General features: G+C 39.6%; 1 long non-coding RNA gene across 1 annotated transcript; it reads left to right on the top strand.

The window, feature by feature from the left end:
- Positions 1-26,729: 26,729 nt before the first annotated feature.
- Positions 26,730-95,781, top strand: LOC147001906 (uncharacterized). The gene is made up of 3 exons (XR_015044743.1): positions 26,730-26,902; positions 94,044-94,116; positions 95,696-95,781. It is a non-coding gene; the product is annotated as an uncharacterized LOC147001906 (long non-coding RNA).
- The last annotated feature ends 47,506 nt before the right edge of the window (positions 95,782-143,287 follow it).

Here is a 143,287-nt window from a genome sequence, read left to right as displayed (position 1 = left end):
TAGTTGGTTACTTTGTTAGGATCATTTTAAAAGCACTTACTTTTAGGTCAGGTATAGAGTACCAGCCCTGTGATTCCTGGAGGCTGAAGCAGTAGGATCACACAGGTTCAGGGTCTCTGTGGACTGCAGAGAGAGACCATGTCAAGACTGGACAACTTGGTGAGAACTCTTTAGCAAAAGCATAAAAATTTAATAATGTTCCAGGGACATTAGGAAATTGCTGGTAGTGGAGCAGAAAGGGAGACACCCTGGGTGCAACCGTGAGAATTAAAAAACAAAAACAAAAACAACAACAACAACAACAAAAAAAAAACAGAAAGATCGAAACAGATGACAGTGTGCCTACTTAGATTTGCAAACTACATCACTAAAGTCTGCTTTCAATGAAATTGTCTCCTATGGAAGTGACAGCATGGGTACTACCCAGGGTGTAGAAGCTCCTACAAGCTCTGGGTTCCTAGGTCTGCCTTTCTAGAGGTATAAGTAGCCAAGAAGGTGACAGGGATTTTATAAAGTTCACTCCACCTCCTTGTGCACATGAGAGATCTCTGAGCCCTCGGGAAACACAGATCAGGGTGTGCTTGGTGTTCACTGGCTTTACTGCAGATCACTGCAGGCTTGTGGATGTGTTGCCTTATGTGAGGATCTTTCCTTATACAAATGTCTGTGGGTGGGAACACTTTCTCCCACAGTCTCTGTTTTCTTAATGGGAGCTGTTAAGCCTTTTGAATCTATAGATGATTTTTCCTCCATCCTGAAATAAAGATCTCAAACGCTAAATGAGAATTTTCTGATTCAATAAAATAGAAGCTAGAGAGAAAGAGTTTGCTGGCCTTGGTGATGCATCTGTGGCTGCACTGCTGCAGTTTATTCTCCTGAAGGAGCCAATGAGAACCCTGGTGACATAGCACATCACACGCACCACCTTTCCAGAGCATCCTGCTAGTGGTGCCTCTTAGCTAGTGCTAAGCTGCCTCTTTAAGAAAGGATACTGGCTTGGGGATGTAGCTTATTCGGGGGGTGCAATAGAAGGGATGATCTAGGAGAAAGAGAGGACAGATGATCAGATAGGGAGAGAAGAGGGGGAGGTAAAGGAGGAGGAGGAGGAGGAGGACAGGGGATGGAGGGAGGAGGAGGAGGGGGAAGAGGAGGAGGAAAACGACAACAACAAGACCCTAGACCCTGGGAGACAGAGACAAGGAACTAGAAAGGTTGAAGCCACGCAGCCACGCTATTCTGTGTAGTGAGCTCAAGGCTGTCTCAGCTACATAGGGAGAGATTGTCTTAAAAAATGGTTGGCTATTCAATGTAGCTCAGTGGTAGAATTCTGAGAATGTTATATGAAAAGTATAAACATATTTGTCTCTTTCCACAATTTCAGAATTCATGGAATAACAGCAAATCCATGTGCTAGCTACTTCAGTTTCATTGGCTGTGATTTTTGCTTGAGAGCTGGCCTGGCCATTGACAGTCATGGGCTCGTTAATTATACCTTAATTACTAATATCAACTTAGAAATCATACACAGTAATGTACTGTTATGCCTTTTCCAGAATGACTAAGAAAGGGTTAGTGAGGCTGCAAAGAACAGAGACAGAGCACTGACCCAGGTGTCTAGGAACAATCTCCAGGGGCCAGAGGAGAAGTTGAGCTAAACACAGGTGTGGGGCTGTTCAGGTCAGATGTCAAATGCAGCTACTGACAGAAGGCCACAAAGGTCATCTTGAAGTGGACTAAATGTCATAGGCAGAAGAAGCTGAACTCAAACTTGGGAGTTGGAGCAAGAGTTCTTTTCTTGAATGAGGCTCATATCAAGTAACTGGGTATCTAGACAGCTTGCCTGCCATCCTTTAGTCTGGGCTATTCTGTTTATGTCCAAGATAAGGGAGTTTTCTCTGGTGTGACTGGTAAATGCAGGAACAAGTATTCAACATAATATCAAATATTTTCAGGTGTCCTTAGTACTTGGCACAAATGATCAGCCTGTGCCTCCTGGTGTGCTGGCGTGGCTGGTCAATTCATCTGTAAACAGAATGTAGAGTCACTCTTTCTCATTCTCAAAATGGAGTGACTTAGGGTAAAGCCCGTGAATTTATAAAATGGAGTCACTCAGAACAGGTGCAACCTGAGCTGATATCTCCTATAGTGCAGAGTAGCTCAGAATAGACCCAGCCTGTTCTCCTCAGTCCCACTACACCAGAAAATAGTCTTATATACAACATTAATGGAAAGGAACACTTTTGGATTCTCCTGAAAATGACCCATGCGATGGACAATACCCACATTTTAGTATCATGTGGATTCCTTATAAAAGGGTCACCCTCCTTGTTTTGTTTTTGTTTTCTATTTTTCTTTGGTGTCTATACCGTAACTCTTTTAAACACCTTACCTGTTAGTCCATCTTGGTCTTCACTTTTAATATGCTACATCTGGCTATTTGTTCCCCAAATTTCTCCTTTCTCTAATTATGTCTATCCTTTCTCCAAGCTCCAGCCATATGATCTCCCCATTACACAAAATCTCTGGACTTCGAACCTGCTTATTCTTTTTAAAGATAATCTTGGGACCTTCTCAAAGGCAAACCCTTTTAGGTTTTACCTAGGTTTTAGGCTTGTCCAAGTGAATCATCTCACATCTCAGTGACTTCATCTAGTCTTCCCAATGCTGCTGCTGTCAGTACCCTGTGGGATGTTCTGTTTGGGATATTACACTGTCCTCTGTTGATGAGTCATATCCTGTTTGTCCTGAAAAGAGATATATTTATAAGGACGTGAAGAAAGCTGAAGCTTCTGGGTCTCTCATGAACATTGTCTCTTGCAAGGTCTCAGTATCTTTCAATTCATTTCTTCTCTATATTTACTGCTATTTCTTCCTCTGGACTGGGTATCTAATTCATGTCCTAGTGTATGCAAGTCACACATTCTACTGTCAAGCTTCACTCCCAGACCTTTGATTTTTAACTGGCCTTCAATGTTCTGTAGGAAAAAAACAAGCCCTTTACATGCACTAGTGCCAAGCCCTGTTGCAGAAAAATGGAACAAAGATGTGCCTTGGTGAAATGGAGCTTGTAGGTTGCAGTGAGGCCAGGAGTGGACCAGCCTGAGGTCACTGGAGAGAGAGCAGCTGTGAGAATGAATCCAAGTATTGATGTTTCTATCATCCATACATACATTCTTCAGTGTATGGTCAGGAGCCATAGTATTAAGAGTGAGGACTGAAAACCAGCTGAGCAGGGGCCATGGTATATGAGTTACTGATTCCTCTGGTTTAGGTAAAACACTGTCCAAATCACTGACCTCTAAATTGTGCAGACACGGAGCAACTCATGTAAAATTGGGGTGAAATACAGTGAGTTGAAACATGATCAAATACATCAGGGGCTGCTCACTGAGGAAACGTGGTCACAGAAGGGATCGTGACCTCTCGACCATTCAGGAATATAAGGCAGAATATACATTTATGATATTTTCCAAAGGTTGTGGTGCTAAGCAATCTCAAATATGTTTTTATGTCAGTTTTGTGAGCAATGAAGCTGTGGTGCTACAAAAACGATTTATAGAAATGATCGGTGTAGATACCTGAATGACTCAAAATACAACGAAAACTCACGTTTGCATGTCCCCCACCAAGATCCCAAACATATAATACGCATGCCTGTTACTGTGGGCCTCTCTTCAATTCTATCCCGGCAATGACTACAGAACTCAGTGTTAAATGTGCTGACATTGGAAAGCTACCTTCTTGACATTCTGAACAGAGAACTATCTCTAGCAATGAAGTTCACAGAAGGAACACAAGATGGCGACATAGCTAGCTAAATTTGAGGTGAATGGGATTTTTACCAGACTTTCAAAGTGATGAAACAAACCTACTAAAGGAATTGCTAACTTTGCTCTCAATTCTTAGAAATGTAAATTAGTGTGACTTTTTCCAGCTTCCATTTCTTTCTCTTGGCTACACACCTAAATCAAACAAAGGGAGAAATTGCAGAGACTTCCAACCAGAAAAGCAAGTCATTTTGCTCTCAACTCTGAAGCTCTTGACATTGGAACACAACAGAACCCAATAATCCAGACTTCTAAATGCTAAAGGGAGATGTAGTTTCTTTCTTTCTTTCTTTCTTTCTTTCTTTCTTTCTTTCTTTCTTTCTTTCTTTCTTTCTTTCTTTCTTTCTTTCTTTCTTTCTTTCTCTCTCTCTCTCTCTTTCTCTCTCTCTCTCTCTCTCTCTCTCTTTCTTTCTTTCTTTCTTTTTTTTACTCTATACTATCTGCTCATTTATTTTTATGAAGGTCAGCAAGTTAGCATAGCCCTCTGCTGCCATGGAAACCTGAAAAGCCCTTCTACCCTCACCGCAAGGATGTGCAATGAATGGTCAGTGGGGGAAAAAGCTGGATACTGAGGGACTTATCTGACTTGTGGTATACTGTTGGTGACAACTGATGTCCTTCTGCTCATCATGGCCAAAGAATGAGAAATATTGATCAGATTCTCAGGCTTATTGGAAGGTTCCCGATCACTTTCTAACTGAAGGTCAAGCTTTTAAAAGGCTCAAGAACCTTTCTATAAGGAAATGGCTGTGCTGTGGGCTTGACAGACTCCATTAATGTCTTTCACAGGACATCTGTAATCCTGAGCTATGTGTAATGGATATTGATTGCTAAGAAAAGAAGATATAGATAACTTTAAGGCTTCAGGGATCTTCAGGGACAAATGGTATGGAAGGGATTCTTGGGACCACAGGGATGCTAGCTGGGAAAGGATTGTATAAGAACTGTTTTAGAAAATCTCACCTAAATTCAGAAGCCAGAACTGCTTACTTAAGGGTATCAGGGATTTGCCTTGAGAAAAACATATTTACCTAGCATGTGCTGTATGTAGGACATTACTCTACATAAGTAATTAGTTCATTTACATTATTTTATGTAACATGAAACAACTCTATGACTGTTATTTTCAACTTATAGCTTAAAGTTGAGCTATTATTTTCAACTGATAGCTCAAGAAAATTGATAGCAAAACAAGTCAAAGAGTATATCAAGAGATTACTTATCGGTAGTGCAATCAGCTTCTCAAACTCAAAGGTCTAGCCCTTAGGAACATGTTTTGTATTAGTCCTCTGATACTGAAATACAATTTTGATGAGCCAATATGCACATGCATGTGTGTGTGTGCACACACACACACGCACACATGTGCTTGCACACATGCATACACACACACACACACAAACAAATTCAGACTTGTGCAAGCAAAATTATTATGCATCATTCTCAGTCATATTTTTCACCCACCAAACTTCCCAACCCTCTGTGATCACAGGTATGAAATACATCTCACAGCTGACAACTGGAAAACAGAAATCTGAACAGAACTCAAAGCAAAGTCATGATTGCAGCCATTAGCTACCCAAGTCCTGAGCTGACTGATATGACCACAGATTTCCCAGGAAACAAAATGCACTACGAGTGGTACCCTGGGGACAGAAAATTTGACCCTGGAAGGGGATATCTGGGAGACAGTAGATCACAGCCTTCCCTTACTCCACTTGCAACCTCCACAAGGTAACAATTTCACCTTCAAATGGTCTCTAGCTTGATAACAGTCGAGCCTAGAGGTAAGAGAAATGTCAATATCCAACAGTCATTTGAGCAGGAATTCAGAAAAAAGAAATCACTGCTTATTTCACGGGAAAAGGTAAATAAATGATTTGAGATGACTCATACAGTCATCTAGGAACTTGATGTCAAAACTAAGGATTGGAAGCAACAAGCAAGCAACATCTAGAGTCTGACTCAGGACTGCAGAACACCAGATTCATCAGCAAAGGTGACTGGACGTTAATTCAATCTTCTCTGAAAGGTCTCTAATATTCACTCTGAAGAAGATATTACCAAGTTCTGAAATGACCAACACTTAATCCAACATTAACCCCACCTTGATTTCAACCTTACCTATACTAACTGTAACTATAACCTATAAGCCTATGCTAACCCTAAAACTAATCCTAACTCTAACCTTAGCCATAAATCCTAATTTAACCCCAAATCTAAACCTAATCCTAACACCAATCTCAACCCTAAATTTAACCTTAAACCTGGGTTGTAGAAATAACCTAAGCCCAGAAATAAGCTAACTGAATCTTAACTCTAACCATCATCCACAGTTCCAGAAGTCACCTAATACTAACCCTAACCTTAATGCCAACTCAACCCTAACAACGAAACTAACACTAAACCTAACTATAATGCTAACTTGTAGGTGTCACTTGACCATAACACTAAACCTATCTGAGTTACAAAACTCACCTAAACCTACCTCTAAACATCAAATTCCATTCCAGAATTCACCAAACACTAACTATAACCCCAATCCAAACCTAACCAGAACTCTAACACTAACATGAAACCTAACCATAACACTGACTTACAGATCTCACTTAACCATGATTTCTAAGACTCATCTAACCCTACAACAACCCTAAACCTAAACCTAATAAAGTCCAACCCTAACCATAACCCTAGCACTAACCATAACTCTTAATCCCCAAGGTCACTTACCCTATCCTTAAGGTCAACCCAAATACTAATCCTAGCCCCAACTCTAACCTTAATATTAACCTTGAATTCCAGAACTCAACTAATCTTAACCTTAACCCTCAGTGCTAGTCCTAACTCGAACCCAAATCTTGAGTTCCAGAAGTCATTTGACCTTAACCCCATCTTATCGCTAACTTAACCCAAACACTAACCTTAAGATATAGTCCAACTTTAACCTCAGTCCAACCCTGAGTTCCAACCTAACCTTAACCCTAACTAATATAACTCTAACCATAACTCTAATCCAAATCTAACCCAAAACATAACCCAACATTAACCCTAATCTTAAACATAACCCTAACTAATGTAACCCTAATCCTAGCCCCAGCCTACTATGTGATGGACTAGGTAGAAATAAAGAAAGGACAACTTTAATATACAATACAATATAGTGAACACATTTGATTCCTCCATACTGAGGTACTTTCATGCAATACAGAAGAAAAATGAGTCCATATGTCCATCAGTAGTATCTCACTGATGCTAAAACTGTCATCACTTGGGTAGAAGAACTCAATAAAAGTAGTGTGTGTATGTGTGTGTGTGTGTGTGATATGATAGAACACATGTATGTTATATATGTAACATAATATATGATATATTCAGTCTTTCTTATATATCATACCAATAATTATCTAAACCCTTATATCAGAAATATAAAATAGATGTACTAATATTGGTTTAGATGTAAATGAAATGTATTGCTTTGAGTAAGTAATGATCAATTTGATACGTTGGATGTCTTTATTTTCAGACTAAAACTACAAACAAGGCAGTATTTCTAGCCCTCATTAAAAATTATACTTAAAGTTGAATTTCTCTAATGTAGAATTTAGGAGAGCAGGCTGAGGGGCTGTGTCCCTAAGGTCACTGCAAGCTCTCAGACTTTATCAACACTACGAGGTGCCAGAGATCAACCTAAAATTGTGACTGAAACCAAGCAGAGGCTGAGGGAGAGAAGCTAGTGCATCATGAGCCCTAAAACTGCCACAGAAGAGACATCAAGACCCACATGCCCATATCAGTCAGAATGGGCAGCTAAGCAATTTGATAAGAATTGGCTGAGGTTGATGAGATGAATAGGACCTGGTCAGGAGTGGCCTCAGATGTGTGGGCAAATGTCCGCCATGCCAGCTTGCTCATGTGGATTTTTTATGTGTATTTATTTGTATGTGTAAGTCCATCCAGCTTTAATTCTCAAGGGGGTATGGGGAATGGGGTATAAGAAAGCTTCAATATGTCACAGGGTGAGAGGGCTCAGCAGTAGAACAAATATATACATACAGCTCGCAGACATACAAATGGCAAATGTTCAGCGATGTCTTTTGTGATATATGCCAATAAACACAATAAAAAGTGAGCCATCTGCCAGGAGTGGGGACAAAGTATGTGTGTGTGTGTGTGTGTGTGTGTGTGTGTGTGTGTGTGTGTGTGTGTGTATCTGTCTGTCGGTCTGTCTCTGTCTTTCTCTGTCTCTCTCTTTTTCTTTCTTTCTGTGTGTTCTTCTCTGCAACAACAAGGCAACATAACTTTATGACAGACTTGTTTGATCATTGATGAGATATCTGCAGCTTTTGACTGGTGTCTAGCAGGGAAGGTCTCTTCTTGGTGATAGAGGATAGATGTCCCTTGTTGCTTTATTTGTTTGTATGTTGCTTCTGTTTGCTAATAAAAGGCCAGGAGAATCAAGCCTTCTATAATAATCCAAGGATGCTCTAAAATGATTTACTCTTTTAATTAGACACACTTCTTAGGGTTTTATCTTGGACTATGCTACAGTACTTAAATAACGACTTTCAGTTTTGCTTCATTCGCTGACATCTTAATATTTTCAGTGGATTCCAAAGATGGCTCATGTGTAAGAGAAGGCAGACCTTTTAGAGAATGCTTATGTTAAAATGAAAACTAAAAAATATTCTAAGCTAATGATACCTAACACTTCCATTTGGTTAAGAGTCTTTCTTTATTCATAGTTAATTTCTTTTTTTTTTTTTTTCTCTGTGTAGCCCTGGCTGTCCTGGAACTCACTTTGTAGACCAGGCTGGCCTCGAACTCAGAAATCCGCCTGCCTCTGCCTCCCGAGTGCTGGGATTAAAGGCGTGCGCCACCACGCCCGGCTCATAGTTAATTTCTTGAGGATACATATGTTATATGGTTTTTTTTTATCCTTGGTTACAGGAGGTACAAAATTATTCCTTGAAGCAGTTGCATTTAGCAAGCTACTAGAGCTAAAAGTGATGCAAGTTTTGGGTTCTCTCTCTCTCTCTCTCTCTCTCTCTCTCTCTCTCTCTCTCTCTCTCTCTCTCTCTCTCTCTCTCTCCCTCCCTCCCTCCCTCCCTCCCTCCCTCTCTCTCTTCTCTCTGTCTGTGTGTGTGTGTTGTTGTTGTTTTGAGACCAACTCCCACCGTGTAACTCAAGCTGACCTCTAACTCACTGTCCTCCAGCCTCAGCCTTTTGAGTGATGGGATTACAGGCATGTACCATCATGCTAGGTATTGTTTCTATTTTTCCATATATGACTCTAATGATGGCCAAGGATATTTCAGTATTTCCAGTGGAGTCACTGAAGTGTGGGTAGAAATGGCACAAGTTCACCTTGGTTCTGCCTGAGTTCTGCTTGGCTTGTGAAGGGAAATAGAGAAGTTCAAATCCATCCTTGTCCTTAGAGCACTCCTTCCAACTTGGGAATATAGACTTAAACAGAGGGGAAAACTCCAAAGAGCACAAGTGGCACATGTGCAGACTGTCCTTATGTAGGCTAGCAACAGAGAGCTGTGGTTCTCCCGGGCTTGAACGTGAACATGAGGAGCCTTGAGTCCATTTTATACTGACTCCTACAAGAAAGAGAAAATAAACAAAACATGAAGGTTATTGAAATTTCATCTTGGGATAATGATGGTTCAGTGAGTAAAGGCACTCTCCACTAAGCTTGATTCCCAAGAACCAGACTTGGTAGAAACAGACTTGACTCTTGGCAGTTGGCCTCTGACTTCCATTCCCACACCCAAACACAAATAATCAAATGTAAATTTTAAAAATGCTTCCAATTTTCATTTTATAAGCTTACAGTTATTTAGTTGAACTCCTTTTTATAACTTAAAATAAGTGTTGCATTTTCTTTTTTTATTAGATATTTTCTTTATTTACATTTCAAATGTTATCCCCTTTCCTAGTTTTCCCTCCAAAAAATCCCCTATCCTCTTCCCCTTCCTCCTGCTCCCAAACCCACCCACTCCTGTTTCCTGGCTCTGGCATTCCCCTATACTGGGGCATAGAACCTTCATAAGACCAAGGGCCTCTCCTCCCATTGATGACTGACTAAGGCCATCCTCTGCTACATATGCAGCTAGAGCCATGAGTCCCTACGTGTGTTTTCTTTGATTGGTAATTTAGGCCCAGGGAGCTCTGGGGTTACTGGTTAGTTCATATTATTATTCCTCCTGAGGGGACTGCAAACCCCTTCAGCTCCTTGGGTACTTTCTCTAGCTCCTTCATTGGGGACCCTGTGCTCCATCCAATGATTGACTGTGAGCATTTACTTCTGTATTAGTCAGGCACTGGCAGAGCCTCTCAGAAGACAGCTATATCAGGCTCCTGTCAGCAAGCTCTTGTTGGCATCTTAGTTTCTGGGTTTGGTGGTTGTTTATGGGATGGATCCCCAGGTGAAGCAGTTTCTGGATGGTCATGCCTTCAGTCTCAGCTCCAAACTTGGTCTCTGTAACTCCTTCCATGGGTATTTTGGTCCTCCTTCTAAGAAGGATGAAAGTATCCACACTTTGGTCTTCCTTCTTCTTGAATTCATGTGTTTTGCAAATTGTATCTTGGGTATTCTGAGCTTCTGGACAAATAGCCACTTATCAGTGAATGCATACCATGTGTGTTCTTTTGTGATTGGGTTACCTCACTGAGGATGATATCCTCCAGATCCATCCATTTGTCTAAGAATTCATTGTTTTTAATAGCTGAATAGTACTTGTGTAAATGTACCACATTTTCTGTATCCATTCCTCTGTTGAGGGACATCTGGGTTCTTTCCAGCTTCTGGCTATTATAAATAAGGCTGCTATGAACATAGTAGAGCATGTGTCCTTATTACAAGTTGAAACATCTTCTGGGTATATGCCCATACCTAAACATAATAAAAGCAATATACAGCAAACCAGTAGCCAACACCAAACTAAATGGAGAGAAACTTGAAACAATCCCACTAAAATTAGGGACTAGACAAGGCTACCCACTCTCCCTACCTAATTACCTATTCAATATAGTACTTGAAGTCCTAGTCTAACTCAAAATAAATGTTACGTTTTCTAAGATCAAAAATCAAGTGATATTTGACAATTTTAAGAACACTGTCTGATGGCCTTGGGCAGTTGGAAGTACAATAAATGAGCTTGCATGGCATGGGCATTAGAATACATACATGGGAAAACAGCCAGAGACAGACAAGTAGTTTATAAAATTCTAGTTTTTTTTTTTTGAATTTTTTATTGTATGTGTGAGTGTATAGCACACGTATGTGAGTACCCTGAGAGGTCAGAAGTAGATTTCAGATCCTCTAGAACTGAGTTGTGAACTGCCCCACACTGGTGCTGGGAACCAAACTCGGATCCTCTGGAGGAGCAGTATAAATTTAACTGCTGAGTCATCTCTCTGGCTCTCAAATTCTACTTTTGGAAGCTATCAACCCATCAATAAATATTTAATTGATATCTACTATTTATGCAGACTTTAAAATCTTAAATTCAGTTCATGTCAGTAAAAAGAAAATTGAGCTCTTATCTTCTATTTAGAGTATGAAAAGATTTACCAACACATAAGAACATGTCATTCAAGGCTGGACCTTAGGGCACAGAATATAAAGTGCTGTTGTGTGACTTTTTCCAGGAAAGACATGAATAGACATCTGTCTATTCATTTCAGATAGTGCTCCAATGACATCTCAAAAAATAAATGCACTCATATCTAGATGGGTAAGTCAGTGGAGTCACTGGGGTTATGGTGCTGGAGTATGGTGAAGGATTATAACAGTAGCATGTGTGACTCAACGCCACCTGCATCCCCTGCATCCCTGCATGACTGGCAGGCAGCCAAACTGACCAGAGAGTCTCCTTCCCCAGTATCTGTTCACTTCTTTTATAACCTTGGGAAGATGCCCTGTGAGTCTTGTAATTTTCAGGTCTTCCTCAGCCATGTGAGTTTTATGTACTTCCTGCATCTTACAAAGCTCCTTTCTCCCTACAGAGGAAATGTTTCAATTCAAAGGAAAAGGTACACAAGAAGGACCATATACCCAAGATGTTCCAAGTATTCACTTTCTGTGACTTCGGATTAGAAGTAGGAGAATGAAGTTTCTAATTTTGCTGAGTCCTCCAGAGAGTAAGACTTCTGGCTCTGACGTGTACTGCTGAAATACTTTTGGCTATTACTTGTTCTTTTGGGGTTTCCCCATATTTGGCACTAAGGGATATTAATTCTGTCTGAACTTAATCCTTTTGTTTCTGGGTCCATCTTTGTGGATTCTTATATATACCCACAAATCTTATGGTTGGTAGTTGCTGTGACAAGAGAGTATTTTATGCTACTTGGAGGCATTTGCACAACCAAACAGCATATCCTAGTTCCAGTAACAGATGCAAAAAGAGAACCAGAAAATTATAAATTGCAGATTGGAAAATCAGAAAAGAGTTCATGGGTAAGAAGAGACTGAAGTCACCTTGACAGATTAGAAAGATGAAAATGGTCAGGGATGATATCTTAGGGAAGAGTCACACTTGTGCAACGACAGTCAGAGAGGTCATTAGCATTGAGAAGAACAGATCTGGGGGACATGGAGGAGAGATAAGGCTGAATAAGGAGAGGGAGTGACCCCCCTCAAGATCTTACATGACACCCAGAAATATCTAGATTCTGTGTAATCACCACTAGAAAACACCAAGTTCGTTTGTTTGTTTGTTTGTTTGTTTGTTTGTTTGTTTTGAGACAGGGTTTCTCTATAGTCCTGGCTGTCCTGGAACTTACTTTGTAGACCAGGCTGGCCTCAAACTCAGAAATCCACCTGCCTCTGCCTCCTGAGTGCTGGGATTAAAGGCGTATGCCACCATGCCCAGCAAAACACCAAGTTCTAACACTGGCCAGAGAAGACTAGTGATGGACCTCTACCAGAAAATCTACTCTAGCAATTTGGGTTAATTTAGCAAGACCTTGGAACGTTGTTAGTTCCAGAAGGCCTATACTGAACTTTTAGGATGATGTATGGACAACATGCCAATTCTTTCATAACAACACTTGTGGAGATCTTTAAATCTTCATGTAAAGGATCTCTACAAGAATTATGGCCCTTTGCTGACATTCTGCTGGGTAAGGAGAGATGATTGATGAACAGGCCTTGGTCACATTCTGCCCTTGGAAACCACAGATCTGTCAATGTGTCCAGAGACACAACCTAAAGAGGCTGCCTTACAAAAGAGTTTCCTAATTTTATGTCTCAAAAGTTGAGAGGATAAAAATTCTTAGTAATGACGCATTCTTTAATTTTTCAGTCTAAAAGAAGCACAGAAAGAGGCATAAAGACATGAAAACAGTCAGAAGTGGCTGTAAGGAAATTCTACCTGACATGGAATCCTATGAGATTAGAGGATGCAGAGCTACCACAGCCTTCTAAGCATTAAACTGCATGCAGACAACACTTTTATCACCATAGAAGAGGCACAAATTACAAAATCTTAAAGGAAAAAGGAAAACTAATAGGTTGTGGATTCTTTAAAATGGCCAAACTTGGTGCTATTTTCTGTGCATTTTCTCATTTAATAAGTTTGTCAAGACCATGAGTATTGTCCAGTTTGCATAGGGCCACACCAATAAGTTTGAAATCAGGAAACTCACTCTTTCATAATTGATGCTTTCTACATGCTGTACAAATTTATCACTATTAGTCTGTTTTCTACAACTATCACACAATATCCCAGTCTGGACACAGGAAACAAGGACTGTTCAACCCATAGCTCTATATATTCAAGAACATGGAATCAGGATCTTGGCTCTGACAAGGGCCATCCAGCGGTATGTGTATGGCAGATGGTATTGAGGGAAACATAAGTGGGAGAGATGAAAATCATATGTTAAGAAAGGAAGCCAGAGAGAGCCAAGGGTTAGGGTCGTTCTTCTTATGTAAACTTTCTTTTAAGAAACTGATATAGGTCCAAGCAGATGATAAAAATTCTGTTTGTGTGCATAGACTCCAATGACCTAAGCCTTCTCTACTAGTCTTGGCCTTTTATGAGTCATACAGTCTCAACACTGCCATACTGAGAACCCTGGCTTAGCACATGAGATTCTGAGGACACAGTCAAAGGACATTTGACCTACAGCATGACTTAACCCGAAACATCTGAGCTTTCATCTAAGACTTTTCAAAGCTTAACTCCTGCTCACTTGCAGTCAATGTTCTAGCTCTCTGATTGAGATGTAGTCTTTAGTGAACAGAACTCCACATTATGTCCCTTTCTGGTGTTTTTCATTGGTTTTAAAAACTCTTTTGATGTGTGAAAATAAAATAAGATTTTCTATTTTTTTAATTTGAATTTTCATGTATTTTGTCATCTATTATATTTAATACATTGATGCAAACTACAAGGAAAGCTATGGTGCTTGATTTATGGTGACTAAAATAAAATAGAACACTTTGGCTGTAAAATGTAAAGAAATCATTCTTAAACAAACAGGGAAGCTTACTCTACACCAGCTAACTTTCCCAGTGTTCCTCCACACTGGCTAGCCCTCACAGAGCTCCTCCAGGTTGGCTGGCCCTCACAAGTGCTCCTCCATGCTGGCTGGCCCTCATAGTGCTCCTCCATGCTGGCTGGCCCTCATAGTTCTCCTCCATGCTGGCTGGCCCTCACAGTGCTCTTCCATGCTGGATGGCTCTCATAGTGCTGTATGGATTTTGCAGGATGAAAATGTACTAGTGGTTTTCCCATTGCTGGGCCCTACATATTACAATACCAACCTGCCAGGAGAGGTGTGCCTCCCTACTTGTGTAGTAGTGGCATGAAGGTTATAGGGGGTAAATAACTCCTCGTGGGTTGAATTTAAGGACTACTTCATAGGAGGAGGATTCTTTGCCTGATTCTGTAATCCTGATCAAGAGCCCATGGCCAAAGAAGCCATAAGCCATACGGTAGAGACTGCCATTGCTGTGTTGCTCAATGGTCATGCTATTCAAAGCTTTTTAAGTAGTTATGCTTATACTATAGACCTTGAATGCTCTCATCCCCGTTCAGAGAAGCTTCCCCCTCCTACTGGAATTAGCAGTAAAGTTATTTGCTGCTAATTACATAATTATAAAACTAGCAAATTAATGAAAAGATACTGAAAAAGTCAAAATGTTGGACAGATGGACTAAGTGAGTGATCTCTTTCACCAAAACTAGCATCTAAAAGAAAGGGAGATATACTGGGGTGCATATGAAGAGAATTGAAAGCAGGAATGGTAGGTAGATATTTTATTGTAAACCAGTCTAAAATTTTTTTAAATTGAAAAATTAAAGCAATAAAAAATAATAACTTATTACACAAACATTTAAACTGAAGCAAGAAAAGTGGGACAGTTATGTTCATTTAAAGGACAGGGTCTTACTATGTACCCTGGTGTATTAGTGTATTAGTCAAAGTTCCTCAATAGAGAAATCTCTCTCTCTCTCTCTCTCTCTCTCTCTCTCTCTCACTCGCTCTGTGTGTGTGTGTGTGTGTGTGCGTGCGTGCGTCTGTCTGTCTGTCTGTCTGTCTGTATATATATATATATATATATATATATATGTGTCTCTCTCTCTCTCTCTCTCTCTCTCTCTCTCTCTCTCTCTCTCTCTCTGTGTGTGTGTGTGTGTGTGTGTGTATGAGTTTTGAAGCACAACTTAGAGGTAATATATAATCCTAATAGACAAATTGACTACAAACACAAAATTTAGAACTGAAAACAAATGTCCTTTAAATTACCTATTTTTGTGCTGTCACTGGCCTCACCTGAAGAGGAAATGGTTTGGCTGTGGAGCAGCTGGGACAAGTTCCTCCCTGCCTCTATCTGCACCCAGGAGCTGGGGCTGTAACGCAGCCCTCTGTGCATGGGTCCTGCTCTGACTCCTGGACTCAGAGATGAGATTGCCATTTTCTCTCCAGTGACTTTCTAAGGTGGGACCAGCCAGGAGCACACAGGCCACAGGAGCAGTGGAGCAGCTGGGACAGGTTTCTCCCTGCCTCCATCTGCACCCAGGAGCTGGGACTGTTCCACAGCCCTCTCTGCACTGGTCATGCCAGGGGAGAGCTTGTTTCCCAAGAGTGCTGACACAGGCTTACAGGCCCACAGGAGGGAGAAGCTGAAGCCAGAGACAGCAAGAACAACTAACAGAGACAGAGATGACCAGATGGTGAAAGGCAAGCAAAAGAATGTTACCAACAGAAACCAAGGCTATATGGCTTCATCAGAACCCAGTTGTCCCCCAACAGCCAAGTCCTGTATACCCCAACACACCAGAAAAGCAAGATTTGGATTTAAAATCACATCTCATGATATGATAGAGGACTTTAGGAAGGACATAAATAACTCCCTTAAAGAAATACAGGAGAACACAGGAAACAGGTAGAAGACCTTAAAAAAGAAACACAAAAAACCCTTAAAGAATTACTGGAAAACACAACCAAACAAGTGAAGGAATTGAGCAAATCCATCCAGGACCTAAAAATAGAAGTAGAAACAATAAAAAAAATCATAAAGGAAGACAGCTCTGGAAACAGGAAACCTAGGGAAAAGGTCAGGAATCATAGATGCGAGCATCATCAACAGAACATATGAGATACAGTAGAGAATCTCAGGTGCAGAAGACACTATAGAAAACATTGACACAACAGTCAAAGAAAATGCAAAAGGCAAAAAGCTCCTAACCCAAAACATCCAGGAAATCCAGGACACAATGAGAAGAACAAACCTAAGGATAATAGGTATAGAAGAGAGTGATGATTCCCAACACAAAGGGCCAGTAAATATCTTCAACAAAATTATAGAAGAAAATTTCTCTAACCTAAAGAAAGAGATGCCCATGAACAAGCAAGACACCTACAGAACTCCAAATAGATTGGACCAGAAAAGAAATTCCTCCCGTCACATAATAATTAAAACACCAAATGTACAAAGCAAAGTAAGAATATTAAAAGCAGTAAGGGGAAAAAGGTCAAGTAACAAATAAAGGCAGACCTATCAGAAGTATACTAGACTTCTCATCAGAAACTATTAAAGTCAGGAGATCCTGGGCAGATGCCATACAGACACTAAGAGAATACAAATGCCAGCCCAGATTACTATACCCAGAAAAACTCTCAATTACCATAGATGGAGAAACCAAGGTATTCCATGACAAAAACAAATTTATACAATATTTTTCCACAAGTTCGGCCCTTCAAAGGGTAATAAATGGAAAACTCCAAACAAGGATGGAAACTACTTCCTAGAAATAGCAAGAAAATAATCTTTTTTTAATAACCCAAAAAGAAGAGAGCCACATAAACATAACTCCACCTCTAACAACAAAAATAACAGGAAGGAACAATCATATTTCCATAATATCTCTTAATATCAATGGACTCAATTCCCTTCAAAAAAGACATAGACTAACAGATTGGATACATAAACAAGATCCAACATTTTGCTCCATATAGGAAACCCACCTTAGTGACAAAGACAGACCCTACTTCAGAGTAAAAGGCTGGAAAACAATTTTGCAAGCAAATGGTACCAAAAAACAAGCTCTACTCACCATTCTAATATCAAATAAAAATCAACTTTCAACCTAAAATTATCCAAAAAAGATAAGGAGGAACACTTCAAACTCATCAAATGTGAAATCTACCAAGATGAACTCTCAATTATGAACATCTATGTTCCAAATGCAAGGGCAACCACATCATCACACATTGCACCTCACACAATAATAGTGGGAGACTTCAACACCCCAGTTTCATCAATGGACAGATCATGGAAACAGAGACATAAGGAAGCTAACAGAAGTTATGAACCAAATGGATTTAATGGATATCTATAGAACATTTTATCCTAAAACAAAAGATTATAGCTTCTTCTCAGGACCTCTTGGTAACTTCTCCAAAACTGACCATATAATTGGTCACAAAACAGGACTCAACAGAAACAAAAAGATTGAAATAATCCCATGCGTCCTATCAGATCATCACACACTAAGGTTGTTCTTCAATAACAACAAAAATAATAGAAAACCCACATACACATGAAAGCTGAACAACACTCTACTCAATGGTAACTTGGTCAAGGAAGAAACAAAGAAAAAAAATTAAATACTTTTTAGAACTTAATGAAAATGAAACCACAACATACCCAAACTTATGGGACACAATGAAAGCAGTCCTAAGAGGAAAACTCATAGTTCTGAGTGCCTCCAAAAAGAAACTAGAGAGAGCACACATTAGCAGCTTGACAGCACAGCTGAAAGCTCTAGAACAAAAAGAATCAAATACATCCAAGAGGAGTAGAAGGCAGGAAATAATCAAACTCAGGGATGAAATCAACCAAGTAGAAAAAAAAGAACTATACAAATGAATCAACCAAACCGAGAACTGGTTCTTTGAGAAAATCAACAAGATAGATAAACCCTTAGCCAAACTAACCAGAGGGCACAGAGACAGTATCCAAATTTAAAAAATTAGAAATGGAAAGGGAGACATAACAAAAGAAACTGAAGAAATTAAAAAAAATCACCATATCCAATGACAAAAGCCTCTACTCAACATAACTGGAAAATCTGAATGAAATGGACAATTTTCTAGACACATACCAGATACCAAAGTTAAATCAGGATTGGATAAATGATCTAAACAGTTCCATATCCCATAAAGAAAAAGCAGTCATTAATAGTCTCCTAACCAAAAAAAGCCCAGGACCAGATGGGTTTAGTACAGAGCTTTATCAGACCTTCAAAGAAAACCTAATACAAATACTCTTCAAAGAAAACCTAATGCAAATATTCTACAAAATAGAAACTGAAGGAACACTACCCAATTCGTTCTATGAAGCCACAATTACACTGATACCTAAATCACACAAAGACTCAACAAAGAAAGAGAACTTCAGACCAATTTCCCTTATGATTATCAATGCAAAAATACTCAATAGAAATAGAATCCAAGAACACATCAAAACGATCAATCATCAGGACCAACTAGGCTTCATCCCAGGGATGCAGGGATAGTTCAATATACAGAAATCCATCAATATAATCCACTATATAAACAAACTCAAAGAAAAAAACCACATGACCATTCCATTAGATGCTGAGCACTTGACAAAATCCAACACCCTTTCATGATAAAAGTCTTGGAAAGATCAGGAATTCAAGGCCCACACCTATACATTGTAAAAGCAATATACAGCAAACCAGTAGCCAACATCAAACTAAATGGAGAGAAACTTGAAGCAATCCCACTAAAATCAGGGACTAGACAAGGATGTCCACTCTTTCCCTACTTGTTCAATATAGTACTCCAAGTCCTAGCCAGAGCAATTAGACAACAAAAGGAAGTCAAAGGGAAACAAATTGGAAAGTAAGACGTCAAAATATCACTATTTGCAGATGATATGGTAGTATACATAAGTGACCCAAAAAATTCTACCACATAACTCCTAAACCTGATAAACAACTTCAGCAAAGTATCTGGATATGAAATTAACTCTAATAAATCAGTGGCCTTCCTCTACACGAAGGATAAACAGCTGAGAAAGAAATTAGGGGGAAAACACCTTTCTCAATAGTCACAAATAATACAAAATAACTTGGTGTGACCCTAACTAAGCAAGTGAAAAATCTGTATGATAAGAACTTCACATCTCTGAAGAAAAAAATCAAAGAAGATCTCAGAAGATGGAAAGATCTCCCATGTTCATAGATTGGTAGGATTAATATAGTAAAAATGGCTCTCTTGCCAAAAGCAATCTACAGATTCAATGCAATCCCCATCAAATTCCAAATCTATTCTTCATAGAGGTAGAAAGAGCAATTTGCAAATTCATCTGGTATAACAAAAAACCAAGGATAGCAAAAACTATTCTCAACAATAAAAGAACTTCTGGGAGAATCACCATCCCTGACCTCAAGCTGTACTACAGAGCAATCATGATAAAAAAAACTGCATGGTATTGGTAAAGTGACAGGCAGGTAGATCAATGGAATAGAATTGAAGACCCAGAAATGAACCCACACACCTATGGTCACTTGATCTTTGACAAAGGAGCTAAAACCATCCAGTGGGGGGTGGGGGAGGGCAGCATTTCCAACAAATGGTGCTGGTTCAGCTGGTGGTTAGCATGTAGAAGAATGCAAATTGATCCATTCTTATCTCCTTGTACAAAGCTAGGTTTAATTGCATCAAGGACCTCCAGATAAAACCAGATACACTGAAACTAATAGAAAAGAAAGTGGGGAGGAGCCTCAAGTATATGGGCACAGAGGAAGATTTCCTGAACAGAGCACCAATAACTTATGTTCTAAGATCAAGAATTGACAAATGGGACCCCATAAAATTGCAACGATTCTGTAAGGCAAAGGAAACTGTCAATAAGACCAAAAGGCAACCAACAGATTGTCAAAAGATCTTTACCAACCCTACATCCAATAGAGGGCTAATATCCAACATATACAAAGAACTCAAGAAGTTAGACTCCAGAGAAACAAATAACCTATTAAAAATGGGGTAGAGAGCTAAGCAAAGAATTCTCAACTGAGGAATACCGAATGACTGAGAAATGTTCTAAAGAAATGTTCAACATCCTTAGTCACCAGGGAAATGCAAATCAAAATAACCCTGAGATTCCACTTCACACCAGTCAGAATGGCTAAGATCAAAAACTCAGGTGACAGCAGATGCTAGGGAGGATGTAGAGAAAGAGGGACACTCCTCCATTGCTGGTGGGATTGCAAGTTGATACAACCACTCTGGAAATCAGTTTGGTGATTCCTCAGAAAATTGGACTACCTGAGGACCCAGCTATAGCACTCGTGGCATGTACCCAGGAGATGCTCCAACCTGTGATAAGGACCCGTGCTCCACTATGTTCATAGCAGCCCTATTTATAATAGCCAGAAGCTGGAAAGAACCCAGGTGTCCTTCAACAGAGGAATGGATACAGAAAATGTGGTACATTTATACAATTTACTCAGCAATTAAAAATGATTAATTCATGAAGCTCTTAGGCAAATGGATGGAACTAGAAAGTATCATCCTGAGTGAGGTAACCCAATCACAAAAGAAGACACATGGTATGCACTCACTGATAAGTGGATATTAGCCCAGAAGTTCGGAATACCCAAGATACAATTCACAGACCACATGAAGCTTGAGAAGAAGGAAGACCACAGTGTGGATACTTTGGTCCTTCTTAGAAGGGGGATCAAAATACCCATGGGAGGAGATTCAGAGACAAAGTTTAGAGCAGAAACTGAAGGAAAGGGCATCCAGTGACTGTCCCACCTGGGGATCCATCCCATATACAGTTGCCATACCCAGACACTATTGTGGGTGCCAACAAGTGCTTGCTGACAGGAGTCCGATATAGCTGTCTCCTGAGAGGCTCTACCAGTGCCTGACAAATACAGAAGTGAAGGCTCACAACCATCCAATGGACTAAGCACAGGGTCCCCAATGGAGGAGCTAGAGAAAGAACCCAAGGAGCTGAAGGGGTTTGCAGCCCCATAGGAGGAACAACAATATGAACCAACCAGTACCCCCAGAACTCCTAGGGACTAAACCACCAACCAAAGGGTACACATGCAGGGATCCATGGCTCTAGCTACATATGTAGCAGAGGATGGCCTTGTGGGACATCAATGAGAGGAGAGGCACTTGGCCTTGTGAAGCCTTGATGCTTCAGTATAGGGGAACGCCAAGACAGGGAAGTGAGTGTGGGTGAGTTAGTGAGTGTGGGGTGGGGTGAGATGGGGGGGTCAGAAAGGAAATGAGGAAAGGAGATAACATTTGAAATGTAAATAAAGATACTATCTACTAAAAATGGAAATATAAAAAATAGAAAAAGGAAGAGGAGATGGTTCCAGTACAGAGAGGAAACTTCCTTTCCTGATGTCACTAGGCCATATAGAGCTACTGTGTACCATTAGATTCCCTCCTGCATGTCAGTGGACCAACTGTCTGATAACTCACAGAGTAGTGCTTTCAGGGATCTTTGTTATCCCTGATCATTATATTGACTGATAGCCAGAGGCTCTAACGACCCATTCACCCTGGGTCCTACAAGAACTTCATTCATGTGCCACATGATGGAATGAAAACCCACTCATTTGTTAACACACTTAGAGTCACACGTTGTAAAGAGAGATTTTAAAATGTGTTATGAAATAGATTCGTCAGTGTGCATAGATACTGAGTAAACCATTTCAAATAAAGAACTATTATAAAAGCTCAAGATCTTGACCATTAAGGATACTGTAAGAAAAATAGGACTGGCTATGTAGGACACTCCCCTGTTTGGAAATAACTCACTGGCAATCATCCACCATGCTACCATCTGCAGGGGATCCCAGTAACTGTCTAAGCTAAATACCCAGTTAGAAAATGGTAGAATGACTGGCTGGCCACCTCTTGTAAAAGCTTATGATTCTTCCAGGGCAGCAGACTCATCTGTTGTACTACAGAAATCCTTTTTTCATACAGGCAATTGACTTCATAGCTAACCAATGGATCCAGCTGGAAAAGTCACTGAGCCATAGTTCTCATTTGTGGATGAGGAGACAAACACTGGGAGATGCTTCATGACTTGCTGTAAGGCAAACAGGCAGCACTCAGCCCTAAGGAGCTGATATTTGCCCTGTGCTACTTCCATTACAACACTCCTTCATGCTTGTGGCAGTTAGATTTCCCTATTACCGTGAGCACACAATGGCTTGTTATGAAGCAAGTTCCAAAAAGAGTCCGACTGATGCACTCAACACAATTCCAGTCACATTTTGCTCTAAACACAGGAGCCAGATGAGAAGGACTGGCAGTAGAGGGGCTTCCCCTTTATAGCACTTTTAGCATAATGGACCAGCTGTCTGTCTCTGACATTGAACAAGCCTCTCTGAGCAATTTACCCTACAGACTTAGGAGAACAGTAGGATAGACTTATGCTGGATACTTCACCTAGGTTATCTCATTCAGCCCTTTCAAGTCCACCTACAAGAGGAGAAAAGGGGAAGAGACGTTGGGGGGTTTATGTTCATTTTATAACATTGGAAACTGTGGCTGTCAGAGGTCATCACTCCATCACTTAATAAGTGGCAAAGCTGAAATAAAACCTGGTCCCAGAACCCAAGCCCGAATCTACAACAGGTTGCTCATCACCTTCACCAACTCTGTCCCAAAATCAAACAATCAAAATTTGTTTCCATACAGGCAAATCAAATGTGCATATTTTGTGTTTTCCAATTAGTAGACCCCTGTCTGAACTGTGATTATGTTCTGCATTTGCCAAGTAGTTTGCACCTCTTGTTATTGCTTATTCAATGAGGAGATCATTAAAATGATTTTGCAAGTCATGATCATTTTTAAAATGCATATCTACAGAGGCAGGGACTGACATCAAGAATTAGAGTTTTCTAAACACTATTAATATCGTAGATTGATAAACACATCCCTCTCACTCCAGCATTGCTATGCTCCTGGAGAACTAGTCTCCATGCTAAGAAGCAAGATGAAAACTATTACAAAGATAGGTCAGGGAGTCCTAGGCACTAATATCTGTGGTGAGTGAAGTATCATTAGCATCACTAAAATGTCAATGGCCTTAAGCTTCTTTGTATTACGCATTGTATGAGAAATCCACTGAGCAGGAGATAGTCCTAAATTCCAACACAATGCATGTTTCTTATTCATTCCATTTGGTTCATTGATTGTGTGCCTGCTTTGGCATAAATGCAACGTGGCTGTAGTTCTGATTTTCACCATATTGACTTTGAGTTAGCACAATCTATTTTCCAGAGACTCAGACCTTGGAGCTCCCCGAATCAAAATTTGGGGATGGTATATAAGCAAAATGAGATTCTGCAGGTTGGTCTAAAATGGGGTCTTCTCACCTACCTCTCTTCAGACCATGAGCAGGATAGAAATGAGACATGGAGTAGCAACAAAGGAACTGAATATAAGCTGGGGAAAGTTGCAGCAACAATGCATGTTCAGGATAACACAGCTGGGGGGCAGCATTAAGCTCTCAGCTGCATGGTAGGCATACTTGAACGTACTCCTCCTTCCACACCAACTTGTTCGTCTTGGATGTTTAATCTTGGATACTTATTTTTGCACCTGCACTTTAGGCCATTTATTTATCACAAGAATGCAGAGGAGCATATAATCTATAGAAGTTGCCGAAATTGATGTCTACTGAAGAAATTGGGGTGTGGTCTTTCATCTCCTGCATTATTTATAGGTCTTTAGGTCTAAAGATATAGACCTATTTTCAAACTATTTCAAGCCACTGAGAAGCACATGAAATATAACATAGTGTATATGTTATACTGCCATTCTTTCTCAAGATACTTTCTGATCTGAACTCTGTGTACATTGATGAATGTATATTATATTCTCCTTAAAATAATATTCCTTTTAATTCAGAATCTTGCTACTTCATTTGAGTGCTACAGATTCATAAATAAAAACCATTATTTATCTTGAAAATTAATCTACTTCTACTGAAGAAATGTTCTCCTGTGGATAGATGGTGCCAAAATCCAAGGCTGCATCCCTGGCATCATCACCTTATCTCTCAGCCTGGTCTCATGCACATGATGTTCATTGGGACTATCCCATCCCACAATTCCATGTTTTCTGCCTCTAATGTCTTGAGTCCATACCCTCCTTTCACCAACAAACTCCATTGTCCTTGACACCTCATGCCTTTTCTTGGACAATGACAGTAGCTATATAATGTCATTACAGCTACTACATGTTATGCATGGTATAAATATCACTCCATTAAGTAACCACATCCAGCACTGCCACTCCACCGTTAAAACTGTTGACAACTCTCGGTGGCTTGCTCAGCTGAGCTGTCCCTTTTGCCACCTCCCTGTCTTTACTTCCCTAGAATCGGTTTCATACTCGATTTTGTCAATTCTGTCTGTGTCATCTCACTATCGATACTTTTTATTTTGTATAATTATAATCATAAATTGCATAGGCATTTTTAACTCCAGAGCCTTAATTATGCTTATTCTACAAAGTCTAATTCAAACACTACCTCTTGCCTGAATTATTTTCCTCATTCTTTTCAGTTATAATGTCTTTCTACTTTATTGCTTTATTTATCACTTTGAAGGCAGGATAGAAATATAGGGGAAAGTGAAGGAACAGGGGAAGAGAAATGGCTCCTTACTACAGAGTCTGACTGGGGCTTCTTGCCAGATAAAAGTAAAAAATTCTAGCACAATTAATATTTGTGGTGAAGGTTGCTGATGTAGAGACAATATTCCTTAATGTAGAATTATTTTCTGAGGAACATTAATGTTTATGGGATGAGTAATAAGACCTTGAGCATGACAGTCCTCCTTCCTAGGATATTTTTTAGAAATCTACACACACACACACACACACACACACACACACACACACACGAAGCCTATTAATTTGTGTTTAGACTAAAAATCTTTACTTCCTGTGCAATTCTTAGGATTTGGAGGCTTAGCTCATCATCTGCAATCATCCCGTCTGGTGAAACCAGACACTTCAAAAACCAGCCTGTGAAGTCATTCAGGTTTCTTGGCAATTATTTAAAGATGTATCCTCACAAATTATGTAAGTAGCCATGTCAAGACAGTCAAGGGTAACACTTCTTTGAGAAATGACACCAACACTTTGATGTGTCTCATCCTTTCTTTGAGCACCCCTCTTTTTATTGGTCTCTTTTTACACTTAAAGACTCCTTTTCATAAACTCTGACTCTGCTACATCCTGAATCTTTCTGAAATTCCTTTCGGCAGCAAAGTTTAGACTCCTGACTTCCACTGGGTGGAGGTTTCTGCAATGAACTCTTCAGGCTGCAGGCAGCAGTGTAGAGCTGTGTCTCTGGCCTGTGCCATACTATTGCTGATAATATCTCTTCATGGCTCCTACATTGTGTGTAACTATCTCTTTTCTGCTTAAGCTAAGCCCTCGCACAGAAATGCTTAATATACAATCAGAAATCATGAGTTTGAATCCCACATCTGCTGCTGGACTTGCGTAATTTCAGGCGGGTCAACCTGAGTTTCAGTTTACTCTTTTCTCAGGATATGGAACACTAATGACAATTTCCAGGATTGATGATAATTTAAACCGTATCGTAAAATAAAGTTCTCTAAGATCACTAGAGAGCAATGGGATTCAATTAAAAGGCTCTTAGCTGAGACCTTTAAAGTGGCTCAGATTTTGAAAACGTTTCCCCCATTTTAAGGGTACTTATATGCATTTTTCTTTTATCCTTTCAGACTCCAAGGACTGAGAAAATGTTAGATACGAGTTATTCATCCGATTTCATGAACACAATCATGAATCAGCGAGCCTGGTAATCAGTGAGCTCACTGTAGAAATCCTCGAACCGCAGGTAATTATGTAGAGGAACCACATGGTGGCAAGGGCCTATATCACATAGAATCAGACAGGGAATTTGGACAGAAATGGCTGAAAATTCTGGTCCATAGTTTAAACAAAGCAAACAAAAGCAGGATCTATACACAGGGACTGAGACCTGAATAACTCAATAGATGTCATTTTTGACACATACCACAATAAAAGGAACTCGATGCTCAGCGATGATGATCATCCAGACCCCAGGGACCATTTTCCAGTGCCTTGTGCCAAGTGCCTAAATGGCTTTTCCATTTACTGCAGCAGGCAAGCGACAGGGAAACTCCAGGTTTCCCCTATTCTCTAGAGGCTTTCTTCAGCCTGTCAGGTTGCTTACCTCTGAAAGCCCTGTTGCTAGGCAACCACAAGCTCTTTCAATCACTTAAGTTTAAAGTGCATTTTATGAAATTTCCCTTCTGGAAATACTTGAGTGATAGTAGGGGATACTAAGCAGAAAGAACAAGCCTGGAACTGACCAGTTTGTGATCTTAGGGCAGTTAACTTAATCAGTTTCTTCAGCTAGAAAATGGAGTGACCCTAGCTGATGGAATAATGATCAAGACACTGGCATCACAGTGACAAGTATCAAGAGTCTACTCAGGCCCCAGGGATCCTCGTGGAAACTGTCATTTATCATTCAAGGTTGGTGACTATTGCTCCTTTTTGAGTCACGAGGTCCTTTCAAAATAGAAAGGTTTTTTTGTTTGTTTGGTTGGTTGTTTTTTTTGTTTGTTTGTTTTTTAACATTTGCTTTAACCAAATTCTCCCTTGGAATCCTCTGTATTATATCTGGATCTTATGGTGATACGAAGCAGAACAGAAGGGTTCTCCTCTCTTCTAATTGATCTTTTTCCCCCTAGAAAGTTGCCTTAGGATCCTTCTGGACAATTGTGCACTGGGTACCTGGGGCTGCTCCCCATCAAGAGCAAACGGGCCTCAGAACTGATTTCTGTAATAAGATTTGTCATTGTTGCTCAGCTTTCCCTGCAATGCACCGCAGAGGTCTACTGCAGTCAGAGCCGCTCTTCATACTGCAGCAGCTTAATAATTTATAAGATATCTCAGTGTTGCAACTTAGAACACATATTTAGGATGGCTCAGCTTGCTGTTTATCAAGTACTTGGATATAAGGGACATTTTGTAACTAATCGCTTTCAGGACCACCATTAGGCTCCAGAGACAAACTCTGAACACAGTATACTTCACATGAACTGACAGCTCTGGTTTTATTTTTAGCTTTCAACCTAACCTTTGGGTAATAATTAACTACTTACACTACAGGTAAATGCAAGAGCATGGTTCGAAACTCACAAATATTTGCAAGTTGCCAATGGCAACAGCGTAATGACCCTGTGTGTTGGACGTTACTGGAGGAGGAGGTGGGTGTTAAATCCAATTTGTACAAGGGAGATGCTGAAAGGCATTGGTGTCATGTGATCTGCCAGGAACCACTGCATGGAGGATCTGGATCTTCAGCCAAGTCTGCTAACTCCAAACCTACTGTTTTGGAACTAATGCTACTCTTTGTTAAGTGTCAGGGTATTAGGCTTCTCAACTCCCCAGCCGAGTTCCTGAATGTTAGGGGAAAAAATATAATTTACTCAGCTAATGCAAGAGTAGAGAATATATTTTGCAATAATACCTTCGTGCATAAGGGTTAGTGATTTCACCATTGTTTCAATGAGGAAACTCAAGTAAAGACAAGCTGTGTAACTGGAAAACTATGACATGGTTAGGAAATGAAGATTCAACTATAGTCAACCAGTAACTACTCTCCATCATTATGATCTGGGTAATCTACATAGTTGAGTAGAGCCTGGCTTTAATGGTGACTAAGCAAGTTCACATACCCATTCTGTGGTCCCAAGTTTATTGACACAATCCAGCTAGAAATCACTGCACTCTTCCTTTAGCCTTCTTTCCAGAGTTGAAGTAAAAATCTGATGGTTACAGCCATCACAATTCCTGTTTGCCCAGGTCATTTCTGCTTTGCATCTGTTGTCCATAGACAGTGCTACCAATACACCCTTTGCACTCGCAATACCATCCCAGCATGATGGACAGCTCATTTGCTAAGAAATGCTATAGCTTCTCAACAACTCGTGTTGCTTGAAGAGTGAAATCCTACATCGAATTATGTAAGTAACTCTATTGTGCATCCTAGACATTCAGACATTGCTGTGATTAAATTATGACACTTTTCAAGGTTTTCTTTCACATGCAGAATGGTAACGAACGCCTGTATGTATCTTACACATTTATTATGAGGGTAATTGATGCACTTGCGTTAGCTCTCAGAAGTTTGTTCTAGTCTTCATTTTATTGTCGTTTATTTAATAGTTAATGCATGCTGACTCTGACAGTTTTCCACATATGTTGCTTCTCTTCCAACTTAGATCAATTCCTCAGCCCCCAGGACCAGGTGTTAAATCATGGCATCTCTGCAAATACTCAATATGTTTCCTTGTTTCTGCTTTTTGTGTGATAATATTCAGTTGTGAGTGGACCTGGGTATTAACAGATCACACAAAGAGAGATAATTAGTAATAAGAAATGATGGTCACAGAGTCAACAGGACTGCTAGAAAGCCACCCAGCCCAACCTCTTCATTTACTAGAAAGAGTAAATCTGACTTGGGTTGGGCATAAGTAAGTCCTGCTTGTTGGGAATAACACTTCTTCATACTCCTGAAATACTCCTTGGAAAGCTTGTATAGAGCTATTTTATATGCATATGCTGCATTGCAGTAAGAATTCTTCATGCCCGTTATGTCCCTTTCAATCCTTGCATTTTATATTTATTTTTAATATGAGAATAACTGTTTACATCCTTTAAGAATGTAAACAGAACAATGGTCTTAACGGAGATTGGTTTCTCTGTAAGAGCTTACCAGCTCCTTAAATAAACACTGTTGCCTAAGAAGGAGTAACTTGCTGTAGAGAAAGCCAGTTCTTGGATAAGGTCTGTGGGAAGATAGACGGTGAGACTGTATCTAGCCTTATACAACAGTCTGCTCAGGATCTTGGGACTGGGTTCATATGAAGCTGAGAGGGACTCTGAAACAAGGTCACTTCTTTGAGTCCTACTGGCAGTTGTTGTCTTGCAACAGAGGCTGGCTGCAGGACTGAGCAGGCAGCTGCCAGGAGAGTGAATCAGGATTTATGATAACAGTGTTCAAGAATAGACTCTAATAGGGAGAGTATGCTGTGGGGGAAACCCACTGAAGTGGGTGATGAACTTGGTGATTAGTAATCTATTGTTTGAGCAGAACTGAAGCCCTAACTACTTGAACACACATGAATTATACTTTTCTAATTATAATTCACTGTATTTTATGCAATTTCTTATTACATATCTATCATCCTGGATATTACTGTAATCCAAGTTTTAATTATTCAACAAATACTTGTTACTCAAATATGTGAATAAACTGCACAGAACAGCACCTTAAACTTGAAGACAGATAGAGATGAATCAGGCAGAAATCAAGTGGGGCCTTATTGTGAAGCTGAGTTTCTGAAAGGGATGTGGGCTCACTTCTGTAGACCAGATCCAAGGTCAACATGGAAAATAAAGTGTATATGATGTAATATCAAGTCTAGCCAAAAAAAAAAAAAAAAAAGCTAGGTCATTGGTGTACCCTGTTCTTGCTAGACTTCGCTCAGCACATAAGTCTGAATGCCAGTAGATTAATCGCTGGGGAGTCACAAAGCATATTAGAGCAATTTAACCTGCATGAGATCATTTGAAATAGGCATTTTGGCAGATTCTGGAGAGTCTATATATTGGCTTCGTTTCTCATTGTAATTTGATGGAAACAGGGTATTGATTTTTAAAGTAAAATCAAGAAATATTTGGAAAGGTTTTGATGACTTCCATTAACATTATTAAGCCCATAACAAATCATCTATGTATTAAAAGTAAAGTGTTCCTGTAGAGGAGTTGGATCCCAGTAAGCTTGTCCAACTCTCTAACTCTGCTTTTTAAAAAGCCCAGTGAATGTTTTAACTACACTTCTGGAGATCGTCACTACATGGCCTACTCTACTTGTCTCCTAACTTTTACAATAACTATTATTTCTTAGTTTGCTTAGTGGCAAATTAAAGATGTCTGGAAACTTAAAAATATGTATTGGGAACTATTAACATTTTCATTTCCCATTTGAATACGGTTTTCTATGAATAGTGTAGGGTAGCATTTAAGGATAATTCAGATTTATGTATGAGTCATGCTGGGGGAAAAATGCAATCTGAGGTGAAGCTGAACCATGGCCAGATCAAAATCAGTGGAAACAATGCTAATCTATCCAGCTCTGCATCACGGAGCTTAGGCAAGAATTCAATGTGGGCTGTGCGCACACACAAAAGTAGATGCTGAAATATTGGAAAGGGCAGAAAGAAATGGGGTAGATGTCTTAATTGCAATAATACAAAGTACTGTCCAAAGAGGTTGGGGGATGTGGTGGATAATTGCTCATGGTAATATGTGTAAGCAAGTAAAAAAATGTGTTTTATAAAACACATGTTCTTGTGTTAAAAGATAGTACAGCTCTCTCTTGAAGACATGCAGATGGTAGGAATAGTGCTTGCATATTAACTGTGTGAACCACAGTTGAGTTTAGGACACTCCCCTCATCATGGAAGCCAAAAGTTCAACGGGGCAATGAGACTTGGCTATTTGGAAGTGAGAACTCTGAGTTAGAACTTTGTGAATTCAGAGGCTCAGTGTTCATCAGAGATAGAGCTCACTGACAACAAATGAAACTGAAGGTCCCCTCAAGTCAGAAGCTGGATGCCATCAAAGGTCTTCTGTCTCTTTGGAGAAGGAGAAGTTAGACTGGGAAGGAGGTAGAGCTGGCAACAGAATCTCCAGCAAAAATGAGTCAATTGGGTCAATGCCAGAAAAATTCCTTCTAAGCACAAATGAACCAAACAGGTAAAGAGCAAAGAAGGGATGGCAAGAAGACAGGGAGGGGGTGTATCTCTATAGCTGACTAGAGTGCTTGCAGATCAGTCTGTGAATTAGATCCCTTTTTTTTTCTAGTTTTATACACAAAGAAACTCAATCCCATGAGAATTAAGTGACTTATGAAACAAAATGACACAGGTAGACAACTCCAACCCTTCTGAAGCATCACCTACTACCCTAAGACTCAGAAATGAGGCATCACAACTCCAGAAGAAACAGGATACTCTTCTTTTCTAGACTGATTGGCACCATCTGCTTAGCTATTAAGAAAGATGATCATTTTCAGGCTGTATTACTGATTCTGAGTAGAATCATCTTCACATCATCCAGTTGTCGGGTGTCTGTTAGGGTAGGTTCTGAACAATGCAAAAACCTGTGCTTCTTAAATCTTAACCTGACAGAGTTTTAAATCTCAATGGTGACCAAGAATGAAGTTTACTAGCTAACAATATAGTTGTGTCACAACTTAGGTACAGAACTGTCCAGTGACCATACCAAAAAAACCACACAGGAAGAGTTCACAGTAGAGTGGGAAATGCAATAAATGTACACCGTAAAAATATGAGGTTGACTCTGGAATTCAGTCTGGCGGTTCCTCAGAAAATTGGACATAGTACTACCGGAGGATCCAGCAATACCTCTCCTGGGCATATATCCAGAAGATGCCCCAACCGGTAAGAAGGACACATGCTCCACTATGTTCATAGCAGCCTTATTTATAATAGCCAGAAGCTGGAAAGAACCCAGATGCCCCTCAACAGAGGAATGGATACAGAAATTATGGTACATTTACACAATGGAATACTACTCAGCTATTAAAAAGAATGAATTTATGAATTTCCTAGCCAAATGGATGGACCTGGAGGGCATCATCTTGAGTGAGGTAACACAATCACAAAGGAACTCACACAATATGTATTCACTGATAAGTGGATATTAGCCCAAAACTTAGGATATCCAAGATATAAGATACAATTTGCTAAACGCATGAAACTCAAGAAGAATGAAGACCAAAGTGTGGACACTATGCCCCTTCTTAGAATTGGGAACAAAACACCCAGGGAAGGAGTTACAGATACAAAGTTCGTAGCTGTGATGAAAGGATGGACCATCTAGAGACTGCCATATCCAGGGATCCATCCCATAATCAGCTTCCAAACGCTGACACCATTGCATACACTAGCAAGATTTTGCTGAAAGGACCCAGATATAGCTGTCTCTTGTGAGACTATGCCGGGGCCTGGCGAACGCAGAAGTGGATGCTCACAGTCAGCTGTTGGATGGATCACAGGGCTCCCGGTGGAGAGGCTAGAGAGGGTACCCAAGGAGTTGAGGGGATCTGCGGCCCTGTGGGGGGGAACAACATGATGAACTAACCAGTGCCCTGGAGCTCTTGTCTCTAGCTGCATATGTATCGAAAGATGGCCTAGTCGGCCATCACTGGAGGGAGAGGCCCATTGGACTTGCAGACTTTGTATGCCCCAATACAGGGGAATTCCAGGGCCAAGAGAGTGGGAGTGGGTGGGTAGGGAAGTGGGGGGGACTTTTGGGATAGCATTGGAAATGTAATTGAGGAAAATACGTAATAAAAAATGTTAAAAATAAAAAAAAGAAAGATAAACTGTAATATATTGTTATTGCCCCTTAGCCACACACACACACTGTTGGGAGCACTGTAATATGAGTAAGAAAAACATGGCAGTATTTTCACATAAATCCGAGAATTTTGTTTTTTGTTTTATTACATAAATTATAGCCAGTGAGATGAGTCAGCTGGTAAAGGCTTTTGCTGCCAAGACTAGCAATCTAACTTCAGTATCTGGAATCTGCATGAATCTGACTTCCACATATACCATAGCATGTGTGCAGGCACACACACATGCATACACACACACACATATAACACACACATACACACAAAAAAATACACATACAAATGTGCATGTGCACACAGGAATGCATGCACGCATGCATGTACACAATTCTTATTTTTTTATTAGATATTTTCTTTATTTGCATTTCAGATGCTGTCCCAAGAGTTCCCTATGCCCTCCCCCTGCCCTGCTCCCCTACCCACCCACTCCCACTTTTTGGCTATGGCATTCCCCTGTACTGGGACATGTAGAGTTTGCAAGACCAAGGGGCCTCTCTTCCCAAAGATGGCCGACTGGGCCATCTTCTGCTACCTATGCAGCTGGAGACATGAGCTCTGGGGGGTACTGGTTAGTTCGTATTGTTGTTCCACCTATAGAGTTGCGGACCCCTTCGGCTCCTTGGATACTTTCTCTACCCCCTCTATTGGGGGCCCTGTGTTCCATTCTATAGATGACTGTGAGCATCCACTTCTGTGTTTGCCGGGCACTGGCATAGCCTCACGTGTACACAATTCTTATTATATGGAAAGCCATTTATCATATACAAAGCCATTTAGATACCAGCAGGAGGGAAACTTGGTATAGGCAGAGTGCTGGCTTCCTGTAAAATACATGCAACATTTTTCTTCCCTTTTTCTCCCTGAATAAATGCTAGATAATAGCTTGTTTCTGATATTCTTATTTAGATGTGATAAAGTAGAAAACTAATTCAAATTAAACTAAAGTTATACTTACTTGAACTTCATCTTAACCCAGGCATATTTAAAACTGAGTCTAAATCTCTCCTGTTAAACCTTTGAACAAGAATTAAAGATATCAAGGAGATTTTATTGAAATGTAAATAAAAAATATCTAATAAAAAAGAATTAAAGATATAAAAAAAAAAAAGAAAAAAATATGAGGTTGTACTTTGGCCTAAAGGATCAGTGGGGTTGGGAAGAAAGACAATAGAACAGATGTAGAAACCTGCTCATGACTTACTCTAGGAGTCCTCTCATTCCTGGCTTCTGGTACCACTAAGTTTGTGATATACAGATCATTTCCCCCACATCTACAGACTTCTAACCCCCTATTAGCAACTAAACCCAACATCATCTTCCAGCTGTCTGAAAAGAGGTGGGAAAGAAGATATAATGCATGGAAATAATGGTTCTTTCAGAAGCCATGGGCTTTGGGGTATACAGCATGGCCACAGTGTAGAATTACCTTTGCTCTTTCTGTTTCATGACCTAGTATTTCTAGCAGGTAAATGAATACACAATAAGTCAACAAAAGAAGGAAAGTAAGTTATATTTTAAGTTCTCAGTGCTGCTGACACATTTTGAATAGAAATGAACACCATTTTTTTCCTTTGATCTAACCATATGGTATCTGAATACCTCAGAAGGTCTTTAGCATTAACAGTTAGCTCCTACACTGTACTACATAGGTTTATACCTACAAGGGTTAAAGTACTAGAAACTGTATTAAAGCTCCTTGGAAAATAAGCAGCCAATGAAAAACTCTTCTGATGAGGTAATGCCTAATGACTGAGCTACAATTCGTTGAGTCTGAGATTCCTATCTCCAGGAGTTAGAGGACAAGTTTCTCTGCAACCAGGAAAAAAACTGGATAGGCTCCAATTGCTTATATAAGATATTTTATGATCACTCAATAAAAGCAAGTCCCTATGCAACTTGCCAATAGCCTCCTTAAATTATTTCCCAACAACACTCAAATATAAACTTGACTGCAATGAGTACTGGTTGTTCCAGAAGAAAAACTACAGAAGAAAAGATGAAAAATAAAGTTAAATTCTCAATAATTACACTTGAATACTCTGATGGGGAAATATTGAACTATAGTAACACTTTAGTCAACTCAGTTAGCTGTCTAACTTTCACCCCTATTTGGTGTTGAGGCCCTGTGTGGGGGGGTGGGGGGTGGGGGGGTTGGCTTCTTTAGTTCCTTTCCTCTTTAAGACGTTACATTCCTTTGATGACAAAGACAAAGCAATCAGATCCATCATCTTCATAGGGTGTGCATGCAAGACATCTATTTAAATATTGTGTGTATATAAACTCTGAAAGTTTTAAATTTCTGCCTCGACTTTCAACTTACCTGTTTTTGAGGGGAGGTGACACTAATAATGACTTATTTCTGAAGCAATGTTAGCAGCCTTTAGAAGCGACCATGGAAAGCCTCTTTTGCTAGAAACAATGCTTCTACATTGAAACATCCCCAGAGCTGAGAAGGCATTCTGTCTTACTGCTAGGGAGAAATGTGCGAGGTTTCTTTAGGTAGAGCACTATGGGAGCCAAACTGCCTCAAGGCTTAATTATCTAGTTCAAATATTGCTGTTATGTTCATGAAATATAAACAGGCAGTCTTTCCCTGAGAATTTTAGCTTCCATCTTCCAGCCTGGTAGCCTTAGAAATATGCAGCGTTCAACTATCTAATCACACAAATCAAATCAGTCCTAGCCTCCTCCTATCTTGACAAGAAGACAATGAGTTTGATTCTTCATTTGAGAGGCCATGCTTATTATAAATCTTCCAATACTTAAAAGCAAATGTCTAGGAGTCTTACTAACTCCTAGCTTATAAACCCAATACGACTGTTCATGTTTCTTGTTGAATCAAAACTCCTTCAACTTCCTCTCTTCCTACTCAACTCCAAATCTATCAAAAAGCCCCATACAACAGTCTTAACAAAGATCTAAAATCTGGACTCTTTCTCACCATTTCATCTGCTATTGTTTTGGTCAAGTTTGCTTGCTATTGCCCAACAGAAGCAATAGCATCCTTTCTATTCTCTTTGCTTCTTCTTCTGCTGCTCCTGTAGAGTCTACTGTTCACACAGAAAATAGAGTGATTCTTTTGCAGTTATGAGCTGTCACCCTTTTACTCCAAACTCTCTCCTGGCTGCAATCAAGAAAAAAAGCCAGAGAACGTAACTTGAGATACTATGTAATATGATGCTGACATGGCCTGCGCAGTCCTCACCACTTCCTCTCCTACTATTTCCTATATCTGCAACTCAAGACACATAGGCTATCCCACCTCTCCCCATCCCTTCATATGCTCCTATTTTTAAAGCCTTCACATTGTGCACCTTCAATTCTCAGACTGAATAGAGCAGGCCCATGGCATATACTGGGACTTCTTGCCTTCACATTCAGTTGATCAAATATCCATACTAAATTTCTCACCTCTACCTCTAACTCTACTATTATGTTTCCCTGGAAGCTTGTGAGTAATAACTTAGAAGCAAATATTGTTACATTCAATATAAAGCCAATCTCTCCTGTTTTTATGTGTGAACATGAGTGTACTACTAGGATAATTTTGAAAATATCTGTTACACTGACTATAGACAGTCAAGTTCCTACATATGAGTAATCTAGTCTCCAGGAACAAATGAACTCATTACTCATATAGCTGGCATATATATGTATATATGTGTGTGTATATATATATATATATATATTTGATTATAGATATTTAGAATTTTTTAAATTCTCAAAAAACAATCAGTCCACCTTTCAAACTCCACATTTATGCAACATGGGAGAATTCTCTGTGGGAATATTTGTTAAAGAGAAATTATTCAGATTCCTATTAAGGATGTTCTAGAAGAGGAGAGAGGGATGCCTTCCCCAAAACAAAGGAAAGACAAGTAAGTACTGAGTAGCAGCAGGAAAGAGTCAAAAGACCAGAGGGATCCTGGCTAACCTGAATTAACAAGATTCTTGCTAAAACTGGACCTAGTTAAGCTTAGACAGTGCACAGGACCTAGGCTATGTCTGAAAGATGACTCAGAGAAGGTTGACTAAAGCTTAGTGAAAGACTTTATCTTATGAAAAAAGTGTCAGAAGACTTCACTTGAAGTATATTTGTCTCCAAGTATCAAGAATCAAATATGAATCATCCACTATTTAATGAAAAAACAGTCACCTACTGGCCTTGCTCCAGACACTACCCTAAATGCAGAAGAAATAAACTCAAGTGGATTGATCCTGGCTGGGGAGCGTGGGGAGACCAAGCAGCAGGTTAATAATTGCCGAGTCATTAACATTAACAGAGTCCTAAGACACACTGTAGAGAGAATTAATGCTCGCCAGAGAACAGAGCTATCGTGAGAACAGAAAGCTTAGAGGTGGACAGTTTTCTTCAGCACCTCTATGTTAAGTACATGCAGCTAGTGCAGTTTAAAAAAGGCTCTTATGTCTGATAAGACAACAGCGATATTAACAACTATAAGGAGAATAAAGAAAATTACTGTAGATTTCAGATAAGAGGGGTACAGAGTAGTTGGCTTTGAATATGGTGAGGGATTTAGCGAGGCTGGTGTTCAGATCTTTGTGTGGGTTTGTGGGAACAGTAGGAAGTAGATATTGAGACAGGAATTTGCAATAATTGTAAGAGACAAGAGTTTAAATCACTGGGGAAGAAAAGACAACACAGCAAGTACACTCAGCAAGAACACAAACTCTGTTGAGGTGCATGCAAGCCCAAGTCCATGGGGGAGATTAGGTTTTGTTATGCAAACTCAGCTGTTTCTAAGGAGAATGGATTAAGTTAATGAGATATGCAAATTTGCTAAATTACTCTGCAAATTAGAGAGAAAAGAATTCAAGTCAGTTTTTGTTTTTAAAATAAGAGGGGAAGCCTCAAGGTGGCTCAGCTGGTAAAGGTGGCTGCAGCTAAGCCTGAGGACCCACAGGGTGGAAGGAAGGGGTCCTGCAAGCTGCCTTCTGACTTCCACAGGCATGTTATGGCATGCAGGTACCAACACACAAATAAATAATGTATAATAATAAATGAGTTAGAAATGAATAGGTGTGAGATTATAAAAGAATTGAAATCAGAGACAGCCTTGGAGGGGAATTAGAAAAATATTCCAAAAAAAGGAAATTTGAAGTTGTAGAAATTCAAGATTCATTTATGTTTTCTTTGTGGCTCTATCAGCCTGGCATAGGGTAGAGGCGTGGTCAGTTCTCAAGATGCAATTCATTTCTACTTTGAGTTATTCACTGCAATTAAAAGACAATCTTTATCAGATACACTAGACCAGGACATGGGAAATTAGATTTCAATAATGGACACAAAAATTGTCTGGAGGAATCCCTGCATCCCTAGGGGCAGGAAGGCTCCAGTTGGCCTCTGTTACACAGTACAGACAGGCCCAAAGGAGGCACGTGGACAAAACACATTTGAATCTAGCTAGCTAGGATCCTAGGCAAGTCAGCAATGTTTACCCACATGTTGACATGCACACATATGCCTCTGCAGTTACACATCCTATTCAAATTCAGAGTGATGGTCCCATTGAGATGCACATTGTGAACCATCTTTCCTGTCTCCATGTCACTACTCTTCTACATTTATTGTCATATTTAGACACAAGATCTTCCTTTGCTGTATGTGCCCAAATGCTACAGAAAATGATAGCTTTGATTTTATAAGTCTTTTGTGATGGCTGAGTCATTGCAAGAAGATAAGGGAAGCTTAAAAATATTTTCATGGTATACATAAAAATAAATCAGTAGGGCTTTTTCTATTTAAAAAAATCAATATTGCAGAGCAGACCTTTTGTGCATTCTGCAGGCTGCTGCTATCAAGTTTTCATGTAGCCTTGTGAGTCCCAGGGGAAGCTCTGATTCATGCTGCGGATACTGCAGAGATGTGGGTGTGGTTTCCAATACAGAGGCTAGCTGCCTATGAATATTCATAGACACATTCTAGGTAAAATCCTCTAATGGTTTTCTGGGAACAGTGAAAATAGCAACAGTAAATTGCAAGCTAACCAGATACAAGCAGTTAAGGCTGGCAGGATGCTGCCGACTCCTCTAAAAATGGATCTAAGCAACTGCCAGACCCCAAACCTTCACCACAGAGAAAGTCACTCCTGAATTCATCTCCTTCCAAATAAGGAAAATATTATCAAAAAGAAGGAGTAAGAAATAAGAACGGAGGGAGACAGAACCTAAAGAGCCCACCTCCAGTGGATACACAGGGTCCCCAGTGGAGGCATGGGGACACTAACCCACCTTCAAAAATTTTGACCCAGAATTATTCCTGACTAAAATACAACCATCTCTAATGAGATCTGAAGCCCCCTTCTGGTGTGTCTGAAGACAGTGACAGTGTACTCACATAAATAAAGTAAATAAATAAATCTTAAAAATAAAACGTGATTTAAAAAAAATGCAGAGACAGCGGACCAGCACTGGGGTAGCTAGAGCGCAGGTTTGGCTGACACCCGCCAGCTACCCACGACCCCCGCCACAGGATTTTGAGACTGCTGGTGAGTGGAACACAGCTTCTGCTCCAATCCAATTGCGCGCAGGACCTGAGACTGCATTAGTTAGGGAAGCAGAAAACCGGCCTGAGTAGGACCACAGGCCTCTTCAGGCCAGACCAGCACCAGGGTACCGCCAGCTACCCACGACCCCCGCCACAGGATTTTGAGACTGCTGGTGAGTGGAACACAGCTTCTGCTCCAATCTTTAAACAGTGACAGCAACAACAACTAACCCCAGAGATTACCAGATGGCGAAAGGTAAACGTAATAATCTTACTAACAGAAACCAAGACCTCTCACCATCATCAGAACCCAGCACTCCCACTTCGCCCAGTCCAGGGCACCCCAACACACAGGAAAAGCTAGACACGGATCTAAAAGCATATCTCCTGATGATGGTAGAGGACTTCAAGAAGGACTTTAATAACACACTTAAAGAAATACAAAGGAACACTGGTAAACAGGTAGAAGACAGTAAAGAGGAAGCACAAAAATCCCTTAAAGAATTGCAGGAGAGCTCATCCGGCTGGATCAGCGCCAGGGTAGCGGGAGCGCAGGGTTGCCTGACACCCGCCAGCTACCCACGACCCCCGCCGCAGGATTTTGGGACTGCTGGTGAGTGGAACACAGCTTCTGCTCCAATCCAATTGCGCGGGACCTGAGACTGCATTAGTTAGGGAAGCAGAAACCGGCCTGAGTAGGGCCACAGGCCTCACCCGGCGGATCAGCGCCAGGGTAGCGGGAGCGCAGGGTTGCCTGACACCCGCCAGCTACCCAAGACCCCCGCCGCAGGATTTTGGGACTGCTGGTGAGTGGAACACAGCTTCTGCTCCAGTCCAATCACGCAGGACCTGAGACTGCTCTGGTTGGGGAGAGAGAAATCCGGCCTACATAGGGCCACAACCCTCTTCCGGTCAGAAAAGCACCTGGGCAGCTGGGGCGCAGGGTCAGCTGACACTCACCAGCTACCCACAACACCCACCACAGGATCTTAAGACTTCTGGAGAGTGGAACACAGCTTCTGCTCCAATCCAATTGCACGCGGGACCAGAGACTACATTAGTTAGGGAAGCAGAAAAACGGCCTGAGTAGGACCACAGGCCTCTTCTGGCTGGACCAGCACCGGGGTACCATCAGCTACCCACGACCCCCGCCGCAGGATTTAGAGACGGCTGGTGAGTGGAACACAGCTTCTGCTCCAATCTTTAAATAGTGACAACGATAACAACTAACCCCAGAGATTACCAGATGGCGAAAGGTAAACATAATAATCTTACTAACAGGAACCAAAACCACTCACCATCATCAGAACCCAGCACCCCCACTTCGCCCAGTCCAGGGCACCCCAACACACCGGAAAAGCTAGACACGGATTTAAAAGCATATCTCCTGATGATGATAGAGGACTTCAAGAAGGACTTTAATAACACACTTAAAGAAATGCAGGAGAACACTGATAAAAAGGCAGAAGACAATAAAGAGGAAGGACAAAAATCCCTTAAAGAATTGCAGGAGAACACTGCTAAAGAGTTACAAATCCTTAAAGAAAAACATGATAACATAATCAAACAGGTAGAAGTCCTTACAGAAAAACAGGAAAACACATCCAAACAGATGATGGAAATGAACAAAACCATACTAGACCTAAAAAGGGAAGTAGACACAATAAAGAAAACCCAAAATGAGGCAACACTGGAGATAGAAACCCTAGGAAAGAAATCTGGAACCATAGATACGAGCATCAGCAACAGAATACAAGAGATGGAAGAGAGAATCTCAGGTGCAGAAGATTCCATAGAGAACATCGGCACAACAATCAAGGAAAATGTAAAATGCAAAAAGATCCTAACTCAAAACATCCAAGAAATACAGGACATAATGAGAAGACCAAACCTACGGATAATAGGAGTGGATGAGAATGAAGATTTTCAACTCAAAGGACCAGCAAACATCTTCAACAAAATTATAGAAGAAAACTTCCCAAATCTAAAGAAAGAGATGCCCATGAACATACAAGAAGCCTACAGAACTCCAAATAGACTGGACCAGAAAAGAAATACCTCCCGACACATAATAATCAGAGCAACATATGCTCTAAATAAAGATAGAATACTAAAAGCAGTAAGAGAAAAAGGCCAAGTAACATATAAAGGCAAGCCTATCAGAATTACACCAGACTTTTCACCAGAGACTATGAAAGCCAGAAGATCCTGGATGGATGTTATACAGACACTAAAAGAACACAAATTCCAGCCCAGACTACTATACCCAGCCAAACTCTCAATTAACATAGATGGAGAAACCAAAGTATTCCACGACAAAACCAAATTCACACATTATCTCTCCACGAATCCAGCCCTTCAAAGGATAATAACAGAAAAAAACCAATACAAGGACAGGAACCACGCCCTAGAAACAACAAGAAGGTAATCCCTCAACAAACCTAAAAGAAGACAGCCACAAGAACAAAATGCCAACTTTAACATCAAAAATAACAGGAAACAACAATTACTTTTCCTTAATATCTCTTAATATCAATGGACTCAACTCCCCGATAAAAAGACATAGACTAACAAACTGGCTACACAAACAAGACCCAACATTTTGCTGCTTACAGGAAACTCATCTCAGAGAAAAGGATAGACACTACCTCAGAATGAAAGGCTGGAAAACAATTTTCCAAGCAAATGGCATGAAGAAACAAGCTGGAGTAGCCATTCTAATATCTGATAAGATTGACTTCCAACCCAAAGTCATTAAAAAAGACAGGGAGGGACACTTCATACTCATCAAAGGTAAAATCCTCCAAGAGGAACTATCAATCCTGAATATCTATGCTCCAAATACAAAGGCAGCCACATTCATTAAAGAAACTTTAGTAAAGCTCAAAGCACACATTGCACCTCATACAATAATAGTGGGAGACTTCAACACACCACTTTCACCAATGGACAGATCATGGAAACAGAAACTAAACAGGGACACAGTGAAACTAACAGAAATTATGAATCAAATGGATCTGGCAGATATCTACAGAACATTCTATCCTAAAACAAAAGGATATACCTTCTTCTCAGCACCTCATGGTACCTTCTCCAAAATTGACCACATAATTGGTCACAAAACAGGCCTCAACAGATATAAAAATATTGAAATTGTCCCATGCATCCTATCAGATCACCATGGACTAAGGCTGATCTTCAATAACAAAATAAATAATAGAAAGCCAACCTTCACGTGGAAACTGAACAACACTCTTCTCAATGATACCTTGGTCAAGGAAGGAATAAAGAAAGAAATTAAGGACTTTTTAGAGTTCAATGAAAATGAAGCCACAACATACCCAAACTTATGGGACGCAATGAAAGCATTTCTAAGAGGAAAACTCATAGCTCTGAGTGCCTCCAAAAGGAAACTAGAGAGAGCACACATTAGCAGCTTGACAACACACCTAAAAGCACTAGAACAAAAGGAAGCAAATTCACCCAAGAGGAGTAGACGGCAGGAAATAATCAAACTCAGGGGCGAAATCAACCAAGTGGAAACAAGAAAAACTATTCAAAGAATCAACCAATCAAGGAGCTGGTTCTTTGAGAAAATCAACAAGATAGATAAACCCTTAGCCAGACTCACTAGAGGGCACAGGGAAAGCATCCTAATTAACAAAATCAGAAATGAAAAAGGAGACATAACAACAGATCCTGAAGACATCCAAAACACCATCAGATCCTTCTACCAAAGGCTATACTCAACAAAACTGGAGAACCTGGATGAAATGGACAAGTTCCTAGACAGATACCAGGTACCAAAGCTGAATCAAGATCAGGTTAATGATCTAAACAGCCCTATATCCCCCAAAGAAATAGAAGCAGTCATTAATAGTCTCCCAACTAAAAAAAGCCCAGGACCAGATGGGTTTAGTGCAGAGTTCTATCAGACCTTCAAAGAAGATCTAATCCCAGTTCTTCACAAACTATTCCACAAAATAGAAACAGAAGGTACTCTACCCAACTCATTCTATGAAGCCACAATTACTCTGATACCTAAACCACAAAAAGACCCAACAAAGATAGAAAACTTCAGACCAATATCCCTTATGAATATTGATGCAAAAATCCTCAATAAAGTTCTTGCTAACCGAATCCAAGAACACATCAAAACAATCATCCATCCTGACCAAGTAGGTTTCATCCCAGGGATGCAGGGATGGTTCAATATACGGAAATCCATCAACGTAATCCAGTATATAAACAAACTCAAAGACAAAAACCACATGGTCATCTCGTTAGATGCGGAAAAAGCATTTGACAAGATCCAACACCCATTCATGATAAAAGTCTTGGAAAGATCAGGAATTCAAGGCCCATACCTAAACATGATAAAAGCAATCTACAGCAAACCAGTAGCCAACATCAAAGTAAATGGTGAGAAGCTTGAAGCAATCCCTCTAAAATCAGGGACTAGACAAGGCTGTCCACTTTCTCCATACCTATTCAACATTGTACTTGAAGTCCTAGCCAGAGCAATTCGACAACAAAAGGAGATCAAAGGGATACAAATTGGAAAAGATGAAGTCAAAATATCACTTTTTGCAGATGATATGATAGTATATATAAGTGACCCTAAAAATTCCACCAGAGAACTCCTAAGCCTGATAAACAGCTTCGGTGAATTAGCTGGATATAAAATTAACTCAAACAAATCAATGGCCTTTCTCTACACAAAGAATAAACAGGCTGAGAAAGAAATTAGGGAAACAACACCCTTCTCAATAGTCACAAATAATATAAAATATCTTGGCGTGACTCTAACTAAGAAAGTGAAAGATCTGTATAATAAAAACTTCAAGTCTCTGAAGAAAGAAATTATAGAAGATCTCAGAAGATGGAAAGATCTCCCATGCTCATGGATTGGCAGGATCAACATTGTAAAAATGGCTATCTTGCCAAAAGCAATCTACAGATTCAATGCAATCCCCATCAAAATTCCAAATCAATTCTTCAACGAATTAGAAAGTGCAATCTGCAAATTCATCTGGAATAACAAAAAACCTAGGATAGCAAAAACTCTCCTCAAGGATAAAAGAACCTCTGGTGGAATCACCATGCTGGACCTAAAGCTCTACTACAGAGCAATTGTGATAAAAACTGCATGGTACTGGTATAGTGACAGACAAATAGACCAATGGAATAGAATTGAAGACCCAGAAATGAATCTACACACCTATGGTCACTTGATCTTCGACAAGGGAGCTAAAAACATCCAGTGGAAGAAAGACAGCATTTTCAACAAATGGTGCTGGCACAACTGGTTGTTAACATGTAGAAGAATGCGAATCGATCCATTCCTATCTCCTTGTACTAAGGTCAAGTCTAAGTGGATCAAGGAACTTCACATAAAACCAGAGACACTGAAACTTATAGAGGAGAAAGTGGGGAAAAGCCTTGAAGATATGGGCACAGGGGAAAAATTCCTGAATAGAACAGTGATGGCTTGTGCTGTAAGATCGAGAATTGACAAGTGGGACCTCATGAAACTACAAAGCTTCTGCAAGGCTAAAGACACCATCAATAAGACAAAAAAACCACCAACAGATTGGGAAAGGATCTTCACCTATCCTAAATCAGATAAGGGACTAATATCCAATATATATAAAGAACTTAAGAAGGTGGACTCCAGAAAGTCAAATAACCCCATTAAAAAATGGGGCTCAGAACTGAACAAAGAATTCTCACCTGAGGAATACCGAATGGCAGAGAAGCACCTGAAAAAATGTTCAACATCCTTAATCATCAGGGAAATGCAAATCAAAACAACCCTGAGATTCCACCTCACACCAGTCAGAATGGCTAAGATCAAAAATTCAGGTGACAGCAGATGCTGGCGAGGATGTGGAGAAAGTGGAACACTCCTCCATTGTTGGTGGGATTGCAAGCTTGTACAACCACTCTGGAAATCAGTCTGGCGGTTCCTCAGAAAATTGGACATAGTACTACCGGAGGATCCAGCAATACCTCTCCTGGGCATATATCCAGAAGATGTCCCAACCGGTAAAAAGGACACATGCTCCACTATGTTCATAGCAGCCCTATTTATAATAGCCAGAAGCTGGAAAGAACCCAGATGTCCCTCAACAGAGGAATGGATACAGAAATTATGGTACATTTACACAATGGAGTACTACTCAGCTATTAAAAAGAATGAATTTATGAAATTCCTAGCCAAATGGATGGACCTGGAGGGCATCATCTTGAGTGAAGTAACACAATCACAAAAGATCTCACACAATATGTATTCATTGATAAGTGGATATTAGCCCAAAACTTAGGATACCCAAGATAGAAGATACAATTTGATAAACGCATGAAACTCAAGAAGAATGAAGACCAAAGTGTGGACACTGTGCACCTTCTTAGAATTGGGAACAAAACACCCAGGGAAGGAGTTACAGAGACAAAGTTCGTAGCTGTGATGAAAGGATGGACCATTTAGAGACTGCTGTGTCCAGGGATCCGTCCCATAATCAGCTTCTAAACGCTGGCACCATTGCATACACTAGTAAGATCTTGCTGAAAGGACCCAAATATAGCTGTCTCTTGTGAGACGATGCCGGGGCCTAGCAAACACAGGAGTGGATGTTCACAGTCAGCTATTGGATGTATCACAGGGCTCCCAATGGAGAAGCTAGAGAAAGTACCCAAGGTGCTAAAGGGATCTGCAACCCTATTGTTGGAACAACATGATGTACTAACCAGAACCCTGGAGCTCTTGTCTCTAGCTGCATATGTATCGAAAGATGGCCTAGTCGGCCATCACTGGAAAGAGAGGCCCATTGGACTTGCAAACTTTATATGCCCCAATATAGGGGAATGCCAGGGCCAAAAGAATGGGAATGGGTGGGTAGGGAAGTTGGGGGCGCTATGGGGGACTTTTGGGATAGTATTGGAAATGTAATTGAGGAAAATATGCAATAAAAATATTTAAAAAAAAAAAAAAAAAAAGAATTGCAGGAGAACACTGCTAAAGAGTTACAAATCCTTAAAGAAAAACAGGATAACATAAACAGGTAGAAGTCCTTAATGAAAAACAGGAAAACACATCTAAACAGATGATGGAAATGAACAAAACCATACTAGACCTAAAAAGGGAAGTAGACACAATAAAGAAAACCCAAAATGAGGCAACACTGGAGATAGAAACCTTAGGAAAGAAATCTGGAACCATAGATACCAGCATCAGCAACAGAATACAAGAGATGGAAGAGAGAGTCTCAGGTGCAGAAGATTCCATAGAGAACATCGGCACTACAATCAAGGAAAATGTAAAATGCAAAAAGATCCTAACTCAAAACATCCAAGAAATACAGGACACAATGAGAAGACCAAACCTACGGATAATAGGAGTGGATGAGAATGAAGATTTTCAACTCAAAGGACCAGCAAACATCTTCAACAAAATTATAGAAGAAAATTTCCCAAATCTAAAGAAAGAGATGCCCATGAACATACAAGAAGCCTACAGAACTCCAAATAGACTGGACAAGAAAAGAAATCCCTCCCGACACATAATAATCAGAACAAGAAATGCTCTAAATAAAGATAGAATACTAAAAGCAGTAAGAGAAAAAGGCCAAGTAACATATAAAGGCAAGCCTATCAGAATTACACCAGATTTTTCACCAGAGACTATGAAAGCCAGAAGATCCTGGACGGAGGTTATACAGACACTAAAAGAACACAAATTCCAGCCCAGGCTACTATACCCAGCCAAACTCTCAATTAACATAGATGGAGAAACCAAAGTATTCCACGACAAAACCAAATTAACACATTATCTCTCCACGAATCCAGCCCTTCAAAGAATAATAACAGGAAAAAACCAATACAAGGACAGGAACCATGCCCTACAAACAACAAGAAGGTAATCCCTCAACAAACCTAAAAGAAGACAGCCACAAGAACAGAATGCCAACTTTAACAACAAAAATAACAGGAAACAACAATTACTTTTCCTTAATATCTTTTAATATCAATGGACTCAACTCCCAGATAAAAAGACATAGACTAACAAACTGGCTACACAAACAAGACCCAACATTTTGCTGCTTACAGGAAACTCATCTCAGAGAAAAAGATAGACACTACCTCAGAATGAAAGGCTGGAAAACAATTTTCCAAGCAAATGGTATGAAGAAACAAGCTGGAGTAGCCATTCTAATATCTGATAAGATTGACTTCCAACCCAAAGTCATTAAAAAAGACAGGGAGGGAAACTCCATACTCATCAAAGGTAAAATCCTATCAAGAGGAACTATCAATCCTGAATATCTATGCTCCAAATACAAAGGCAGCCACATTCATTAAAGAAACTTTAGTAAATCTCAAAACACACATTGCACCTCATACAATAATAGTGGGAGACTTCAACACACCACTTTCACCAATGGACAGATCATGGAAACAGAAACTAAACAGGGACACAGTGAAACTAACAGAAGTTATGAATCAAATGGATCTGGCAGATATCTACAGAACATTCTATCCTAAAACAAAAGGATATACCTTCTTCTCAGCACCTCATGGTACCTTCTCCAAAATTGACCACATAATTGGTCACAAAACAGGCCTCAACAGATACAAAAATATTGAAATTGTCCCATGCATCCTATCAGATCACCATGGACTAAGGCTGATCTTCAATAACAAAATAAATAATAGAAAGCCAACCTTCACGTGGAAACTGAACAACACTCTTCTCAATGATACCTTGGTCAAGGAAGGAATAAAGAAAGAAATTAAGGACTTTTTAGAGTTCAATGAAAATGAAGCCACAACATACCCAAACTTATGGGACGCAATGAAAGCATTTCTAAGAGGAAAACTCATAGCTCTGAGTGCCTCCAAAAGGAAACTAGAGAGAGCACACATTAGCAGCTTGACAACACACCTAAAAGCACTAGAACAAAAGGAAGCAAATTCACCCAAGAGGAGTAGACGGCAGGAAATAATCAAACTCAGGGGCGAAATCAACCAAGTGGAAACAAGAAAAACTATTCAAAGAATCAACCAATCAAGGAGCTGGTTCTTTGAGAAAATCAACAAGATAGATAAACCCTTAGCCAGACTCACTAGAGGGCACAGGGAAAGCATCCTAATTAACAAAATCAGAAATGAAAAAGGAGACATAACAACAGATCCTGAAGACATCCAAAACACCATCAGATCCTTCTACCAAAGGCTATACTCAATAAAACTGGAGAACCTGGATGAAATGGAGAAGTTCCTAGACAGATACCAGGTACCAAAGTTGAATCAAGATCAGGTTAATGATCTAAACAGCCCTATATCCCCCAAAGAAATAGAAGCAGTCATTAATAGTCTCCCAACTAAAAAAAGCCCAGGACCAGATGGGTTTAGTGCAGAGTTCTATCAGACCTTCAAAGAAGATCTAATCCCAGTTCTTCACAAACTATTCCACAAAATAGAAACAGAAGGTACTCTACCAAACTCATTCTATGAAGCCACAATTACTCTGATACCTAAACCACAAAAAGACCCAACAAAGATAGAAAACGTCAGACCAATATCCCTTATGAAAATTGATGCAAAAATCCTCAATAAAGTTCTTGCTAACCGAATCCAAGAACACATCAAAACAATCATCCATCCTGACCAAGTAGGTTTCATCCCAGGGATGCAGGGATGTTCAATATATGGAAATCCATCAACCTTAATCCAGTATATAAACAAACTCAAAGACAAAAACCACATGGTCATCTCGTTAGATGCGGAAAAAGCATTTGACAAGATCCAACACCCAATCATGATAAAAGTCTTGGAAAGATCAGGAATTCAAGGCCCATACCTAAACATGATAAAAGCAATCTACAGCAAACCAGTAGCCAACATCAAAGTAAATGGTGAGAAGCTTGAAGCAATCCCTCTAAAATCAGAGACTAGACAAGGCTGTCCACTTTCTCCATACCTATTCAACATTGTACTTGAAGTCCTAGCCAAAGCAATTCGACAACAAAAGGAGATTAAAGGGATACAAATTGGAAAAGATGAAGTCAAAATATCACTTTTTGCAGATGATATGATAGTATATATAAGTGACCATAAAAATTCCACCAGAGAACTCCTAAACCTGATAAACAGCTTCGGTGAAGTAGCTGGATATAAAATTAATTCAAACAAATCAATGGCCTTTCTCTACACAAAGAATAAACAGGCTGAGAAAGAAATTAGGGAAACAACACCCTTCTCAATAGTCACAAATAATATAAAATATCTTGGCGTGACTCTAACTAAGGAAGTGAAAGACCTGTTTAATAAAAACGTCAAGTCTCTGAAGAAAGAAATTATAGAAGATCTCAGAAGATGGAAAGACCTCCCATGCTCATGGATTGGCAGGATCAACATTGTAAAAATGGCTATCTTGCCAAAAGCAATCTACAGATTCAATGCAATCCCCATCAAAATTCCAACTCAATTCTTCGACGAATTAGAAAGTGCAATCTGCAAATTCATCTGGAATAACAAAAAAACCTAGGATAGCAAAAACTCTTCTCAAGGATAAAAGAACCTCTGGTGGAATCACCATGCCGGACCTAAAGCTTTACTACAGAGCAATTGTGATAAAAACTGCATGGTACTGGTATAGTGACAGACAAATAGACCAATGGAATAGAATTGAAGACCCAGAAATGAACCCACACACCTACGGTCACTTGATCTTCGACAAGGGAGCTAAAAACATCCAGTGGAAGAAAGACAGCATTTTCAACAAATGGTGCTGGGACAACTGGTTGTTAACATGTAGAAGAATGCGAATCGATCCATTCCTATCTCCTTGTACTAAGGTCAAGTCTAAGTGGATCAAGGAACTTCACATAAAACCAGAGACACTGAAACTTATAGAGGAGAAAGTGGTGAAAAGCCTTGAAGATATGGGCACAGGGGAAAATTTCTTGAATAGAACAGCAATGGCTTGTGCTGTAAGATCGAGAATTGACAAGTGGGACCTCATGAAACTGCAAAGCTTCTGCAAGGCTAAAGATACCATCAATAAGACAAAAAACCACCAACAGATTGGGAAAGGATCTTCACCTATCCTAAACCAGATAAGGAACTAATATCCAATATATATAAAGAACTCAAGAAGGTGGACTCCAGAAAGTCAAATAACCCCATTAAAAAATGGGGCTCAGAACTGAACAAAGAATTCTCACCTGAGGAATACCGAATGGCAGAGAAGCACCTGAAAAAATGTTCAACATCCTTAATCATCAGGGAAATGCAAATCAAAACAACCCTGAGATTCCACCTCACACCAGTCAGAATGGCTAAGATCAAAAATTCAGGTGACAGCAGATGCTTGCGAGGATGTGGAGAAAGAGGAACACTCCTCCATTGTTGGTGGGATTGCAAGCTTGTACAACCACTCTGGAAATCAGTCTGGCGGTTCCTCAGAAAATTGGACATAGTACTACCGGAGGATCCAGCAATACCTCTCCTGGGCATATATCCAGAAGATGTCCCAACTGGTAAAAAGGACACATGCTCCACTATGTTCATAGCAGCCCTATTTATTATAGCCAGAAGCTGGAAAGAACCCAGATGTCCCTCAACAGAGGAATGGATACAGAAATTATGGTACATTTACACAATGGATTACTACTCAGCTATTAAAAAGAATGAATTTATGAAATTCCTAGCCAAATGGATGGACCTGGAGGGCATCATCTTGAGTGAAGTAACACAATCACAAAAGAACTCACACAATATGTATTCACTGATAAGTGGATATTAGCCCAAAACTTAGGATACCCAAGATAGAAGATACAATTTGCTAAACGCATGAAACTCAAGAAGAATGAAGACTGAAGTGTGGACACTGTGCCCCTTCTTAGAATTGGGAACAAAACACCCAGGGAAGGAGTTACAGAGACAAAGTTCGTAGCTGTGATGAAAGATGGACCATTTAGAGACTGCCGTATCCAGGGATCCATCCCATAATCAGCCTCTAAACGCTGACACCATTGCATACACTAGCAAGATTTTGCTGAAAGGACCCAAATATAGCTGTCTCTTGTGAGACGATGCTGGGGCCTAGCAAACACAGGAGTGGATGTTCACAGTCAGCTATTGGATGTATCACAGGGCTCCCAATGGAGAAGCTAGAGAAAGTACCCAAGGAGCTATAAGGATCTGCAACCCTATTGTTGGAACAACATGATGTACTAACCAGAACCCCGGAGCTCTTGTCTCTAGCTGCATATGTATCGAAAGATGGCCTAGTAGGCCATCACTGGAAAGAGAGGCCCATTGGACTTGCAAACTTTATATGCCCCAATATAGGGGAATGCCAGGGCCAAAAGAATGGGAATGGGTGGGTAGGGAAGTGGGGGGCGCTATGGGGGACTTTTGGGATAGCATTGGAAATGTAATTGAGGAAAATATGTAATAAAAATATTAAAAATTAAAACAATATATCAAAAAAATGCAGAGACAAAAGTGAAGCAGAGACTGAAGTAATGAATGAACAATACAGGACCAACTTGGAATCCATCCCACGGGCAGGTATTAAACCCTGACGTTATTACTGATGCTATGTTGTACTTGCAGACAGGAGCCTTGCATGGCTGTCCTCTAAGAGGCTCTACCAGAATCTGATTGATACAGATGCAGATACTTACAGTCAAGCATTGGACTGAGGTTGGAGACCCCTGTGGAATAGTTAGGTGAAGGATTGAAGGAGCTAAAAGGGATGGCAACCCCATAGGGAGAGCAACAGTGTCAATTAACCTGGACCCCTGGGAGCTCCCAGAGGCTAAGCCACCAACCAAAGAACATACACTGGCTGGTCCAAGGCCTCAGGCACATGTATAGCAGGGGACTGACCTGTCTGGCCTCCGTGGGAGAAGATGCTCCTAATCCTGTAGAAACTTGATTCCCTAGAGAAGGGGAGTGGGGGAGCACCCTCTAAGAGGCAAAGGGGTGGTGAAGAACTCTGGGAGGGGGGAAACAGGAGGCAGGGCAAAAAAAAAAAAAAATCATGTAATGAACAAACAATGATCAAGCATGGTGTCTGAAACTGGTTATTTCTAGATTCCCAGGAAGAATTTTGAAACTCTGATAGTCTCAAACTTCTTTTGCATATTATTTAGTTTCACAAAATTGTACACTTACAAGTGCCTTAAATTTTATCTCAATTATGAGCTGATCTTTGTACAAATTGGGCAAAGACATTATTATATAAAGAAAGCCAAAAGACACTCAAATTCCAAATCTAAAATTAACAACCACTGATAGCATGAGCTAATGATTTATCTACGGCCTAAATAAATTTATTCACACAAATTTATATTTGTTGAGGTTTCATATGTTGCTCGGTGATAGAGTAATTACAAGTACAATACCCTGTTTGTCACTTCATGGAGCTGGTTCTTTCTTTCCACCTTTTCCTGGGTTCCTGGGATTGAACTCAGGCTGCCAGGCTTTTACAGCAATCACCTTTACCCTCTGTGCCATATCACAGGCCCTGGAGGACAGGTTTTGAACAGGAATGAGAAGTAATACTAAATCAGATACGAATTAATAGATGGCAGGGTAATCTAGGCACGAGAAGCAAGGAATGTCACCTTTCACAGTGGCAGGGAACTACTTACTTCAAAATAGTAAAGGTGGGTTCTTCCATCATTACTGATGGGCTAGAAGTAAACCTCAAAAACTACTACCATTGTTAGCATTTTAATAATATTACTTCCTGGATAAAAAGTCTAACTGATGATGTTATTTCACTCATTTAAGACAGAAAAGTTTCTCAGTGACTAATTAAGATAGCCAAGAATTATATTCCACATGAGACACATCAAAATAGTATGTTTAGGCAAGTATACAACAATTAAGAGAAATGTTTTAAAAGCAGCCATCAACAGCTTGGGGCAGATGCTATAAACCCTTGTCCCTCAAGCCTTCTGTAGCCCACATCCTTCTGAGCATTTGCAGGTAGGATTTACTCAAGCCTTCTGTGCTCATATGGGGGCATCTTTTTTTGTGTAGAATTGGTCCCATAGGCTGTCTCACTAGGGGTAAGATTATACTGTGTTGTAAAAGACCATAGTATTTCTACAATTGTATCATTTAGAATCATGTTGTTTTAGAACAAATTTCTATGCCCTAGTTCAGGGCTAGCTGAGCAGTATGAATGGCTGAGTTTAGGACACTCAGGTGTACCAACCTCCTCTGTCTCTACAAGCTCTGTTATGTAACACTGGTCACTTAACTTCCTGACTGTTAGTCACTTCCTTCATACAATTCTTGGGCGCCGGGTCTTATTATATAGCTAAGGCTGGCCTGGAACTCCCCTGGCTCTCTCTCTAGAACTTCAGTGATAAAATTACATAGATTGTTTGCATGCTGAGAGAGTTAAATAAGAAAATAAATAAATGTGGCTAGAGACTCCAAACATCTTAAGTCATTTTCCTGAATGTTGGTTCTGAATATGCCCCATGTCTTTGTCTCCTAAGACAAAGACAAATGTGATAACACAGGATTCAACCCTTATGTGATGACTGAAGAAGGCTATAGGGAAATGAAAATAAATGTGTCAAATACCCAGTGGCTTAGTGAGGAGACACACATGTCAGTACAGCCAAGATAGAAAAAGTCAGTCCCACCAGGGTAGTCCAGACAAGTGATCTGTGACTTGGATGACAAGATTTCAGGCAGGTCACAGAGGCATAACATCTGTGAAATTGTCCTATGGGAATCAGGGAGACAGTGAAAATTAAAAATTTCAGTAGCAATAAATTAAGGTACGGGAAGGTATGAGGAAGGCCAGGTGGATACCTAAGCAATGGAAGCAAATATCTCATGGCATTTCCCTAGCCATATTCAATTTTTATTAACAATTTTTCTTTTTCTTTTTGGTCCTGAGAATCAAATTTGGAGGCTCTCATGTGTTTGGATATGTCCTACATTTCAACTGTCTCCCCAAGCATGTTTTTAAAGTATTTATTTTCAGATGGGCTCTGTGCTACTCAGGCTGGCCTTGAACTTGTGATCATTGTTCCCCAGCCCTCCCACTCCCAACTCTAGAAAGCCAGAATGAGTAGTCTGTGATAGCAAACTTGTCTGTTAATCGCCTTCTCTAAAGCAGAGGGTGTGCTAGGAGAATATGGCCCAGAGAATCAACTAAACGGGACTCACAGGGTCTCAGAGGGTCTCACAGGGTCTCACAGGGGCTCAGAGGGTCTCACAGGGGCTCACAGGGGCTCACAGGGGCTCGCAGGGGCTCACAGAGACTGAAGTAGCAACCCTGAAGCCTGTGTGTCTTTGCACTAGGTTCTCTGCCTATATGCTATGGTTATTAGCTTGGGGGGGGGGGCGTTGTAGTGGGAATGAGTGTGCCTCCAGCTCTTTTGTCTGCTCTGGGACCCCTTTTTCTCCAACTGGGGTTCCAATTCCAATCTTGATATGAGAGTTTGTGCCTAGTCTTACTGTATTTTGTTATGCCTTATTCTGTTGTTATGGCTGCTGTTTTATGAAGGCTAACAGGAGCAGTGGATCTGGGGGAGAGGAGAACCATAGATCAGAGTGGCAGGGATGAGTGGAAGGAAGGAAAAGTGACTGCAGTTGGGATGCATTGTATGAGAGAAGAATAAATAAAAAGGAAAAAAAAAAGCAGAGAGCAGGCAAGGATGTGGAGCCACCGTGTCCCCTTGACCAGCAGATGCTGAGATGAATTGCCCTTGTTGGCAGAAGACTGCAGCCAAGGCTGTCTGTGATGTTTGCATTTCCAATGAGCTCACCCTGATTTATGTCATCTGCACTGATTAAATGTGACTTCCTTTGCAGCAATGAGTTAGAAGAGCTCTGAGCCTCCCTTGAGGCGTTGGATATTGTCTCTGTTGTTGCTCAGGACGACTAGAGATCATGTCCTCACCCTCACCCTGCTGTGGCCATTTCAAGTTGAAACTGCTCATCCAAGAAGAGCCCTACTGAGGCTCAACTCACAGCCCAGCTGTTTCAACCAAACACTCCTAGCAAGATTTCTTTGCGTCTGTTTAGACAGAGTATGCCTCCAGACAACCTGGGCTTGCTGGTCACTGCCTGTTCCAGCTTTCCACCCAGTGGACCTTGAATCTTTATTTGCACATAACCTTCCTATGTGGATACTTTCCCTATTACTCCATGAACACCTCTTCCCAGCTCCTGCCCTAGAGAACAGGCACTGCACTGCAAACCTGGGTTAGTTGGAAGCATGTTATTAAGTCGTTAACAGAGGTCAGACCATAGTTTGCAGTTCAGCAAAGAGGTAGGAGATTTGAACATATCTATAGCAATCGTGTCTCTTACTTCATGTCATGTCCCATTTACCATAGCTCTTTGAAGCAGAAACACCACAACCCCATGTTATAGTGAGAGAAAACTGTGACAAACACTTCTGTGAATTGGTCTAAGTCACTGATGTTAGTAATTCACCATTAGACATATGATAAAGAGCCAGAAAATTATAAAGGTACCAGTCAGATGGTGAATTCTCCCCCTAAAATTACTGAGGATGGGAGGCAAGAATTTTAAGGACGAAAGTGCCACTCTCAGATCTGCATTCCATAACACGCTAGGAGAGAGGCGAGCATACAGGAGAATGAGAGAGGAAAGAGCAATCTAAGAGGAAAAGTAATGGAAAGAGGGACGATAAGAAACCTTGATCTAGAGTCAGAAAGATAGCTCAACAGTGAAGAGCATTTGGTCTTCTAAAGGACCCAAGTTCAGTTCCCTGCACTCATCTAACTCTAATTCCAAGGGCTCTACTATCCCTTCTGGGCCCTGTAAGCACCCAAATGCATACACACACACACACACACACACACACACTAATAAAGTAAATGTTTAAAAGCTAAGATAAAGAGTTAGAGTAACAATTTCAGCAAGTATTAAAAGCGTCCCACCATGTTATGTCCCTTCAAAGGATTATGGGAACCTTCACAATTATGCTGCAGTCATACAATGTAAATATTTACTTGGTAATCTGGAAAATGTGATTAGTGATTAGTAGACCAATTTATTCTAAACTGCTGGGCTAGTGTCATCAAGAAAGAAGAAAATCTCTCTTCATGCATTACACTTAATTCCAAACATGAAGGTTTACGTAGTAGCCTTTGCTCCAAAGCTTATTAAGAGAGCTTTGGAAAATGGGGCAACATAAACACAACATTCCTCAGAGACAGCATGAGGCAGTCTCTATGTAGAAACAGCGCAGGCCAGTGGTCAGGTATCCTGGAGATATAGAGTTCTGAGTTCATTCCTTTATGAGAAAAAGAAAGATGTAAGTTCTATCTGTGAAAATTTCAGTTTCCTTCTAAGGAGTCCCTTGTTTAGTATTCCCAAGAAGACTTGCATTCAATTTTTCTTTGATTTGCATGCAAACACACACACACACACACACACTGGGGAGGGTCAGGGGGGACAGGGAGAGACAGAGAGCCATACAGAGAGAGATCTCCCATACTTTCATAAAGGCTGCCTAGAGGTTAAGTTCTTGCTATCTTGTTCTTTTTTGTAAGCAGTAAGTACATTTATTATTTGTGTTAAATTTTCATAAATCATATTTATAATAAAGCATTACATTTAGCAGGCTGGGGAACTGTTAGGAAATGACAACTAAGCCTGTTTTAAGGTAGAAAAATGGACCAAAGTTTCTATGTATTATGCTGGCAGGTTGCCTAGTTCTAAAGAGAAACAAGAAGCAATGAGATTATAATGTGTATTTGTATCTTAGTTAGGATATATTGCTGTGAAGAGATACCATGACCACAGCAGCTCCTATAAAGGAAAACATTTAGCTGGGTCTGGCTTACAGTTAGAGGTTTAGCCCATTATTGTCATGGAGGGAAGCATAGCAGCATGCAGGCAGGCACGGTGCTCAGAGTTCTACATCCTGAGCCACAGGCAACAAGGAGAGACTGTGTGCCACACTTGGCCTAGCTTGGGCATAGGAGACCTCAAAGTCTGCTCCCACAGTGACACATCTTCTCTAATGCCAAGGGACTCCGGTGGAGCCAGCTTGAGGCAGTAATGCCAAAAAGCTGCTCATGAGAAATGAATTCCTAGGACTCTTCTCCTGGAAATCTGATGAAAGTCAGCCCTCCAGTTTGGATCAGTTTGACAGGCGTAAAGCCTGGAAGCTGTTCTTGAGGATCAGAGTTCCATGGTAATTCCCCTCCCGGAGTTTTGGCGTTTTCTCCTGAACCAATAATAATCAAATTTCCACCGCATTAGTCTAATGTATAGATTCACGTGCACTCTATTAAGCATTACCTTAAGATTGTATTCTAACATAGCTAGAGCCTTTTCCCAGTGTTCTAAGATCCCAGATAACAGCAAGGAGTTTAACCTATTCAACAACCAATTAAGTACTAGTCATTATTTCACCTATCTACAAAAAGAGACTGGAATTCTCACTGAGATAGAAATTCTTATTACAGACTATATTCCGTGCCAACAGCAAATTAAGTAACTATACTGATAAATGGGAATTGTCCAGACATAGATAAGAATTAACAAGGCCTAAAAGTCCTTGACACTACTTTATTCCTGAGGTCAGGCAAGAGTTAATACCCCTCTAGCCCAATTAACTCTAAAGTGCGAAACCCAGCAGGTGCTAATCTCTAAGATAAACATAGTCCTTTTGAAGTCACTCCTCTTGCATCTGGAGGGATGCTGATTCCTAGTGTAAACTTTGCAGTCACTCCCTTTGCACCTGGGAAACTTCAATGTACAGTATCTGTTATGTTTTACTATTGATGATATTCGCTGTAATATAAATAGTCTAAGCTCGACCAGAAAATTACATTCAGATTCAACACCTCTCTTGTGTGTTTGTCTGTCTGTCACCCCGTCCTAAAACTTTGTCCACCTACTCTAGAGAACCGTTTTACGCAGGCACAGGACCCAGAGGGTCTGTGGCACTCTAACAAGACCGCACCCACTCCAACAATGTCATACCTCCTAATTGTGCTACTCCCTTTAGACCAAGCATTCAAACACTTGAGTATATGGGAGCCATGCCTACTCAAACCACCACAGTATGGAAAATAATATTATACAGAATTCTTTAACTGGCTTTTTTTTTAAATTAACAATATATGTTAGCGTTTTATTGTAATGATAAATGACACAAGGAAAAAATGCAATTTAAAATGAGCAAAGATTTACTTTTGCTTCCCATGGTGTCCAAGGGCTCAGTCATAGTCTTTGGGTTCCATTGTCTCTGGAACTATCCTGAGCTGACATATCATGGTAGGGAGTGTGTGAGAGAGTGAAAGACCTTACCTCATAGATTTCAGGGAGGAGGTGGAAATGAAGACAGCGAGGAAGTGAGGCAGGGACAAGATATTCTTCATAGTTATAGTCACTCATGATCCTTCACAAGCCCTTCCCTCAAGCTGACTCCTTCTGCCAGCCCCTTCCAATAATGCCATCAAGTTAAGAATTTTTAATTGGATTAATTCACTGCTCAGATCAGAGCTATCATGTTCTCGTCTCTTCTTAGTAGTGGAGTCTACTATTTGAGGTCGAAGCTTTCAGTACATGAGCCTTTGAGGGGTACTGCACGTTGACACCATCACACACAGTGAAATACACTTAGATATATAAGTAGGGAGACTTTACAAGGAGTTAAGCTCCATGCAGGCAGTGATCAGTTCATGAAGAACATACCAGCATTCTAGGAGTTCACTTTTAAACCACAGATTATCACTCCTGGGGCAATGAACATTCTGTCTTACCTTCAAATTCGCACCTTGAGATTTTGTCTTCAAATGTGATGCCATTTAAATAGGAGGCCTCTGGGACATAATTAGACTTAGATGAGGTTGTAAAGATGGAGCCCTTATAATGAAGTGACTTTATAAGACACAAAAGAGCTTTGTCTCCTATTCTACAAATGTATCAAGAAGAGGGCATATGTACTCAGAACAAAATGGTGTCAGCTTACAATCCAAGAGAAGATGAAAAGATGAGAAGATGAGAAGATGAGAAGATGTCATTGAAGCCTACCTTGCTGACCTCTTGAACATGGATCCTTAAGCCTCCAGAAGTGAGAGGAATAAAATTCTGTAGTTGGATTCACACAATCTGTGGTATTTTATTATGACAGCACAATAAGAACCATAAGACTTATAATAATACTGATTCTTTTTCCTTGCTTTTGAACTTTTTTTAAAATATCTTTTTATGGATTCCTTGTTACATGGCTTTACTTTGAAATGATGACAAATTCACCAGTACTTGCCAGAGCAAGGAAGTGCTTTTTTATTTCTAGCTTATTGTAACTTTTCCCCCTTGTGTTTTGTCGTGTGTTTGTGTGTGTGTGTGTGTGAAAGAGAGAATGTGTGTGTGGAAGAGGGAGATTATGTGAAGTTTACTACAGCTTCATTTTTCGAAGACTGTACAGAATAGTGAAATTTTCAAGTTACTATACTCACACAGGTGGAATAAAGCTAGTTTAATCAAGAGATATTCTTTTTTCTCCAACTGGTTGTATTTACTATGCTAAGGTAAGGTTAGCACATCTGTGTTTACATCTATTATAAATACAAGGATAAATATGTCCCTATTAACTTCAGGTTTCGAAGATATTAGAGGATTTTGTTGAGGACTTTAGGGTCTCTTATATATATATATACAATGTAATTTTAAAATTAGAGTTTGAATAAAAGTGCCTTATGTGATTAAACAATGTTGTTCCTAGAATATATAGATTATTAACTCAAAAACTCAGTGCCAGTAAGGTCACCTTACTACAAGTTATTGACCAGGGAGAGCTCAGAAGCACCTCAAACAACACAGGCTATTGCAATTGTTTGTGGTTGCTTACCCTAACTTAGATGGTAAGACCCCATTACTGATGTCTTAATATACTTGTGTTGCAGAACATAGAAAAACCAATCTTGAACTGACCAGGAAGCTCCTTGTATAAATCCTTGTAAGTGCTCTCCCTCTTGGCTAACTTTCTTTTTTTTTTTCTTTTCTTTTGTTTTTTTTGGGGGGGGGGTTGGTTTTGTTTGTTTGTTTTTGTTTTGTTCAAGACTAGCTTTCATAGTCCTGGAATGTGCTATGCAAATTGATGGGGAAGAAAAGACATCAATGGTTTTACCAGTGCTTTACTCTGCATGCTATAATGCAGACACAACTGTGAAGATGGGCCTTCCAGAGCAATAGTGGCAGAGCTGATAATGGGTATAACCAATGCTCCCTTGATTTTATTTGGAAGAATTCATACCTGGTACTGTAAACATGGTCAAAAACCATAGCCACAGATACCATAAGCAACTCTATTGACGTTGTTCTGCAAAATAATTTTGCAGAACAAAATTTGACTGTTGTCTAATTGCCTTCTATAGATTTATGTTTTGTTCATAGATTTATTATTCTCAATTCTAGTCAGAGAACCTTCTTTTTGTAATGGTTTATTCAGAGATTCATAACTGTTCAAAGTACTGAGAATAAATCCTTGTAAGTGCTCAGCCACAGATCTATATCAACTTCCACACCCAAGACCCAAAGCTTAGTGAAAATCTTGGAAGAGACAATAAGAAGAGTGTAAGAGCTGGAGAAGGGAGATGAGCTATGAAATTCTGTTCTCTGTGTCATGTCCATTGAACACATGAACTCACAGTAGCTGTGCTTCCTGCACAAGACATGCAGAAGCTCTGCTGGGAAGGAGATGTGTTAGAGGTAAGAAGATAGAGTTGGAGGGAGATGGGGATGATCAAGAAACATTGCACACATATGTAAAAATTTCAAACAATATTTTTAAAGAAGACACAAAACATGTTGTTTTCTCTACATTTCCTTATAATGTTTTATGTGCTCAAAGATTTTTTTACTGTTTTGCCCTTTTAACTTATTATTTGCTCTTTCATTGTTTTAATAAGCATTACATTTCATCATGGCAAACATTTCTGAGTTAGACCAATATGACATAAATAAAACATTTTGTACTTTCCGATAATGTTGAAACTTCTATATTTCCTCCTATCACTCATATTATTTTGTCACACTTATTAATTCTGTGTGTTTATTTAGACCTAAAACTGTTATGAATCCTTTACAGCAGTCAATGTGTCTTCATATTTATCCACACATAGGCTCTCATCCTTTCTTATACTTCTAAATTTCCTTTGTAAAAAAAAAATCTTACTACTTTTATCAGTGAGCAGTCACGTGTGCCTGTGTGTGTACACTCTATTTGAGAATCCAGGTGTGCACATGCACATGATTGGAGGTCATGAGACAATTTTTCTGCAGTACATTATTGGGTTTTTTTTCTTGCATCATGTCCTCGGGCTCAGACTAAGGTCTTCAGATGAGTGAGACAAGAACTTTTGCCTGCTGAGCCATCTCCTCAACCCACCTTAACCATCTCCATTTGATTTTTTTTTTCTTTTCAAACTCTTTTGTTTTGCTTCCACAATGCAGGCTTGCAGTGATAAATTCACTCAACTCTCTTGGGCCCATGTTTCATTTTCACTTTAATCTTTGAAGGACATATTTTCTGAGTGTAGAGGTCTAGGCTGACAGTTGTTAGCATTTTGTCAATTTGAAAGTGTCATGTATTTTCATCTAACTTCCACCAGTTTAGCAAAAAAATAGAAGTAAATAAAGTCTATTGTCAAGTGTTTCCCTTAAAAGTAACATGTTATTGAGTTTTGGTTTTGTTTTTTGTCTTGTTTTTGGTTTTGGTTTTGGTTTTGGTTTGGTGTGTGTGTGATGACTCATGTTTGCCCTTTCCCTTCTCAAAATTATATTATGTGTAAGATTAGAAAAGTATATTTATGTGCCCAAATGTCCTTTAGTTTATATTTACCAATATGGCTGCTAATCTATTATATGGATTATTTAATGATTTGCTTTTATTATTTTTTCCCTCAAATTTGGTCCTATGTTCCTCTTGATTTTTATGCTCAGCAGTATTTATTGTTGCCACATGCTGAGTAAAACATTTTAGGTGTTACACACACAGAACAAAACTAAAACCGACATCATAACACAGTATGTAATATACATAAAAGGCTATGGAAACTAAACACACATGTTTAAGAAAATTAGGAGGGAAGCATTAACAAATTAGCACAGAATGAAAATGGAAACTACACAACAAAGCTCATAGGATACAGTGAGCATGACTCTAAGAGAGACATTTCTAGACATAATAAAGGAAAGAAATAAATTATTTAATCTTGCACTTCAAGACCTTAGAAAAATAAGAACAAGCCAAATCACACCCAGTACATAAAAACAGTTAATAAAGACATGTGCAGAAATTAATGAAGTGGAAATGAAAATAACAATACTAAGATCCAGTAGAATGCAGAGTCAGAGTTGGTGATTTGAAAAAAATCACCAGAGAAATATAGGAAATCTATAGGCACACATTGAAAATCTATATTCCCCCAAATAGATAAAATGGCTCAATTTCAAGATATGGCTTATAAAAATTAAAGCAAAAAAATACAAACAATTTTTAAAGATTTATAGTAAGCAATAAGATTAAAATGGTACTTTTAAAAATCCCGAAGTAATAAGTCTGAACTCCAGCTGTAGTCACTGCTGAATTAGGCCTTACCTTTAAAGAAAACTGAAAACCAATGCCCCTCAAACCATCTCATATAATATCAAAACAAATACAAACAGTAAGGGCACAAAAGAAAAAAAAATAAGCTAATTTTCCTGTTAAAGGTGCATGAAATTTCTTAATTAAATCAGATCCTTGGAAACAAAATTCATCAAAGTGTGAAAATGAACTTTCACCATAAAGAAGTAGGCTTCATTCTAGGGAAGTTAGGATGATTCAACACATGCAAATGTGATGCCAGAAATTAACAGATTCAAGGCCAGAAACCACATGGTCACATCAATAGCTGTTGAGAAGGCACAAGACAAAGTCTAACATCCACTCATAACAAAGCCCTGAAGACAGTAGAACAGAGGGAACATATCCCAAAGCAAAAGTCAAATATGACAAATCTGTGCCTAATATTATAGAGAGGAGAAAATCAAATCATTTTCACTAAAATCAAGACTAAGACAGAGGTGTCCACTTTCTTGGGTCTTAGACAATATAGACAAGACAAGAAATAGAGGAATGTACCAAGGAGAAAAAGAAGTTGAAATGTCACTATTTGCCGATGATTTGATTGTGAACACAACAGACCTGAGAACTACTTTAGAAAACTCTCAGACTTAATAAAGACTTTCAGGACATACAACAGATAAAAATTGATAGCTTTCCATGTTCCAATGGTGAACATACTGAAATAAGTAATTAAGAAAGCAATCTAGTCACAACAAGTTTAATACAATAAGATGTCTAGGAATAAATATAATCAAAGAAGTTAAAGGTCTTTACAATGAGAACTTTAAAACAAAACAAAAAGAAATTAAAGGTGACATTAGAAGTTGCAAAGACCTCCTTGTACTCATGGATAGGCAGGATTAACGTATTGAAAAGTGGCTATGTTAGAAAGAGTGAGTTGCAAAATCAATCCAATCAGCATAAAAATTCCAAAGATGTTCTTTACAGAAATAGCAAAACAACCCCAAATTTCATATGGAATCCTCAAATACCCCAGTTAAACAAAGCAATCTTGAGCAAAAAAAGCAATGTTGAAAGGACCACAATATATCATTTCAAGTTATACTATAGAGTCATTGTAATAAAAGCAGCATAGATCTGGCACAAAAACAGACACACAGATCACTGGATGGGAATAGAAGACTCAGAATAAAGCCCCAGAGCTATGCTTAGATAGTGTTGATAATAATGCCAGAAAATCAAGTACAAAGGAAACAGACTCTTCAACAAATGGGGAAACCAGACAGCCAGATGGTAGAAGGATACAATTAGACCCTACTCAAATCATGCAAGGATAAATTCAGAATTGATCAAAGACCTTAGTGTAGACTTTAACTTTAAAGTGTATTAGGACAGCATGAAGAAGTTAGGTCAAAATACAAAAAACGCACAGGCAAGACTTTCTGAAAGGGACTCGAATGGCTCAGGAATGACACCAAGAATTGACCAATAGGAAGGGATCAAATTAAAAAGCTTCTGCACAGCAAAGGATTTATAACCTATACATCAGATGAAAGATCAGCATCTGAGATATATAAAGAACTGAGACAAAGCTAAATACAATCAAATAAATGAGTGAGTGAATGAATAAATAAATAAATAAATAAATAAATCGACCAAGTCAATAATCAAGCTAGTGAAATGAACAGACAGTTCTCAAAACACAAATATTCAATAAACACATGGAGGAAGTGGTAGTTTTAACTGTCAGGGTAACAAAAATTAAAACTGCTTAGTGATCTCATTTGGTCTTAGAGGTTCACAGTACAATAGATGCCACTACCTTTTATCTTGTGCACTTACAGGAAGTAATGGGTAAGAAACACTGAAGACACCACAAGCATGGGATGCAGCACACAGATAAATCAAGCCAGATTAAAACTGGATGCTTCCACCCACTGGGCTGCATTCACAGGGCCAGAAGGTGCTATGTACAAGCTTCTGAGGGACAAAGGGCATTAATGATCTTACCTGCTATGGATCTGAAGTATCACAATACCAACCTGACAAGCAGTTTGGCTCCCATGTGTGCTAAAATGGTGTGACTGTTTTGTGGGTAACAAACCACTTTCAGATTGAATTCCAAGCCCGCTTCATTGGAAGAAACACCTGGCATTGTAAACTTGTACAAAATTTTATGGCTGGGGGTGTCACTGGACCTAGGTCATCTTATAACTAATATTACACTAAATAGGTATGGGAGTAAAGTGTTCTTCAAATGTTTCCCTTAATGCCCTTACACTAGCACTGCTGCTGTTTGCAGAGGCTCAAAGCTGGTCAGAATGCCGAGAATAAAAGACTGTGAGGTGCTTAACAATAAACGGAACAACTATATCACTCCCTCCAAGACCCAAAGGGCAACAAAGAAAAGAAGAGAAAATATTGTAGAGCTGGAGAATGTGAGAGTTTCTGCAAAACAGTGTCTTCTGTCTCATTATTATATGACCATTGTAAAGATGAGCACACAGTAGCTATGGCTACCTGCACTCACCCTACACAGAAAAAAAGACCACAGTAAGGAGACTGGTTGGAAAGAAGGAGGTCTATAGAAGTAGAAAGGGAGATAAGAAAGGGTAAGGGGATGCATGTGTTCACAAAGCATTGCATACTTACCTAAAACATTTTTTAAAATTACATTTTAAAAACAAAACAGGCTGAAGATATGGCTCAGCAAATAAAAGCACTGTCTGGGTCCATTTCAACTCCCAGCACCCACATGGCCACCCACAACTTTCTGTGATTCCAGGTCCATGAGCTCCAACACACTCTTCTGAACTCCTCAAGCATCAGGCACACATGTGATACACAGACATCAAGGTAGGCAAAACACACCTATAAATAAAATACATAAAAACAAAAAGAGACAATAAACGACAGTAAGACTGGGTAGGTCATGACGGTCTTATGCACTGCTGGTAAGAATGTAAATGGTCCAGCAATGATAGAAAGCCTTAAAAAACTAAAAATAGAACTACCATGTCACCTAACCGTACCACTCCTGGGGGAGTACTCAGAGAAGTGGGAGTCAACAGAGAAAGCCAATGTATAATTATAACACCATCCACAAAGACCACTTGTCAAGCCATGTTTGTGTGTGTGTGTTATGCAATTATAAAAAAACAAAATTTTATCATTTTTTGGAAATTTGATACAAAACAAGACAGATTCAGCAAGGCAGATATTACCCATTTTTAATCAATTCTGGATTCAAAATTATATATAGCTGCATAAATACACACTATATCCCCCACCACACACACTCTTGTAATTGCCCCCCATCTAAGCTCCTGTATTTACAAGGTGTAAAAGGAAAAAAGATGCTTGCAGAAGAGGAAAGGAAAAGGAGAAAATGTGTGAATATAGCCAAAGTATACTACATACTTGAAATTTTTTTTCATTGGGAATTTCAGTACTCTATACAAAGTACATGCCAATAAAAATAAACTCTGAGAGGTAAAAAATAATAATAAATGAAGCTACTTCTAATGTTTTTACCTCACACAAGACAAGCTTTCTACTTTCTTCTGCCAAATGCTTACAAGGACACTGCTCACTTTAGTCTGACCATACAACACTGTGGGCTAGAATTCTCTTGGGACTCTGTCACACTCTTCTGTGCACGTATTCCTAAGGGATAATCCTTCCTGGTTTCCAGTGGACATGCCCGTGTGCCTGTTTTCTCAGCAATCAGAAACTCCAGAGACTTCTGCTCTGATTTTCACAGGTTTGCAGCTCAGTTTTTCAGCTTCTCACCCCCACTGCATCAAAAGTTGATATTGTCATGAGAAGGATCCCCACTCTATATAAAGGCCCTCCGTGGATTCCAGTGTCCTTATTCTGCTTCTGAGCAAACACCAGTTGCTCTGCTGGTCTCTCCATCAACAGTAATGTTCTTCTATCTGGGGTGAAGTTCTACAGATATGCAGGCCTCTCTCAGGAAAAGATGTCAGAGCTAGACACTTGTTAATCTACTGTCTTCAAAGGATTCCCAGCTTCATTTATTCTTTTCTTTTTTCTTTTCTTTTTTTTCTTTTCTTTTCTTTTTTTTTCTTTTCAGGCAGCCTCTTCCAAATAAGCATTTGTTTCTGGGCAATATGGAAAGTTCTACTTTATTTCAGATTTGGCTTTGGTTCTTCAGAACCCCCATCTAGTGTACACTTTGAGCTCTTCCAATGCATTAAAGGGAAAGCAAGCTGCAAGGTTGTAGACTTTGCGATTGAGTAGCTGTCACTAAAGCCCTCATGACAACTGCTTACTCTTGTGTGGTTACTTGAGGCCCTCCTTCCCTGAGAGAAAGGAGTAATTTAGAGGATGCAGAAAACTAAGGGAAATTCAGAAAACTAAGAAGCTCACAAACACTTGGAGGACTTAGGGAGTAATATCCAAAATATGAGAAATGGAAGTGTGGTGGTTTGAACATGCTTGGCCCATGCAAAGTGGCACTATTAGGATATGTGGCATTTTTGAAGGAAGTGTATCACTATGGAGGTGGGGTTCAAAGACCCTTATTCTAGCTACCTGGAAGATAGTCTTCTCCTACCTGCCTTTGGATGAAGATGTAGAATTCTCAGCTCCTCTACTGCCATGCCTGCCTGCATGCTGCCATGCTTTCTGCCATAATGATAATGAACTGAACTTCAGAACCTGTAAGCCAACCCTAGTTAAATATTGTCCTTTATAAGGGTTGCCTTGACCATGGGGTCTCTTCATGGCAATGGAAACCCTAATTAAGACAGGAAGTGAACTGAATAAGGACTTCATTGCAGGTCTTCCAACAACAGTGTCCATCCATGTTTTCACTGATTTCAGTGATCACCCAAATAGCAGATATTGTACCAGGAACTGGGAAAACATCATCCTGAAGTCTTGCTGCTTTGACTGCATAAGTCAATGAAAGAACACAAGCTGATTAATTATCTATGGTCTGGAAATATACAACAAATATCATACCGCATGAATGATAACATGAAATCATAAATATTTATGTTCAAATCAAAAGTGATAATCAGTTAATATTTTTTTCTGAGGAATGATATTTACACTAAGTCTTAAAGGAGTAAAGAAAGTTAAGGTGGAAAGGAAGAGGAATTATCCAGAGACAAAGATGGGTAGAAACACTCAGAGGTATAGATCACAAATACTTGAATATTCTAAATGTAAAGTACTTGGGGAATAATTCAGAAGGCTGTCACTAGCTTATATTCTACTAAAGATTCTTAGAAGTGTCCCCCCAGAGTCTCTTAAATTAGCTACCACAGCATCTTAATATCAACTAAGGGAGTCATCAATTCAATAAATAAAACTTTTCATTTTCTTCAGTACTATTACCCTTTAGCTAACATTGGATCTTTCATTTCTTAATAAATTGGAGAAATATTCTTCAGAATGTCTAAAGCACCTGCTTCTGGGGTACAGTTTCTCCTAACTCATCACAGAGGAGAACACAAAGAACAGTGTGGAATGGCTCTGGCACATTAAACCCACGTATGTATTTTTACTGTCTATTCTAGAAAAAGTCACAGCAACAACCTTTGCAGAAATCAGCTCCTCTCCAGGCAGTCATCATAAACTCTCACCTAAGTTGTTATGTTTCACGGGGCAGTGTTTGCAAGCATTTCATTTCTCTCCTCCCAGGTGATTTGGTTTTATTTGGAAAGCTTTCTAGTCTAAACACTAAGTAAATGAACAAAGCCAATTGCTCGTGTTATATTACAAGTATTATTGTAAGTTGGAATTGTGTATTAGATGTAGACAATACATGTTTATAATAGCACATATTTCTCAAATTTAACTCATACAATTTTTGTCATCTCCTATCCTGTGGCAGACCCCAAGGCACAGTGTTTATCTCGTCTTCTTCATTATCAGAGGCAGACTCAAGATTTCTTTCTGAACCAATGATCTTCTTATCACTCCATTCTCTCTAATGATCTTCCTGTCACTCCATTCTCTCTCTCTCTCTGTGTGTGTGTGTGTGTGTGTGTGTGTGTGTCCTTTCCTTTTACTCTCACCAATTATACTCTAAAAAAATTTTATTGTACCAAGTTCCACAGGGAACAGATGGAAGTTGCCTTCCCTGGAGTTGATGTTGCTGATTAGAGTTTCAGAATCCCATAACCAACCGAATGAAAAATTACTGCCTTTAGGGATTCTTCCCTTTGTGTCAATTACTGAATATTCCCTTTTTGAATCTGAGATTCATCTTCTATATCCTCAACACAGAAGTAGGGCCTGACCTACTTTCTAAATATACTCTGTAGTGCACTTTGCCCTCACTTCTAACAACCCAATTTATTTCACTGCTTTAAAAAAGAGGGACATGATGTGAACACATATCTAGGTAACTTTTTTTAAGTTAAACTGTTAGCAAGTCCACGGTTTGAAATGAGACAATTGAAATTACTCAAGTGATAGCTAGAGGAAAAATTAAAATTTATCATAGCTTGTCTCTTAATTAGATGGGTAAGTATGTTAAAGTCTCTCCAGAGTGAAGCTCATTAAAACCACTCTCCTCATAAGCCAGTTTGGGAATAAATTCCTAGTGATTCATCTCAGTCTTCCTAGTGAAGAGATTGCCTAATGCAAATTAGAATAGAAATAGAAGAAAATGGAAGTCAAGCAGAACCAAGAAAATTGGAAGAAATCGGGGAAAGTGATAATACAAGAAAGCTCCGACATGAACAAAAGATTTTCTACATTAAAATTACCACTAAGTTACAATACCACATGGGAAGATAACTATCAAATATTTCAAGAGAATAAAAACACATGCCAGATATCTGAAATTAGAATGTTTGCAGACACATAAACAAAAATGGATTCGCAAAGAAAAATGACATATCTGATTTATAGCTTTATAACATTCTGAATGCTGAATGCATGTGGGATGCAATAAAACAGGCAGAACAACTGGGGTGCTGTCACTATGCATCCGATATGCAAATGATAGAGGAAGTGAAGAACTTCCTTTAGAGCTGAGAATCAACCACAGTATGGAAATGCACAATACCAGTAGACTGAGGGATAGCCTCACAGTCTCTTTTGGGCTGTAAATAGGCACATGCCTGCATGTGAGCATAGTATGAACCCTAGGAATTCCTTTCAAGGTACCAAGCAAATTGGCTTTACATTCATACACTCTATACATAGATTTATTTAGCTGAGTATGTGAAGACTTTGAAAGCATGTGGCTTTCCACTCTGTTTCCTTCTCTTTCCTCATCAACAAAGAAAATGGCAGAAAAACAAACAAACCCACAACTATAGTTATCTACAGATATTTCATCATCTCTGCCCTCAAAGAATCTAATTTATAAGTAGCATGAAAACCAAGGCTAAGAACCTATGCATTAAAGATAATAGTGATGATACCCATATGGTATCTGGAGTGAACTTTGACATTGGAATGGCCATGAAGGTTGTTAGCCAGGTCAGACAATAACGTATAAGAATTTAAAAGATTGCATTGCAGATATCACAGGATAAATATAAGTGGAAATCCAACACCTATGTTTGACAAGTAGAAAGTAGAAAAAACTCTTAAAGAGAGAGGCCTATGAAAAATGAAAGACATTTTGCTGGTTTAAGTTGTACTCCGTTGACAAGTTGGGCACCCATTTGTAGAAATCCATTATGGTCAATCTGATTGCTTATAATCAGAGTTAGCCTTGGGCTCTGATTGCAAATGATACTATTGATACAATTTTGACACCAGCGCTTTTTGAATAAATTGTATTTTATATTCTCTGTACAACAGCTATGGGATTTCCCTACCCAGATCTCATTTCAAGAATATGTTCTGCAGGGAGAGCAGTTGAAAGACAACACCCAGCTGCCATACTTTGAATTACAGCAAGATGCACATCCTCTGTGTCCCACATACAACCACAATCTGAACACAGGAGTGTGTGTGCACCTCCATACCCCCTCATATACACACATAAATGCACACCACCTCAAGAGGTAAAATCCTCACTCAATGCATATCAAGGCACTGGAGGATAACCACCTTTCTGGACCTAATATTCTGAGATAAGAGAAGTGTTAATACTTTCCAAGTTTTATTATTTCTATCCAAAGATTTGAAGATAGTGCTCCTAGAAAACACCTAACTCATGCTCACATTGTGATGTATAATTGTGAAAGGCAATGATTAATAAAAGGCCCCTCTCATCTGTATCCTCACATCTTGTAAAGAACACATAGCCTCAGAGGGCATTTTTTTTTTCCCCGAAGCTGTGGAAATTGCCAACAAAGGGGCTGCCACAGCTGTGCTCCCCGTGGCTGCAGATACCGGGCAGTAGAATTGGTGGACGAGGGTTAAAGAACGCATGCCCATTGCCCTGAGCCCGCAGCCAGGCAACGGGCAACGCCATGGATCCACCCGTGGCCTTAGATAACTATGAGAACCTGGGCATAGATGCTTGCGTCCAAGTAATAAAGAAGTGCATGAAATGATGTGTGGAATGCCCTAGTTGTAATTGGCTGGGTTTAGCTTAAAAACTCCAGTCTGGCGTGGCAAAATGGCTCAACTCCTGAAAGCCAGGGCAGAGAAACTTCGGGGTGAGAAATAAATCTTTGTGGGCCCCACACCACTCTCCTCAGCATCCTCACTGATGCAGCTGCAATAGAGGCTTACTGGCTTCTTTCCTTAGTATTTTCTTTCACCTAATGATACACAACAATGCTAGCAGACATATAAAGACAAACTATAATTGTTTGTTTTCAACAGCTATCATAGAGTTCACTCCCCCTAAAAACAAAAACAAATGGATTTTATTTTTTTCTTTTCAACATCTCAAAAACCCTTTGTGACCTTCTCTTTACCATCATTCTTGACTCATTTTGACATTTCCCAAAAGACTCGGTGTATGAAATTCTGGAAAACGCCTAGTCACTAAGTGCATAAGGTGTTTTCTTCTCTCTACATTTTCCTATCCATCTTTTCCCTAGAGTGGGTTTTATAGTCTATTGCTTACAAGACCCAGTGGCCTTTTTCTTGTCTTCAACTGTCATCTCGATTGCCACCTCTTGTGTCTGCCTTCTCTCCCTTTGTATGTGACTCTGTTACAATCCCCCAGACGAACTGAGCTCTTTTCACACTTATCAACAAATCCAGGATCCCACTCATTGCAATCACTTACTCGTGCATGTGCACATGCATGTGTGTATTTGAGTGTGTGTGTGTGTGCTTGTGTATGGTGTCTTTTTAAAAATCTATGCTACTGGAAGTAACTGGTAGAAATACTATGCCAGTGAATTTATGTGCCCCTGTCTTAGTCAGGGTTTCTATTCCTGCACAAACATCATGACCAAGAAGCACTTGGGGAGGAAAGGGTTTATTCTGCTTACTCTTCCACATTGCTGTTCATCACCAAAGAAGTCAGGACTGAAACTCAAGCAGGTCAGAAAGGAGGAGCTGATGCAGAGGCCATGGAGGGATGTTCTTTACTGGCTTGCTTCCCCTGGCTTGCTCAGCCTGCTCTCTTAAGAACCCAAGACTGCCAACCCAGAGATGGTACCACCCACAAGGGGCCTTTCCCCCTTGATCACTAATTGAGAAAATGCCTTACAGTTGGATCTCATGTAGGCATTTCCTCAACTGAAGCTCCTTTCTCTGTGATAACTCCAGCTGTGTCAAGTTAACACAAAACTAGCCAGTACAATTGACCCCTTGTCAACTTGACACACAAACACATCACTAGTAAGCCTCAACCCTTACATTCTTATTCATCGCCAAGGTCTAAATAACTTTAAACGTCCCACAGTCTTTACATATTCTTAAATTTTCAAAATCTTTAAAATATCCATCTCTTTTAAAATCCAGTCTTTTTAAAATTAAAAGTCTCTTAACTGTGGGCCCCACTAAAATAATTTCTTTCTTCAAGAGGGAAAATATCAGGGCACAATCAACAATCAAAAGCAAAAATCAATCTCCAACCATCCAATGTCTGGGATCCAACTCACGATCTTCTGAGCTCCTCCAAGGGCTTGGGTCACTTCTCCAGCCATGCCCTTTGTAGCACATGCGCCATCCTCTAGGCTCCAGATGCCTGTACTCCACTGTTGCTGCTCTTGGTAGTCATCTCATGTTACTGGCATTTCCAAAAAACTGCATGACCCCTTCAGTCCTGGGCCGTCAATTGCAACTGAGGCTGCACCTTCACCAATGGCCTTCCATGGCCTGTCACAGTGCTGAGCCTCAGCTGCTCTGCATGACCCCTTTATGCCTTCAAAACCAGTACCACCTGGGTGACCCTTACACATTACCAAGTCCTGCTGCAGCAGGAGTACAACTTTGGCTATCTCTGGAACACAGCCTCTTTGTGCTTTCAGAAAACACTTCCCAGAAGATGTCACCTCAAAAATGCTGGTCTCTTCTTAATCACCACTAATTTTTAGCTCCAGATAACTAGCATCAATAGTCCCAGTAATGCAAAGGTTTTGATTTAGTAGTTCTGGTATCTTGTTAATCACAGCTGATTCTTCAGCCCCAGCTAACCAGAACCACAGAATAATCAAACTCCAAAATAGCAATGGCCCTGAAAAGAGTCTTTAATTTTCCCTCTGAAATTTCACAAGCCAGGCCTCCATCTTCTGCCCTGTTCTCAACATTATCTTCCAAGCTTCTATACAACATCTGACAGAGCTCTTAACAACAAATGGATCTTCTGCCCCAACGTTCCAAAGTCCTTCCACAGTCCTCCCTAAAACATGGTCAGGGTGTCACAGGAATACCCCACTATGCTGCTACCAATTTGTCTTAGTCAGGGTTTCTATTCCTGCACAAACATCATGATCAAGAAGCACTTGTGGAGGAAATGGTTTATTCAGCTTACTCTTCCACATTGCTGTTCATCACCAAGGAAGTCAGGACTCGAACTCAAGCAGGTCAGAAAGCAGAAGCTGATGCAGAGGCCATGGAGGGGTGTTCTTTACTGGCTTGCCTCCCCTGGCTTGCTCAGCCTGCTCTCTTATAGAACCCAAGACTGCCAGCCCAGAGATGGTGCCACCCACAAGGGGCCTTTCCCCCTTGATCACTAATTGAGAAAATGCCTTACAGTTGGGTCTCATGGAGGCATTTCCTCAACTGAAGCTCCTTTCTCTGTGATAACTCCAGTTGTGTCAAGTTAACACAAAAGTAGCCAGTTACAGCCCACATGGCCCTTACCTTTACTGTGCCACAAATCTCAGGTTGAAATATGATGTGATGAAAGCTATGAATAGAGACCTATTTTTTTATTTGTTCAACCATCAACAGACAACATCTCCTCTGCAACACCACAGAGTCATTTATTGTATGGCACAAATGAGGAGGAGAGTGGAGCTAACTAGAGAAACCTAGTTAGCAAAAGCTCTTTTCCTGATAAATGTGGGCTATGCTACTCTGAGATCTTAAAACTTTACCAACATGTTAACTCTCAAATGATGAGGCACCATTTTACACAGTAAAGGAGCAATCAGTCATTTACCTTAGTGTGGCCATTAGCTGTAGGAACATGTTGAGAACATAGGTAAGTAGACAGAGGCTTGGTATGCCCAAAAAAGTGAGACAAATGAAATGGCCAAGCTTCTCTTTCCCATGGCTCTTTCCTGGTGTGAAGCTTCTCATCAAATCATTCCTTGTACTTCTTTCACAGTTAAATCAAATCTTCACATTTCTTAGATTATTAAAATACACAGAAAATTCATTTGTCTTCGGAAATATAAAACCCCAAAACTCAGTCTAATATGCCCACATGATGAAAATGTGGCCTTTCTGTTTAATCAAGTTCTCCTGGGATTTGCTGAAATAGTTTGTAGAACCCCAGTGTTGTGCCAGACACTACTAGTGGGGGCTGAAGGCTGAAGCACTGAGAAATGTTTCACAGAGACCAGCAACAAGGGTTTCAGAAAGCTTTTTAGATAGTTTATTTAGAAGAGTTTATTTTTATGGATCAGGTCACAGAAGAGCAATTTATGTGATTTACAAAACTTGCCAGTGAACATTAAAAAGTTCTCATTTGATACCTTTGCAACTTAATGGATTTCATAGTGTACTTAGGATAACTATCTTTTTTTAAGGAAAAAATAACTTTATGTAAATAGTGTTATTTATCTTTCAAGTATGAAGAGAACCTAAACCACTCAGGAGACATTCATTTCACACCCTGAACAGCTCATTCTTTGAGCTACTTGGATTATTCCACGCAGGACTTATTTCTGTTTCCCAGGAGAGATCAACATACAAGCCATTGCTGGGGATATACCTCAACTGGTTGAGTACTATCATTATAGTACACATCTACAATCTCAATATTATCACAGAGGACACAAGAGAAAGAGAAGTTCACAACTACTTCAGCTACTAGGACCCTTGACTTTAAGCAACCAAGCTGAAGCAATTATCCTAGGTATCTTGAGGAATGCAAAATGGCGCTTCATTTTGGGACTAGGAAAGAACGAGGTGATCTATTAATATACTTCAAAGGACATATTTTATAATATTGGCTAATTAATTATAGCTTGCCTCATTAGAACTTCAGGCCTCCATGAATATATCAAATGCAACTGTGCATACATATCCAGACACATGAACATGTCCATACATAGACAATACATACTCCATAACACACACACACACACACAGTTTAAAAAGAAAAATAATACCTAATCTCAGGGTTTCCAAGTTTATACTAATATATTAGTAGAAGAAAATAAAATTCTTCACATTTATTATATTTCAAAAGATCATGTTCTCACATCCAGTTTCAGCAGAGCAAAAATGAAGAAAAAGATTGGTTCAACTTGTGCCTAAATTCCAGAAGAATGTCCCAGATTGTATCCGGAACCAGAATCAGACTCAGTGATGCTGTTAGGTGAGAATAAGAAGTATTGTTGCATCTGCCCAGGCAGCAATCAGAGTGAGCTGCCAGGTATGGCTTGCAGATCAGATGATTACAGGAGAATCTGGAAGCTGAATGTGAACCTGTCTGATCCAGACGCTCCATGCTCTCCTACACACCACCTCCAGAGAGGGTTGATTTAAACCTAAGGTGGAAGGACAAACTCCCTATACAATGTGTAAGTTAGAGAATTTGATAGAAACTCTAGAACACATGATGAAATAGCTTTAGTCACTTTGCTTTGCATCTGTTTTCTATGTCTTCAGTTCCATCTTCTCCTCTCTGGATTGTTTACTGTTTAATCCCAAAATACCCTTGAAAATGATTTCAAAGAAGCTTGTAGAACTTGGCTCTTGGGAGTTCTGGGTCCTTCTATAAAGTGTCAGAAACTTCTAACCTGAGTTCATTGTTCTGCCTATGAAAAATAATGACCTGATAGCCTCTCCCATTCCCACGTTATCTTCCGGAAGTGAAGGCCACAATGATTTCTATAATTGCTTCATTTCTACACACAGAGGTTTAGGACTTATTCTTTACCTATTTGTAAAGATTAAACTTTGTTTTGATAACCTTATGAGGCTGTAAACACACCCCCAATTAATTATTGTTAATCCAATAGAGTTAGCATTAAAATAACACTCTGGCACCTTAACAAAATAAAATTCATAACACTTATTGCATACTTTCTATATCGGTGTGGCATTACCTAATATGTCTTTCAAAATCCTCTGCATGTACATTATCTTCATTTTAGAGACAAAAATGTGGGCTAGAGAAGTAATTTAGAAAATGGCTTGCAAAGAAAATTTTCCAAATGGACCAGCTAATAAGGTATAAACCATAATCCAATTTCTTTAATGCTTGGCTTCAAAGATAAGTCCTCCGTTTTATTACATAACCATTGGGCAAGGACATCAATACAACCTACCGCATACCCAACCTCACAGGTCGTTGCTGACTCAGTAGCAATAATATACCACCATCTCTTCAGTTGTTTCTGGTGGTATTTTTTGAAAGGATCTCTTTTTGCTATTAATTATTTTACTTTACTTCTGATTACAGCCCCTCCCCTCTCCCCAGTCACATCCTTACAAGCCACTGCCCCCATTACTTCCTCCCCTTGTACTCAAAGAAGAGGAGGACCCCCTGGGTACCAACCTACCCTGGCACATGAAGTTGCATCAGAACTAAGTGTGGCCTCTCCCACTGAGGCCAGTCAAGGTAGCCCAGCTAGGGAAAGGGGCTCCAAAGGAAGACAACAGCTTCTGCTGTCATTGTTAGGGGACCCACATGAAAACCAAACAGCACATCTGCTACAAATATAAATGGGGCCTAGAACCAATCCATTCATGCTCTTTGCTTGGTGGTTTAGTCTCTGTGAGCTTCCATGGGCCCAGGTTAGTTGACACTGTAGGTTTTCTTGTGATGTCCTTGACCCCTTCAGCTCCCTGTATCCTTACCCCAACTCTTGCATAAGACTCCCTAAGCTCTGCCTGGTCTCTGGCTGTGGGTCTCTGTATCTGTTTTGGTCACCCGCTGAATGAAGCCTCTCAGAAGATAGTTACATTTAGGCTCCTGTCTTCAAGCATAGCAGTCTTATTTATTAATAATGTCAGAGGTTGGCTCTCTCCCGTGGCATAGGTCTCAGGACGGGCTAGTTATTAGATGATCATTCCCTTAATCTCTGCTCCATCGTTATCCTTGCACAGCTTGTAGGCAGGATAAATTTTAAGTTGAAGGTTTTGTGGGTGGATTGTTGCTCTCTTTCCTCCACTGGGAGTGCTATCTAGGGTCACCCCCATAGACTTCAGGGAGCCTTACCTGATACCCATCCCATTACCCTCCTTACCCCACTCTCAACCAGTTTCCTCCTTCTGTCTACCTCCGATGACTATTTTAATTCCCCTTTTGAGTGAGATTCAAGCATCCTCCATTGGATCTCCTTGTTACTTCGTTTCTTTGAATCTGTGGATTGCAGTATGTTGATCCAGTATTTTGTAGTTAATATGTACTTACAAGTGAGTACATACCATGTGTGTCTTTCTGGGTCTAGAATACCTCACTCAGGATGATAGTTTTTAGTTCCATCCGTTTGCCTGCAAATTTCAGTTTGTTTTTTCTTTTTTGTATTGGTTATTTTATTTATTTACATTTCAAATTTTATCCCCCTTCCCTGTTTCGCCTCCACAAACCTCTCTATCCCATTCTCCACTCCCCCTGCTTCTAATGAAGGTGGTCGCCCACTCACCCACCCACTCCCAACTCACAACCCTAGCATTCCCCTACACTGGGGCATTGAGCCTCTGCCTCCCATTGATACCAAATAAGATAATACCCTACTACTCATGCAGCTGGAGCCATGGATCCCTCCAAATGTACTCTTTGGTTGGTGGTTTAGTCCCTGGGAGCTCTGTGGGGTCTGGTTGATTGATAGTGTTGTTCTTCCTATGGGGTTGCATCGGTCTAAAGCAAATGCAGGGACAAAATGTGGAGCAGAGACTGAAGGAAAGACCATCCAGAAACTGCCCCTCCTAGGGATCCATCCCATCTGCAGACACCAAACCCAGACACTATTGCTGATTCCAAGAAGTACTTGCTGACAGGAGCCTGGTATAGCTGTCCTCTGAGAGGCTCTGCCAGAGCCTGACCAATACAGATGTGGATGCTCAAAGCCAGCCATTGGACTGAGCATGGGGAACCCAATGGAGGAGTTATGAAGACTGAAGATGTCTGTGGGACCATGAGAGGCAGTCTGTGTTCTGGTCAAGCAAGGTTTATTACGGAGACCCCGTAGAAAATTCTACAAGGAATAGAACAGTGAGCTATGCCCCCAGACACAAACGCCTGACATCACGAACCCTAAACTCCATTATTCTGTGGCCATCAGTCATGTAGGCTGTCCAGACTCCACCCCCATAGTTACCTGGAAATCGCCAGGTATGCTTCTCTCCACAGTTACCCTGCAACAGCAAGGTAGCCTAGCCCACTATAAAAGGGGCTGCTTGGCCCCTCCTCTCTCTCTTGCTTTCTCTCTAGCCCTCTTGTTCCTCTCTCCCCCTCCCTTCTCCCCTCTCTCCAAGTGCCATGGTTGCCCTCTGTCTCTTTACTCTTCTCTCTCTTTCTGCTTTTCTACAATAAAGCTCTAAAACCATGGACCATCTCTGCCATGCTGGAGCAATGGAGCAGGCTTCCCTCCAAGGAGCCTCCCTCCCACCAGGAAGTCTTCCTGTGCTCCAGCCTCAGCCTGCAGCCAGCAAGCCTAAGCAGCCCACCAAGCTAGCAGCCTGAGTTAGCTGGGCTCTATTGTCCCCGCAGTAACCTGCTAGAGCTCTCCCTCTACCTTCCCTTCAGCCCCTGGGGCCAGAGTCCTCCCAAGGGTTTGTTCTCAGCTCTTCCATGACATATGGTGGTCTGGGATGTCCAAGAGTGAGAACCTGTCATCCCTGGCCCCATGTGGCCCAGGGACCCCAAAACCAGCTCTTCTGCCTTACCCAGAGGTCTGTGGAGCCCAAGAGTCTGTGCCAAGACTGCACCTTCCCCACCTTCTGGAGCGGGATTCTGTGGCCTATGAGGCCTGTTGCCCATCCTGCAGCAGTTTTGTGGGGCCCGTAACAATCTCCCTGAGCTCTGGTGGGATGCGGGTCTCTCCCACCCGTTTATTTCCCCAAGCCCAGTGCCCTACAGATGTCTTTGTTTTTAATAGTTGAGTAATATTCCATTGTGTATATATACTACGTTTTCTTCATCCATTCTTCAGTTAAGGGAAATCTAGGTTGTTTCTAGTTTCTTGCCATTTTGAGTAACGCTGCTCTGAACATAGATGAGCAACTGTCCTTGGGGTATAGTGGAGCATCTTATAGGTATATTTTCAGGTGTAGTATAGTTATATCTTGAGGTAGAACTCTTCCCAGTTTTCTATGAAACCACTAAATTGATTTCCAAAGTACTTGAACAAGATTACAGTCCTACCAGCAATGGAAGACTGTTCCCCTTGCTCTACTTCCCTGCCAGCGTATGCTGTCACTTGAGTTTTGATCTTAGTCATTCTGATAGGTATAAAATAAATCTCAGAGTCATTTTGATTTGCATTTCTCTCATGACTAAGAAGATTCAACATTTCTTTAAGTGTTACTCAGACATTTGGAATTCCTCTGTTGAGAATTCTCTGTTTAGCTCTGTAGCCCATTTTAATTGGGTAATTTAGTTTGTTGGTGTGTTAATTTCTTGAGTTTTTAAATATTTCTTTCAATACTAGTCCTCTGTCAGATGTAGAGTTGGTAAAGATCTTTTTCCATTCTGTAGGCTGCAGTTTTGTCCTATTTATGGTGTCCTTTGCATGACAGGGGCTTTTTAATTTCATGGGGTCTCAATTATTAACTGTCATTCTTAGTACCTCTCCTGTGCCAATGTGTTCAAAGCAATTCCCCACTTTCTTTTCTATTAGATTTAGTGGATCTGCTTTTTTGCCTCAGTCTTTGATCCACTTGGATTTGAGCTTTGTGCAGAGTGATAAATATGGATCTATTTGCATTCTTCTACATGCAGACTTCCAGTTATACCAGCACCATTTGTGGAGATGCTTTTTTTCCCATTGTATGATTTTAGTGTCTTTGTCAAAAAAAAAAAAAAAACAACAACCAAACAAACAAAAAACAAACAAAAAAAAAACCCCACACGTTTCCACACATGTGTGTATTTAATACTGGGTCTTTGATTCACTTCCATTGATCAACTTGTCTGCTTTACACCAGTACCATGCAGTTTTTATTGCTATTGCTCTGTAGTTCAACTTGAAATCAGGAATAGTGATACCTCCAGAAGTTCTTTTATTATACAGGAATATTTTAGCTGTCCTGGGAGTTTAATTTTTTCCATATGCAATTGATAATTGCTCTTTTAACATCTATAAAGAATTGTTTTAGAACTTTGATGAGAATTACATTGAATCTGTAGATTGCCATGGGTAAGATAATGATGTTTTTCTAAGTTAATCCTACTGATCCATGAACATGAGATATCTTTTCATCTTTCGATATCTTATTCAATTTCTTTCTACAGAGATTTGAAATTCTTGTCATACAGATATTTTAATTTCTTGGTTAGAGGTACATCAAGATATTTTAAATTATTTGTGACTGTTTTAAAGGGTGTTGTTTTTCTAATTTCTCTCTAGCCCATTTATCATTTGCATAAAGGGGGGCTATTGATTTTTTTATTTAATTTTGTATTCATCCACTTTGCTGAAGGAGTTCTCTGGAATACGTTTTGGGGTCATTTATGTATGTCATTTGAGAAGAGAGATACATTGACTTTTTCATTTCCAGTCTTTATCTCCTTGATCTCCTTCAGTTGTCTTATTGCTATAGCTAGAACTTCAAGTAATACATTAAAGAGAGAGGAAGAGTGGACAGTCTGTATTGTCTCAGATTTAAATGGAATAACTTAATTTTTTCCATTTAATTTGATATTGGCTATTGGCCTGCTGTATATTATCTTTACTGTGTTTATGTAGGTCTTTGTATCCTTGATCTCTCTCCAAAACTTTTAACATGATTGGATGTTAGATTTTGTCAAAGGCTTTTTCAGCACCTAATGTGGGATTTTTTCCTTCAGATTGTTTATAAGTTGGATTTTATTGATGGATTTTTTTTCTTATTTTTTTTAACAGACAGGAGGCAGATAACTAAATACAAGAGGTGTAAACATTGATATATCTTTTTTCAGTCTTTTTTTTATAATGCTTTTATTGTAGTAAAATACAAATAGCAAAATTTTCTACTGTCACTGATTCTTTTTTTTTTTAATTTTTGATATTTTTTATTACGTATTTTCCTCAATTACACTTCCAATGCTATCCCAAAAGTCCCCCATACCTCCACTCCTTCCCTACCCACCCATTCCCATTCTTTTGGCCCTGGCATTCCCCTGTATTGGGGCATATAAAGTTTGCAAGTCCAATGGGCCTCTCTTTCCAGTGATGGTCGACTAGGCCATCTTTCGATACATATGCAGCTAGAGACAAGAGCTCCGGGGTACTGGTTAGTTCATCATGTTGTTCCATCTATAGGGTTGCAGATACCCTTTAACTCCTTGGGTACTTTCTCTAGCTTCTCCATTGGGAGCCCTGTGATCCATCCAATAGCTGACTGTGAGCATCCACTTCTGTGTTTGCTAGGCCCTGGCATAGTCTCACAAGAGACAGCTATATCTGGGTCCTTTCAGCAAAATCTTGCTAGTGTATGCAATGGTGTCAGCGTTTGGAAGCTGATTATGGGATGGATCCCTGGATACGGCAGTCTCTAGATGGTCCATCCTTTCATCACAGCTCGAAACTTTGTCTCTATAACTCCTTCCATGGGTGTTTTGTTCCCAATTCTAAGAAGGGGCATAGTGTCCACACTTTGGTCTTCATTCTTCTTGAGTTTCATGCGTTTAGCAAATTGTATCTTGTATCTTGGGTATCCTAAGTTTTGGGCTAATATCCACTTATCAGTGAATACATATTGTGTGAGTTCCTTTGTGATTGTGTTACCTCACTCAAGATGATGCCCTCCAGGTCCATCCATTTGGCTAGAAATTTCATAAATTCATTCTTTTTAATAGCTGAGTAGTACTCCATTGTGTAATATACCATAATTTCTGTATCCATTCCTCTGTTGAGGGGCATCTGGGTTCTTTCCAGCTTCTGGCTATTATAAATAAGGCTGCTATGAACATAGTGGAGCATGTGTCCTTTTTACCGGTTGGGACATCTTCTGGATATATGCCCAGGAGAGGTATTGCTGGATCCTCCGGTAGTACTATGTCCAATTTTCTGAGGAACCGCCAGACTGATTTCCAGAGTGGTTGTACAAGCTTGCAATCCCACCAACAATGGAGAAGTGTTCCTCTTTCTCCACATCCTTGCCAGCATCTGGTGTCACCTGAATTTTTGATCTTAGCCATTCTGACTGGTGTGAGGTGGAATCTCAGGGTTGTTTTGATTAGCATTTACCTGATGATTAAGGATGTTGAACAATTTTTCAGGTGCTTCTCTGCCATTCGGTATTCCGCAGGTGAGAATTCTTTGTACAGTTCTGAGCCCCATTTTTTAACGGGGTTATTTGATTTTCTGGAGTCCACCTTCTTGAGTTCTTTATATATATTGGATATTAGTCCCTTATCTGATTTAGGATAGGTAAAGATCATTTCCCAATCTGTTGGTGGTTTTTTTGTCTTATTGATGGTGTCTTTTGCCTTGCAGAAGCTTTGCAGTTTCATGAGGTCCCACTTGTCAATTCTCGATCTTACAGCACAAGCCATGCTGTTCTATTCAAGAATTTTTCCCCTATGCCCATATCTTCAAGGCTTTTCCCCACTTTCTTCTCTATAAGTTTCAGTGTCTCTGGTTTTATGTGAAGTTACTTGATCCACTTAGACTTGACCTTAGTACAAGGAGATAGGAATGGATCGATTCGAATTCTTCTACATGATAACAACCAGTTGTGCCAGCAACATTTGTTGAAAATACTGTCTTTTTTCTACTGGATGGTTTTAGCTCCCTTGTCCAAGATCAAGTGACCGTAGGTGTGTGGGTTCATTTCTGGGTCTTCAACTCTATTCCATTGGTCTACTTGTCTGTCACTATACCAGTACCACGCAGTTTTTATCACAATTGCTCTGTAGTAAAGCTTTAGATCCGGCATGGTAATTCCACCAGAGGTTCTTTTATCCTTGAGAAGAGTTTTTGCTATCCTAGGTTTTTTGTTATTCCAGATGAATTTGCAGATTGCACTTTCTAATTCGTTGAAGAATTGAGTTGGAATTTTGATGGGGATTGCATTGAATCTGTAGGTTGCTTTTGGCAAGATAGCCATTTTTACAATGTTGATCCTGCCAATCCATGAGCATGGGAGATCTTTCCATCTTCTGAGATCTTCTATAATTTCTTTCTTCAGAGACTTGAAGTCTTTATTGTACAGATCTTTCACTTCCTTAGTTAGAGTCACGCCAAGATATTTTATATTATTTGTGACTATTGAGAAGGGTGTTGTTTCCCTGATTTCTTTCTCAGCCTGTTTATTCTTTGTGTAGAGACAGGCCATTGATTTGTTTGAGTTAATTTTATATCCAGCTACTTCACCGAAGCTGTTTATCAGGTTTAGGAGTTCTCTGGTGGAATTTTTAGGGTCACTTATATATACTAACATATCATCTGCAAAAAGTGATATTTTTTTTATAGTCAAATACATTTATTTTTTTTCCTTTTTTTTGATTTTTAATATTTTTATTACATATTTTCCTCAATTACATTTCCAATGCTATCCCAAAAGTCCCCCATAGCGCCCCCCACTTCCCTACCCACCCATTCCCATTCTTTTGGCCCTGGCATTCCCCTATATTGGGGCATATAAAGTTTGCAAGTCCAATGGGCCTCTCGTTCCATTGATGGCCGACTAGGCCATGTTTCCATACATATGCAGCTAGAAACAAGAGCTCCGGGGTTCTGGTTAGTACATCATGTTGTTCCAACAATAGGGTTGCAGATCACTTTAGCTCCTTGGGTAATTTCTCTACCTTCTCCATTGGGAGCCCTGTGATACATCCAATAGCTGACTGTGAACATCCACTCCTGTGTTTGCTAGGCCCGGCATCGTCTCACAAGAGACAGCTATATTTGGGTCCTTTCAGGAAAATCTTGCTAGTGTATGCAATGGTGTCAGCGTTTAGAAGCTGATTATGGGACGGATCCCTGGATACAGCAGTCTCTAAATGGTCCATCCTTTCATCACAGCTACGAACTTTGTCTCTATAACTCCTTCGCTGGGTGTTTTGTTCCCAATTCTAAGAAGGTGCACAGTGTCCACACTTTGGTCTTCATTCTTTTGAGTTTCATGCGTTTATCAAATTGTATCTTATATCTTGGGTATCCTAAGTTTTGGGCTAATATCCACTTATCAATGAATACATATTGTGTGAGTTCTTTTGTGATTGTGTTACTTCACTCAAGATGATGCCCTCCAGGTCCATCCATTTGGCTAGGAATTTCATAAATTCATTCTTTTTAATAGCTGAGTAGTACTCCATTGTGTAAATGTACCATAATTTCTGTATCCATTCCTCTGTTGAGGGACATCTGGGTTCTTTCCAGCTTCTGGCTATTATAAATAGGGCTGCTATGAACATAGTGGAGCATGTGTCCTTTTTACCGGTTGGGACATCTTCTGGATATATGCCCAGGAGAGGTATTGCTGGATCCTCCGGTAGTACTATGTCCAATTTTCTGAGGAACCGCCAGACTGATTTCCAGAGTGGTTGTACAAGCTTGCAATCCCACCAACAATGGAGGAGTGTTCCTCTTTCTCCACATCCTCGCCAGCATCTGCTGTCACCTGAATTTTTGATCTTAGCCATTCTGACTGGTGTGAGGTGGAATCTCAGGGTTGTTTTGATTTGCATTTCCCTGATGATTAAGGATGTTGAACATTTTTTCAGGTGTTTCTCGCCATTCGGTATTCCTCAGGTGAGAATTCTTTGTTCAGTTCTGTGCCCCATTTTTTAATGGGGTTATGTGACTTTCTGGAGTCCACCTTCTTGAGTTCTTTATATATATTGGATATTAGTCCCTTATCTGATTTAGGATACGTGAAGATCCTTTCCCAATCTGTTGGTGGTTTTTTTGTCTTATTGATGGTGTCTTTAGCCTTGCAGAAGCTTTGCAGTTTCATCAGGTCCCACTTGAAATTCTCGATCTTACAGCACAAGCCATTACTGTTCTATTCAGGAATTTTTCCCCTGTGCCCATATCTTCAAGGCTTTTCCCCACTTTCTCCTCTATAAGTTTCAGTGTCTCTGGTTTTATGTGAAGTTCCTTGATCCACTTAGATTTGACCTTAGTACAAGGAGATAGGAATGGATCGATTCGCATTCTTCTACATGTTAACAACCAGTTGTGCCAGCACCATTTGTTGAAAATGCTGTCTTTCTTCCACTGGATGTTTTTAGCTCCCTTGTCGAAGATCAAGTGACCATAGGTGTGTGGGTTCATTTCTGGGTCTTCAATTCTATTCCATTGGACTATTTGTCTGTCACTATACCAGTACCACGCAGTTTTTATCACAATTGCTCTGTAGTAGAGCTTTAGGTCCGGCATGGTGATTCCACCAGAGGTTCTTTTATCCTTGAGAAGAGTTTTTGCTATCCTAGGTTTTTTGTTATTCCAGATGAATTTGCAGATTGCACTTTCTAATTCGTTGAAGAATTGAGTTGGAATTTTGATGGGGATTGCATTGAATCTGTAGGTTGCTTTTGGCAAGATAGCCATTTTTACAATGTTGATCCTGCCAATCCATGAGCATGGGAGATCTTTCCATCTTCTGAGATCTTCTATAATTTAAAAAGTGATATTTTGACTTCATCTTTTCCAATTTGTATCCCTTTGATTTCCTTTTGTTGTCGAATTGCTCTGGCTAGGACTTCAAGTACAATGTTGAATAGGTATGGAGAAAGTGGACAGCCTTGTCTAGTCCCTGATTTTAGAGGGATTGCTTCAAGCTTCTCACCATTTACTTTGATGTTGGCTACTGGTTTGCTGTAGATTGCTTTTATCATGTTTAGGTATGGGCCTTGAATTCCTGATCTTTCCAAGACTTTTATCATGAATGGGTGTTGGATCTTGTCAAATGCTTTTTCCGCATCTAACGAGATGACCATGTGGTTTTTGTCTTTGAGTTTGTTTATATACTGGATTACGTTGATGGATTTCCGTATATTGAACCATCCCTGCATCCCTGGGATGAAACCTACTTGGTCAGGATGGATGATTGTTTTGATGTGTTCTTGGATTCGGTTAGCAAGAACTTTATTGAGGATTTTTGCATCAATATTCATAAGGGATATTGGTCTGAAGTTTTCTATCTTTGTTGGGTCTTTTTGTGGTTTAGGTATCAGAGTAATTGTGGCTTCATAGAATGAGTTGGGTAGAGTACCTTCTGTTTCTATTTTGTGGAATAGTTTGTGAAGAACTGGGATTAGATCTTCTTTGAAGGTCTGATAGAACTCTGCACTAAACCCATCTGGTCCTGGGCTTTTTTTAGTTGGGAGACTATTAATGACTGCTTCTAATTCTTTGGGGGATATAGGGCTGTTTAGATCATTAACCTGATCTTGATTCAACTTTGGTATCTGGTATCTATCTAGGAACTTCTCCATTTCATACAGGTTCTCCAGTTTTGTTGAGTATAGCCTTTGGTAGAAGGATCTGATGGTGTTTTGGATGTCTTCAGGATCTGTTGTTATGTCTCCTTTTTCATTTCTGATTTTGTTAATTAGGATGCTTTCCCATTGCCCTCTAGTGAGTCTGGCTAAGGGTTTATCTATCTTGTTGATTTTCTCAAAGAACCAGCTCCTTGATTGGTTGATTCTTTGAATAGTTCTTCTTGTTTCCACTTGGTTGATTTCGCCCCTGAGTTTGATTATTTCCTGCTGTCTACTCCTCTTGGGTGAATTTGCTTCCTTTTGTTCTAGTGCTTTTAGGTGTGTTGTCAAGTTGCTAATGTGTGCTCTCTCTAGTTTCTTTTTGGAGGCACTCAGAGCTATGAGTTTTCCTCTTAGAAATGCTTTCATTGCGTCCCATAAGTTTGTGTATGTTGTGGCTTCATTTTCATTGAACTCTAAAAGTCCTTAATTTCTTTCTTTATTCCTTCCTTGACCAAGGTATCATTGAGAAGAGTGTTGTTCAGTTTCCACGTGAATGTTTGCTTTCTATTATTTATTTTGTTATTGAAGATCAGCTTTAGTCCATGGTGATCTGATAGGATATGTGGGACAATTTCAATATTTTTGTATCTGTTGAGGCCTGTTTTGTGACCAATTATGTGGTCAATTTTGGAGAAGGTACCATGAGGTGCTGAGAAGAAGGTATATCCTTTTGTTTTAGGATAGAATGTTCTGTATATATATGCCAGATCCATTTGATTCATAACTTCTGTTAGTTTCACTGTGTCCCTGTTTAGTTTCTGGTTCCATGATCTGTCCATTGGTGAAAGTGGTGTGTTGAAGTCTCCCACTATTATTGTATGAGGTGCAATGTGTGCTTTGAGATTTACTAAAGTTTCTTTAATGAATGTGGCTGCCTTTGTATTTGGAGCATAGATATTCAGGATTGATAGTTCCTCTTGGAGGATTTTACCTTTGATGAGTATGAAGTGCCCCTCCCTGTCTTTTTTGATGACTTTGGGTTGGAAGTCAATCTTATCATATATTAGAATGGCTACTCCAGCTTGTTTCTTCATACCATTTGCTTGGAAAATTGTTTTCCAGCCTTTCATTCTGAGGTAGTGTCTATCTTTTTCTCTGAGATGAGTTTCCTGTAAGCAGCAAAATGTTGGGTCTTGTTTGTGTAGCCAGTTTTTTAGTCTATGTCTTTTTATCGGGGAGTTGAGTCCATTGATATTAAGAGATATTAAGGAAAAGTAATTGTTGTTTCCTGTTATTTTTGTTGTTACAGTTGGCATTCTGTTCTTGTGGTTGTCTTCTTTTAGGTTTGTTGAGGTATTACCTTCTTGTTCTTTCTAGGGCGTGGTTCCTGTCCTTGTATTGGTTTTTTCCTGTTATTATCCTTTGAAGGGCTGGATTCGTGGAGAGATAATGTGTAAATTTGGTTTTGTCGGGGAATACTTTGGTTTCTCCATCTATGTTAATTGAGAGTTTGGCTGGGTATAGTAGCCTGGGCTGGAATTTGTGTTCTTTTAGTGTCTGTATAACATCTGTCCAGGTTCTTCTGGCTTTCATAGTCTCTGGTAAAAAATCTGGTGTGATTCTGATGGGCTTGCCTTTATATGTTACTTGGCCTTTTTCTCTTACTGCTTTTAGTATTCTATCTTTATTTAGTGCATTTGTTGTTCTGATTATTATGTGTCGGGAGGTATTTCTTTTCTGGTCCAGTCTATTTGGAGTTCTGTAGGCTTCTTGTATGTTCATGGGCATCTCTTTCTTTAGATTTGGGAAGTTTTCTTCTATAATTTTGTTGAAGATGTTTGCTGGTCCTTTGAGTTGAAAATCTTCATTCTCATCCACTCCTATTATCCGTAGGTTTGGTCTTCTCATTGTGTCCTGTATTTCTTGGATGTTTTGAGTTAGGATCTTTTTGCATTTTACATTTTCCTTGATTGTTGTGCCGATGTTCTCTATGGAATCTTCTGCACCTGAGATTCTCTCTTCCATCTCTTGTATTCTGTTGCTGATGCTCGTATCTATGGTTCCAGATTTCTTTCCTAGGGTTTCTATCTCCAGTGTTGCCTCATTTTGGGTTTTCTTTATTGTGTCTACTTCCCTTTTTAGGTCTAGTATGGTTTTGTTCATTTCCATCATCTGTTTGGATGTGTTTTCGTGTTTTTCTTTAAGGACTTCTACCTGTTTGATTGTGTTATCCTGTTTTTCTTTAAGGACTTCTACCTGTTTGATTGTGTTATCCTGTTTTTCTTTAAGGACTTGTAACTCTTTAGCCATGTTCTCCTGTAATTCTTTAAGTGAGTTATTAAAGTCCTTCTTGATGTCCTCTACCATCATCATGAGATATGCTTTTAGATCCGTGTCTAGCTTTTCCGGTGTGTTGGGGTGCCCTGGACTGGGCGAAGTGGGAGTGCTGGTTTCTGATGATGATGAGTGGTCTTGGTTTCTGTTAGTAAGATTATTCCGTTTACCTTTCGAGATCTGGTAATCTCTGGGTTAGTTGTTATTGTTGTCACTGTTTAAAGATTGGAGCAGACTCTGTGTTCCACTCACCAGAAGTCTCAAAATCCTGTGGCGGGGGTTGTGGGTAGCTGGCGGGTGTCAGTCGACCCTGCGCTCTAGCTACCCCAGTGCTGGCTTGGCCGGAGGAGGCCTGTGGCCCTACTCAGGCCGGTTTTCTGCTTCCCTAACTAATGCAGTCTCAGGTCCCGAGCACAATTGGATTGGAGCAGATGCTGTGTTCCACTCACCAGAAGCCTTAAGATCCTGTGGCAGGTGTTGTGGGTAGCTGGTGAGTGTCAGCCGACCCTGCGCCCTAGCTACCCAGGTGCTTTTCTGACCTGAAGAGGCTTGTGGCTTTACTCTGTAGGTGATGTAATCTTAATTAAGCAGCTAAAAAGCCAGCATGCAAATAGCATGAGCAAAATAGAACTTCTAGAGAATTTCAAGGGAGGAACCATGAGTCATGGCAGCTAACAAATGCTCTTGAACACTACAGTTTGTAAAACATTTCACACTTTGTATTTCATTTGATCTCCACTAGTGTTTCTGTGCATCATCGGACTGTCCACTTTCCCAATAAAGAAAATCCAAAAAAAGTTAATGATTTTTCTCAAAATAACAGCCTGAATATATCAGAAAGTTTGATTCCTGAACCCAGCCTTTAAAGTATAGATATGATTGCATTTATACTGCTGGTAGTTTATCAACTCTGCAATACATGTCGGAATCACCTGGAATTCAGTTAAGTGCAGATACCAAAGCTAACTGGCAAGAGTACCTTAACTGTTTTGCTGCAGGTGGGTTGTGCATCTGCTTTGAGAAACATCAAATTGTTATAATGGCTAATCCTATTGTATTTATTAATAAATACCTAGGAGATTATTAAACACACTTCTAAGTGCCTATCAGATTATTTCCAGGGAGTATTAGCTTATAAAGGCTGTGGCCATTAATGGATACAAAAATCGAATGGATTATTGAGAAGTAATTGAAATTTCTACCTGGCTGAAAGAAGTAAGTCAGCTAACAGTCTGTTCTTCAAGGCTTGTCATTATTTTTGCCCCTTCCTGTATTCTGTTCACTCTGTTTTCTGTCAGCCATGATAGCTTCTCTAATCTGCTTTCTGACTACCATAAAGTGGGAAAAATCTTCTACTGTATGCTCCCACTACCATAAAGAACTGCCCGAGCTCATGGGAACAAACAACCATGTGCAAAAGCCTCTGAAGCTGTGGATCAAAATAAATCATTTATAATTCTCTAAGTACAAATACTTGAGAAATAGCATGCCTACTAAAGGAAATATATCTTTAAAAATAATTTCTAGCAGTAATAGTTTAAACATAGTACAATAAAGTGCTAAGGTTAAGTGAAGAGCAACACATGAAGCAAGTGGAGATAACTAGGCAATAAGAGTTTTTAAAGAAGTTGAAAACATAAAAACAATGAGCAGCTGAAGGTATGCAGAATAGGAAGACTCCAGGGGAAACATGTTTAACAGAACTAACTATGTGCCTGTGTCCTTGTGCTTCCCTAGAATAAATTGACCAATTTGCCTGGAAGAAAGCTGTGACTCTTTCTGGTTATTGGTTTAGTTGTGTTGAGTATTTTGTTTGGTTTGGTTGGGCGTTTTGTTTTGAGAAATAGATATCTTTTTATAAAACTGTTGTCTCAAAATCCTAAAGAAGTCATAATGAACATAAACAAAACACAACATAACAATTCACAAAATAGAGCCACTTCTCACTCATTTGCCACTCTGGTGTTACTTAGGAAGTTGCTGTTTCACAAATTTGAAGAAAGTTCACCCTTATAGTTCTTTTCATACTACTAACTTTAAATATTGACTTGTATTACCTCTCACTTAAAAAGAAAAGCATTTTTTCACTAATAGACAGGGTGTATGTTACAGCAGTGGTCCTCAACTTGTGGACCATGAACCCTTTTGGGGTAACATATCACATATATGCACTGCATATCAGATATTTACATTATAATTCATAACAGTAACAAATTTACAGTTATGAAGTAGCAACAAAGTAATTTTATGACTGGGGGGTCACCAGAACATGAGGATCTGTTGTAAAGGGTCACAACATGGAAGGTGGAGAGTCACTGTGTTATAGCCAAGGCTTTTAAAATATAAAATGTGATGAAGCTATGTATTTTGTGATGAAGACTGCTACGGATACTTGGGTGAGATCTTCAGGGTGCTTATTTGCTTCTGAGGAAGTATAATGGACCAATGATCTGTTGGAACAAGGTCTTGATTAACTTTCTATTGAGGCCATAATTGATCGATAGAGCCCTGATGTGGCTACAAGGATGGAGCATGTGCAAAAAGTACCTGTGGGCTCTGTTGTCCTTAGACTATAACTAGCATCATGACATCTAAAGAAATTGCCAGAACAAACTTGGAAGTCCAGAAGCCAACAAAGTCATACCATTCACAGACTGTCAGAGAAACATTTTCCAAGGAAGTTGTTTAGCTAGTATAACTTGACATACTAATTATGGCTTAAAAATAATAAGTTTAAAAATATTGGCTATCCAAAAAAAGAAGATACAATGTATACAAGAAAAATGGGATGACAGGTAATTTGTCCATTTTTTTCATGTATTTCTGTTTTTGTTAACTATTAGATAAATATAATTGGATAAAAATTTCTGAACATGCACAAAAAGAGATCATGGAAATACATAAGTTAGAGAGAGTAGTGATGAATTCACGGCTTGAGTAAACTGAAGGATAGGGAGACTGTAGTTCACAAATGCTATAAGCAAGACAATATGATGCTGCTAAATATGGGCCTGGATGTTTAAAAATTCCCATCTACTAATTTTCCATATTCACTGCAGGTTTTACTAAATGGGTGGGAAAGAAGTGTGCCCTTCCCAGACTTGAGCAGGGTTGTTCCAGCCTTGAGCAGGTAGAATAGAGCTTGAGTGTTTGCCATCTTGGACCTTAACAACCTAGGTGGGGTCATCCTTGGTTGCATGTGCAACTTCCTATAGGAACTTAGAAGAATAGACTACCTGCTGAGCTTCCTTTGTAAAATAATCCAGCTGAAACTAAGGATGGGCTGTGGGCTCTCCCTATATAAACATAGTGCTGAATATTAAATGGCAAGCCTTGATCAGAACCTTGTCTTGGCTTCATCCTTCTCTTGCCCCCTGTCCTTTTCATTTCCAGCTCCCTTTCAGATAAACCCAGTTCATTCATAGCCACTGGATGGCTACAGGTGGTGCCCAAACAAGGGTTCTTAAAACAGTGGGACCCACTGAGAAACTCTCTGAGTGTGGAGGAGCATCTACTGGGGCTTCTGCCCTGGTTTTACAAGGAAAAAAATTATGAGCTTCTTAGAACAGCAATAGATACAGATATAGAAATAATAGAAACCTCTATTTGCAAGAATCTCTAAACTCCTTGTCTGAGGTAGTCCTTCAAAACAGGAGAGGACTTGATCTTTTATTTATTCAGCCCTCCATGAAGAATGTTATTTTTACACCGATCATAGTAAAGCATTTTATGGCTAAAGTTTGAGAAGGACTAGCCAAAGGAAAAAGAGAAAAAGGACAGAGTCGGGAATGGTTTGAATCCTGATTCTCCACTTCCCCATGACTTACAACTTTAATTTCTACACTGCTTGAACCATTAGTTATAATCTTGTTGCTTTTAACTTTTGGACCTTGTATCATAAACAGATTGGTTGACTTCATACAGGATTGCTTTCATCAAGATCAGCTATTTACAATTGCAGCTATTCATTGCTATGAAAAAAAAGCATTGAGTGCATATTCATATATCCTTCTTTGCTTTGGTCTGAATGGGAAAGAGTGTGCTATAGAAGGCTGGTAGTCAGAGACAGGTAAGAGTGTTCTTGAGCTCCTAATCTACCTAAGATAGAGACATTCATCAATGCTATGCTTGTTCTTCCTAAGAGGTAAGAAGGAGCAATATAGACACCGACATAAAACAGGCATGGTCACCTGGCCACTCTTAACCCTAGACAGAATTATGGAAAACAAGTAAATCTTATGCCCTTGTCCAGCAACTGGTACTGCTAATCTTAAAAAAAAACAATAAGGGGGAAATTGTGCCCTTCCCAGCCTTGAGCAGGTTTTTTTTTCCAGCCTTAAACAGGTAGAATAGACCTTGAGTGTTTGCCATCTTGGACCTTAACAACCTAGTTGGAGTCATCCTTGGCTGCATGTGCAACTTCCTATGGGAACTTAGAAGAATAGACAGCACACTGAGCTAGCATTGTAAAATAATCCAGCTGAAACAAAGGATGGGCTGTGGGCTTTCCCTATATAAACATAGTGCTGAATATTAAATGGGAAGCCTTGATCAAAACCTTGTCTTGGCTTCATTCTTCTCTTATTTCCCCCACCCTGTCCTTTTCATTTACAGCCCCCCTTTCAGGTAAACCTAGTTCATCCATGGCTGCTGGAAGGCTACAAAGAAGAATGAGAAAAATGTGTTGGTGAGTTTTAAATATTTCAAGTTACTAGTCTCAGGTCAATGAATATGAGATGAAAATATAAAGGTATTGATAGGAAAATGATGGATGGTCTAGGAACTAGACATATAAATATCATAAAAATAAGATTGGACAGGCACTTAGTAAGGTTTCTCAATTAGATATTTTATAATACTGAAGTTAAATATTTAGAGCTAAAACTTTAAGTTGATCCATGTAGGAATGCAAGTCAAGAGTACACTAAAGGAATGGTGAATATAGAATTGACTAGATACATTAGTATAAAACTGAAAGAATGTTCTAGTTTCATTTCCATTGCTGTGATAAAAAATACCTGAGCAACTTAGAGGAGAAGGGTTTATTTTTAACTCACAGTTCCAAGCATCAGTCGATCACTGAGGAAGCTACACAGGCAGGGGCTTGAGACAACTAGTCATATCGTATTGGCAGTCAAGATGAAAGAGGAGTAATGCATGCATTCTCCTGCTAGTAGTCAGCTGCTCTCCTTAACATTCTAGGATCCCAAGCTTAGGGAATGGTTCCCCCCACATTGGGATGGATATTCCCATATCAATCAAGATAATTCCCCACAGACAAGCCTAGAGGTCAACCTGATCTAGACAATCCCTGTACTGAGATTCTCTCCCTAGGTGATTCTGGCTTGGGTTGAGTTGAAAATTAAAAACCATCATGGAGAGCACTTGTGCAATGGAATGACAGGCAGCGCTATAGAACTCTAGCATCTGGGTTAATTTTCAGTAATTAAAAAAAAATAATGTCCAAGAAGCAAATGACAAGTAAGGAGGGGATTAAAATAAGAAAGTCAGGTTGAACAAGATGTATAGCAAGATTAAAAGAGATTAAGGGAGACTAACAAAGTCTAATAACAGTGAAAGGAGGGAGTTCGATTACTAAGGAAAAATGGAACTTCTTGAGGACAGTGACAAAGCTGTTAACACAGCAGCAGGAAAACACCATTGAGAGAAAATTATCCTTCTGATCAAGAGAGTGAAATCTCAAGCTAGGGCAGAGACCTAACATTCCAGCTGGGCTAGTTAATCACTTGGCCAAGGAACCACCCTCAGAAAATCAGGAACACCCCTATAAAGATGAGTTTACCTTAAGCCATGGTAAGGAGAGAGGCAGAATAACCATCCCTTTAATAAGACACTGCACTTTTCTTTCCCATGATTTCTACCTCCTAGCCCTGTTTAGTGACACACCCAAACTGCTTCATAAATCTTCCCACTTCGATGAATTTCTTGGAAAAGCTTAACTTCTTTCCTTCCTCCATTATTTTGCTAAGCATGCTGTCTTTAACATTTTGGGCTCCTTTACTCGTTATCTAAAGCCCTTATCACTGCCATATGACTTCCTGTCACCACATGACTGCCTATCACCATGGAACTGACCTCCAACTTACTCAAATAGCATTGTTATTAAGGGGTTTTCCCCCTTCTCTCCATTCTCCTTCTCCAGATAGCTACTGAGTTTTATAGATCTCCATCTTTTTTTGTCTTCTAAACTCTAATAAAATTGTCTATTAACTTTAATTTATTCTGCTCTTAATTATTTTTATTAGTGAGAAGGGACCTGAATTTCCTTGGTATCATCTGGTGACCATGGAGAGACCATGCGAACGTTTCAAGTAACAGTGTGGCTTGAGGTAAGGAAGAGAATGAATAGAGTAGCATATCAGCAATTTTTCTTTTTAAAAGTTCTTGGTGTACAGCAAAAAGAAAAGAAATACAGGATGAACCACAGTTTGTGCCGTGACTGATGGCTGGTGAACCACTAAGCACTTGCAGTCAGAGTGTAAATTTAGATGGAGTGCTGTTCTGAAGGAAAGTCAACCCAGGATAAAGCTATTGTCAAGGCACCTGACATCCAGTTCCATCTTTATTCTATATTCAGGTTTATATCACAAGAATAGAAAGAAAAAAATATAAATCCCTCTAAAATCTCTTAGATGCCCTTAGAGCCTAGGTTCTGAATCAAAGCCACATTTTAACAGAGAGATGTACACAAGGAAGTTTAAGGGTCATAAGGGATCCAAAGGCAATGTAAACTTTTGCAAGCTCACTCATGTACCTTCTGGTCAAGAGAACAAAATCTCCGCCTAGGGTATTAGCTACCACCACTATCAAGGCACTCAACCTTACCATTCCTGAAGACTGTGCTACTAGACTTCTTGAGACGAGACTTTTCCTTTGGGCCCTCCCTCTAAAAACAGGATTTTCCCAATTTTATACTATTTCACAAATGTTATCTACATGGAATTATATAGTAGGTTTCCTTTGAAATAGTATTTTTTTAAATAAAATTTATCTTCTCCTGACATGTTTTGAAAACTGTAGAAATAAAATAGTGTGCACAGATGATATCTAAGACAACCACCTCAGTGACTAGCTGTGACAACAGTTTAAAGGGAAAGTATCTGGTATCTTCAGTTACAGATTTCTGTAAAGTTCAGCAGTGACTTTGCAATAATTCAACAGATTAAGACAAGCACAAGCAATCAAGAGAATTCTCCAATAAAATACAATTCTGGTGGAATGCTGTTTCATTTCCTCTGGTAAATGAGTCTACAGGCCCAATTAAGAGGTATGAACGAATGCTGTCTTGTACTTTCAAAGTTCATGCTTCCAGGCAAATGAAGTTCTCCTGGTTATTAATACAAACAACATGTCTGAATCTTGACAGGTTCTCTTTGAAGACAATCCATTCCACCTACTCTGCTTTTAAAATTGGGGTAAATCTAAAAGAATCCCTCAAACTTTCCATTCACGTAGGCAAAGTGAACATTAAAATAGATCCTGGGGCAGATGCCTTGAGCTGAGTTGATTCTGAAGAGCTCAGAGAAAGATTACATTGAACTAAATTGTGAGTAGGAGCATTCAAAGGCCAGAGGATTGTCTTTAAGACCACTTCTCTTTTATCGGAAGCTGTATATTGTGATTGATCACAAAACCCCCAACCTTCTTTAATTCTAGAGTCAGCTAGGCATCCTATGGGCCTTTCCTATTTGCTTGCTTTCTTGCTTTCTTGCTTTCTTGCTTTCTTGCTTTCTTGCTTGCTTGCTTGCTTGCTTGCTTGCTTGCTTGCTTGCTTGCTTGCTCATTCTCTTTCCTTAATTTTTCTTTTTGTGGTTTTAGGAGACAGAGTTTTTCTATATAGCCTTGACTGTCCTAGAACTCACTTTGAAATCCAGGCTGGCCTCAAGCTCACTGAGATCTCCCTGCCTCTGTCTCCAGAGCACTGGGATTAAAGCCGAATGTCATCATTGCCATTTCTGTTTAGATCTTTTCTATCTGAACGTTATTTTTTTCTTGCCTTTCTCAAAATAAATGGCTCCATGTTATAATGAAAGACTGGGGGGGCATTTTCAACTAGGTGAGGCAATTCAGGATGTGGAATTTATATAACCCTATATTGTTAACTTCAGCTATCTGTGTGAATGTAATAAAGTTTTAGAACTATTGAAATCTGGACTCCACACCCACTATGAACTCAAGAAGTCCTTAAAGCACTTATGTAACAAAAATTTGAATCTATTTACTCTGAAGACAAAATAGCACACACTTAATAGCTTATATATCACATATCAGTCTAAATTCTTGAGTTCTTTGTATATATTAGATATTAGCCCTCTATCGGATGTAAAATTGGTAAAGGTCTTTTTTCCCAATCTGTTGGTTGCAAATTTTGTCTTGTTCCCTTTGCCTTACAGAAGCTTTGCAATTTTATGAGGTTCCATTTGTCAATTCTTGATCTTAGAGCATAAGGCATTGTTGTTCTGTTCAGGAACTTTTCCTATGTACCCATGTGTTCGAGGCTTTTCCCTATTTTATCTTCTATTAAATTCAGTTTATATTGTTTTATGTGGAGGTCCTTGATCCACTTGGACTTGAGTTTTGTACAGGCAAATAAGAATGGATCAATTTTCATTCTTCTACATCTTGACTGCTGGTTGAACCAGCACCATTTGTTGAATATGCTGTCTCTTTTCCATTGAATGGTTTTGGTTTCTTTATCAAAAATCAAGTGATCATAGGTGTATGGATTCATTTCTGGGTCTTTAATTCTATTCCATTGACCTACCTTCCTGTCACTATACAAATACCATGCAGTTTTTATCATTATTGCTCTGTAGTACGGCTTGAGGTCAGGCATGGTGATTTTCCTCAGAAATTATTTTATTGTTAAGAATAGATTTTGCTATCCTAGGTTTTTGTTATTCCAAATGAACTTGCAAATTGTTCTTTCTAACTCTCTGAAGAATTGAGTTGGAATTTTGATGGGGATTGCATTGAATCTGTAGACTTCTTTTGGCAAGGTGGCCATTTTTACTATATTAATCCTGCCAATCCACAAGCATGGGAGATCTTTCCATCTTCTGAGGTCTTCTTCAGTTTCTTTCTTTAGAGATTTGAAGTTCTTATCGTACAGATCTTTCATGTGTTTGGTTAGAGTCACATCAAGATATTTTATATTGTTTGTGACTATTGTGAAGGGTATTGTTTCCCTAATTTCTTTCTTGCCTCTTCTATCCTCTGAGTAGAGGAAGGCTACTGATTTGTTTGAGTTAATTTTATATCCAGCACTTTGCTGAAGTTGTTTAGCAGGTTTAAAGAGTTCTCTGGTGGAATTTTTGGGGTCACTTAAGTATACTATCATATCATCTGCAAATAGTGGTATTTTGACTTCTTCCTTTCCTTTTTGTTGACCTCCTTTTGTTGTCTAATTGCTCAAGCTAGAACTAAAATGACCCTGAGATTCCACCTCACACCAGTCAGAATGACTAAGTTCAAAAACTCAGGTGACAGCAGATGCTGTCAAGGATGTGAAGAATGAGGAACACCCTTCCATTGCTGGTGGGATTGCAAACTGGTACAATCACTCTGGAAATCAGTCTGGCAGTTCCTCAGAAAATTGCACATTGTATTACCTGAGGACCCAGTTATACCACTCCTGGGCATATACCCAGAAGATGCTCTACCATGTAATAATGACATATATTCCTTACTATGTTCACAGCAGCCATATTTATAATAACCAGAAACTGTAATCAACACAGATGTTCCTCAGCAGAGGAACTGATACATAAAATGTGGTACTTTTACACAATGGAATACTACTCAGCTATTAAAAACAATGACTTCATGAAATTTGCAGGCAAATGGATGGAACTAGAAAATATCCTGAGTGAGATAACCCAGTCATAAAAGAACACACATGATATGCAATTACTGATAAGTGAATATTAGCCCAAAATCTCAGAATACCCAAGATACAATTCACAGACTATATGAAGCTCAAGAAAGAAGATCAAAGTATGGATTCTTCAGTGCTTTTTAGAAGGGGAAACAAAATACTTACAGGAGGAAATAAGGAACAAACTGTGGAGCAGAGACAGAAGAAAAGGCCATCCAGAGACTGCCCCACTTGGGGGTCCACCCCATATACAGTAGCCAAATCTGGATGCTTTTGTGGATTCCTGTAAGTGCTTGCTGATGGGAGCTTGATATGGCTGTCTCCTGAGAGGCTCTGCCAGATCCTGACAAATACAGAGGTGAATGCTCACAGCCAACCATTGAACTGCATGCAGGGTTCCTGATGGAGGAGTTGGAGAAGAGACTGAAGGAGCTGAAGGGGTTTGCAGTCCCATGGGGTGAGCAACAGTGTCAACAGCCCAGATCCTCTGGAGCTCCCAGGGACTGGACCACCAACCAGGGTATACATGGAGAGACTCATGGTTCCAGCCCAGTATGTGGCCGAGGAGGGCCTTGTTGAACATCAGTGGGAGGAGTGCCAGGGTGGAAAGGGAGGAGTGGGTGGGTTGGGGAGCACCCTCACAGAGGCAGGGGAAGGGGGTGGGATAGGGGTTTCCAGGGGGGAGACCTGGATAACATTTGAAATATAAATAAAGAAAATATCCAATAAAAGAAAAAAGAAAAAAAACAAGAGCTGTAACTGTCTGATTATGAATGGCTAAGGGATCACTGACTGTAATGCTAAATCATCATATTCAACAAGGTCACATTCAGAATCATTATGGGATTGCAACTTTGGGTGCATACCTGCGGATGTTTCTAGAAAGGTTTAACTGGATGGAGGCATACTCTGAATGTGAGTGGTTTTATCGTATGGTCTGGGATCCCAGGAAATAAAAACGGGAAAGCAAGCTGGAAGAAGAAGAAGAAGAAGAAGAAGAAGAAGAAGAAGAAGAAGAAGAAGAAGAAGAAGAAGAAGAAGAAGAAGGAGGAGGAGGAGGAGGAGGAGGAGGAGGAGGAGGAGGAGGAGGAGGAGGAGGAGGAGGAGGAGGAGGAGGAGGAGGAGGAGGAGGAGGAGGAGGAGGAAGGAGGAGGAGGAGGAAGGAGAAGGAGGAGAAGGAGGAGAAGGAGGAGAAGGAGGAGAAGGAGAAGAAGGAGAAGAAGAAGAAGAAGAAGAAGAAGAAGAAGAAGAAGAAGAAGAAGAAGAAGAAGAAGAAGAAGAAGAAGAAGAAGAAGAAATCCTTCTACTTGCTCCAGACTTCTTCGCATATCTCCACTTGAAGAGTAGAGTCAGATAGACAAAAGCTGCTAGACAAAAACTGTAGTTAACTGCCTGTCCCTTACTTCTCTTTATAGGCAGAGACACTTTGCCTTGGACAAGACTTCTTTTAAAAAGCAACCTATGTAGTGTTTTCTAATCAATTAAGAGTGCAGCAAGCAGAGCCCACTATCACAGCCTGACCTGTCAGTGGAAGAATGCAACAGATTCTTGTGACTCATCTATAAAGATGACTTCTTTCAGTTCCCTGTGTGAAACCCGCCTTCAGGCATGAGGTCACAAAATGCTTGGCAGAGAGAATTTGTATGAAAAGTGACTAAAAACTCAATTCCCTCATTTCGTGGAGTCTCTGATAGACTGAAAAGGTGTCAAGTAAGATTTACCAGCACTGAAGAGCCCAAGAGTCCCCCAGGAAAACTCTCAGAATGGCAGGAATCATCTGAACTGGAGATCTAGTTTAATGAAGGAAGCTACTGTGGTGGGATTTGGCCAGATACACTGCAAATGTACTTCAGGCTTCATAACAGAGGGCAAGTGTGGTGCCTGCAAGTACATACTCAAAGAACAGAAGCCTTGGAAGGTAAGGTAGAAAGTGACCATCAGATTGCATTATGTGAACAAAGTTGTCCTTCTCAAAAGAGCTCCCCAAGGGTCACACAATATGTTGGATTAGCAAGACACTATATTGTATGCAATCCCAAGTGTGTGAGCCTCTGTGACAACAACCACAACCTGTGGCACCAGAGATTCAGGATCCATCATTCATTTGCACCCAGTGTCCTCAATACCCGGGATGCTTTGAGTCTAGCCAAACCTCTGTACTTAGATACAATCGAGGGATGGATGCTCAGGGCTGTAGTGTGATGTTCTTCCTAACTCAGGGTCTAGATATTACACTAATTTTGGTAGATGATATGAATATTATGCATATTTTAGTACAAATTGACTAACATGATACAGTGAATATGAAGAGGTACTACTGTTTCAAATACTTCCTCTCTTCATTTTGACAAAATTATTGGTCTTATGAGAGACATATTTGCCAATAGCATAATGAAATTAACATAATCCATGTTCCAGTAGGAGTTCTAAATGCTTACTGCTATTTCTGCCTCCTCCTCCCCCTCCCTTCTGCACCAGGACAAGTTGTTTACAAGATAGGATTTTCTCCTTTATCTTGGTCCTCAAACTAAGAATGAGAGTTCAGAGTCATCCTAGCCAATAATGTAAATGGAAAATACAATGTTTAAAGCCCATAAGATGCTGGGGTAACTGATCTAATATTATATTTCAGAAGATGGAATTTCAATACTAATATTCTGAGAATGGAGACTTCTTTATACAAGGAAAGAAATCCAAAGCTAAAATATTTTTGAAATGATTTTTGGCTGACATAATGGAAAAGTCAGAATTATTTGTATCCTGAAGGCCCATTGGTAACTTCAGAACCTATGGTTTGCCCACATTTTCAAGTTCAACATTTTCCTCATTGGCCCATCCCTCATATAAGCAAGATGGATTATGTAAAGAAAATGCTCTTTAGTTCTGACTAGTCAGATATTCAAGATTCCTACTTAATATTCCATTTTATCTTCTGTATTTTGAATATTTTCTTTTTATTCTGAGGTCACAGGAAAGGGACTGGTTCCAAACCAGTGAATTTTTGGCCTAGGCATACAGAATAAAGGTTACCATGAAGTAATGAACTATGAATTAATGAGTATGAATTAAGAAACCAACAGCAACATGACACTAATGTGCATTTCTTGTTTGATCGAAGAGAATCTTTTGACCTTAGGACAGCAATTTGATATCAGTCTTCCTTAACCATTCCTATAAACCAGATGAGGAATAATTCTTTTGTGTCGTCATGTTTTATAGCTAGGACAGATTTGGTTCCTACAGTTAAAAGACAGATGATGAATTATCAGTTCTCGCTTGCATACAGCCTACAGCCCGGGCAGGCGCATTTCTAGTGCCTGGGGAGGCCAAAGGAGAGTATTGACTTACCTAGAACTGGGTTACAGACAGTTGTGAGCCACCATATTATTGCTCAGAATGAATCCCAAGCCTTCTGGAGGAACATCCAGAAGTCTTAATCTCTGAACCATCTTTCCAGCTCAATTAAGTTCTTGATCACTGTCCCCCATAGTTCAACTATCACAGCAGAATCTTTCCTACTATTGACTTATGTCTCAAACACCCTTCCATTTCACCTGGTGACTATTTATGCTCTGCGCTGATACTACACATCCGCTGAAGACTTCTTAGTCTTTCGTCTCTTTGTGGCATCTCTCACCCTTTGGCCCACATAGGATTGACTACTGTGCTTACTTTGTTGACTCTGGGACTTAGTACAGAGTTGACAGTATAGTATATAGTCTTGTATCTATGATTCAAGAGGAAAACCCTGGCTGCAAACCTCATTCTGTTCGTTTGCTTTAGCTGTGTGAACGTGGCCATAACTCTGAACCTGTCTGTGCTTCAGCTTTCTCCTGTGTAAAGAGAACTATGAAGGCATGCCTGCACCCTGCAGTGACTATAGCGATGAAATGAGTGGATTAACACAAAGCATACCTAACCAGGGCCTGCACTGTGCGTAGTGTTGCCTGGAACAGAAGTGTTGATACTTAACTGTTGACATGATCATTAAGAATAATAAGTTGTATCTTGGAATAAGTAACCCTATAGTAAGATGCGTATTAGAAACACCTATCTCCTCTGCCTATGCATAGGGATGACCCGGAAAGAAAGCCTTGAAGATGGCTGTTCAAGAAAGAGGTCAGTTTTGAGCCATTGTGTTTGAAAATCAAGTGTAATAAATTATTACTGGGAATGGTCTGTTATAATGGTCTCAGGACCGTTTTCTCTAATCCTAGCAATCAAATAGCCAATTGGAGGTCATAAGGAGGGGAAGAAACAAGGAAAAAGTAAAAACAGTGTCCACTTATCTTGGAACAACCCCAGAAGAATACTAAAATGCATGTTTCTTACCATGTATAAATGTATTCTTTAGTACTTAGATATTCGCTTCAGATTCAAGAATTTCAAATTTTCTCTGGTCATCAAGCTGACAGAATCATCTTAGTATATTAAAAGCCATGCACACAAAGGTTTTGAAAAGGGCACATTAATTCTAAGAATTTCCGAATATTTACATTTTTAAAATTCAGCAATTACTGATTATAACTTTAAAGTATTCATTTTTTTTTACAATTTTTAGTTCACAGCGTGTGGGAGGTTCTACTGAAGAATCCTACTGTTTTAAATGTGCTAAGGTTGAATTATATCTCAAATTATAAGGAGAGACTCCAACAGAGCTATCACACACTGTAGACACAATTCCTGTACCAACCCAACCCCAGGTTGCAAAAGCCTTATGCCACATACAAGTGTTTTAGTCTAGACTGACTTTAAACATTTTTAACTGATACATTTAGCGAAATATATATGTATTCCTGCATTATGTCAGGGAATCCAAAAGTGAACTACTTTTTCTGATAAATTCAATGTGTGAGAAGCATCAAGTCTCTATCTTCACTTCCACAGGCACACCTACCACACAAGTACAATGGAAAAGTCATTTCTCTGTGCCCTGTTTATTTAAGCAATAAATTGAAAAGTATTGTTCCTTATAAATAAAATCACTGAGCTATAAGTTCTTTTAAAATATACATGGAATAGAAAAATGAATGAATAAAGTTAATATACCAGAGTGATCTTTTATGAGATTCAGACTTTGCTTCATTTGGGCAAATATTAACATAATAATTACTGATTTCTGCTGAATATGATCTTGTAGATTGTATTATTCTTTATAAGCCATTAGTGGAGAAAATTATCTGCATAATGAATGTGGGGAATAGATTTACTCATCCAGATTAAACATATTAACACATCTTTAGATGCTGTCTGAAGTATTTAGAATCTACTGTTGCCTGTTAGAATACTTGTCATTGTAGACTTTTATCATCATCATCATCATTAGCTATAGAAAATGGACCAATATAATGAATCAAGGCTAAAGTGCAGATAAAGAGATACCAATATTTTAATAACCCAAAGGTTTTGGACTGTGGATAGGAATGAATATTTGAGGAGCCTTAAAATGCCTAGAAAAAATGTAAATTCTTTTGAAATTGGAACAAGGGGAGTGATAAAGCTTTGTACTTTGAAAAAACAGAATGAGGTGGTTGACCTTGTCAGTCATTACTTTACAAACAAGCACTCTATTCTGTTCCACTGGTCTACTGTCCCTATTTATACCAGTGCCGCACTGCTTCATTTAGCTTATTTTTATATATAATCCCTCCCAGGGTGTTATTTTTCAAAATTTCCTTAGCTACCCTTATGCTCTGAATATTTATATAAATTTTGTGGTGAACCTGTCAATCACACCACTGAGATTTTAACTTAGCATATGTTTCATAGATCAATTTTGGGGTATAGATATATTTAAAACACTCTAATCTATGCAAATGGGGTTGCATATCAACTTTAGGACTTTGAAAATTCGATAATAATTTAGTTTTTGGTGTAGAGATAGTTCACAGGTTTCTTTAAATATACATGTAAAAAGTTAATACTTTTGAAACCACTATGAATTATGTTTTTAAAGAATATATGTCTTTAGTTTTATGTGTAAAAATACTTAAAATGAGTTTATTTTAATCTATAATAAACAACTCTGACAGTCACTTATGAATTCAGTTATATCCATAGATTCTTTCTAGAAGTGAATACCACCTATACAGTTCAGTATCATCCTACTCAAAACATAAAATTTGCTTCCCATTTTTGCTTCATATTAACAAGAAGGTCTACTCTACAGTGTTAAATGGAAGCAAGAATAAATATCTTAATTTAAAGGTAAACTCAAGAGGAATTTTATGGTCAATTATATTAATTATGTTTATTATATAAATTTATCTGATTAATGGCTTAGGTTTTATGTATTTGTTCAAGAAAGTCTATTTCGGTTCCATTTTTGCTCATATCCTCAACTCATTTTGAATAAGCGATATTTCCATTTATATTAAGATAAACCTATATTTTATTTTGCTTTTTATTGATTCAGTGTGATACAGTTATATATTTCCATGATCCACATTGCAAACATGCATAATGTGGTGCAGCTTGAAGACATACAAAGCAGTACATAAGCGTGCTGGATAGTTTTATTTCAACTTGACATTAGCTAGAGTCATTCATGAAAAGAAAATGTTAGTTGAGAAACACTCCTAACAGATGTTTCTGTGGGCAAACCAGTGGGTCATTTTTAGGTCATTTTCAATATTGATGTGAAAGGGTGGTTGGTGCCACCCATGGGTAGATGGTCCAAGATGCTGTCAGAAAGCAGACTGGGCAAGCCAAAAGGATCAACCCAGCAAGCAGTGTCGATCTATGGCTTCTGCTTCAGTTCCTGTTTCCCAGTTCCTGCCTAGAGTTTCTGTCTTGACTTCTCTACATGGTAGACTATAGCAGTAGCTGACCCCAGCTCCCTAAGTTGCATTTGATATTGTTTCAGAAATGCAATAAAAGCCCTAAGACCTAAGACAATTGGCATTTTAAAGCCAAGGTGACAAATCTGGAGCCCATCTCTTTCGTTCTACAGACTTCAGAAGGAGTCTACTTATTGATAACTTGTCCTCAAACTTCCAGGCTCTATACTTCATGACAGTAACTTCATGTTGTTTAAGCTACTCCATCAGGGGGCTTTCTTATGGTAGGCTTACCAAACTAATACATAGTTATTAAAGATAAAATAAGTCTTGTAAAGGAGTGAAAGGAGGCTTCTACTCACTTGTTTGTTACCAGCAGTGCTTAGAATCTTCAGGAGGTCCAAGTTAACATCATACTCTTATTTTTCCCTAGTAATACTCAAAGCCCAAAATGGAATATTTTAACTTATAATAAATACAATGAAAAAGTCACATGTTAATCATTGGGTTCAAATTATAACATAACTCAGAGATTTGTTGGTTTTTATGTCTATCAAATGCACACACATAGCAGGCCTTGGTTCTGCATACATCTGCATTGACTATGCTATAATCAATAAGTCATGGAAAATCGCTGTTAATGTCCCTAGACAAGTGGTCTTGTCTAGGATGCTTTTTGAAAAAAAAAACAAATCCCTCTAATTCTCAGAGACAAAAGGGTGACTTAATAAATGTCTTTTTGAGCCCCTGTAGTGGAAGTCCACACTGTTTCCCATATATCCTCCTTTGTGTGAAAACAGTAGACTTCTCCAATGTCTTCAAGTCCCCAACTTTCAGGGTCTTAAGTATGGATGAGACCACTACTCTTCAATGCACTTAATGCATTTATCTGTTTGATCCTGGGTGGGTCTGGTCAATTTCAGTGCTGATGAGCTTCAAACAATTCCCATCTTACATCTGACAGTCTGTACTCCACAGAATGGCTTGCCTCAGCTTCCAGTGAGCGTTTACTGCTATGGGTCCTCACACTACAATAAACCTGCTCCATAGCTTGCACTGGTAATGGGCAGGAATCGTGAAGAATATGATAGTTACTCAAAAGATCTCTTTTCATTTTAAGCAAGTGAACAAATAAGAATAAAGAAAAAGTTCACCCCCCCTCACCCACCACAACTTCTCCCTTATTACACAATAGAATACACTCCCCTGTATCTCTCTCCCATAGAGCTATAGCATTCTGACATAGTTTCCTGACTCATAACCCCTCAAGCACATACACTAAAATGCATAAAAGATAAAAGAGTGGGAGTGTTCACAGTTCATGAAAAGGCAAGAAGCTCATAGGGTTGGAATTGTGATCACAGGTTTTGTTTTTGTTTTTTGCTTGTTTTCCTTTTCTTGGGACAAGAGGCAATAACTATTGAGCAAGGCAATAAAGAAATAATGTGGCTACATTGTAAATAGTTACAATGGCCTGCTGAGTTTGGACTTGGTTGTACTGTTGTCTACCCAGTCATTGAAGAATTTATTTACTCACTTTAAAATCCAGTATCTGACCTTCCTCTCCTCCCAGTACCCCCTCATGCAAGTCCCCGCCCCCCCATTATACCTTCCCTTTCTCTATGCCCTACCCACCTTCCCACCCCCAACCACTACACATCACATTCCTGTGAGGCCAGACAAGGTGGACCATTTAGGAGTGCAGAATCCACAGGCAGACAGGCAACAGGCTGAGTGACAGACCCTGCTCCAATTGTTGGTGGACTCACAAGAAGACCAAGTTGCTCATCTGCTAGATATGTGCAGGGGTCCAGCCTGCACCTGCTCTTTGGTTGGTGATTCAGTCTCTGGGAACCCCTAATGGTCCAGGTTAGTTGACTCTCTTGGTCTTTCTGTAAAGTCCCTGCCCTCTTGGTTCCTTAATCCTTCTCCCAACTCTTCCATAAGATTCCCAAGTGGGATACATTTTGGATCAAAGGTTTTGTGGGTAGGTTACTGTCCTTATCCCTCCACTGGGAGTCCTGACTGGCTATAGGAAGTGGCCACTTCAGGATCCCTATCCCCCACTACTAGGAGTCTCGGCTAGAATCATCCCTGTACATCCTCTGGGGTCTCTCCCCATCCCAAGTCTCTGGCATGTCCTAGAGATTGCACATTACTGCCAATCTCTCTTTTTTCTCCCTTGCTCTTCCTACATATGATTCCCATACATCCCTCTCCCATCCTCATTCCCTCTTCCACCCAGTTCCATCCTTCCACTGACAACTGATATCTATTTTTATTTCTTTTTCTGGAAAAGATTCAACCATCCTCTTTGAGGCCCTCTTTGTTATTTGGCTTTTGGGGGTCTGTTGATTATATCATGATTATCCTGTATTTTATGGCTAATATCCATTTATCAGTGAATGCATACCATGCATGTCCTTTTGGGTCTGAGTTACTTCACTCAGGATGGTAGTTTATAGTTCCATCCATTTGCCTGTGAAATTCATGATGCCCTTGTTGTTAGTGGCTGATTAGTATTCCATTGTGTAGAGATACCACATTTTCTATATCTGTTATTCAATTGAGAGACATCTAGGTTGTTTTCAGTTTCTGACTAAGTAAAGCTGCTGTGAACGTAGTTGAGCAAGTGTCTTTGTGGGATGGTGGAGCATCTTTTGGGTCTATGCCCAGAAGTGGTATAGTTAGGTCTTGAGGTAGAACTATTCCCAATCTTCTGAGAAACCACCAAATTGATTTCCAGAGTGATTGTACAGTATGCACTCCCACCAGCAGTGGAGGAGTGTTTCTCTTGCTCTACATCCTCGTCAGCATGTTCTGTCCTATGAGTTTTTAATCTTAGCCACTCTGATGGGTGTAAGGTGGAATCTCAGAGTTGTTTTGATTTTCATTTCCCTAGCCACTAAGACATTGAACATTTCTTTAGGTACTACTCAGATATTTGAAATTTCTCTGTTGAGAATTATATGTTTGACTCTGTACCCTATTTTTAATAGGTTTATTTGGATTGTTGGTGTCTAACATCTTAAGTTCTTTGTAAATTTTGGATATTAGTGTTCTGTTAGTGTAGGGTTAGTGGAGATTTTTTTCCCAACCTGTAGGCTGTCATTTTGTCCTAATGATGGTGTTCTGTGATCTAAAGAAGCTTTCAGTTTCATGAGATTTTATTTACTAATTCTTGACCTTAGTGCTTGAGCCATTGGTGTTCTGTTCAGGAAGTTGTCTCCTGCACCAATGAATTCAAGGCTATTCCCCACTTTCTGTTCTATTAGATTTAGTTTTTTAGTTTTTATGTTGAAGTCTTTGATCCATTCAGACTTGAATTTTGTACAGGGTGATAAATAGGGATCTATTTGCATTTTTCTACATGCAGACATCCAGTTAGACCAGAGCCATTTGTTGAAGATACTCTTCCTTTTCTATTGTATGGTTTTGGCTTCTTTGTCAAAGCTCAAGTGTCTTTAGGTGTGTTTGTTTATTTCTGGTTTTTCTTTTTATTCTATCCCATTCATTTACCTCTCTGTTTCTATATCAATATCATTTGGTTTCATTAATTCTTTGTATTGTTCTCTTTGTTTCTAATTGATTGACTTCAGCCCTGTGTTTTATTATTTCCTTCCATCTATTCCTCCTGGGTGTGTTTGCTTTTTATTTTTCTAGAGTCTGCAGTCTTTAATTCATTAGTATGAGAACTCTACAATTTCTTTATGAGGGTACTTAGTGCTATGAATTTTCCTCTTAGCACTGCTTTCATAGTGCCCCATAAGTTTGGGTATGTTGTGCCCTCATTTTCACTGTATTCTAGAAAGTCTTTAATTTCTTTATTTCTTTTCTTACCCAGTAATCATTGAATAGAGAGTTATTCAGTTTCTATGAATATGTAGGCTTTCTGTTGTTTCTGTTGAAGTCCAGCTTTAAGCCATGGTGATTTAATAAGATATATGGGGTTATTTCAATCTTCTTGTATCTGTTGCGGCTTGCTTGTGACTAGTTATATGATCCATTTTGGAGAATGTTCCACGAGATGCTAAGAAGATTATTCTTTTGTGTTTTGCTCTATAGACATCTGTTAGATCCATTTGAATCATAACATCTGTTCCAGTTTTTCTCTGTTTAGTTTCTATCTCTGTTTAATTACTTGTGCATTGGTGAGAATAGGGTGTTGAGGTCTCATGCATGTGTGGGATTCAATGTGTGATTTAGCAATGTTTCTTTTTACAAATGTGGGTGCCCTTGCATTTGTGGCATAGATAGATGTTCAGAATTGAGATGTCCTTTTTGGTGGATTTTTTCCAATGAGGGGTATGAAGTATCCTGTTTTGTCTATTTTATTAGATATTAGAATGACTACTCAAGTTTGTTTCTTGGGTTTGTTTGCTTTGAAAACCTTTTTCCAGGCCTTTATAGTGAGATAATGAATATCTTTATTGCTGAGGTATGTTTCTTGTATACAGCTGAATGATGGATTCTGTTTATATATCCACTTTGATAACCTTATCTTTTTACTGAGGAATTGAGTCCATTGATATTAAGAGGTACTAATGAACAATGATTTTTTTACTTCCTGTTATTTTGATATTGGTGTTAGCTGAGTGCGTGTATGTATGTGTGTGTGTGTGTGTGTGTGTGTGTGTGTGTGTGTGTTTGAGTATGTATGTGTGTTTCTATTCTATTGGTTTTAATAGTGTAAAATTATTTATTTCTTCTTTTTTTTTTCCTTGACTATAGTTAGCCTCAATGAGCTGGATTTTTCTTCTAGTATCCTCTTTAAGACTATGTTAGTGAAAAGGTACTGTTCAACTTTGGTTTTGTCATGGAATATCATGGTTTTTCTATCTAATGCTACTGAAAGCTTTGCTGGATTAGTAGTCTGGGCTAACATTGGTGGTCACTTAGGGTCTGTAAGATCTCTGCCCAGGTCCATATAGCTTTTAGATTCTCAGGTGAGAACCCAGGTGTAATCCTGATAGGTCTGCCTTTATATGTTACTTGGCCTTTTCCCTTTGCTTCCTTTAAAATTCTTTGTTCTGTATATTTAGTGTTTTGACTATTATATAGCTGGAAATTTTTCTTTTCTGGACCAATCCGTTTTGTGTTCTGCAAGCTTCTTGTATGTTTATAAGTATCTCTTTCTTTGTGTTAGGAAACTTTTCTACTATGATTTTGCTGAAGATATTTTCTGGGCCTTTGAGCTGGGAATCTCCTTCTAATCCTATTATTCTTAGGTTTTGCCTTTCTATGGTATCACAAATTTCTTGGATGTTTTGTGTCATGTGCTTTTTAGATTTTGCATTTTCTTTGTTTTTTTTTTTTAATCTTTATTCAATTTTTCCTACTGTATTGTTTACACCTGAGATTTTCTCCTCCATCTCCTTTATTCTGTAGTTCCTGTTCTTTATCCTAGGTTTTCTATCACTAGGCTTACCTCAGTTTGTGTTTTCTTTATTGCTTCTACTTCCCTTTTCAGGTCTTGGAGAGTTTTATTCATAAACTTCACCTGTTTGATTGTATTTTCTTGAATTTCTTTGTACTTATCTGTTTCCGTTTTTAATATCTCTGTTTGAATATATTTTCCTGTCTTTCCTTTAGGGATTTATTCATGTCCCTTTTATAATCCTCTATTGCCTTGATAAGATTATATTTAAGATCCTCTTCTTGTGCATCAGCTTCTTTAGGGTATCTAGGGTTTGTTGTAGCAGGATAGCTGGGCTCTGGTGGTGCCATAGTGTATTGGATCCTGTTGTTTGTGTTCTTACACTGTTCTTTAGGCATCTGGCTTTCCCTGCAGTTGGCTGGATGATCCTGATGGCAGCATGTCTTCTCTGGAAGATGAGAGAAGTCATGGGACAGACAGTGGAGGTCAGAGTTTCTTACTCTGCTGGATGTACCTCAAGCAGATCCCACTCTGCAGGCTGCATCTCCAGTGGTGGACCCTACTCTGAAGGGAGCATCCTGGTCGATGGTGGGTGGATCCAATTGGAATGGAAGTGGTGTAACAGGGGACCAAGCTGGTTATGGTTGGGGCATTTGAAGGTTTTCATGGGGAAGTAGGATGTTCTTGGGATTCCTCAAGTGCCCTCCAGACCGAACAGCGAGCCCAGAGCTAGACAATCAGATTGAAGGATCTTAAATAAAGGAATAATCTACCTGATTTCTGCTTTATGGATGTGTAAAGATTACTATGGGAGAAACTTTTGTAAGTAGTTCAAGTGTGGGTTGTTAAAACTGTCTGCTAAAACAGTGACTGTGAGCATGACTGAAAGAGGATGGATTGAGAAAGATAACTACAAAACAAGTCATAGACTTTGAACATTAATTTATAAAAAAGGGCACTTAAGGCTGTGTTCAGTTGTAAACTTACAGAGTCCAACATATCAAAGTTGCAACGTTCATTGGTTTGCTCGCTTACTACCAGGGTGAACTTGGACCTTGGCTCAAATTCCTCATTTAAAAATAATCATACACACACACACATGTGCACAATACATACATATATATATATATGTATATATATACATGTATATATATACATGTATATATATATATATATTTGTTATTAAAAATGAGAAAGTAAGTTATATAAAAGCATGTTGCAAGTGCCAGGTACAAAATCAAAAGTCCATACAATTAGTTACAAATTGGATGAGTGATAACTTACAGATCCCACTGATATATCTGGGCATCTTTCCAGAGATAATTTAAAGGAGATTTACACAGGAGTCATGGTGGAACTTCATGATTCAATATGTAGACACAAATACAAACCTTATGGCAGACAAAGAAATAATTTACGAACATTTCTCACTGCTGCAGAATCTCTGGTCACTGATCTCACACACAGTAGCCGCTTATTCTTTCTTTGATGAATTAATTCTTGCAGTATTCTAGGAGACAGTTTGACTCTGCAACCTGGGAAGCAATCCCTGATTAGACTGATGTCTCTTTCTAGGCTCTCTTTCTCCAGCATGGGGTCATGCCCTTGTCAGAGCATCCCAGCTGCTCCTCTGCACAAGGCACTTGGCTCTCCATTACATGCATCTTAGGTTACATGGTAGCCATGGTAATAAATATCAGGAGACAGAGACTCACCCCCAGGCTGACCCATCCATACAGAAAACTACATTTCCTTCCTGGTGGGTTTTTTTTTCAGTAAAGGAAAAATACCATTTACTGATGATAACAGCATCTTGTTATCAATCAGTGCAAAACAGTGCAAAATGATAAAATGTTGTTCTAACATAATTTGGGACAAAATACAATCAGTCCTTTATCTCAAGAGGACAAGCATTCATCAATTCCTGTATTAGTCTGGGATTGGAAGTGCCTACTTTCTACTTACATCCATTTTTCTTCATAAAGGAAACATGCAATGTTTCCTTAAGGGAAACATGGGAATAGAAGGAAACTCATATAAGGAAACTTGAGTGGTGCCAATTAAATTCAAGAATCTTATAGTTTGTATGCCTGAATTGCAAAAAAATTACCAGTACAAATTTTTACATGACTTAACCAAAATAGTGAGTCTTTCAAGTGCCAGTTTCAAGAGTGGACAGTTTGAATCTATCTTTTGATTCTCTACCCACCTTTTTTGTTTGTTTGATGATGTTTATTTGTTTTCTGCTTCATTTTGCTGCTTACTTACAGTAAAGACAGTGGTAAGAATTATTATAGCGTGATACTTGCAACTTGGTTTTTAAAGTTTTAAGTGTCAACCAAAACTAACTGCATTGCAGTAGAAAAACAGTTCTTGCAGTAAGAAGGTTATATTCGCACTCAGAATGGGCTACACGCTGTAATCTTCCAGGTTTTCATTTTCCTCACTTGTGAAAGGAGACATAGTTATATGGTTATATGCTTGCTGAGCTAGCATGAGAATTCATTAAAGCTGTCTGCACACAGTGCCTGGCATTGAGAAAAGCAGACAACAGACTTTTCTCTCTCTTTCAGTTTATGTACTCAAATTCTAGAAATAAATGAACAGTGATTACTACAAAGAACACAAAGGAAGAGAAAGGTAGGGTTGGCTCATTCATTGTTTTTTCCTCATCAAAGAAAAAGAAATCGTCTGTTGAAATCATCTATTTAGACATTCACAGAAGCACAAACGTATAAAGAAACCCAATATTGTAGCCTCCAGTGGCTCTGGGTTACTGGGTTTCTAAAAGGAAAGCTGGAGATGGATGGGAAGGATGGTGAGAAATAACAAAGTTCTCGGATCAAGGCTCAACTTTAATTCTTGAGTCTGAATTTTGAAAGGGGAGAAACCCATCCCCCACTTTGTCAGGACCTCATCAGGAAAACAAGCTCACTCAGCTGCTCAGCAGGTGGTAGCTTCTTGCAGGAAGCTGCAGAAGTGGCAGGACAATAGATTTTGCCTAGGTCAGAAGATTCCACTCTAGGTGGGCTAACCAACTGTGGCAAAACAAAGTCTGATTCAGCCTGCTCAAGGCTAGGAGGAGGGCACACAATAGAACGAGGCAAGAAAGTGATGAAATCACACCTTTTAATTCTCTGTGTAACACATATTATTGATTTGATATGAGATGACCAATACTCTGAGAACCTCCTACAATAGCCTGTGATTGCAGCAAATGAATATTTCACATGTTACACATGAAAAAACCAGAAGTTTGAGAAAGTTGTGAGCAAAACATTTTCCTTTGAAACAAGTCTTTCCAACACACTCAACACAAGTGCTTATAAGGTGAACATTTCTCCATTACAAAGGAGAAAAATGCCAATTCAAATTTGCTTCTAAGGAAAAGAATGGACAGGAAAACTAGGTTAAGACACATCCTAATGCCAGAGTCAAGATGAAATTCTATTGGTTAAGTGGACAGATCAAGTTAGAATAGGCATTACTCAAGGCAGCTTTAAACAAGCCCCTCTTTATAAAACAAAAATCTACATGAAAAATAAAACCACAAGTGGTGAAAGACCCACAACGTGAGGACTCCCCCACGTTCTGACTCAGGAGAGGTGACACCCCAAATCACACAAGAAACGGTCTTGCTGTAACTGCAAGAGGATTTTTATTCAAGAGCACTCTCGGGCCCATGGTCATACACCACGCAGGGGTAGAGGACCATGGTGCCCCGAGTAGCTGAGTAAGGGGGTATTTAAAGGAAGAAACCACAACTCAAGGAGGTGGGGAGTGTGTTGTTGGAAAATACCAAAAATACCAGTTAAGAGTCACAAGGAAGTGCAAAGTCACAAGTGTCAGGTTATCTCTCAAGACAGTTTCTAAGAGCCCCTAACAATCTAAGAGCCCCTAACAATAGCACATTTGCATTGCAGGTTCTCATAATGGTCAGGGTGGGTCAGGGTGACTTTCTTTGAATGAACACTTTTTGAACCCAGGAAGCGGGTGGGTGGAGGAAGGAATGTCTCTATCTGTTTTATGACCAGCACCTGGAGCACTAAGCCACAAAGACCACACTCTCAAGCCTGGGCCTAAAAGCCTCGAATTTTGCTATATTTCTTCAGTGGGCCTCTTATCTCTCCCTCTCCATCGCCAAATTCAGCCCCTCAACATTGCTGGCTCATGAGGCAGTCTATTGTCTAGTTCTTTCCTCCCCTTCAAACTCTCCTCCCACAATCACTAAAGCGTCCCAGCACTCTTGTTAGAGGAATGTTTTCTGAAAGGCAGGAAGCATGTAGAAACAGGAGTCAACACATGTCAGGGCTTGAGAGGTTGCTCAGTGCATAGGACTCTTGCAGAGCCTCTGAGTTCAGTTCTCAGCACCCACACAGAAAGGTTCAGAATTGCCTCTAGCTCCAGGTACAGGGGATCCAACTCCCTCTTCTGGACTCAACAGGCACCTGTACTCACACATATATAGATACACACTCCCCAGCTCCAGTGTTCCCCCATACACACAATTAAAATAAAACAAATCTTTAAAAACTGAAAAATGTTTTGCCATTAACCTGTGTTTGCTAAATTTCTACCACAAGCCAAGTTTTATCAGTGAAGATTTTATATAAGTCTCTGAAAAAAAAATATGACTGTGTATATGCAAATGTTTTAAACATAAATGCATCTGTCATAGCTGAATAGCATAATTTTTCAAATAATATTCCTCATAGCCATTATTGACCCCAGGGTGTTTTCTTGACTTTTCTGAACTCTGACACTCTTAACCCCTACACTTGGATTTACATTTCATGAACAAGTGTAAGTGAAACAAATCTGTTGGCTGGTGGGACAGTAAAAGAGTGAAGGAGTTTGTCAGATTTTCTTTCACTGGCCAACACACCGGTGCACAGTAGGCAAGATACACAACATCATGTTTATTTACAATGGTGTCACGACAAGATTTATAAGTAACTTCAGAAACATAGAAAATAGAGAAAATATAGCAAAGTGATTAGGGTTCTGAGTATTTTCTTTTAAAGATATGATTTAATTTTAAAGCATGCATAATTTAATTTTGATCATTAGTCATCTTTAACAACCAACTCATACATTTCCTGGTTCTGGTAATTCTCATCTGTATACCAGAATGAACTGGCTTTGAGTCATCCATTAAATATAATAAAAAGTATTCCTGATAACTAACTATGTTAAATATATATTATTACAGGAAAGACTACTGTGGGCCTAGAAGATATTCTGGGAGATAGACATACAGACAGTCAGATAGATAGATAGATAGATAGATAGATAGATAGATAGATAGATAGATCACAGAAAGATTAAATCATGTAACCTCATTTAAATGTCGAATCAAAAGTCAGTTCTTAGAAGTGTAGAGCAAAGTAGTGTTTTCCAAATATATGGTAGGAAAGTATTTTGTGGAAATGGTCAAAAAACAGAAATTCTCAGTTATGGGGAGTAATTCAGAAAGTTGTGTTGTTACTCTACACATTACTTTCCTCCTTGTGGTGACAAAATTCCTTTAAAAAAGCAATTTAGAAAAGGATGATTTACTTTGCTCATAGATGGAGTAAGTGTACAGTCTATCATGGTGAGGAATCTATGGAAACAAGAGTGTGAGGCAGCTGGTTATATCTGGTTATATTGCAGTTGTAGTCAGCAATCAGAGAGATGAATGTTTGTGGTCATCTTACTTTCTCCTTTTAATTCCGATCGGTGTTCCAGGATACAGGATGGTTCTGTCCCACTCAGTGTGTGGCTTCTCATTGCATTTAAACCTTTCTGGAAATACTCTCATAGATGTGTTCAGAAGTGTGCTTCCATGACAATTCTAAGTCCCATAGACTTGACATTTAAGATTAACCATCACTCTTGGTGACTATGGTTAAGAGCAATGAGTTGTGTATGTAGAGAGAGTAAATTTTAAGTAACCTTACACAAAAATGACTAAGTATGTGTGTTTAACATATTGTTTGGTTTATAATAAGGGTTCAACCTACTGAACTCTTAAAATAGCCCTTATCATCTTTACATAAATCCTATAAAACCAATGTTTCCATTTGAAAGATGCACAGTCATGGGCGATAACTGATCACACATTATCTCATTTCATTATCAGCTAGAGCTGGATACGTGGTAAAGGTAGAGCTGTATTGTTTCACAACAGAGAGGAATCAAGAATGTGGCACTGCCAGCATGGACTTGGCTCTGGTGAGGGACTTGTGGTAAAAATAATGTATGAGACAAAGAGATCATATACTAAGGAAGCAGAAGAAACCCAGACTCAATCTTCTTAGCCCAAGAGATCAAATCCATTCCATGAGGCTAATATCAACCTCTTCCAATGCCATTGCCCCTGGTGACCAAATCACTTACAGAGTGCTACCCTTTAACAACAATTTCACCATTCAGATTCAAGCTTCTAGCACATGAATCTACAGTACAGGGTAGTAGGTGGCAAACTATACACAAATTAGAGCCCCCAATTTTAAGTAGCAAGCTGAGACTTCCCCCTTGAGATTTCCTGATTCTTGCCGTATATCTGCAATCTCAACATCCAAAGAAAACTACTTGATTCCTCATGGCAAAAACTCTATGCTTGATTGGTGTGGTCCAATTAGAGATTAGTAGTGGCTGAACAGAGAGTTTTCCTCAGGTAATGTGCAATTAGCAGTATAATAATGTTAAAGGAAGATCTCACAGAAAACAACTCATACATTAGAAAATAAGTTAGAGAGACAAAGAGACCGAGACACAGAGACAGAGAACTTATATAATGGGAGACTACAGAGGAAATCCGTGCATTTTATGGATTTATATATGGATATATAAATTATACACAAACTTACCCATACATGCTTGTACACACACATACATTTCTACTGTGCCTAATCAGTTCTATGTGATACTTTGTGAAGTAGCACATGAATTCATAAATACAGGCTAAATATACCAAATTCAGTTGGGTATGGATTGCCATCCAAAATTTGTTATGCTGAAGTGGTTATGTGTCAAAAATAACTACATACTCTTAGCAGTCCCACTTAGTATTAGTTCTGTACTAAGAACACAAGATCAGCTCCTTCTCTTGTGTGCCATTAGCAACCAATACATAAGAAAAAAATACTCTATGTCAAAAGAAAAATACCATGTAGAGTATATGCATTTAACTTCTGATTTAATAAATACAAATTTGGACATGATATTTAGCAAGATGTAAATACATAGAAAGACTTGATGGAAACAAAAGGTCCTCTGACAATGTATCTAAAAGTTAACAATAATTTCCCTTTTGTTGTATAGTTACAAGTGTTTATTTTATTCTCTGCGCATTTTTAAACTTATATATTAATTACTATTAAGTTGCCAATATATGCAGCTAGAGACATGAGCTCTGAGGTACTGGTTAGTTCATATTGTTGTTCCACCTATAGGGTTGCAGACCCCTTCAGCTCCTTGGGTACTTTCTCTAGCTCCTTCATTGGGGGCATTGTGTTCCATCCTATAGATGACTGTGAGCATCCACTTCTGTATTTGCCAGGCACTGGCATAGCCTCACACGAGACAGCTGTATCAGGGTCCTTTCAGTAAAATCTTGCTGGCATATGCAATAGTGTCTGGGTTTGGTGGCTGATTATGGGATGGACCCCCCGGGTGGAACAACAATATGAACTAACCAGTACCCCCAGAGCTGGTGTCTCTAGCTGCATAAGTAGCAGAAGATGGCCTAGTCAGCCATCACTGGGAAGAGAGGCCCCTTGGTCTTGCAATCTTTATATGCCCCAGTACAGGGGAACGCCAGGGCCAAGAAGTGGGAGTGGGTGGGTAGGGGAGCAGGGTGGGGGGGGAGGGTATAGGGAACTTTCGGGATAGCATTTGAAATGTAAATAAAGAAAATATCTAATAAAAAAAAGGCACACTCCCCCCCCAAAACGTTGCCAATAAGCATGTGTGTGTGATGGTTCTAAATTAAAATTTTAATGTGTGCTATTTTTAACAAAAAATTTTTGTGGGTGGACTATAATTAATTCTCTAGAGAGTGATTTAATGTTTAATAAAAATATTAGCATATAATATCAAAAATTTAAAATTCACCTTTAAATTATATTCAAGTTTTTTTAGTTTATTAATGGCTTTTCTTTAGAAGAAAGTAACTTTGAAGGGATTCAAGCTTTGAGGAGGGAAACATTTTATAACCCTCTCTTTTGCCTATATGAACATTAGCTGCTGTAACAAAAACCACATCTTCACTCATTTGGCAAAAGGGTAAGAAGACAATGCTCTAGGTTCTCTGCATCCCAGAAGAGGTGGGAGCGTTGCCCTGGAGTTATTCATCATCAGCTACCAACAGCCTTGTGGCACACGCTTCACACCTATACTTCTGAACGCATCAACTTTATTCACAAGCTGTCCTCTTGTACACTAAACAAAAGGAATATTTTAGTGAATACCATGGAGTCACAGAGCCAGGCTGCCATGTGCAGTCAGAGGGCATCAGTGTATTAAAGAAATGATGGCTCCTGTGAGCTTCTGGTACTAAGTAGGTCAACAAGAACGGAAGTGTTTAAACTCTCCTCTGTGTTCCATGATGTCTTTGGAGGGGAGTGAGCCAGCAGTGTGTAGGGATAGCCTGCAATTCACACTTAACCAAATGGCTTTCTATAAGACCTCTCCCAAGCAGCCTGAAAACCAGAGGTCTTCTCCCATGGTTCTATTTTCAAAGGTAAAAGTCATATACATCATCCTATATCTTAAAATATATTTATGATAGAATGGAGATAATACAGTTTGAAAGTTAATAGGCCTGGATCCTAAACCAGTCATCCCACCCTATGTGGCTTCAAAAACTGTCACGGGACCTCAGCTATTTCATTTTTTTATTAGTAGTTGAATTAAGTGAATGCTGTTGCTTTTTGCTGACTCACAAGACTGATGAAAAAGTAAAATAAAAGAACACTGCAAATGCAGGGTGCATTTGAGGGCATTGTTTTTATTTTTGGCTTTAGTATTGTTTTGGTTTTTGACCTTTCAACAGTACATCTCTGTATACTATTTTTTCCACATTTGGAAATAGGAGGACTTTTTTAAAACAGTGAATTTTTTAATGTATGGCATTTAAAAACAAAAACTAAAACAACAAAATAACATTTTTAATTTGCCAATAGACAGTTATGACTATGTTCTTGACTGCCAAAGTCAGCTGTGACAAATGAGGAGTTTTAATTCTACAGCGAACTTTTAAATAGAAGCTAAATAAATGCTTGCAGCTTTTTTCTTTCCTACATGGAAACAAGGCAGGAGATTGACTCCTGTCTGGGTAGCCATCCTGCCCTGGGCCCTGAAAGAGGGGAAAACAAACATAGTGAGTTCAGTTTGGCTCAGGGGGCTGCTCATTTTTCTTTTAGTTATTTACACGTGTACACTCGTGTGTATGTGTGTGTGTGTGTGTGTGTGTGTGTTCACACATGCATATGTGGGGGCCTTTGGAAACTAAAGGATTGGTTGTTTCTGATCCCCTGGAGCTAGAATTGTAAGTAGTGTGACCCACCTACCTACCTTGGGTGCTGAGAACCAAACATCAGTCCTTTATGGAAGTAGCAACTCTCTTAAGTACTGAGCTGACTTTCCAGCCTCTGAGATTGGGCATCTTCATGCTGAAAATAGAGTCAGCATCTCCTCTTACATCTGCTACTCCACAAATCAGAACTTCTTTGGGCGTGGGGAAAGTGTCTCATTCATTCTCTTTGTTTTATAATATTGGACTTTATAAAGACAGAAATGGTAATGTTAATAAATGTGCATTTTCTATGTCTATGTCCATGGGATATTGATAACCATCCCTCATTGTGTGGATACAGGAAGTAGTTGACTGCATTATGAGCATTCTAATGATGGCTACAATTGGCCAAACGATGAAGAATGAAACCTGAGAGAGCTAAGCCAACAACAGTCATGTCTAGAAAACAGTGAAACCATGACTTAAACTTGGTCTGTCTGACATCAGATACTGCACGTAGCCTGTCCCTGCACCTGCCTCTCTGTGCAAGCTGTGAGAGTGAAGTAAGTGTGTTTCCATGACAACAGTACCAGCACCACCTTAGGCCTTACTATTGACTGTCAAACATTGTCTAGCATTGTCTATGACATCCTCTGACTAGTTTACTCCTTAAGTATCTCTGCAACCTGACCCAGTTTCAGACTGCTGTCTTCTCATTTCTGACCCTTTCACACTCATTTCATAATCTATGCTTCAAGATATCACTGAAAATGTGATTTCTCTCTTTCTCTCAGGAGACATAATACCGATACACGTGCTAGAATATTCTTTTGTTCAACTGCAGAATGACTTGACATCTTCTGCTATTTTATGAAAATACTATGTAGTTTTATTCTTTGTGAAACAAGCCCCATGTTTCTAGGAGAACTTAGGAAGTCAGAGGTGAAACAAGGGAATAAAACTGATCCTTAGACAGGCTGCTTTGATTGTGTAGCCGTGGTCTAATTAATGCTCTTTTCTGTGCACACTTGACTTGCTACCCACAACCTAGTTGATGGCCTTTGCTATGTGTGTGTTTGTCTATGTGTATGCCTCTGTGTTGTGTATGACCCATATAGAGAATTTATTCTGGAGCTAGATCAATAAAAGTAAACATACCTCATACATAAATGGATCATGTATACAACACTACATAGTTTGAGAATTCGCAAACCATATGCATTACATATTTCTTTAAAGACAAGGCTTTACTGTGTTGCCCAGGCTGGCCTAAAATTTATAGAGGTACACCTTTCTCGGCTTCCGGAGCACTGAGACTATAGTCATGTGCTAGGATACCTGGCAGAGACTTATTTATTTATGTCTATGTGTTAATCTATACGTACCATGCTTGTGTAGAGGCCTTCAAAGGTCAGAAGGCAGCCTCAGGTGCTATAGAACTAGTTACTGATGACTTGAACTGCCTTAGGTGGATTCTGGGAACCAAATCTCAGTCCTCTACAAGAACAGTCAGTGCTGGTAGCCACTGAGTCCCCTCTCCAGCTTATTTTTAAAATCAATGCTATACCATGCGTCTCTTTCCATTACATGAAATGTTCTGTAAATATAAATTTAGCTAAATATATCCTTTTTTTGCTTACCATATCAAAGTTAATTTAAGCAATCCTTTCTCAGTAAATATTCCTTTTTAACTTGCAATTTAATTGTCAACATGATGAAGAGAACACCTTTGAACTAAATACATATATCCATGTCATTGTTTCTCTAAAACAATTTCTAGGTTTTGTCCTCCCTTGCTTTGTAGTGTTTCACAGAAGGAAAGGAGACCCATTTGTTTTACTCTGCCAAGTCAACACAGCCAACGCAGATGGGGTCTTCACTCTAACCTACACCCTATGCTACTCACAGGTCTCTGCCCTTCTCCCTAAACCATGTGATTGCCCACCCTACTGCAGCAGACCAGTCAAACACCCATGTGCAGTTTGCACATTCAAAAATGAATAAAGGCATTTTTTCAAATGAGAACCAGGGATGCTTATCCTAGGGAAACTGTCATTTCGATGGTGCGGTTGTGTTTTGGAATCATCCCTGCATTTAAATTTTTAATTTGCAAAATGCAAGAGGGAGCTTGACACATGCTCTCTAAGTTCCCAGGGTCTAGCCATGAAGTATATTAGCCTTTCTAATGGGCTCAGCAACTTTAAGGGAAAGAAAAATGCATCTATCGATTTGGCTCAGCTGTCTCAATTTGGGAGCTGTCCCAGTAATCTCATTATTGTGGTATGTATGCTTTTATTCCCTCTGCTCCAGAATTGGGTCTATATAGAGAGCCGGGAGCTGCATTCTCAGCAGGACCTCAAGGTATCAAATGCACCCAGGAGCTCTCGCCTACCCATTTTCATTAGAATGAGGCACAAATGGCAAATCATTCCTTGGCCCTCACATTACTTTAGGTCCATTCCTTTATATAACTCTCAGCCTACATTAATACATGATCTTTTTGTTATTGCCAAACTTGGGCATTCAATATACTTTGATTTGGAAAGAGATTTGGATATATCCAAGCAGACTCTTCTCTTGTCTAGCTGTTTTTGTGCAGTCCCTGGAATGTCCTTGAGCATCCTTCCTAAACACAAAGAAAGCTGCAATTGTGGGAAAAGATGTCAGAAATCTTAATATCCTTGCTATCACAGAAATTAACTCTACAATGAGTGCAACCACCTTTGCTTTTTCATGTAACTCCTTTACATATTTCGCTTCTCTGCAAGGAAAGGAATATGCTCGTGTGCAGGAAGCGTGGCTCGCTAGAGTCTCCAATTCACCCCCACTCGCCATATGCAGCGCATAAATTTATAATGTTTTAAGCTCCAAGAACAGCTGATGATGAATTTCAGCTTCCCAAAACCTAGGTTTAATTCGACCTAGACTCTCTGTCCCCTCACATCAGCTCTGTGTGTTAGGAAAGTACTTTTATGACTAGTCAAATATCTTCTGCTACACAGAGTTTAAGGGCTGCTCTTAGGGAGAAAGGAATTTGTGCCAGTAAGAGTGTGAGAGATGCTAATGAAGTGTGCTGGTCTCTGCCCCCTTTCTTTCTTCCATTGCCCTTAAAGGTCATGGGCTTTTAGAATGGAAGTTTCTCAGATGGCCACAGTCTATGATATTCAAATATAATATTGGGCTATAAAGTAACTTTTTACAGAAAGATTTGTCCCTACACTGTTATCTTTTTGCTTTCTAGTTTCTCAAGCAGAAACTCTATTCAATTTCCTTCCATTTTGCTTGAGGCAAAATGAGCATATTTAATCTCGTGCAACTAAAATTAAAGCAATTTGAAAGGAGGAAGAGATAATCAGAATCAACTACCTCATTTTATAGAAAGAAACAAAGGACATTCATGTCATACAACTAGATAATAATATCTGTCCCTTCAGTGTTTTCCACAATAACCAAAAGGGATGTTCCCGTCATTCGTAGATGCAGAGAGCCTATTTGCCTGTGCAGGTTATCTTCATGTCCTAAAAGCATCAGACTGAAAAGATGGACATTACTTATCCAACAAAGGAGGATTTGTTTATTTATACAAAAATCCATGACTTCCACCCAAATGACGTTCTGGAAAAGGTAGAACTCTGGAGACAGCGAAAGCTTACTGGCTGCCATAGATTAGAGATGAAGAGGAGCAGGCAGAACACAGGAGAGCTTTAGGGCGGTCTTGCTATACTAGGTGATACTGTCATGGTGAATCCATGTCATTGTGGATTTGTCAAAAATCCATAAAATATACAATACCAACAGTGAGTATTGGTAGTTTAACCTTTGGTCCTTCGGTGGTAGGAGTATAAGTCCATCAGTTGCAAGCATGTAACACTCTGGCACATTGACTGATGTGTGTGTGTGTGTGTGTGTGTGTGTGTGTGTGTGTGTGTGTGTGTATGTGTGTGTGTATGCAGTGTGTCCATGGACAGGGATTATGATATTGATAAACCTCCATCTTACTCTTAATTCTACTGTGAACCTAAAATTTCTCTTTAAAACATTTTTTTTAATTCTCCCTAGCCGGGCAACAGTGGCACATGCCTTTAATCTTAGCACTTGGAAGGCAGATCCAGGCAGATCTCTGAGTTCAAGGCCAGCCTGGTCTGCAGAGTGAGTTCCAGGACAGCCAAGTTTACACAGAAAAACCCTGTCTTGAAAAGCCCCAAATAAATAAAATTCTTGTAGTTAAATATATAGTAAAGCCTGGCTTTGAGTGAAATATGTGAGCCAAGACTTTACTATGTTTGGGTTAATCAGTAGAGAATGAGAAATTGTTTGGAGATTATGACTAGCCAGAATCAAAAGAGACTGAGAATTATGTGGATTGTCTGTTCTTACACGCAGGAAAAACAAGATATCTGGTAGTTGGAAACTTTCCCAGCCCAATTAACCTGGTATAATGTTTGAATAAAGTAACTGGAGTGAGCTAGCCAGGTGTCAGTCTTTCCAAGAAGGGTGAACCACTCTGCTCCTTCAGAAAATGAAGGCTCAGCATCTTAGTGGGCTTCCCACTCTACTGTGGCACCTACAACCAACATCAGTTAATAGTTTCTCACTAATATGTCAAGTCAGAATAAAGGCCTCAACTGGCTACCTGCCTATTAAAATAAGAAAGGAATCTACATGGTAACTAGCTCCTGGGGTGAATTAGACATACAAGGAGGAGATTCAAGAGAATACTCAGTGGCACACTGTTGAGAACCTGGAATCTTAAAATGAATGGAATAACCCACGAGTTCACTAAGATACCTTAAAGGACTTTTAAAAAGAGATCAAGGGGCTTCCTAAAATAGTACCATTTTGAGTAAAAACATCCCAGCCACTTTCATTCCTAAGATATCACCAAATGACCAGAGGGACAAGTAGTTGTGAAGGACACCGGGCGTCAGTACTGGAAGTGTAAACACACTGCTGTTCACACACTATAAAACAGGAACTCACAGTCTACTGAGTGCAGCACAAATAGGTGTCCAGACACACCAGGGGCTGACTCACACCTGCTCTCCTTAGGAAAACAAAATCATCTCCAGTGTACTAACGGAAGACAAACCAACAGAGCAGTGCTCACAGATCCCAAATTACACGGTCAAATAAAGGTCTAAATGTTACCATGTGCTCTGAACCAACACTGAGTGAGCCCTGGGAGACGTTTGCTGCAGGAAACACAGAAAATGAAGTCTAAGCCTTGGCTCTCACATCCTTTCCATTAGACTTTAGACTAATTATTCCTTATACGCTTTTTATTTCCTTAAGTGTAAAATCATGACAGCGATGACCCTTACTCGGTAGGTTTGTGAAAAGGAAAGCAAGAGACAATATACATAAGACCTAAGTTATTGTCCTAAAGAGACTAGACAACCATCTTTTGAGGTCCATAGCATCAGAGCCTTTCTCTCAGTATCAAAAAACAGAAACACAAAACAAGTATGCCAAGGACTGGCCTCAGCTTAGAGAAGAGTTCTGAGGGAAGGGGTATTTGAGGGTGGTGAAAAAAATGACTCAAAGTCAAATTGTGGGTCTAAGCTGACAGCCTATCCTCTGCTCGAGACAGCTTTCCAGACTGATCTCTCTCTGTTCTGCTTTCTCTGGAGATCTCCAGACAGCTCTATTTTCTGCTTGAGATAGTGCTCCAAGCAGTTCTCTCTTGCTATTCTAAAAAAAAATTCTCTGGAGAGCTCATCTCTTGCAGATCGTAAGCCCAGACTTTTATTTTATACAACAGTATAAGGTTTCTGAATACACTACAACCAAAACTTGATTTAAACATAAAAACCAAAGACATGATGAATCTAAGGTGTTCCAAGCATGCTCAATTGTACAACAGCTTCATTGCAACCTTCGTCTTGAACAAAGATCATGAGCACTTCACCCTGAGTATGCTTCAAGGCCATGCAACACAACACTGACAGGCACTGCCTGCAACCTTTCTGCTGGAGTCAAGGAGACTTCTCTCTGCTGCTCTTAATGGTGCTTACTTAAACCTGTAAAGGGACCTAGTGGACTTTGTAAGTTTCAGGAGCTTTCAGGGACTTGTAAATTGTGCTTCTTAGATCTTGTAAGTTTCATATACATGAGCCTTAAGGATTCTACTTAAGAATATTGTCTCTTATATGAGTTTGTTGCAATGCAGGGGCTTTTTTGCCTTTATATAAGCACAGTGGTTTAATAATAGAATAGAAAAATACTCAACATTTTCTTCCTGTCATACATTGATATATTAGTATCAAATTAGTACATATTTAAATTGTATTGGATTAGAATCTTTTAAAAATTGATATCTGAGTTTATTGACCTAAATTTCTTAAGAGTAGTCAAATGAATTTTGGCTTGGGAAAATTTCTAATCATTTCTGAAATGGTTCTAAACGTAATTATGCCATTTTTGTGTAACATACATATGTGCAATATAATTCCCAGGACTGATGATTATTAAAAAAAATATTGGTTAACTTGGAAAATGTCAAATATGTTCTCTATCCTATAGTATCAAGTACCCAGCCAATCTTTAATTTTTAAAGTCAAGATGAACAAATAATTGCATCACATTGGTATACAAGTTTGATTTTCTCTTTAGTCAATATTAAATTATATATAAGTCAAAGAACTCTTAAAATTTTTCCTTTGCAATTTATTGTGCAGAAGTGTTTCCTTTGCATACATATTGAATAAATCTGTGTACTTTGGGTCCCTTAGAATTTTCTCAGATAAGAAGGGTTGTAGGAGTAAATAGATCAAGAAACTCTAATCTACACAAATCATAGCTCCCAAGCTCCTCTCTCTTCTAGTCGCTCAGACTGAGCATCTCGAGCAAAGTGGCTGCTATGCCATTCACATCAGTATCTTCAGCCCTAGCCTCGTAAGCAATGCTTCTGGAATTAGACATTTTGCATTCCCATTCCTGCAAGAAAACTATTATAAACACAACCTTGAGAGTTTTCTAGTAATGATGCCTCAAAGAGGATATGATTTCCAGTTTAAAGTTAAGTTGTAGAATTAGCTGTCAGTATCCCATAAAGTTGCAACAGTCCCACCAGAAATGATTTATAAAGCTAGTTTTTGAAACTTGAAAATTTTTACAGAACCTCCTGCATTTTACTATGGAGGAGCTCTGTCTCCAACAGACTCAGTAATCCTTAAAGTGAACCATTCACCCACCACTGAACAGTGTGCGAGGCAAGAGCTCAGCCCCGGGTCACAGGAAGTTTCACACCACAGGCAACAATATTTGTCTTAAAACATTATTATTATTTCTCCTTCACAAAGAATTAAGATGTGAGGTTGAGTTTCAAATTTCCAATTTTATTTCTAAATAAATGTATGTAAATATTATCTACATCTCCACTTCAGGGGAAAACAAAAGCAGCTTCGTCCACTTCTGACAATGGAAACCGAGTCAAGGAGCTAAAACCTAGAACAAGAACTTAGTTGTGGATGGCTGGCTGCCCTTAATTCTTACTATTATCTGTCTAGATCTTGTTACTGTGCATGAAAACTTCAAAACTGCTGTCAGCAGCAGTCTGGATCATTTGTGCGACTGACAAGGCTAATAAAATATAAATGAAATCTAATTCTAACTAGAGCTTTAGAAGAATTTGCCACATTCATTACCTGGCCTTGTTTGCCTTTGGTTGTTGTGGTAAAACACTGTTTAAAACCAATTTGGGCATGACAGGGGTTTATTTGACTTACAGGACACACCATCTATCACTGAGAGAAGCCAAGGCAGGAACTTAATGCAGGAAACTGAAGGCAGGAACTTAGGCAGACACCATAGAGAGCTGTGCATACTGCCTTGCTCATCTAGACTTGCTCAATATCTTTCTTATACCACCCAGGGCTACAAGAATGGACCCTTCTACATCAAATAGCAACCTAGTCAAGACTTCATAGACATGGCCACAGGCCAATCTGATCAAGGCAATTCCTTAACTGAGGTTGCCCTCCTCCCGAGAGACTCAGGGTGGTGTCAAGCTGACAACTTATGCTAACTGTGTCATTATCTTTTCACAGGACTCTGTCCAAAGTATTGATGGGGAGAGAAATCTTTCTCCATGTTGAAACAAGTAGCTTTGTAATGGTGTATCTATGTAGATAATAACTGTTCCTAAGCATATGTTTGTACTATTCTGGCGAGTGGGACTGGAGCTCACTGTTGATGTTTAGGGTATGAAATTTGCAGGAAGGACCACAGATGGGAAATGTCCTTAAAGATCAGAAGACTGCCACATTCATCGGGCCCCATCCTTTCACACCTAATCAGCATAAATGCCTTTTATCAGGCCCCTCACAAAGATGTAAGGGCAGAGCAAGCAACTCTGAATTGTTGCTCATTGCAGGGAGTTCTTGTCTCCAGATCCAGTGAAACCGTGATCTTATAAGCAATTCTAAACATGCAAAGCATCCCCTTTTCCAGCAAAGACTCCTTGAGATGATAGTAAATAAGATTTAGTTTTTAGCCACTAATTCTGAAATAACATTGATAAGAATATTGACTGCGGATGTTATCCTAAGTCCCCTGGACTGCAAAGCTTTTTAAAAATTATACAATTTTTTAAATTGCACCCTGCACTTATGAAATGCTTCCTGGATATGAACATTAAATTTTAGAGCACCCATTAGAATACATAAAACTCAAACAAATAAATCAAGACAGCACATAAGAATTGTAAATGGCACTTTGGTTTTAAAAGATAGATAGAGCACTTCCCCCACTCCCCTGAATGCCGGCAGAGTAGAAACTGCATCAAAAATTCTCCGTCTACAATTCTAAAACCAAGGACCTGGAGACATACTGATAAAGTCCGTCTTTGTGATGATATCTTCATGGACTTTACCCATATTTGGATGGAGTAGATCAACCAGAAAATTAACTCTCATATTTCTGCAGCAAATTAATTGTCCTTCTCTACCTTACTCACTGTGTAACAACCCTCTATCTCTACAACTCTCTCTTTTTTTTTTAAAGATTTATTTATTTATTATATGTAAGTACACTGTAGCTGTCTTCAGACACTCCAGAAGAGGGCGCCAGATCTCGTTACGGATGGTTGTGAGCCACCATGTGGTTGCTGGGAGTTGAACTCTGGACCTTCGGAAGAGCAGTCGGGTGCTCTTACCCACTGAGCCATCTCACCAGCCCTCTACAACTCTCTTAAACAAGGTTTGCTTTTATGGAATAAGGAAGGCCAAGACCAGGACCACCTTATAGGAAATGTCAATAGAAGGTTCGGCACTCCTCTGACCACTGATTAGCGATGAGACGATTTGAAAGTCAAAGGCACTTATTTTATGACAATAATGGGAAAGAGTAGTATAATTTAATGTAAGTATTTCATAACTTGAAGTTTTCCTTTGATAAAAGGCCTTACCAGAGAGGATGCTATTCTAGGAAGCACTGGTATTTGGAAGGATGAGGAGCCCTTTTCCATGTTTGAAACCATGTGATATAAAGGGGAAAACAAGACTTGACATCTAGGCATGAAGGTCAGGGTCCCAGTGCAGACTGAGCTATTTCCATGTGTCTCCTAGAAACACAAACACAGAGATAGATTTACCTTGCCAATCTAATAACACAATACAACAGCTGTATAAATGCTGTATAGATGGTTGCTAGACAGACCATCAATAGGTCAATAGAAACTGATAGCTGAATCAATTAAAAATAACATCCATGAAAAGTGTCACACGTTTTGGTATTTCCATCTTAGGTCAGAGATTGCAGGTGATTCACAGTGAGCAAAAATTTCCACTCTCTGATGGAGTGGATTTTTGACATTATTACAGCTACTGCTTAGGGCATGGCTGCCCGTTCTTCTTGCTATTCCAAGGATGAAGAGCAAACATAGGGTCTTATTTCTCTTGTCACTACCTGACATTTGGCACCTAACATAGCCACCTGGCAGAAGTCACTGAGTGCACAGGTCCAGTTTGGCTTCCCAAGATCATCACCAACCTTTGCACATCACATGTGGCAAATGCCTCAGGTAAGCAAGTGTTGGCATCTACTTTGAGCTAATACGTAACTCCTAAGCCATGTGCTTCTTTTGAGCAATATGAATTGGACTCTTCTATTTATTTAATTGGCACTTACTAAATTAAGTGCTGGGGGAAAAGAGGGCAGACTTTAATGAAGTCAGTGTGGACTGAAATCGTAGCTTTGCCGTTTAGGTATATGTTTAGCCTCAGGGAAGTTACAGGTTCTCTTTAAACATTAACTTCCTCGTTTATGAAATGATTTAAAATAGTGTCTATCTTGAATGTTTTTGTAATTGCAGAAGATTTGCTTATAAAATACTTAGTTTGATGCCCACACCATGCCTAACAAATGTTATACAGTAACTTCTGTGATTGTGATAAAGTATACCATGGCTTCTACCCCCAAAACCATTGATTTCAGGAGGGACGACTAAATAGGTACAAAGCAATTGTTACAAATAATTGAAAATGACTCTAAGGAACCTTAAAATGAAATGAGTGATTAAGTTGGGTCAGTGAGAACATAGACATCCGTGTGCAGAAGGACACATGGCCTTCAGGGCCTTGAGAAATAGACCTGCATAGAGGAGGGGCAGGGCTTCCCAAGGAGAAATGTAAGCAAAGCTGGAAGCAGAAAATGCAACACATCACCATTGATTAACAAAGCAGTAAGGATGTTCACTATAGAAGTACAGTAGGAGACAGAACTAGGAAAACACATTCGAGAGGATGATACATAGCTGAGGATTTTTATTTGAATGATAACAGAAATATTTTCCAGAGAGGAATGTGCTTGAACTCTTTTGTTTGCTTGCTTATTTTTCATTATTGAATTTATTTACTTTACATCATAATTGGAGCTTCTGCTCCCTCCTCTCCTCCCAGTCCAGCCTCACCTCCCCTCTCTACCCCTACCCTTTCTCCTCTGAGAAATGGAGACCTCCCATGGATACCAACCCACCTTGGCCTATTAAGCTGTAGTAGGACCTGAACCCATCTTTGATCCGTCCAGCAGGTCCAGTTATTTGAGGGTCTCGAGGGGACCTCCTCCTAAGAACCAAATGGGGGGTAGAGAGGGACGAGGGCCTTGTACGAATAACGACACGGAAACCGTTCTGGAATGTATCAAGGCCCCAAATCTATTAAAAAAGGTCCAAGGCTTAAATGCACAAGCAAAAGGGGAAGTACAGATACTTATCAGTGGGAGGGGTAGAGCAATACAAGCAAAAGGAGAAGTACTTATGGGAAGGGGGGCAATAGAAATTCTTTCTTTTGGCAGCTACAGGGGGAAGCAGGAACTTGGTAGTATCAGGGTGTGGTCAGGACATCGGCAATGGCTTAGGGCTGGAATATTCTCGGAATCGGTAGGGCTGGAACATTCTTGGAATTGGTGTGTCGGTGGCCCGCTTTTGACCCCCTTTTCTTCTTGGGGGGGAGAGGCCCAATTCAGAGATCAAGAGTTGCCTTAATAGCTCCCAACACATCTTCTCCTGTTGAGGCTTGACAAGGCCATCCAGTCAGAGGAAAGGGATCCAAAGGCAGGCAATAGAGTCAGAGACAGACCCTGCTCCTTCTATCAGATCTCTCTCACATTGAGGACCAAGCTGTCCATCTGTCATGCTGCTCTCTGGTGAACTGCTCAGTTTCTGTGAGCCTCTATGAGCCTAGATTAGTTGCCTGAACTCCAAGTAAGCTGTGTGTGTTCCACCGGTGGTAGATAAAGGGAAACAGAGTAATTGGGTAGAACAGCTGAGAAATATGGAAGCTAAATACATGAGGTGGTGTGGTAAGAAAAAGGGGGGATCTGTTCCTGTCTCTGGGGTGATTGGCACATAGAATGAACAGGAGTTGGAACACGGGGCATAAGGAGTAAGGGAGAGGAAAAAGCATAAAAGGACTGAAACTTCAAGTTGAGTTGAAACAACAGTAAGAACAAGGCACAAGGCAAGGAAAGAGAGAGGAGGGAAAAAGATGAAGAGAGAGAAGATGAGAGAGAAGTGATAGGGGGAGAAAGAAAGGAGAAGGGAGAGGGAAAGATGCAGAGAGAGAGAGATAGAGAGAGAAACAGACAGAAAGAGAGAGAGAGAGAGAGAGAGAAACAGACAGAAAAAGAGAGAGAGAGACTGAGAGAAAGTGACAGAGAACATCACCTTGGCAAAGCCATTAATGTTCCCTCTTGTGAGCAGCCGTCCTTTGAAAGGAGATGCTGAGAAGGTGGAACAGGAATCAGGAAATCACAAGGAGCTCTATTGGAGAGAAATAACCACAAAACTAAGGAATGGAATACCACATAGTAAATGCTAAGGTAGAGAGAAAGGGACAGAAGACAGAAAAAACAATGCATGCCAGAGGAAAGCATCGAGGAAAAGACACGGTGCAGGTGTGGGGTGATCAGGTCAACAAAATTAAGGTGAGGAGAACTTTAAGCAAAATAGATGATTGTAATGTAAGCTGGTATGGAAAAGTCATGGATAAAGCCTGATAGGTGACCCACGATCATTGTAGAAAATGAAAAATCATTGGCAACTCTTTGGGACATACTTTTGATAGTATCTCATAATGCTAAACGTGTAGAGGTCACATGAACCAGTAACTCGTCCGAGGTATCTACCCAGAGAGAAATGAAAATAAACTAACAAACCCTTGCACATTAATATTCATTATTCACCATAGCTCAAAAGCGCAGGCATCTCAAAGGTTCCCTGATGGATGGACATATAAATAAAATCTGGTGTTTCTTTGCAATGAACTGTTATATGGTGATTAATGAGGTAAACTATTGATCTACACCACCGCACTGGTAAATTTTAGAGACACTGACCTTAGAAACATTGTGAGATTGCACTAATGTAACTTATATTGTAAGAACGTAATCACAAAAATAACTACAGATTATATACTTCCATTTATAAAGCATAATTTGCTGATAAAGGTGAATCCTTAGGTGGTCTCATCATATGGTTCATTTATGCAAACCTAGATGATAGCGCTTTATGGGATGGTCTATTGTGCAAAGGCTACAAAGCTGCATAGCGTGGCATTGTATTGAACTCTGTAGGCAATTGTAACCCAATGGAAAATAAGCATATCTACAAATAAAAACATGCAGTAAAAATATTAAGGAAGAGGGACTATTTGGTTCAGTTATAATCAGCCAAGTATGTTATGTATGAATAAGCATGGTGATGTATTTTTATTAAATTCTGTTAACTCAAATTATATTTTTGTTAATTTTTTTAAAAAATCTTTGTTAATTTTTCCTTTTTCTTCTTCTTTTCCCTTTTTTCTGTTCATTTCATTGCTTTTCATTTTGTTCTCTGTGTGTGTGCATGAATGTGTGTGTGTGTGTGTATGTGTATGTGCATGTGTATGTGCCTGTACACATGAACATGTGTGTCATGCATGTGGAAGCTAAAGGACATCTCAATGCTGTTCCTCAGATGTGAACCACCATTTTAATAAAGAACATTTTAATAAAGAACACCATTTTAATAAAGAACAAAACAAAAGAAAACACAGGGTGTCATCTTGGCTTCTGTTGCCAAGACTGGATAGCTATCAAGTCCCCAAAAGTGCTGAGATTACAGGCAACACAACACCTGTCTTTAAAAAAAAAAATCAGCAGAGATTCTGAGAAGCAAACTCAAGTACTTGTAGCTTACAACGTAAGAACTTTACTGACTGAGCCATCCTCCTAGCCCTTCATTTGGATATCTATTAAAAGTGATTTAAGTAATGATTTTCTTCAAAACTCAGTAGAGACATAAAATAATTGATGGAAACACTCAGAAGCTGCTACACAGGGAATTATTGTGCCCAAAAGTATCTAAACACACACATGCACACCACAGACACACACACCCCACCTCGGTATCTCAGAAACTCCCAATACCCTCTCCACCTTCTTAGACAAGCATCTTGTCAGCTGCTTAGAAACAACCAGACTTGCACTGGGTAGTGAATAGTTAACTACCATCCATCCTCTGTTTTCTGAGCTACCACATCAAGGGAACGGAATTGAAACACCACCGCTTCAGGGCTTACATTATCTAATATTCAAAGATTAATGTGCTGCACAAAGTCCTATAGAACAAGAGTCAGGACATACTGCAATTTACCAGTTCAGTGGGCGGGCATCTCATTCATTACCAACTCTTTGCTGAACGTTGGGCACAGGGCTCACTGCTGTAAGGATTTCTTCTAAACAAACCAGCTATATGAAGAAGGGCTTACTATAGTATAGTAGAATGTTAGATTGAAGATCTTTTTAAAAATTATATTAACACACATGAATTCCAAAAGAGCCCTAAAAAGAAAATATAAAATTTAAAATAGGAATCCTCTTTGCAAGATAAGCAAACTTTGCAATTAGAAGTGTCTCTCGTACAGAATGACAGAAAAATATTAATTTTAAATTTTTACATGACAAAGGTATGCCTCTATCTATTGTGAACATAAGAAGCAAGCTATTATAAAGTTATGAATATTTTCAATTTTTAACACAAGCAAAAACAAAGTCTCAAGAGACTAGTAAACTTCTCAAGTTTGTGATAACAAATAGATAAACAGAGCTCACAGTTCATCTGGAATCTACTTTCAAAGGTTTAATCAGAACATGAAAATGACTTAAAATCACGAAAGGTTTGAAAAAGCAGAAATTGTATCGAATTTCCTCAAATAATAGACTTAAGGTATAAGGAAATATAAATGTAAATCTTGATGGATTGTCAATGGTCCAGTTGCAAAAATAAAATAAATTCAACTAAATTTAATTTTTTAAAATTAAAAAGAGCATGCTGGAAAGATGAGACTCTTGAGTGAATATTTGTATGTGTCCTCAATTTTCATGTTGAATGCTCAGTCTTAATATAATGTTATGCAGAGGTGAGACCTTGGGGGTAATTAGGTCATGAGCATTAAGTTCTCTTGGCAGGATAGGTATCTCATAAAAGCAAGGACAGACAATTGGTGCTGGAACCTGAGCAAACAAGAGATGCCAGAGATGACACCACAAAGGAGAAGTAAGAATTCCAGAAAGTCACAGTCATGGTAAAAAAAAAAAAAAATGTGCTCAGTATAGACATAGAACAAAGGTCCTTGGCTTCTGATCTCTTAAACCATTACCTAGTCGGTGCCCCTTTTATTGGCTGATGCCATAGGGAGGCTGGCCTAAGGAAATAAAGAATGCATGCTGAAGAGGCCATTCCCCAAAATGTGGGGCAGAACTGCTACGAACCATAGGCTCACGTAGGCATAGAGTATGGGAACCCAGGATCCACTAAGAACCACTGGCTCAGGGTAGGAATACAATGTGAGAATCCAGGAGTATAAGACTGGGTACACAGGAATTTCTTCCCATATCCGGAAACACTGAAGCTTCTCCCTAGATCCAGGGCATCTAACATTTTGATATCGGGGTAGGCTACTGTCATCTGCAAATCTATTGGGCTACACTTATAGCCATCCTTGGACACATGTAGCCCATCCATAGAGTGTAGATTGGACCTGCCTGATCTAGATGGATGAGTCCCATCAGAAGTAAAGGAAAGGCTTTCAGTCCAAAGAGAACCACGTTTCAAGTCAAGTTCATAACTTCATGCAGTCCCTCTGAGCTCTATTTAGATACTTTTAGTCTAAGTATAAAGCACAATTATAAACAAGGCCTAACTACTAGGGAACAGAAACCCTGTCGTCTGTGGTGTAACCTCCCCTCAGCCTGAAGCAGGCTGAGCCAGACCTTGACTTTGCTGCCACAAGGGAGATTACCTAGGGTGGAGCCTTCCTCCCTAGATCACTCTATTGTTCAGCCACTGTCGCTGTTCCTCTTCAAGATACTGCTACCTGCTGAGAGCCCCCCCCCCCCCCACACACACACAGGAGCTATTCTTGACTACACGTGGTCACCTGCAGCTGGGCTCCAAGAATGAATTGGTGGGAATGGGCCTCCCCCTCCTTTATAAGCACATTCGCCATTAAACATTTGAGCCTTGATCAGAACCTTGTCTTGGCTCCATTTTTCTCTCGTCTACCTAGTTTCCCTCTCTTTCAGCTCTGGCCTGCCACTCAGGTGTACCCTGTCCATGTGAAACACTGTGGGGAAACCTTCTTGCTAATTGGTTTGAAGTCTAATTTCTAGTTAGCTGTCTTACGGTCAGGATAGGAACAAGAAGGATATCTCACAGGGGAATTTAAAACTTCAAGTGCAAAATCAGTTTTAACAGAGAAGGCTGCCAAAAGCTATGTAAGCTCACCTAGGCAACTGCTAACTCCTAATAAATGACCACTATGGCTCCCATTTAGGTTTTTACATTGTATGCAAGAATGTGTGTGTGTGTGTGTGTGTATGTGTGTGTGTCTGTGTGTGCATGTGTGTCTTTGTGTGTGTGTCTGTGTGTGTGTCTCTGTGTGTGTGTGTCTGTGTGTGCGTGTGTGTCTTTGTGTGTGTGTCTGTGTGTGTGTGTCTGTGTGTGTGTATGTGTGTGTGTGTCTGTGTGTGTGTGTATGTGTGTGTGTCTTTGTGTGCGTGTGTGTCTTTGTGTGTGTGTGTGTCTGTGTGTGTGTGTGTCTGTGTGTGTGTGTGTGTCTGTGTGTGCATGTGTGTGTGTGTCTGTGTCTGTGTGTATGTGGGGGGGGGAGATTGAACTATGTAATCTGTTACCTTAGTTTCCCACAAAGTTAATTTTGAGTTAGTTTAATATGTTTCAGGATAAATGTGCATTATAAGGATGGAGGTTTTTTTTTTTTTTTGAAAATTGAATGAAATATTTGGGTATGATGTGGAGGCTTGGAAGCCATTGGTCAGTAATTTTAAACATGGGGTTGGGTGACCTTTCCCTAAGGACTGAAGATAGAGATCCATGAAAAACCTGCCAAGAGAGGTCTACTGTCATGGCTCCTAACAGAATCGACAGCACAGTCCTCAGTTCCCTGCAACCATGGGACCTTCCCTCTCTTCTTGCTTTAGACATGAGCCAAAGTTTCAACTTAAAACATTAGCTCAATCTCTCTTGCAATACTTATTCTGCCAGCTATTGGAGTGACTTAGTCAAACATGACACTGCAAGTCTTTCAGGGCTACACAACTTCTTTTTTTAAAGCCCAGCAATTCCACCTAGATTTTCCCAACTTAGATGAAGGGGAAAGGTGCTATTTTCTCACCGGGCTCACACCGTCTGCAAATATAACTCAATCCTCAAAGGTTGTGCTTTGTATTGCTGGCACATCTTTATCCTGTGAATCCTCGCTCAAACAAAACCATAGTGATGGGTTCTTATTTTAGCTCTCTTCTTAAGTGACCTTGAAAGGCTAAAGAAGATCTCACATACACACACACACAAAGTCTTTCATTTCTTGGGGTCCTGGTAGAAAAGAAGGGACAGACAGGGGAGAAAGTACTTGTGTGTCACCTGCAGAGTGTAAAATGGTTGCAAATTAATGCAGTTTTCCTCTAAGGACAAGGCTGTATCTAGACAGATGCTGGCAATGCTGCAGTGTTGCACATAAGTGAGAGATGCACTGCAGATAAATGCAAATCAACCTGTCTTCCAGGCAGCGAGCCTATTCAGGGAGGAAACCGTGCCTTTTACTGGAAGCTCGCTATCCATCCTCTATGTTCCCGATCTCCAGTCATTTCTCTAAGAAAAGATCGGACAGGGACCAGTCTCCATGAAAAGACATAGTCCTCCAGGAGCTTCTGACTTTCCAAAGCAGTGATCTAATCCCAGTTTGCAAAGCTGTAATCAGTGCTACAGATGCAGATGGACTAGAAGGCCCTCTCCTTGCTGATTTCTTTCAAAATCATGTTCATGGAAATTTAACTCAGCACATTTGGGACTCTTTTTCAGCATGTGGAATTAGATTGTAGCTTTGAAATCTACAATTCTGTACTAGTTATGATCTTGAAGATGAAAGGAATTATGGACTGTCTATTCTAATGGCATGATATGTCTACAGTAGGAAGTTTGCTTTAGAGAATTTCTGCAAACTTTTGTCTTTGCCTGTCTGGAGACAAGAAGCCCACTCGATATCGACATGCTTCGTCCCTTTGACAGCTCTAGTTACCAGAAACTCCCTCCCTGTTCCAATAGGAAGCTAAAACATGCATCAATAACCTCTCCTCCCCCACACCACTCTGTAGCACCACTCCATATCCACTCCATTGAATTCCCCTGCTCTTCTACATGAGTTTAATGTGTTCTGATTTCACAGAAGCATGGCATGCATAGTTGCATGTTTCTTATGAGAGATATGTCATGCTGTGAAACTGAATAGTAAATGCAGACCTACAACATTGTGCCTGTTCAATGGATGTATTTTCCCTATAATGATCAATGAAATCTGAGTGGAACCTGACAAGTGAAAGGAACTTTGAATAGTTCCTATTTGTCTTCACAAAAGTGGATATATTGTGATCTTTACTATTCATGTCCTCCTGCCCCAGCCTTCAATATAGTCTTGAGAAAAATCTCCCCAGAATGTCCAACATACAAATACAGGAGAGGACAAAGAAAATAGTACCGTATACAGGATGTGGGTTTTCAGAAACATCCACGTCACGCTCAGCACACGAGCATGGTGGCACCTCTGTGATATTCTACAGCACTAAGCATTAGGAAAAGATCCTTGTCTTAGCTACTCTATGGTTCTGCTACTCTGAAGAGTCACCATGACCTAGGCAAATCTTATAAAAGGAAGTGTTTACATGGGGGCTTGCTTACACTTTCAGAGGGTTATTACATGATCATTATAGCAGGAAGCAAAATGGCATGGTGCTGGAGAAGTAGACATGAGCTCTACATCCTGATGCACCAACAGTGTGCAGAGAGAGAGAGAGAGAGAGAGAGAGAGAGAGAGAGAGAGAGAGAGAGAGAGAAACACACACATAGAGAGGAACACACACAGAGAGCAGAGAGAGAAACACACAGAGAGAAAGAGAGAGAGAGAGGAAAAGAGAGGCAGAAGAAGAGGTAGACAGAGATAGAGAGACAAAAAGAGCCTAGTGTGGGGCTTTTTAAACCTCAAAGTCCACCATCAGGGACATGCCTCCTCCAACAAACCCACATTTACTCCAACAGAGCCCTGCCTCCTAATCCTTCATAAACAGTTTTCCTGACTTGTGAACAAGCCTTCAAATATGTGAGCCTATAGGTGCCATTCTCGTTCAAACCACAGTAATCTTAAAGTTTCCAAAAAAGAACACTGGTTTCACATAAAGGATCAACATTCAAATGCTGGCAGATGACCCAAGATACATACAAGAAGGCAGAGGACCAGAAGGCAATGTTCTCTGGAAGAAATTATTTCCTATATAGTGTTTTATTCTGACAAATGTTTGGCAATGAGGGGAAAATAATAATAATCTCAATAAAATATCACAGAGTCCAGAAAATGGGGTATGCAACCCCTTAGAGAAGTCAAGAACTCCAAAACTGGGTTGAAAATACCAACATGGAGGATATGAGGGGTGACTAGAGGAAGTAAAAATCACTGTAGAATTTGTAATTATTCAGCAAAAGGTGACATCGAAAAATATGCAATGAATTGGACATGTTCAAACATTTTTATCTTTCTGAGACTACAGTTACAAATCAATAACAGGACCATAGAAATATAACTCATCAAACAAAATAAAGACAGCTGTTCATTATTGGGATGCCTACATTAGCAAACATTTAGGAAGAAAACATGGTACCATGACTTTACTTACTGAATACAGTGATGTGAGATGCCACAGACCCTCTGGGCCCCTTTGTCTGCATGGAATGGGTCTCTAGTCACAGGTGGGCAAAGCGTTGGATGAGATGATAGACAGATGCACACAGGAGAGGTTGTGTAGAATCTGAATGTAATTTGTCAAATTGAGCATCAAACTTTTTATACAGAAGAAAATAAGGAAGTTGGGTGACACATCAGCAAGGTACAAAGAGGTTACTGGATTCTTACATAAAACAGAGGAATGCAAACACAGAAGGTCTAACAGGAACCACCTGGGATAGAATTCATTGTTAACAACTGGGATCAACAAGAGCTCCACCTAAGATTCACTTAATCTTAGAAGCCAGGGTCAAGGGCTTCGTGCCCTTGCCATAGTTCCTATTTTAGTCTATTGTATAGTCCTCCTTTCCCTTAGGCCATTGTAAATACGTGTGTATGGGTGTAACTCAGCTATCTATAGTTCTAACTATCTATTCTGGTTCCTCTTTATGTCTCAAACTTCCTTCTTCCTAGATGATGGTAAGGCAGTGTAGGACAGTGACTTAGCTTTTATTCAAAGTGATAGTGTAATACCAGAGGCAATTCTGAATGTCACTGAATAGCAACATTCTTACTGAATTCCAAGCCCATGGTCTGCTCAAGGACTTTCTAGGACTGTTGGAACATTGGTGAAGGCTTAGCTATGTTAGGATTCAATCTTAAAAGGCACTTATAATAGGATAATACTAAAAGAGAGCACATGGATCCATACACCAGACTAACTTGGGAATGGAATATTAATGTATGGGTTAGAGAGGACGCCAGACTCCAGGAGGTGAGTTTCCGTGAAACTCTTTGCCTCATGAGTAGCTTCCAAGCCTCTTGGCCTGTCAAGCTGACTTGACCAGCGTGCATGGCAGTGAGAGAGACAGATATGTAATATGATATATGATTGATATGTGATATATGGTATATGATTGGTGCTTGATATATGATTATGATTATATGTGATATCTGATGTGTGATATGCCATGAGCAATATGTGATATGTGATATACAATATGTGATATAATATATGCAATATGATATATATGATATGATATATGTGTTATGATAGGATATATTTGATGAAATAAATATGTATGGACATAGATATATAGACAATATATATAGACAAATATATCAATTGATAGATGAAGTAAACATAGAATCATGATATGTGTGAATAGATAGATGATAGGCAAATAGCTAGATGAATGAATGACAGATAAAGACAGATGATCAATCAATAGAAATTTGATACACAGATATAGTTATATAATTGATATGATAATCAATCCACTGATAGAAGATACGCAGAGCTTGTCACTATGAACTCCAAACAGGAATCTTGGCATAAAAAAGATTTCTGACCTTGCGCAGCTGCTGGACCTGCCTCCCCTGTTCCCTGCTCGGCCCTTCAATTGTAATTGCTTTCTTTGCAGCTCTGCAGGTTTGTGCGGTGTCTGCAGATACCTGAGAATTGATTCATTCTGCTTGGTGTGAAGAGCTTGATTGACTTAAATCAGCAATTTGATCTGCAATTCACACACGGTCTTTAACAAACCAAAAACCACATCTTTTTCTGGAAGGAAGGAAGGAAGGAAGGAAGGAAGGAAGGAAGGAAGGAAGGGAGGGAGGGAGGGAAAGGGAGGGAGGGATGGGGCAATTCATAAAGTAAATGAGAACAAAGACTCTAAGCTTTTAGTTTCATTTTCCTGAAGATTCAGCTGAAAGTTTCTACTGGAAATGTGAACACAGTGCCCTCCCTGACTCAGTTTACCCCTGGGGCCCTCCTTCCTCCCTGTTTTATTCAGCAGACAGACCTGCCTCTAAATAATGCAATGTTTCTGGGATTCAACCCTGGAATTGATCGACCTGAGACGTGGAGGATGCTGTGTAGATTCTCAATTAGGTTTCTGGAAGCATCTCTGGAGAGCACGCACACTCCATCCTCCTTCTGGACCTCACCAGAAATGTCCCATTTTCCCTGTGCCAGTGTGGCAAAACCCTGGCTTCTCAGATGCCCACATGTCTGGTGAGTACTGCACCCTGAGCAGTCTCATGAGTCTCTGCCCACATCACTTCCTTTCAGCTTCTGCAGGCTAGTCCCCATTTTGAATGTGTGCTCTTCAGTGTCAAGACAACTTACTCTAGCCTCCCGTCCATCCTGAATCCCTGATGCTCAGAACTAGGGATAGACACTCTCGGTATCACAGCCAAGCAGGTCCCAAAATCAGCTGAGCTAATATGCATACCCTGGTTTAAAAGAGGATGGCTTTGTATCTCTAGCTGGCTGAGAATAAAGATGGCTTTCTTATTTAGGTATCACTGGGTTATCTCTGAGAATGTGAAGAGGAGACTGCAGAGTCCTGAGAGACAAACAAGCTAAAATGTTTCACTACCCTTTAACCCCTCCTTAATGTAGTGTCAAACATTATTACCATCATTTCCAGCTCCCCTCTCACCTTCCGCAGGGGAAATGAATCTAGGTATTTCCCTAGAGGTATGGACCATACAACTTGTCTTGCTTGCTATCATGCAGAAAGCAGAGAGG

This window comes from Mus caroli, unplaced genomic scaffold (assembly GCF_978045245.1).
Source record: "Mus caroli unplaced genomic scaffold, Mus_caroli_1 scaffold_12, whole genome shotgun sequence".
Classification (NCBI taxonomy): Eukaryota; Metazoa; Chordata; class Mammalia; order Rodentia; family Muridae; genus Mus; species Mus caroli.
This window is presented reverse-complemented; position numbering and strand designations above follow the sequence as displayed.